Genomic DNA, 144,179 nt, shown 5'->3' on the forward strand with positions numbered 1-144,179 from the left:
TATGGTAGATGTCAATCTACCTCTATCAATCATCACTTTAAATGTGAATTGTTTAAATACACCAAAGAAAAAATAAAGACTGACAGAGTGAATAAAATATAGGACTCAATCACATATTGTTTACAAGAAACCAACTTTAATTATAAAGACACAGATGAAAAAGGATAAAGATACACCACGGTAACACTGATCAGAAGAAAGTTGGATTAACCATTTTAATTTCTGACAAAGCTGACTTCAGAACAAGGAAATTTTTAAGGATATATAATGATAAAGGGCCATCTCACCAAGATGACATGACAATCCTCTGTCTGCATCTCACAGTACAGCATTGAAGTATATGAGGCAAAGACAGATAAAACTGCAGCGAGAAGGAGACTTAAATGCACTATTATAGGTGGAGTCTTCAGCATCTCTCTATTGGTAATTGACAGGTTCAGCAGGCATAAAATCAATGAGGATATAGTTGAATTAAATGCCGCCATCATCATCTGGGTCTAACTGTCAGTTGTATATTTCACCCAATCTGAGGAGACAATGCATAAAACACTAACCTTATACAGAAAGTTCTTCAAGCTGGCATAAACCATTAACCAGAATAGGCTACATCCTAGGCTGCACAGCACGTCTCAACACATTTAAAAGAATAAGTATCATACAAAGTACTGAGAGAGTTAAAGCTTAAGGCCCTTTAAGGAGGAGGTGAACATTCTTGCTCATGCTTTCCTTAAGCCTTGTGCAGCAAGGTATCTTGCCTGAGAACTGGCCTTTCTTTAGGTCTGGAACTAATGATCACACAACACAATGTATTATTCATGGAAATGCTTGTTTATGTTAATGATCATAATTGTAACAGATCTTGCCTGGGAACCTGTTTCTCCATACGTGTACCTCTGATTACACAATAGTATATCTCACCCAGAGACGTTGCCCAGAACCGTTCTCTCTGGCTAATCTTGTACTAAAGTTATCTCAGGATGTATGCCTTGGGAAAAGGTCTGGTGGAACTCTTACAACCTTGAAGTATTCTTTTTATCTATTATCAGCAGCTAGTTAAGAAGTATATAAGGTTGTGCTTAAACTAGTGAGGCAGATACTCTCCTGCCCCCTTCTGATGTCTATGTCAGAAGCTTTCTCTGTCCTGTCACTTTAAATAAAATTTTGCACACAAAGCTCTGAGTGACTGAGACCTGTCTTTGGTCCCAGAATTAAATCTTCTCCTTCAGAGACCATGAATCCAGTAGCTATCAATATGCTCTCAGAGCACAATAAAATTAAGTTACAAATAAACATGGAAAACATACAACACATTTCTAAATAACTCATGGATCAAAGAAGTGCTCTCAAAATAAAATTTATTTCAAGCTTAATGAAAATACTGCTTATCAAGCTTATGGGATGCAGTGAAAGCAATATATATAGAGGAAATTTTATAGCACCTAATACATACATTAGAAAAGAAATATCTAAAATCAACAATTTAAGTTTCCATAAGAGGAAACTAGAAATAGAAGAGCAAAATAAGTGCAAAGTAAGAAGAAGAAGAAGAAGAAAAAATAGAAATCAATGAAATTGAAAACAGGAGAACATTAGAGAAAATAAAAGTAGCAACTATTTATTTGAAAAGATAAAATATATAAATTTCTAGCTGAGGCTAACTAAAGAAAAAAATACACAAATTACTGATACTAGAAATGAAAGTGAGGACAACACTACTTATCCCACGCTTCAGTTGTGTCCGACTCTGTGCGACCCCATAGATGGCAGCCCACTAGGCTCCCCTGTCCCTGGGATTCTCCAGGCAAGAATACTGGAGTGGGTTGCCATTTCCTTCTCCAATGCATGAAAGTGAAAAGTGAAAGTGAAGTCGCTCAGTCGTGCCCGACTCTTAGCGACCCCATGGACTGCAGCCTACCAGGCTCCTCCATCCATGGGATTTTCCAGGTAAGAGTACTGGAGTGGGGTGCCATTGCCTTCTCTGATAAACAGTCCTATGGCCATACATTTGATAACCCAGATTAAATGGACCAATCTGTAAAAAGACATAATTGCCAAAATTCAAATAAAGTACACAATTTGCATAAGAAATGTTATGCAAAGAAACTGAATCAGTAATAACATTTCAAAACAGAAAGCACCAAGCCCAGAAAAGTTCACAGGTGAATTCTACCAACATTTAAGGAAGAAATGTATATCTATTACCTATACTCTTTCAGAAAATAGAAACAGAAAAACACTTCTTAACTCATTCTATGAGGCTTAGATCAGTTCAGTCGCTCAGTTGTGTCCAACTCTTTTCGACCCCATGAATTGCAGCACGCCAGACCTCCCTGTCCATCACCAACTCCTGGAATTCACCCAAACCCATGTCCATCGAGTCGGTGATGCCATCCAGTCATCTCATCCTCTGTTGTCCCCTTCTCCTCCTGTCCTCAATCTTTCCCAGCATCAGAGTCTTTTCAAATGAGTCAGATCTTCACATCAGGTGGCCAAAGTATTGGAGTTTCAGCTTCAACATCAGTCCTTTCAATGAACACCCAGGACTGATTTCCTTTAGGATGGATTGGTTGGATCTCCTTGCAGTCCAAGGGACTCTCAAGAGTCTTCTCCAACACCACAGTTCAAAAGCATAATTTCTTCGGTGCTCAGCTTTCTTCACAGTCCAACTCTCACATCCATACATGACCACAGGAAAAACCATAGCCTTGACTAGATGGACATTTGTTGGCAAAGTAATGTCTCTGCTTTTTAATATGCTATCTAGATTGGTCATAACTTTCCTTCCAAGGAGTGTCTTTTAATTTCATGGCTGCAATCACCATCTGCAGTGATTTTGGAGCCCAGAAAAATAAAGTCAGCCACCATTTCCACTGTTTCCCCATCTATTTCCCATGAAGTGATGGGACCAGATGCCATGATCTTTGGTTTCAGAATATTGAGCTTTAAGCCAACTTTTTCACTCTCCTCTTTTACTTTCATCAAGAGGCTCTTTAGTTCCTCTTCAATTTTCTGCCATAAGGGTGGTGTCATCTGCATATCTGAGGTTACTGATATTTCTCCCAGCAATCTTGATTCCAGCTTGTGCTTCTTCCAGCCCAGCATTTCTCATGATGTACTCTGCATATAAGTTAAAAAAGTTCTATAAGGCTAGCACTACCCTAAAAATAAAACCAAATAAAGACATCACAAGACAACTACAGACCAGTATCACTTATGACTATACATGAGAAGATCCACAGCAAAACATTAGCAAATAGAAGCCACCAATATTATAAAAAGAATTATACGCAATGTCCAAGTGAGACTTATTGCAGGTATGGAAGAATGATTCAATATTAAAAAACCAATTAATGTAATGCATCATATTAACAGACTAAAAAATTGCATGATCACATCAATAGATACAGGAGAACCATTTGACAAAATCCAATACCCATTCTTAATGAAAATACTCAGTAAACCAGAAATTGAGGAAGGGGAACTTTCTCAGTTTAATAAAGAACATCATTAACAACCTACAGTTATGATCATACTTCACAGTGAAAGACTAGAAGCTTTTCCACTGAGATAAGTAACAAGATAAGGATAGCTCCTCTCACAACTGCTTTTCAACACTGTAATAGAAGTACTAGCTAAAACAATAAGACAAGAAAAAAAAAAGATATACAGATGTAACTGTCTTTGTTCATGAATGATTTGATTTTGTATGTAGAAAATCCCAAAGAATTACAAAAAGAACTCCTGGAACAAGTAAGCAATTATAGCAGGTTTTTCCATGTACAAAATTAGATTATATATGTCAATAGTTTTATATATGCCAGCAACAGACAGTATAATTTGAAGTTAAAAGTACTATACCATTTACATTATCACTAAAAAAATACTTAGAATAAATATAACAAAATATGTATATAAGCCCTATATGAGGAAAAGTACAAAATAATTTTGAACAAAACTGAAAGACTAAAGAAATGGAGAAATGTTCCATGTTCATGGACAGAAAAAAGTATTGTTAAGATGTCACTCTTCTCAAGTGGATCTGTAGATTATAAGCTATCCAAATAAAAATCCTAAAAACTTATTCTGTGAATATTGATAAATTGATTCTAAAGTTTATACAGAAAGACGAAAGACCCAGAATTGCCTACACAGTACTGAAGACAGAAAAGAAAAATGATAATACCAAATTTCAAGGCTTACTGGAAAGTACAATAATCAAGATAATGTGGTATTAGTGAAAGAATAGACACATAGATCCATGGAACAGAATGGCGAGCCCCAAACGGACCCATATGTAGAGAGTCGATTGTTTTTTATAGAGAAGCCAATAGAGAAAGAATTGTCCTTTCTTTCTTGAAAGAAAGTGGTGCTGGAACAGCTAGACATCCATGTGCAAAACTAGGTTAGCTGCAGACTTTATAATTTTTACAAAATTTTAAGACAAATATATACCTAAATATAAAATACGAAACTTAAAAACTTGTAAAAGATAGCATAGGAGAAAACCTAACTGACACTAAGTCTGGTGATGAGCTTTTATATGCAATGCTAAAACCACAATGAATAAAAGAAACAATTAATTGAACTTATTAAAATTAAAAATAGTGCTCTTTGAAAGATGTTAAGAGAATGAAAAGACAACCCTAATATGGGAGAAAATATCTGTAAAATACATGTCAGACAAAAAAGACTTGTATCCAAAAATATACACAAAACCCTTAAAATTAAATAGTAAGAAAGTCATCAATACAATTTAAAAAGTGGACTCAAGATCCGAACAGATAGCTCATTAAAGATGTTAAAATAACAAATAATTATATAAAATGATGCTTAGTATCATATGTTACTAGGAAGTTGCAAGTTAAAATATTTGAAAGTTACCTCACAGTTTTAAACCACTATACACCTACTGCTGCTGCTGCTGCTGCTGCTAAGTCGCTTCAGTCATGTCTGACTCTGTGCGACCCCATAGACGGCAGCCCACCAGGCTCCCCCGTCCCTGGGATTCTCCAGGCAAGAGCACTGGAGTGGGTTGCCATTGCCTTCTCCAATGCATGAAAGTGAAAAGTGAAAGTGAAGTCTCAGCTGTGTCCGACTCTTTGTGACCCCATGGACTGCAGCCCACCATGCTCCTCCAGCCATGGGATTTTCCAGGCAAGAATACTGGAGTGGGGTGCCATTGCCTTCTCCGATACACCTACTAGGATGGTTCAAATCCAAAAATCTGACAGTAGCAAATTATGAAAATGTCTTAGAACAATAGGAACTCTCATTCATTGCAAGTGGGACTGCAGAATGGTGTGGTTACTCTGAAAGACAGGTAGGTGGTTTCTTACAAAGATAAGCAGTCTTACCATATAATTTGGTAAACATGCTTCCAGGTATTCACACAAAAGTATTGATACTTACATCTAATCTTTCTAGCAGCCTCATTCATAATTGCTAAAAATTGTTAAGCAACCAAGATGTCTATCAATAGATGAGTGGGTAAGCAAACTGTGGTACATCCATACAGTAGAATATTATTTACTAATAAAACGAAAGAAACCAGAGAAAATAATAGCAAATGAAGCAACTGAAAAACAACTAATCTCAAAAATATACAAGCAACTCCTACAGCTCAACTCCAGAAAGATAAATGACCCAATCAAAAAATGGGCCAAAGAACTAAATAGACATTTCTCCAAAGAAGACATACAGATGGCTAACAAACACATGAAAAGATGCTCAACATCACTCATTATCAGAGAAATGCAAATCAAAACCACTATGAGGTATCATTTCACGCCAGTCAGAATGGCTGTGATCCAAAAGTCTACAAGTAATAAATGCTGGAGAGGATGTGGAGAAAAGGGAACCCTCTTACACTATTGGTGGGAATGCAAACTAGTACAGCCACTATAGAGAACAGTGTGGAGATTCCTTAAAAAACTGGAAATAGAACTGCCTTATGATCCAGCAATCCCACTGCTGGGCATACACACTGAGGAAACCAGAAGGGAAAGAGACACGTGTACCCCAATGTTCATCGCAGCACTGTTTATAATAGCCAGGATATGGAAGCAACCTAGATGTCCATCAGCAGATGAATGGATAAGAAAGCAGTGGTACATATACACAATGGAGTATTACTCAGCCATTAAAAAGAATACATTTGAATCAGTTCTAATGAGGTGGATGAAACTGGAGCCTATTATACAGAGTGAAGCAAGCCAGAAGGAAAAACACCAATACAGTATACTAACACATATATATGGAATTTAGAAAGATGGTAACAATAACCCCGTGTACGAGACAGCAAAAGAGACACTGATGTATAGAACAGTCTTATGGACTCTGTGGGAGAGGGAGAGGGTGGGAAGATTTGGGACAATGGCATTGAAACATGTAAAATATCATGTATGAAACGAGATGCCAGTCCAGGTTCGATGCACGATACTGGATGCTTGGGGCTGGTGCACTGGGACAACCCAGAGGGATGGTATTGGGAGGGAGGAGGGAGGAGGGTTCAGGATGGGGAACACATGTATACCTGTGGCGGATTCATTTTGATATTTGGCAAAACTAATACAATTATGTAAAGTTTAAAAATAAAATAAAAAAAAAAAAACAAAAAACGAAAGAAACCATCAAACCACAACAAAAACATGAAGAAACTTGAAATGCATATTCTAAAGTCAGAGAAGCCAATCTAAAAGAGCTCCACACTGTATAATTCTAACTATATGATATTCTTGACAAAACAAAACTATGGAGATATTAATACTAAAAAGACCAGTAGTCGTGAGAAGTTCAAGGGAGGAGGGGAGTGATGGCGGAGGATTAAGGACAGTGAAGCTATCTGCATGATAATGTAATAATCATGGTGGGTACTTGATATAATACATTTCTCAGAATCCATAGAACTGAGCAATGTAAAAATTAACCTCTAATCAAACAACAGACTTTATTTTATAAAAATGTTTCAATAATGGTTGATCAATTATATCAAAGGTACCACACTAATGCAAGATGTTATTAACTGGGGAACCGTGAGAGAGTAGGGATGAGGTATATGGGAACTCTATCCTGTATGATTAAATTTTTCTGTGAATCTAGAGCTGTTCTAAAATAAGGTTGTAGAGGGAAGGATAAATAGGAGTTTGGGACTAACACGCACAGTTCAGTTCAGCCAGTTCAGTCGTTCAGTCCTGTTTGACTCTTTGCGGCCCCATGGACTGCAGCACACCAGGCCTCCCTGTCCATCACCAAGTCCTAGAGTTTACTCAAACTCATGTCCATTGAGTCAGTGATGCCATCCAACTACCTCATCCTCTGTCTTCCACTTCTCCTCCCACCTTCAATCTTTCCCAGCCTCAGGGTCTTTTCAAATCAATCAGTTCTTTGCATCAGATGGCCAAAGTATTGGAGCTTAAGCCTCAACATCAGTCCTTCCAATGAATATTCAGGACTGATTTCCTTTAGGATTGACTGGTTGGATCGCCTGGCAGTCCAAGGAATTCTCAAGAGTCTTCTCCAACACCATAGTTCAAAGCATCAATTCTTTGGCACTCAGCTTTCTTCACAGTCCAACTCTCACATCCATACATGACCACTGGAAAAACCATAGCCTTGACTAGATGGACTTCTGTTGGCAAAGTAATATCTCTGCTTTTTAATATGTTGTCTAGGTTGGTCATAACTTTTCTTCCAAGAAACAAGCATCTTTTAATTTTGTGGCTGCAGTCACCATCTTCTGTGATTTTGGAGTCCCCCCGCCAAAAAAGTCTCTCACTGTTTCCACTGTTTCCCCATCTATTTGCCATGAAGTGATGGGATCAGATGCCATGATCTTAGTTTTCTAAATGTTGAGATTTAAGCCAACTTTTTCACTCTCCTCTTTCACTTTCATCAAGAGGCTCTTTAGTTCCTCTTCACTGTCTGCCATAAGGGTGGTGTCATCTGCATATCTGAGGTTATTGATATTTCTCCCAGCAATCTTGATTCCAGCTTGTGCTTCATCCAGCCCAGCATTTCTCATGATGTGCTTTGCATATAAGTTAAATAAGCAGGGTGACAATATACAGCCTTGATGTACTCCTTTCCTATTTGGAACCAGTCTGTTATTCCAAGTCCAGTTCTAACTGTTGTTTTATGACCTGCGTACAGATTTCTCAAGAGGCAGGTCAGGTGGTCTGTTATTCCCATCTCTTTCAGAACTTTCCATAGTTTGTGGTGATCCACACAGTGAAAGGCTTTGGCATAGTCAATAAAGCAGAAATAGATGCTTTTCTGGAACTCTCTTGCCTTTTCGATGATCCAGCAAATGTTGGCAATTTGATCTCTGGTTCCTCTGCCTTTTCTAAAGCCAGGTTGAACATCTGGAAGTTCACAGTTCACATACTGTTGAAGCCTGGCTTGGAGAATTTTGAACATTACTTTCCTAGTGTGTGAAATGAGTGCAATTGTGTGATAATTTGAGCATTCTTTGGCATTACTTTTTTTGGGATTGGAGTGAAAACTGACCTTTTCAGTCCTGTGGCCATTGCTGAGTTTTCCAAATTTGTTGGTATATTGAGTGCAGTACTTTCACAGCATCATCTTTTAGGATTTGAAATAGCTCAACTGAAATTCCATCACCTCCACTAGCTTTGTTCATAGCGATGCTTCCTAAGGCCCACTTGACTTCGCACTCCAGGATGTCTGGCTCTAGGTGAGTGATCACACCATCATGATTATCTAGGTCGTGAAGATCTTTCTTGTACAGTTCTTCTGTGTATTCTTGCCACCTCTTCTTAGTATCTTCTGCTTCTGTTAGGTCCATACTGTTTCTGTCCTTTATTGAACCCATCTTTGCATGAAATGTTTCCTTGGTATCTCTAATTTTCTTGAAGAGATCTCAAGTTTTTCCCATTCTATTGTTTCTCTCCACTTCTTTGCACTGATCACTGAGGAAGGCTTTCTTATCTCTCCTTGTTATTCTTTGGAACTCTGCATTCAGATGCTTATATCTTTCCTTTTCTCCTTTGCTTTTCACTTCTTTTCACAGCTATTTGTAAGACCTCCTCAGACAGCCATTTTGCTTTTTTGCATTTCTTTTCCGTGGGGATGGTCTTGATCCCTGTCTCCTGTACAATGTCACAAACATCCATCCATAGTTCATCAGGCACTCTGTCTATCAGATCTAATCCCTCGAATCTATATCTCACTTCCACTGTGTAACCATAAGGGATTTGATTGAGATCATACCTGAATGGTCTAGTGCTTTTCCCTACTTTCTTCAATTTAAGTCTGAATTTGGCAATAAGGAGTTCATGATCTGAGCCACAGCCAACTCACAGTCTTGTTTTTACTGACTGTATAGAGCTTCTTCAACATGCACACACTACTGTATATAAAATAGATAAACAACAAGGACATACTGTATAGCACAGGAAACTATTTTAAGTATCTTGTAATAATCTATAACAAAAAATGATCTAGACATGTATGTGTGTGTGTATAACTGATTCATTTTGCTGTATACTTGAAACACTGTAAATCAACTATTTACAATGATTGAAGGCAGAAGGAGAAGAGGGGGACAGAAGATGAGATGATTCGATGGCACTACTGATTCAGTGGACATGAACTTGGGCAAACTCTGGAAGATCGTGAGGGACAGGGAAGCCTGGTATGCTACAGTCCATAGCATCACAAAGAGTTGGACATGACCTGGTGACTGAACAAAAAATTGACTATATTTCAATAGCAAAACAAATAAAAAATAAAATCTACAAAAGTATTAAGTCTGTGATTATTTTGTGAAAGTTAACACTATTTCGTATGCTAGGTAAAGTATATCAACTACATACATATGAGAAGATATATATATGTGTGTGTGTGTGTGTGTGTGTGTGTGTGTGTATAGATAGATATGTTTTTTAATTTTATTGTCTTTTTTGACCATTCACTGAATACAAAAGACAAGTTTATAAAGTGAAACATATACTGAGAAGTACCATTTTATCCTTTCCCTTAGAATCAAAACCAGTTACTTCCCATTTTGATCTCTGAATACCTGTTTATCATTTGATGGCTCTTTTGGGTAAGTATGGATGTAAAATCTAGGCTACCTTTCTCCTTTCCATAGTTGCTAAATGATCTTTTCAAATCCTATGATATGTGCTATCCTGATCCCAAATTTAGATTCTATACAGAATGAGGAACTGTGAATTGTGTGAAGGCAGAAAAATCCTGTTTATTCACTAGATAGTGTAATCATTCACTTTAGTGTTGAAAAGAACTCTCCCTGGGTTCTTTGCAAAAGAAGGCATCAATTTAAAACAATTAATTTTCAAGAAGAGTTTTATTATATCATGAAAGCAAACAAAAATTTCCAAGAATAACGTGACACTAGAAAAATATGCTATAAGAATTGATGATGCAAAATGTTAAAAATAAATGTTCCTTTCCCAATCCAAAGCTTATTTATCATGTAAACTATTTTACAATAAAGTTTACTTCAATGAAAAATAAAACAATTACATTCTATTGAGTTTTTAAAATAGGGTTCACAAAAAAGTTAGATCTTTGTTCTTCAAAAAGTTTACTATAATATACTGAACCAGTGATAGTTTTAATCACCTATTTTGAGTTTAGGATAGAACTAACACTATTTGCCTTTATTTATTTATATTAATCTTATGAAGTCTTGGAAGCAGTGTAGAATGAGAACATAATAATAGGAATGAAATATAAAAAACAGAGAACTTCTAAATGAGAGAAGAAAATCAAGATGAAACAAAACAAAAGATACAGATTCTAAGAACCAGTATATTTGCTATGCAAACTAGTAGTAAATTTTAGAGGCATCTTTATAAAGTGGGAGCCGGTCACAAAAGCCTATATTTGTGGCATTTTAAGGTATTATTTTGTAGAATCTTTTGACCATGCTGAGAGGCACATGTCATCTTAGTTCCCTGACCAGGCATCAAACCTGCAACCCCTGCAGTGGATGCCCAGAGTCTTAACCACTGGACCACCAGAGAAATCCCCTTAAGTTAATATTGATTGGATATCCATGCATCCTTGACTCTCATGTATTCATCTGAGAAATCTTTATGGAGGACACACAATAAACTGGGCAGTGTATCCACATTGGGAAGAGACAACAATCTATGCACCAACTCAGCTCTCAGCTACCCAGTGCAGAGGCATCATCTATAATGAAAGTGAAAGTGAAGCCATTCAGTCTTGTCCAACTCTTTGTGACCCCATGGACTGTAGCCCACCAGGCTCCTCCATCCATGGAATTTTCCAGGCAAGAGTACTGGACTGGGTTGCCATTTCCTTCTCCAGGGGATCTTCCTGACCCAGGGATCGAACCGAGGTCTCCTGCATTGCAGGCAGATGCTTTACCATCTGAGCCACCAGGGAAGCCCATCATACATAATATATAAGGTCTATTAAACAGTAATGCGAGTGAAGGAAAAACTAAAGGAAAGAGAAAGAAGAATGTGTGTGGGTGTGGGTATATGTGGGAAGCTGCATTTCTGGAAAAGTCATCAGGGAGGGCCTCCCTGAGAGTGGAACACAGAGGGATGGGCTAGCAGGGGAGAGGGGAGGGAACAGTGATGTCCTGATGCTCCTGAGGAAGGCAACTGGGTCACTGTGGGTGGGCTTGTGGTGGTGAGAAGATGGTGGAGCCAGGGAGGGAATAGGAGGCAAGCAGGATAGGAAGGGGGCTTTCCAGGTGGCACTAGTGGTAAAGAACCTGCCTGCCAATGCAAGAGCTGTAAGAGATGTGGGTTAAATCCCTAAGTAGAGAAGATCCCCTGGAGGAGGGCATGGCAGCCCACTCCAGTATTCTTGCCTGGAGAATCCTATGGGCAGAGGAGCCTGGCAGGCTACAGTCCATAGGGTCGAAAAGAGTTGGATACAGTGAAGTGACTTAGCACACAGGCAGGATAGGAGGGTCCTTGTGGGGTCTCCAGAGGACTATGCTTTTCCTCTGGGGAAGGTGGGGAGAAGTTCAAGTCCTGTGATCACAGAAGATGTATTATTTATTGCTGCATAACAAATTGTCCCATTTTATATTATCTTGGGGAACATTAGACATTTGTCCTCTCTCACAGTTTCTGTGGGTCAGGAATTAGGGAGCATCTTGGGTAGGTAGGGTTCTCACTCAGAGTCTCCCCTGAAGCTGCATGGATATGCTGGCTGTGGTTCCTGGCTTCTGAAGATGTGGATGGGCCCTGAGACTCCACCTCCGAGGAGGCTTGCTCATGGGATGGGCACACTGGCTGTCTCTCAGGGGAGACCTCAGTTTCTCTTCATGGGCCTCATCAGAGGACTGTTTGAGTGTCCTCATGACACAGTGTGGCTTGCCCAGGGTGAGAACTCCAAGAGGGTGGAAGCCCCACTGTCTTCTATGACCTAGCGTCTGAGGTCACACACCGGGGCATCCGCAGAATTCTGTTGATCACATACTTCAGCCCTGACTCCGTGTGAGGGGACTGCTTCACAGTGTGGGTACCAAGAGCTGAGGTTCATCAGGGGCTGTCTTGGAGGTGGATGACCAGGGTAAAGAAGGAGGGAATTCCTGGAACAATGTCCTCCCAAGCAATGGGATCTAGTGCAAAAGAGAGAGAGGAGCCCTGTTGGGTGAACAGGAACATCCTGACCAGTGATAGCATACAGGTGCAGCTGCAAGAGGTTGGGAAGATGTGCAATTTTTGTTGTTATTGTTGTTGTTCTCCTTCTGATTTTTTTCCTGCTTCTCAGTGAAGTAGAAAACAAGGTTATATGTCAAGAATGAGGACTGGGAAGGAGGTTTTGGAAATTCATCAGTATTTCAAGTTTTTCAGTATCTCTTAAGCAATGCAGTGGTCGTTGTCACTAAGCATTGCCTGGTCATATTGCTAAGGAGGAAAGAAAAACACCTTTTTTGATCATTCTTGTATTATATGAGGCATGGGCTGGATTTGGGGAAAGTAAAAGAAGAACCAAGGAGTTTAGTCATTGGTTTTTGTTTTTCATTTCATATTTGTTTTTCATTTTAAATACAGTGATTTTCTTCCTCTTTGATCTCAAGAATTTTCTATGTTTATAGCATGGAAACTTTTAAGTTATAAACATCCTTTGGTGTGCAGTGAGATTATTTTGTTACTCCTTACAGAATGAAATAAAACACAGATAATTAAAAGTAGATATTTGAAATATAAGACACATTCTTTTCCTTACCTGATCAGCCTAAGACCACCAGAGATAAACCTGTGGACTACCAAAGTCAGGTTCACTGACTCATTGCCATGTGGGGACATTTCACGAGAGAAAAAGTAATTATGGGATTTTGCAAGAATGGCATTTAGGTGTAATGTAAATGAAGCAGTATCTTTTTTTTTTTTTTTCCTTTGACCGTGCTGTGTAGCATATGGGATCTTAGTTCCCCAAACAGGGATCAAATCTGAAACCCATTCAGTGGGAGCATAGAGTCTTAACCAATGGGCTTCCAGGGAAGTCCTGAAGCACTGTTCTGATGGGCTCCAAGCAAAGTAGGACTGTGTGTAAAGAGGTCACCATCAGTTATGGCCTGTGAAATGGACCTGTGGATCTGTTTCCTTGGAAATGAAGTTAATAGAGATGTCAAATGCTATATCCAAGACTGCCATGCAAAACTCTGCACATGGATTACAAATCAAGTTCTGTGATGCAATGACTAAACTCCTTCAGACCACACTTGGATATTTCATCTTACTGAAATGATTTCCAACAGAAATGTTCCTGATAGTCCATGGTTTCAGAAAGTAAGATTTTTCAGTATGAAATTTGTGGTCACTCCAAGAATTGGGTTGCTATGACATTTTATGGCTGTAGTGTGTATTTGGAAGGATTACTATTTTCTGATAAATTTGCACCTGGCTTTACCTGAAGTTCAGAACCTGGATTGGTGAATTGTAAGGAAGATGCTTATTATTAGTCAAAGTCAATTTTTACTTTTCTCCGGAGGATCTTCCTGATCCAGGGACCAAACCCAGGTCTCTTGCATTGCAGGCAGATTCTTTACCGTCTTAGCAGCCAGGGGAGCCCTATATTCTGTATTATTATAATTTAGTAAATCTCAAAATCTTTTTTTTGATGGTTAAATGTAGTTTAATGATATTAAAAAAATGGCAGTAACCTGTATGTTCAACAATAGGAAAAGGTTAAGTAATTTTGTATCTATGTTATGAAATATTATACAGCCATTAAAACTTTATATGCCTCACTTCCATTATGTGTAAAGAGGTTATCTCATACAGTCATTGCACAGATTAAATGAATTAAGATATGTAAAGTAGAGCTCAAAATCTTGCTGCAAATGTCATTCTTCCTTCCTGCGTACTCTTGGTCAAGACACTTAAATAGTTTGTACCTCATATTTTCAATTTGAAATATAAGGAGGTTGAAGAAATTCCTTGCCAGTTGGTTTATGAAATTAGACCCCTTTTATGTTTAATACTGAAGTTACGATGCCTCCTGCAGTACGTTTACAAGATCTCAGCATCTGAGTTCCCACACCATCCCTCAGCACCTGCCAGTCCCTAAAAGGAGGCCTCTGAGGTGATCACAGTGCCCATGTGACACTTTCATCTTCTTTTCTTGTTCAGTTTCCCCAGGCTACCAGCTACCAGCATCCCGTTGTCTGGGAAAGACCTGCAGTGTCTGTAACGAATGGGATGGGCACCACACCTGTGCTCCTATAGCTGCAGCTCCCCAGGCATGGGACACTTGTTGGTTCAAGAAGCTCAGAGGAAGCCCTGCCTCTCAGAACGTCCCCTGGACCTTGAAGCAGTTCCACTCCACCTCATTCACCTGGCTGAGCCGCTTCTTCCTTCCGGGCCTCATCACCTGCCAATGATCCTCAATGCTTTGAACAAGTAAGCAAATGAAACAAAATCAAAGAAACAAATCAACCAATAACAACAATAATGATAAAGAAAGGATGTCTATATTCCCAGCGATCCAGCTCATTCTACCTTGCGTGGTGACTGATCAAACCTCAACATCTAACTTCAGCCTACAGATCACCTCATCTATGTCAGAAACAAAGGATTTGCCTTAAGTGTGTAGTCAAAGGGCTGGTCTGTGGATCTTTCTAAAAACAAGGTAATGGCATGGTCCAGGTAATTTAAACTCTCTGTGTTTGGAGATCAAAATCTTCTTCTAGTATCACATTTAATTAAAAGTTTTTACTTGATTTTACTCATCAAAAATGTAAAGTTTGCTGAGTCCAATCTTATCTGGGATAAAGTAATCTTTAAATGCCTGCTGGTGAACCCACATGCCTCTTTTTGCTTGCTTGTCGGCATGAATGTATTTTTTTTTTCATGTTTATTTATTTATTTGGCTGTGTCAGGTCTTAGTTGCAGCACTCAGGATCTTCACTGGGTCATGCAGGATCTTTTGTTGTGGAGCACGACCTCTCTAGTTGTGGCTTGCAGGCTTTAGTTGCCCCGCGGGATGTTACTTCCCAGACCAAGGATCAAACTTGTTTCCCCTGCATTGCAAGGTAAATTCTTAACCACTGGACCACCAGCAAAGTCTTGTGTGACTGTAATTTTTCCTCAACATTGTTTCCAGTTGATGAATTCACAGGGTAAGAGGGAAGTAACAAAACACCTGTGGGGAAGGACATGGGAGCAAGGTCATGGGGCAGCTGATGGATACTGCTGATGAGAACTGGTAGTGGGGTCAGATGTGAAGGCAGGAGAGAAGGTCACCAAAGGGGCCCTAAGAGGAAACCTTCTAGATGGGGGATAATTACATTAATGCTAACTAGTAATTACTGAGCATTTACTATAGATGTTTACAATAGACCTTCTCTTCATTATCTTGTTCAGTTTTTAGACCAACTGGGTGATGCCATTACTGCCTCCATTTGATGGATGAGGATGCTGAGCAAAGTTTGAAAAGTGAACTCAGATTCACACAGAGCGTCAGTCGCAGTGCTAATTTTCGAGTCAAAATCTCTCTGATTTCAATGCTTGGGTTATTCATTGTTTATATACTTGCTAAAATATTATGTCATGGATGCCTCATTCTGACCTCTAAAAGACCTGAAACGTGCATCTAAGTAGCTGAGCAAGTAAAAAATTGTAATGCATCTATACAGCTTGACATGTATGTTCAAAAATTCTCTAAGCTGGCTTCATCCACCGCTGATCCATTACAGCTTTACTTGCTTTGTTCCTGACCTCAAAGCTCTGCTAATCTGACTCTGTTCCGAGTGTTTTTATACTTTTCAGGTGGATGTCCCATTTTCAAACTTATCAATTTCTCCCTGTAGGATCTCAGCTGATTATAACTCAATTTTGGGGACCAAAATCAAGAGTAAGAGGCAGCTCTACAGTTCCCATTATCACAAGAAAAAGACCAGTTGTGTTTGAAAAGAACTGTTAACAATAAGCTATGGGTCTGGTAACAGACGGTAAAGAATCCACCTGCTATGCAGAAGACCTTGGTTTGATCCCTGGGTCAGGAAGATCTCCTGGAGAAGGGAATGGCAACCCACTCAAGTATTCTTGCCTGGAGAATTCCATGGACAGAGGATCCTGGAAAGGCTACAGTCCATGGGGTCACAAAGAGTCTCAAACAACTGAGCAACTAACACTTTCACTGATATGGGAAGTTTATGAACTTATAATGTATATAGCAAGCCCATTTCTGGATATGTATTAGAAGAAGATGAAATCTATATCTCAAATAGATATCTGCCCATTTGGGTTCACTTCAGTGTAGTCAAGATAGGGAAACAGGCTACATGCCCATCAACAGATGAATAGGGAAAGAAAATGTGATATAACAACATTCAGATCAGATCAGATCAGATCAGTCGCTCAGTCGTGTCCGACTCTTTGCGACCCCATGAATTGCAGCACGCCAGGCCTCCCTGTCCATCACCAACTACTGGAGTTCACTCAGACTCATGTCCATCGAGTCAGTGATGCCATCCAGCCATCTCATCCTCTGTCGTCCCCTTCTCCTCCTGCCCCCAATCCCTCCCAGCATCAGAGTCTTTTCCAATGAGTCAACTCTTCGCATGAGGTGGCCAAGTACTGGAGTTTCAGCTTCAGCATCACTCCTTCCAAAGAAATCCCAGGGCTAATCTCCTTCAGAATGGACTGGTTGGATCTCCTTGCAGTCCAAGGGACTCTCAAGAGTCTTCTCCAACACCACAGTTCAAAAGCATCAATTCTTTGGCACTCAGCCTACTTCACAGTCCAACTCTCACATCCATACATGACCACAGGAAAAACCATAGCCTTGACTAGACGAACCTTTGTTGGCAAAGTAATGTCTCTGCTTTTGAATATGCTATCTAGGTTGGTCATAACTTTCCTTCCAAGGAGTAAGTGTCTTTTAATTTCATGGCTGCAGTCACCATCTGCAGTGATTTTGGAGCCCAGAAAAATAAAGTCTGATACTGTTTCCCCATCTATTTCCCATGAAGTGATAGGACCGGATGCTGTGATCTTTGTTTTCTGAATGTTGAGCTTTAAGCCAACTTTTTCACTCTCCACTTTCACCTTCATCAAGAGGCTACTATACATATATTACAATGAAATATTATCATCCATAAAAAAGAAGGAAATCTTGCAATATGAGGCAACAGGGATGAACCTGGAGGACATTATGCATACTGAAATAGGCCAGTCACAGAAGGAAATAAAGGGCATAATCTCACTTTTATGTGAAATCTAAAAAAGCCGAAGCAGAGAGTAACGTGGTGGTTGCCAGGGGCTGGGGGTTGGTGGGGGAAATGAGGAGATGCTGGTCAAAGGGTTGGAAGTGTCAGTTTGAAGATGAATAAGTTCTGAGATCTGATGTATGGCAGCGTGACTATCCTTCTTATAATGTTGTATATTTGAAATTTGCTGAAAGAGTAGATCTTAATCATTCTCACCACACACAGAAATGTAACAGTGGGAGGTGATGAAGTGTTAATTAGCTTGATTGTGGATCATTTCATAATGTATGTATATCAACTCACCACATGGTAGACTTTAAATATGTATGATTTTCTTTATAACTTCATAAAATTGAAAAAAGTTACCATGAAACTTTATTCCAATTAGAGTACAAACTTATTAACACAGGCAGCAAATCCAATATGAGGACACCACGTAGTTCCTTTAGTTTTGTCTGTCTCTGACTTGGTCTTTCTCCCCACCTGCTGGTAAGGAGGGAGAACATGAACTTTGATTTAGGATTCAGTGGGATTTGCTCTTTTAAGTTGCTAAGAGTCGGACACGACTGAGTGACTTCACTCTCACTTTTCACTTTCCTGCATTGGAGAAGGAAATGGCAACCCACTCCAGTGTTCTTGCCTGGAGAATCCCAGGGAAGGGGGAGCCTCGTGGGCTGACGTCTATGGGGTCACACAGAGTCGGACACGACTGAAGTGACTTAGCAGCAGTAGCAGCAGCTCTTTTAAGTTAAAAGCTTTATTCAGTGCTCAGATTCTCTTAATAACATAAGAAAACAGCGCAAACAGTGCTTAGTTTATCAAATAGCCTCCCAGCCCCTGTTCTTCCCATGCAGGGGTTGGGGGGAAGGTGCGGCTTATGAGGCATTAGGGACCCGGAGGAATCAGAGCCTTAAGGGATTGTGTCTTAGGACATATTTAAAGTCTACAATGTGGTCCAGGTTAGGGATCTGGAGGAACCAGAGCCTTAAGGGATTGTGTCTTAGGATCCTCTGTTTCCAGGACAGTGTCCCACTTAATCTCTGATTCCTGTGCTGGCATTCCCAGCTTAAATGTGACTTTTGCCTTGAGCGCCATCGCTTCATGGAAACTGTCAACATCACCGATGTCAGCCACATTGCTAAATCGATGACTAATCCTTAGTCCCTTCTTCTGTGACCCTTCAGCGGGACTGTCACAGTGATCTTTTCTTTGATGTTTTTCATTGACATGTCTTCAGAACATCCCTCTTCCTGGTTTTCCTCCCATAATCTGAAGGCTTCCTCAATCTGCTTAGATGGTTCCTCATTTATTTCTGAACTCTTAATATCAGACCTGTTGAATAGCACAGGGAACTCTACTGAACACTGAGTAATAACCTACAAGGGAAAGAATCTGAAAAAGAACAGACATGAATGTATGTATAACTAAATCCTTTTGCTGTACACCTTAAATTAACACAACCTTGTAAAACAAAGACACTTCAATTAAAAAAAAAATGACCAAAAACGGATTGTCACCAAAATGTACATAGGATATATAAGTTGAAATCATGAAATCCACCCACCCTGAAAGTCAAATGTTAAAAACAAAGAGGAAATCACAAAAAATAAAACCAGTAATTCAATAAAAAAAATGCAGCAGTGACCAGACTGTTCTGATATCCAGTCCCACATTTCTAACAGTTTCCTTTCTTTTTAAGATTTTTTAAACTGTGGACCCTCTTTAAAAAAGTCTTTTATTAAATTTGTTACAATGTTTATCTTGTTTTATGTTTTGCTTTTGGGGCCAGGAGGCATGTGGGATTAAGATTGCTGGCCAGGGATAGAATCCACACCTCCTGCATCGGAAGGCATTGTCTTAGCCACTTAACCAAGGAAGTCCCTCTAATAGCTCCCCTGACCTCTCCTTGTAAGCACCTGAGAGAAAACTCAAACTTACCCTAGCCCTACCCTGCTCATAAACTTCCCCTTCTCCATCAGCGGTAACCCTGTTGTTCGAGTGGCTGAGATAAAAAATCTTGGGGTTCTGAGACTCGGCTAGCTCATGACCTCGTCTCCTGCCCCAGAAGGGAGAAATACAAATCTAGATGTTTTGCTCTTGAGCTCTTGCCTTTTTGTGACTTACGACCCATTCTTTGCTCTTATAACACCCACTCTGCTGCTGCTGCTGCTAAGTCACTTAGTCATGTTCAACTCTGTGCGACCCCATAGACGGCAGCCCACCAGGCTCCCCTGTCCCCAGGATTCTCCAGGCAAGAACACTGGAGTGGGTTGCCATTTCCTTCTCCAATGCATGAAAGTGAAAAGTGAAAGTAAAGTCGCTTAGTCATGTCCAACTCTTTGCGAACACCCACTCTACTATAGCCCATAACCATTTCAAAGTGAACAAAAATTCCTCTGAAAATGAAAGTTCTAGATAATTTCATGGTAAATTTACACGCACTTTACAGTTTGAAGTTTTGGCTAAGATGACCTGTTTCATTAGAATCAATAACATGCATAAATTGTCTCTTATAGATGTTGAGCAATAATGTTAACTGTTCACATTTTCATGGCCTCATTTGCATCATTCATGGGGCTTCGGATAGGCTACCCTCTCCAGTATTCTTGGGCTTCCCTGTGGCTCAGCTGATAAATAATCCACCTGCAATGTGGGAGACCTGGGTTCGATGTCTGGGTTGGGAAGATCCCCTGGAGAAGGGAAAGGCTACCCACTCCAGTATTCTGGCCTAGAGAATTCCATGGACTATACCCATGGGGTCTCAAAGAGTCAGACACAACTGAGTGGCTTTCACTTTCACTTTTTTGGGGGGCCTTCAGATTCAGCATATGTGAAACATTTTCCTTTCAGTAAGGGACACCTATGCTGTGTTTGCCCTTCTTCCAGGAATAGTATGCCTGTCCTTCTTGGAATTATTCCTCTCCCTTCTCTGACTTTGCGGTTTCCATGAGCATGGCTGTTCTCTTACACAAGTCTGCCCCACTGACTTCATTTCGTTGGTTCAGGGGTATCATCCTGGCCCAACCTAAGCTAGGGGTAGGACTGCAAAACCCTAGCGACGATTGCAAGGCAGTTGATCAGATTCCTCCCTTAGAATTTTTGAACTTAAAAGCACAGAGAATAAAAGGTAGAGAGTAAAACTGCCTGCCTTTTACTCTCTGCACTTTCAAGTTCAAATATAGAGATAGAACCTGGTTCAGAAACAGAGACAGAACCAATGAAGAGTGAACCCAGGGAGCTGTATGTGGTCACGTTGCCAACGATGGAAAGTAGTCTGTAGTGAGAGAAAAGGAGACCAGCATCCACAGAGACACACAGAGGAAAGGCGGGCCGGGTTCTGCTGACAGTCTGACAATCCAGTCCCCAGACTGAGTTTTCCCTGAGGCCCAATTGTAGCTCTGGCCTCTCAGCAAGTATTCATGGAGAATCTCATGTTTTATATTTCAGAGTCCCATTGCTAACTAGCCAAAGGGAGAAAAGGCCTTTATTTCCTCATATTGTTTGGGAGGGATGTTGAAAAAGCTAATATGATCAAAGAAATACCTGCATTACCCAGGCCTCTGCTTATGCCCGGAACTCACACTGTTCCATTTTTCAACTCTGCTTGTCTCAGCAATTGAGTTGGTCTCTGTTGAACTTCATACAATTACACTTTTTTCTAGGTTGTTGTGCAAGAGGGTTGCTTGCTGCTGTAGTTGTTCATTCTTCCTAGACATTTCCCCAAAGACGACAACTCCAGGAGAAAGTCCCTGCTGGCGGTACTGGAGAAGTCTCATGAAGCCCTGATTGGCATGCTCAGGTCTTCAGACCACCTCTGAACCGATCACTCTGGAAAAAGTGTGGGCACACTGGCCAGCCCTGCCTCCTTCACTGCTCCTATGTTTGGGGGTAGATCAGACGTTGCTGTACTTAAAAACTGGAGACTTATTAGAAGGGTTATGAAAATGCATTCTGAGAAGACAATTGTAGTTACCACTGTCCACTACTCCATTGCTGGTTCAAGGCTCCCTTTGATTTCGTTCAACAGAAAAAGCCTTTTTTGGGGGTCTTAGCCAGTTGACTTGTTTTATCTCATTTGCCATCAAGAACCCTGATCTCTGGTTTTCATCGTACGTGCCTTGCTCCCAGCAGGGTGCTGTTTACCAAGCCACCCTACTAGGAGACGTGGGAGTCTTCTTCCAGTTTTTGCCTATCTCTCTCTCCCTTTACCCAAAAATGTGGGAATTAGCCTCCATTTCTGCTTATCCTTCCCTCTGCACATTCAATCAAATATCCTACATTAGTTCTAGCTCCGAAATGTCTCTAACTTTCTAGTTCTGAAATGCCTCTAAAACTAACCTCACAGGTCCATCCCTATGGTCTCAGCTACTGTTCATGCCTTCATCATCTTTCAGTAGATTTGCTCCCTTCATTGGTTTCCTTACTGCTAGTCTTCTTAATTAAAAAAAAATAGTGACTTTATTGTTTATTTATTTGGCTGCACTGGGTCTCACTTGCATCACTGGGCTCTTTGAGTTGTGGCAGTGCGATCTAGTTCCCTGACCTGGGATCTAACCCAGGCCCCCTGCATTGGCAGTGTGGAGTCTTAACCAATGGGCCACTAGGGAAGTTCCTTATTTCTAATCTTGTTTCTTTGCCTTCCTCCATCTTACCGTGAAAGTAAAATGATCATGATGTCGCTTCCTGAATAGAGTTTTCTCCTGGACCCATTGCCAAGAAGTTAAAAACTCCCTGGTGATGCATTCAGGACCCTTATAAACCTGTGTTGAGGATGCCTCACATGGGCCTGGTGTTCGAGTCTCAGCATCAGCTCCTGGCTAGATATCCTGTACTTTGGCTGGTGTGTTATCCTGTTAGCTTGGTCTTATTCCTTTCAGGCATCGCTGGCTTGGCCCTAAACTCTAATCTAATTCAGTGTCTCTTTTTGGCTTTTGGGATTCCTCACTATCCTGACTCCTTCTGCCTTTGATATCTACCATGTTCCCAAGTATGATATTCTCTATAAATAGCTTAGAAAGATTTTAAAAGTCACATAGTTCCTTGACTCAACCCAGATACACTACATCAGAAATATTTTTTGAAATGAACTCCTGGAAAGTCTGAAGCAGGTGGTTTACAGAAGCAGGACTTTGGCAAATACCATGCTTTAGTGTCTGCTTTTGCCTGCTATCCAGTTCTCTGAGCCTCTTCTTTGCGTTGACTGGCTTTCCTCCTCTACTTACTCCTGAGACCTCTGACTGGCCGACTTGACTTTGGAATCTCTTCAGATTTACATCCTAGTCATCTCTGCTCTGGACTCTGGAGCCATCAGCCAAGGATCAGTGATTTCAACCACTGAGCTCTCCTTTGGCTATGTAGCCTGTCATAATTCCACAACCTTGGATTTATTCTAATTTTCCTTTATCATCCATCCTTCAACCTCTAGTTCAAGTCTAAATTACTTTTCCCATCTATTTTGGCCTTATCTCCAGCCATAAATTCTCCTGACTTAGGGGCCCAAATGGGCTTCACTCATAGCTCAGCTAGTAAAGAATTCACTTGCAATGCAGGAGATCCCAGTTTGACTCCTGGGTCAGGAAGTTCCCCTAGAGAAGGGATAGGCTACCCACTCCAGTATTCTTGGGCTATCCTGGTGGGTCAGATGATAAAGAATCCACCTGTAATGCGGGAGACCTTGGTTCGATCCCTGGGTCGGGAAGATCCCCTGGAGGAGGGCATGGCAACCCATTCTAGTATTCTTCCCTGGAAAATCCCACTAACAGAGAAGCCTGGCAGGCTACAGTCCAAGGGGTCACAAAGAGTTGGACATGACTAAGTGACTAAGCACGGCTCAGGGGTGCAAATACTAGATAGAAAGGCAGATTGTCACTAACCCTTTAAAATTATCATAAAGGCTCAAGTGAAGGGTAAACTTCAGCTGACAGGAGACTGTACTTCTCTCCCAAACTCCATATTCAGTAAAATCACATTGTTTGAGCTAGAATTTGAATATTTACACCAACCACAGAAATCAGCAAATACTCAAAAAACGCTATTACCCCCAGCCCCAAGGGACTGGGAAATATTTTCCAGCATACCCCTGTTTTCAGAGCAAGACCAAGCAGTGGGAGTCCTGGTGTCAACCTGAAGTATCTGATGTAACCCTTGCAGAAAGAATTGTGTACCATGAAAGCACAGGTGTACTGAGCCTAGACAGGTGGGCAGTTAGTGGTCTCTGGGCCTTGGAAAGTAGAAAAGTAAACCCCTCATATTGCTTCAGATATGTTCACCTCCTAGATGGGTCCCTCTCAGCTAATGACAACCACATTCACACATCATTTAAGCGATCTGCACAGCAAGTTCTTCATTCATAAAAAGGGAATGCTAATAACATTTATCTCACAGATTAAAAACAAAACCATCCCCAGAGTGATCCTATTGCATCATTTTTAGACTAAATCCACTTCTCAGCTGAAAACTCTCCAGTGGCTATTTCTCTAGAGTAAAAGCCAGTGTTCTTACAGTGGCCTCGGCCTTGTTCTGAGCTCTCCTGGGATATAAAAAAACCCTCTCAGTCCATCCAGACTGAACATCCTAGCCATCCTAGAGTGGAGTGACCATGGGGAATACAGTAGAACTCTTAAAACAAGAATAGGTGGGAATGAAGATGGAGAAACTGAATGCAGTGGGTGCAGGCATGCGGGCAGGTTTAAGTGGTAAGAAGCAGAGGAGGAGCAGGTCCAATTTTGGAATTTGGAATTTTGTCCAAAGCAAATCAAGTGAAAGCATGATCTGTAATGGGTACCTTGGAAATGGGCCTGCTATGAAGAAGGCAAGAAAAAATCCCCAACTAGTACCTGCAGAGAACCTGGCAACCTTCAATACTCCTTAGTCCTAGGTAGACGTGGGTGAAGTGTGGTCTGGCTTTGTTGTGGAGTATTCAAAGTTAGGAAGCCTGTGCACGTCTGGACAAAAAGTATTTCCAAATCGGGTGGTATGTAGAACATGCTCCACTAATAATATTGACCTGCTTCTCTCCTAGAAAAGCGACTAGGAACTGAATGTTCCTTGGGAGCAGCTGGGATGGGTTTAGGGTTAGGGCGAGGGTTAACACAGCAAAGAACAAAACAAAGGCACTTGGGAGAATCAGTCTCAGTCCAGCTCATGGATAATCTTCTTTTTCTTGAGGCAGAAAAAACATAGGTCAAGAGCAAATATACTAAGTGTTATCTTTAAAGTCTCTTCTTGATAAGGTCGGGATTATAAACCAAACAAGAAGATAATCGAAAAGAAAACAAATATAAAAACTGATATTTAGCTTGTTCAGTTTAAAAACATTGCACTTGGGACCTCCCTGGTGTTCCAGTGGTCAAGACTTTGCCTTCAGTTTAAAAACATTGCACTTGGGACCTCCCTGGTGTTCCAGTGGTCAAGACTTTGCCTTCCAGTGCAGAAGGAACAGGTTCAATCCCTGGTAGGGGAGCTAAGAGTCCAAATGCCTTGGGGCCAAAGAGTCAAAACATAAAACAAAAGCAGTACTGTAATAAATTCAAAAAAGACTTAGGAAAAAAAATAAGAAACTTTAAAACCCCCCCAAACCAAAACATCACTTTATTAAGTAAAAGATCCTGCAACAAAATCGACCAGATTTCGCAGAAGAATCAGGGTGAGATCTGTCTGTTGTCCTCAGCCTGGCTTCATCTTCTATATTTTCTCCTTTCCTGCTACTGGTCTATTGATTCTGTTCTGGTCTGGACACACACCTTTTTGGCTGGTGTCTGATCCCTGAGCTGCTTGTTAGCCTGTATCTCAATACCCTCATTATGACTCGGCTGTGGCTTGTCTTCTGGCTAGATCCTACGCTTTTGGTACCCAATGGTACAGGAGACTCTCATATTGTCATCCTTCTGAAACCATTTGCCACAGATTGGGACTTGAACCCAGCCAAAACCCAGCTTTGGACTTGAAGCCATGTGGGTGGGACTCAAATCCAGCCAAAATCCACAGTACCTGGTTTCAGGACCTAGTGAAGCTCAGGTTCTTGATGTCTTATCACAGAAAGAATTCAGTGAGAGACAAAGTGATAGGTACAAAGTGGATTTATTCAGATTCAGAGAGAAGCACACTCCACAGACCGAGTGTGGGCCATCACAGAGGGCAAGTGCACAGCAGTCTCGGAATGTGTCATGGTTAGTCCTTATAGGCTGGGTAATTTCATATGCTAATGAGTGGGAGGACTATTCCACCTATTTTCGGGAAGGGGCAGAGATTTCCAGGATTTGGGCCACTATCCACTCCTTGGTCTTTTAACAGTGCCTTGGAACTGTCACGGCACCTCTGGGTGTGTTATTTCACTTGCTGACTGAGGATCAAGGCCTAGTCTTATCTGCCATCTTAGTCCCATTTGATTCTACTTGGTTTATGTTGTGTCCTTGGGCTATGTCATTCTTTCAAAAGTTGCGCCTTGCCTCTTTCCCTCCTGTTACATTTCCCCTGCTCCCCTTTGTCCCCTGCATCCACCCCATCCTGGTTTCTTCTAGATCACGTCCTTGGGTTAATCCAGGTTCTCTCAGAGATTCATTCACAGAGATAGACTCTGTGCAAACATCTCACTGCAGGATAGAAAATTCCATCACAGCCCATCCAGCTATCACATAAAAGATTCTGGAGTGCTGACAAGGTCAAAGCTTTGTCTTGGAAAATTTATTCCTTCTGAGAGTTTAGGACTTGGTGAAGAATCGTTTCTTCTTGTATGCAGTTGAGGCAGTTGGTTCCCACAGAGTTCCTGTAGCTGGTGTGCCCTCCCATAGCTGCTTTGAGCAGAGGAGCTCAAGCTTCCTCCTGAGAATGGCCCTCACCCTTCCTTGGCTGATGAAACCTGGCCCTCCCAGAGAGGCTTAGGACCCTACTCCTCCCTTCCCCAGCAGCCCACTTGGATCAGATTTCAAATCTCATTCCACTCGTAGGTGGAGTTGGGAGGAAAGATGCTTCAGCCATATAATCACCAGACATAGTTCTCTGCAAAGGTTGTGGGTCTGTGACTTTGTGACTTTGTGCTGATTGCATGCTGTCAATTAAAATGATCCTCCTCCCATCTTTATATGAAATCTACCTCATGATTTCAAATTTTTTTTTTTTTCTGTCAAGTCAAGCATTCAAACCTTTCTCTAACTCTGATTAAGGAATTATTTCCAGATGAGAGCTCTGATACATCTTCTGGGACAAGCTGTCAAACCCACATTTCATCAAGGGTGCCTCACCCCAGTAATGATTTGCATCTTTGGGAAGTAATATATCTTCAGATTTATAAAAAAATTAAAAAAAAAGAGGTAGGAGGTGGTGTGTGAGTCTCTCTCATCAAACTGCACTGATGTGAAGCTCGAGACAGAGGTATTGGATTCTGTTTCCATAGCAACTGCTTCACTGCTCAAGGGGAAAAAACAGGACAGCAATTGAAGTCTGTGTTAATAGCAGCTCTAAAAATAATCGGTAATGTGTTGAAATCAAGTGAAAGACCCAGCAAGCAATAGGTAAAAATTACATCCACGCAGGATGGGGTTGAAAATGAGGTGGTGTGCAAATACTGTCACAACTACAATATGCTTTAAGAATTACAGGAATGGTTGGTGACAAATACATGTTTGAGGTGATCAACTATTATTTTATTTGCTCATTCATTCAGACAAATATCCAATCTTGATTTTATGCCAGCCAGTAGGCAGCATCTGAAGGCACAGAGGTATGTCAGGACTGTTTCTCTTACAGGCACTCATGGTTTTATGGGGCAATAGACGGTGGTTAAAATGGATGTTTTGTTTGTCTCCCAATACCAGTCTGTTTCCCACCGTGTAGCAGCCAGAAGATTAAGGGTTTGTATGGGAGTGCTATCACATGCAGCTCCAGGGACAATTGAAAGTCATTTACTTCAGGTATTGGTTCAGCAATGAGGGTGTAACCCTATATGGCACCATTTTAACTATACTGATTGCCTTCTGCATGAGGCTCAGAAATCTTGTTTGGTGCCATGCTTATAACTTTTTTTTTTACACCTAGAGGTAAAAGAGGGGTCATGGAAGGTCTATTGTTACAGGAAGCCACCCACTTGGTGATCAGCCTGAGGAGGTCAGCTGTTGACAGAGGCAAGGCCAGGATAAGAAAACAGAAACATGGCCAGACGTGACCCAGCAGACCAATGGCTGGCTCTACCCTGGATGTTCTGGCAATCCCAGCCAAGACAATTCCTCTTTTGTAGATTGACTTTTTTTGTAGAATTTTGTAGCTTGAATCGAGTTTTAGGTTTCCTGCTGCCTGCAAACAAAAACAGCATCGCACTAGTGACAAATGACAATATCACGGAATAAGTAAAATATTGGAAACGAGAGAGGGAAGGAGAGACATAAAGAGCAAGAATAAATCAGGAGGAGGTGACAGCTAGCTCCATCTTGGAGAAAGGAGTACAGGAAAGATCCAAAAGTGTCCTCTGTAATGAGGTGAAGAGTTTCTGTCTGCATAGTTGCTGATGGTTGATGGAGAAACAGGCCTCTCCTAACCCAGGCTGAGTGCCCAGGAGGGTGCACTATGATCCCCAGGGAGCCTGAGCCCAGGCTTCACTGCCTGTTGTGGGGATGAACATAGCAGCCCTCGCAGCACAGCAGCAACTTGACCCCTGGATGGAGGTCCCCCTCCAAAGCCCAGGGCTGTTTCTAGGCTGTGGATGGGGAGAAGGGTGCCCATAGCACCATTTTTCCACTTTTCCTGGCTTCAAGTTCATAGCCCCTGGTGGACTAGTGGCTAGGATTCCTGGCCTTCATCCATGTTGTGAGTGGTGCACGCAAAATCGCTTCAATCGTGTCTGACTCTCTTCGCCTATGGACTGTAGCCCACCAGGCTCCTCTGTCCATGGGATTCTCCATGAAGAAACTGGAGTGGGTTGCCCTGCCGTCCTCCAAGTGATCTTCCCCACCCAGGATCTAACCTGTGTCCCTTGTGACTCCTGCATTGGCAGACAGGTTCTTTACCACTAGCGCCACCTGGGAAGCCCCTTTCATCCAGTCTACACAGGTTCAGTTCTTGGGCAGAGAACTAAGATCTTGGTTCAAGCCACCACTCACTGCTGCTTCCCTGAGATCAGGTGGAGGTCCCCCTCCAAAGCCCGGTGGTGTGTCTGGGCTCTCGGGGGAGGCGGGGAGCCAGCAACACCATTTTTGTACTTTTCCTTGACCTCTGGTTCACAGCCCCCTGGACTCCATTGAGCACCAGGCCTTTATCCTTAACCCGGACAGCATTCAGCTTCCTGCTTTTCTTCAGGTCTGCTCTGTACATCCACAGTGGAAAGCTGACCAACAGTTTGAGGGAAGTGTGAATGTAGATTTAAGTGCAGCCTGTCTGAGAACCCCCTCTCCTCAAAGCCCAGCTCCTTTGGCATCACTGACTCCATGTCTGTCCAAGCCTGTAAGACTTGTGCCTTTTTCTGGAGCCCTTGTCACCCTGGCCACAATCTGGAAGATCTGAGGTCACTCGGGTACCCCGTGTACTTCCCTTTCTAAGGATTCCAACTTCTCCAATCCACTAGTACCACCTGGGAAGCCATCTTCCAAGGATTGCTTATATGTTTCTCCAACTTCAAAGTCATTTTTTGGTAGATGATTTTATTCAGTATAAGCTACATTGTTGGGCCCAGGGTTCAAAATTGTATCCACTGAATTTTAATTTCTATTAAATTAAAATTAATGCCATCTCTAAATGGCATTTTAAAATTTCTTTTAAATATGCACTCAGACCTGCGTGGGGCTTCTGGAAGCATCTACCCGGGTGTCTCTTGGTCCTGCAGCCCCATACGTGGTGCGCTGCCTAAAAAAAAAAAAATAAATAAATAAATAAATATGCACTCAATCATTTTAATCTTTTCTTATTGCCTACTCACTTTGCTGTCTTTTAAACATTATTTGTATAGTGCATACTAAATATATGTTTGGATTCTAATTCTAAAATGTCTCCTTTTTCTTTTTAATATTTGTTATTTCTTATATTCACCTCATATGAACTTATATCCATTTATGGAAAATTTAAATTTGAGAGATGTTTCATTTTAGAGAAGTTGCAAACAGTGGATTCTCTATTTGTCCTTATTTATTCTGGGTCTAGATTTAAAATACAAAAGCCTGTGAGAGTATCTATCTTGACATAATGCTGAAGCAGAAAATATACATTTTAATCTTGAATTGTGTTCTCTGTGAAAACTTATAAAAATGATAGAAATGTTTAGTGATGAACTTAGATTCACTCAGCTTCTCAGGCAGTTAAAACCTTTAGCTGCTGAAATTCCATGCTCATCTTTTAAATGTTTTATTTATTTAAAAATTAATATATTTTAGAGGGAAGGTTATTTACATGTTAGTTAAAATTCAACTCATTTTGAAAGATTTTTTTTTTTCCCTTAAGGAAAAGGACAATGTCTTTCCCCCAAGGTCCAATAAATGAATACATAAAAATAAGCCCCTGTTTGGTTTGAAATTTATGACAGGTTGGCAGTTGAATTATTCATCAAACTAAAATGAATAATCTATAAAACTAATCAAAGCACTCTAGCTCAGTCACTTGGCAGATGACAAATTTGGCCTGATTAGGATTGTCGTGTTTGAGGCTGTGTGTAGGTGGGATCAGCTTGACTGTGTTGGGGCAAGACAGGATGGGAAGAATTTAGATCTGAAGCCAGATGTATCTGTTAGGTTTGGGCAGGTCCTGAGGTGGTGGCTGGGAAAGAGGTGGAGAACCGAAAGGGTGAAAGCTCCAAAATAGAGTCTGGCCTGGACAGTGGGATCCCATACTCCTCTTGATGGTGGCACCACTGACTCTCCTCCATGACTATGTCCAAAGAGACTTGACAGTGACTGCCACAGAGTAGCTACTCCAAAAAGACTTTAAATAAAAAAAAACAAAAGACTAATATAGGAGCCTAAAGACACGGCAACAGGCACTGCAGGCTCTCATAAACCCCTTACAAGTGTTTCTATAGTAGGGAGACACCTGCCTGGAGAAGGGACATCTAAAACCGTCCAGCAACTGGTGACCGCTCCCCTGAGTTCTGAGCAGATGGGTGTGATCAACTCGAATCTCTTTCTGGCCATGATAAGTAAACATTCCTAAGGTCTTTTTTTTTTTTTTCCCCCACTATAGTGTCCTGGTATAGTGTCCTGGTATAGTGTCCTGGTAACTCCTTTTTGATATGCTAAGGGCTTTTATTTATTAATTCATCTAACCTTTACAGCAACCCTAAGGAAAGCTATTATTAAGAAGAGTAAAATGAACATTAATCTATTATATGTCTACTGACATCATTCATTATTGTTCTGGTAATGTTGCCAGGGGTCTAAGCAGCCTGAAGATGTCAATTTACCTGAGGGGAAGTCTGTCCAGGTATGATCTACACACAAGACCATGTATAACAAGTGCCCCCTGCCCATGGCCATCACATTGCTAAAGAACATCGACTGTAGCCTCACGTGGTTACCACAGACTGATTTTGAATAAAGCAAAAATTACCAAAGATTTGAATCCAAAATAACCAGCAGGACGTACCTGATTATCTTTAAGTCCTTTGCTAAGTGTAGAAGGAAATAGTCAAATTCTGAATAATTTGCTATATTAATAACTCAGTAAGACTAATGACTGTTGAATCTGAAACTAAGTGCTGATCAGTGTTTTACCCACTGCTGTTTTCTTGCAGCCTCCTTAGAGAATGCTCAGTCATCAGCATCATCCTTGCTAGAAAAAGGGAGCAGGTGAGTAAGCCATGACTTCTTCTGTGTATGAAGCATGGTGCTAAGTGCTTTACATACATGTAATATGTAATTTGACTCTTAGCACAACCCTTGAACTAGATACAATAATCCCAGTTTTTCAGATGAGGAAATTGAGCAAAATAAAATTTCTTGGTGTCTTAGTCCAGGCTACTATCACAAATTATCACAGACTGGGCGACTAAAACAACACACATTTCTTTGTCACAGTGCTGCAGGCTGGGAAGTCTGGGATCAGGGTGCCAGCATGCTGGGACTCTGACTGAGAGCCCTCTTCCTGGTTGGCAGGTGGCCGTCTTCTTGCTGTGTCCTCATACAACACAGAGCAGAGGCAGGAAGCAAATTCTTCTGTCTCTTTATTTTATTTTGTTTTATTTACTTGGCTGTGTCAGATCTTAGTTATAGCATGTGGGATCTAGTTCCCTGACCAGGGATTGAACCCGGGCCCCCTACATCAGGACTGCGGAGTCTTAGCCACTGGACCACCAGGGAAGCCCCTGTCTCTTCTTCTAAGGGCACTAATTCCACCAAGATGGCTTCACTTTCATGATTTCATGACCTCCCGAAGGCCTAGACACCATCAGAGTGGTCATCAGAGTCTCAACATGTGAATTTTGAGGGGATACAGACATCCACAGCACTTGCCAAAAGCACCTCACTGAGATAAGAGTATTTTGTTTGTAGATTCCTCAGCTCAACTGAATTCAAGTGCAGATTTCCTGTCATCAGCTCTATTGTCTGGTTATTTCTATATCCTAAGCAATTAGTGCAAAGATAAAGCAAAGAAGCTTGCCTTTGAGCTGGTGATGACCTCAATCAAGGTTGTTTTCATCCCCCAGAGAACTGCAAAATGATGCCTTCTTCACTAAAGATTTCCTGAGGGGAAATAATTGGGGTGTGTTATATTTAGAGAAACAACATGTTCGTTCTTAGAAAAATATTTGATTTTCTTCTATGTGTTACAGCACTTTGTATCTATTCATCTTTTTAGTTTCAGAATCCATTCCAGGCTTCTCACCAAAGTTTCTGGCTTATAATTTTTGGCTGCAATACACATTATGTGGCCATGGGAACCTGAGGACTGCTTTTTGGAAACCAGTGTGATTTTACCATAAAAGGTGTGTTTATGGGCACAGAACTGGTGCTGGCCCGAGGAAGCTTTGAGTTCTTCCTGCAATTTTCCTCAGTCCCTCCACACCCAGCCACAAGGGCTCCTGGTTTTCATTTCATGGACTGTGAATTGCAGTCTCTCTCAAATTTTTCCTTTCCCCAGTATTTATACAGCATGACCTTGCTTTGAGAAAGGGGCTTGGATCCAGAGGGCTGGGTGACTGGCTGGCTAGATATGTGTATTAACCTGTTCTATCTGTTCTAATCCAACAGATTAAATGTCGAGGAGGAAAAAGAACACTCATAAAGGGAGAAAAGGTACAGAATGACTTTGCATAATATGTTTTTGAGTCTTCATACAACTTTTTTCTTTCCTTTCCTTCCTCTTTTGGCATTTTTCCTCTCTCCCTGGACTGCCTAGTTCTTTTGAGGGTTTGTCCATCAGGGCAATGGTTCTCAAACATAAACACGCATCAGATTATCTGGAGGGAGGGCTGGGTTGAAGCACAGTTGAAGAACTGTGCTTCTAATAAATTCCCAAGTGAAGTGGTAGCTGCTGGTCCAGGGCCAGAGTCTGAGAACCACTGGTCTAGGGACTGTGCTTTATTATCTGAATCTTTTCATTCATTCATTCAGTGTTTAGTGAGACATTACTGAGTCTTAGACACACCATTCCCCTGACAGAACCCAGCTTTAGGGACTGGTATTGTAACTGAAAGTGGAGCCTGGCTCAAAAGCCAATAAAGAGGCCAGGTTGGTAGAAAGGAAAGTTTGCTTCACTTTGGATGCCAGCAATGAGTGGGAAGGGTAGTGTGTGTGCTCAGTCACTCAGTCATGTCCCATTCTTTGCGACCTCACGGATTATAGACTGCCAGGCTCTGCTGTCCATGGGGCTCTCCAAGCAAGAATACAGTAGTGGGCTGCCATGTCCTCCTCCAGGGGAATCTTCCCAACCCAGGGATTGAACCTGCATCTCCTGCACTGCAGGAGGATTCTTTACCATCTGAGCCCTGGGAAGGGTGGACACCTGTCCAAAGGCTGACCCGATCCCCCACCCCACTACTGACAATCGGGGGCAAGAGCTTTTATAGTTGGGGGTGGGGGAGTCTACATGCAGAAACAGCACAGCCAGCTCTAACAGTCGTCTTGAAATTGGTCATCTGTGGTCTGATCAGTGTCGTCTTGATTGTTTTAGGTACAGTTAATCTTCAGTTCCAGGGTCTGTTTGTTCCCCTTTCCTTGAGGCCAGTTCTTGAAACTGTGGCAGCTTATGTCATGGCTATAGTCTGGTCATAATGTAGTTCACTTTTTTCCACCTGGTGGGTGTTTCAGTACCTGCAAAATAGCTCATAGGATATGACTCTGAATCTTAGCTATAGCCCCTGAGAAGGAACTGCAAGCCCTTGATTTTGTTTACTGACTGCATTGTTATTATTTGGTCTCCTTTGACTATTTTTCTTTGCTTCTGACTGTTTTTCTCACTTCTCTGATTATGCTTATTCTTTGGCTAAAGATATTTTCAAAGACAAAAGGTGGGCAGAGGACATGGGGGGCTAGGACCATAGAGTCCTGGTCCATTTCGTTATTTAGTGAGTCTTTAATAAATGTTAATTTGTTGTCCAATCTATATTTCCTCGAGTCTCGGCAGTCTGTGGGAACCAAGCATTCTTTGGTGGGACTGACTCCAACTCGACTGATGCTCCCCATCTCCTGCATGAAAGCAGACCTCCAGCGGCTCTCAAAAAGCGCTATTTTGCCACAGGGACTTGTCACTGGTGTGTTTATAAACCCGCTCAGTTCTGATCACTGCACGCCAGTCTCTCTCCGGGATGTTTTCTCTGTGGAGCTACTTACAAGGGACTCACTGCCCAGCCCTCTCGCCACTGCTGCCACCTTCTATGTTGCCCACACCAGGAGTGCCACCCCTCTGTTTCCCAAACTGCCAATCTCTCGAAGTGGGAGCAGGGAGCGGGGTAGCTCCCTGACTCTATTTCTTACCTCGAGACCGACCTGTGCTGCTAGTACCTCAATGTCTCAGAATAAAACATGTAAATCCCTCTATCAGAGTTTGCCTGTAGTTCTTTCCTGGGGCTTGAACTCCTAGGGTCAATGGGTCAGATACATGACACTCATACATTCTGTCTTTTCTAATCCTGTTTTTCTATCTGTTCATAACCACGTGTGTGTGGTTTGCCACATGTGTCTGAGCCATCATCTGGAGCACAACGGAGTCTCAAAACGACTGGATAGAAATGCAAAATGGGACCTCAGTTTCTCCTGGTCTTATTTTCCTGTACTTTTAAGATGTTCATTTATAGCTCCATTTCTAACGTGGCAAATTTCGTCTAGGATTGCCAGGGACCTCCCTTCCTTTAAGTGTATTCTGCCTGCAGCTTATTTCTTTTACAGCAGCTATCCTTTGTCCACACTAGGTTCCTGCAAGGAGCCTAAGGATGGAGACACAGACCGAAAACCGCTGCCCAGGACGTTTGGTCCTGAGCCACGAACGACCCAGGGCCAGTGTGTCTATCTGTCTTGGCTTTCTTCTGTGTGGCCTTGGAGTGTGGGCAGGAAGCAGAGAATTGAGGCCTTCAGCATCCACAGTGGAAACAGAGAAGCTTAGTTGTCTAGACTGTCTGGGGCTTTTAAACGGAACTTACCTCCAACTTACCTACTTTTTCTGTTCCTCCACCATGACTCTGGGTGTCGTTGGGTTTTAAAACTATAAAACAGATGCTGATTATTATAACATGCATGGTTATAATGGTGGTGGTTTAGTCGCTAAATTGTGTCCGACTCTTGTGACCCCATGGACTGTAGCCTGCCAGACTCCTCTGTCGATGGGATTTCCCAGGCATGAATACTGGAGTGGATTGCCGTTTCCTTCTCCAGGGGATCTTCCCAACTCAGGGACTGAACCCGCGTCTCCTTCATTGTAGACGGATTCTTTACCACTGAGCCACCAGGGAAGCCTATGACATGCATAGATCCTCTAATTATTCAGAAGTGAGATGACAACCCTATGAATATCTGTTATTGCAAACAGATGTCAAACTGGTCGAAGTACATTTCATCTGCTTCCTGGAAACACTGCTCAGTTTCCGATCGTGTGGCAGGGCCATCCTAACACAAACACACTCTAAATAAATGGAACCAGCATTCCTAGTGAGATGAGGGTAAAGGGACTGTTGTGGGGGATTCCTACACCTAGAAACAGCAGGGTAACTCTTCATCAGGTGTAACAGTGGACCGAGGGGAGGAGATCCAGTGCGTGAAAGACTGGGTAGTTTGTTCCCTGGAAATAGTCCTATTGGGGGCTTTCCTGGCCACATAAGAGAGATGAATCTAGGACACTCAGCACCACTTCATAGATCTGTAAGGTTAGCTCAGAGGCAACACTGGGTTTTCTTTCACAAGGCTCCCCAGGAGGCTCAGTGGTAAAGAATCTGCTTGCCCATGCAGGAGGCTCAGGTTTGATCCCTGAGTTAGAAGGATCCCCTAGAGAAGAAAATAGCAACCCACTCCTATATTCTTGCTTGGGAAGTTCTACGGACAGCAGAGCCTGGAAGGCTACAGTCCGTGGGGTCTCTAAGAGTTGCACATGACTTAGTGACTAAACAACAAACAACAACTCCTACTGAGACTAGATGTGGTGGCCTGAGTCAACAGGAAAGATGTCCTTAACTGTGAGTCATCAAGTGTCAGATGAAAGTGCACATATTTCTAGAACATACAACACGAAACCTGTAACTTCTTTATAAAGGTTTAGAGACAGATCTAGGACTTCCCCGATGGCTCAGATGGTAAAGAATCTGCCTGCAATGCAGGAGACCAGGGTCCGATCCCTGGGTCAGGAAGTTCCCCTGGAGAAGGGAATGGCTATATACTTCAATATTCCTGTCTAGAAAATCTCATGGACAGAGGAGCCTGGTGGGCTACAGTCCATGGGGTTGCAAACAGTTGGATACGACTGAGTGATTAATACACAGAACTAATTTGGATCACTTTTGAAGGAACCACCAATTTCTTGGTACCAATTAAACCCATCTATAAAAAAATTTCAAAGCTTATCAGGCTAAGGGTGTTTCAGCAACAGGCCTGGCCAGCTTGTCGCCGCCCAGGCCTGATGTTAAGATGGGTGATAAGGGTGTTAGCAAATTCCCCACGACGAGCAGGACAGGGGTCGGGCCCAAGAACTGAGGCTAAAGCCAGGATTATAGCTCTAGAAGAGCTGCGGATCTTAGAGATCAGGAGGGCAGCAGGCAAAGGGCAGGACTCAGTGGACAGATCTGGTCAGCACAAATTGATTTCACAGAGGAAGCAGTGAGCGAGATCTTAGTTCCCTGCCCAGGAATTGAACCTGCATAGTCTGGATGAAAACCAGAAATCCTAGCCATCAGAACAGCAAGGGCTAGAGGCTAGAAGCTATTTTTCCCTGGATCTTTGCTCCCATTGAAAAATGCATGTCTCGCAAAGGCAAAACTGTAAATGCAGGTACAAAGTTTATTATTACTGACACAGCACCACAAATGAGGAAGCACACAGAAAAACAGTTTTAGTTAAGACAGAACTAAGGTAGAGATCAGAGAAGGCGATGGCACCCCAGTCCAGTACTCTTGCCTGGAAAATCCCATGGACAGAGGAGCCTGGAAGGCTGCAGTCCATGGGGTTGCTGAGGGTCGGACATGACTGAGCGACTTCACTTTCACTTTTCACTTTCATGCATTGGAGAAGGAAATGGCAACCCACTTCAGTGTTCTTGCCTAGAGAATCCCAGGGACGGGGAATCCTGGTGGGCTGCCATCTATGGGGTCACACAGAGTCAGACACGACTGAAGTGACTTAGCAATAGCAATAGCAAGGTAGAGATGCAGGAAGAGAAAGGGTGTGGGCGACCCCTCCTAGTAAGAGGCAGTTAAGTCGTTTTTATATAGGGCGGTTCTTTCGGGTCTTTGTTTACCTTTAGCCAATTATCTGTTGTTGTTTTTTTTTCCCCCCACACCTGACCTGCTCTATGATCCTCCCCAACATTTTTTCCAAGATAGATTCCAGCCCAGAGGCCTATGGGATATTAGCATCACCTATTATGGGTGGTGCCCCCTCCTTTTTGACCCCCAAGGAGCCTTTCTGCGCATGTGCAGTGTCTCCCTTGCTCCAAGGATGGGAAATATGTGACCTCTTGATCCTTGACTCAAACAAGATTTAGGCCCTCTCTATTCCTGCCGTGATTATTACCTTAAGGTATCCACAGGAAGCAAAGCCTGGCTATTTATCTTGTTTCAGGTGTCACGGCCATTTCGGAGACCAAACAGGAAGCTGGTTGTAAGTATCTTAACCCGGAGCCCACTTATCCCCTGTTTCAGGAAATTCAAACAGGTTGTAAGTGTCTGGCCTGAAGTCCATCTTTTTCTTGCCCCAAGAAATGTAAACAGGAGGCCAGTTGTAAATATCTAGCCTGGGACCCATCTATCTCCTGCCTCAGACCAGGAACAAGTATCCATCTGTGGGTCTGTACCTTATGTACCAAGTCTGGGTCAAGCACAGCAAGAAGTTTACCGTTAAGCTTTTCAGTGACGGGGGCCCTTAGGCATCCATCTGGTGGGTGAGCTTGCGCCCACGTCAGCAGCAAATAGCACACTTGACAGATGTGCGGAAAGGAGAGCCCTCCTCACCATCTGCTCTGGTCCTGGACTTCTCCCAGGTAAAGGACAAACAGTCTTTCCACACATGTATCTTTTCCTGGGAAGCCTGGAAAGATTTAAAGATTATTTCATGGCCAGTGAAACCTAAGATGTTTCACTTGACTGTAGATAAGTTTAAATTTGTTTCTGAAACTAGGCATTTAACTTTTAGAAGCCTGATTTATAACCTTTCACACTAGACTTTTTCAAACTGTGAATTTCTGGGCTCCTTCTCACAGAAATTAAGGGGAATCTCTGGGGAGCTGGATGGAATATAGGTATCTATTTTTTTTTTCAAATTTTCAGTGATTTCATTGTTCTTTAACTTTTTATTTAATTTTGAAATAATGAATACATTGGGCTTCCCTGGTGGCTCAGCTGGCAAAGAATCCGCCTGCAATGCAGTTCGATCCCTTAGTCGGGAAGATCCCCTGGAGAAGGGAAAGGCTACCCATTCCAGTGTTCTGGCCTGGAGAATTCCAGCGACTGCATAGTCCATGGGGTCACAATGAGTCAGACACAGTTGAGCAACTTTCATTTTATTTCACTTCACTTCAATGAATTCATCATTGTAAATCACAAATTCTTCACTGTAATTAAAAAAGATGTAAAAAAGTATTACTCTCTTACTCCTTTTCTATATAAGGGTATAGTGTCTATGATCATGATATAAAGAATATAAATGAGTATTTGTTTACCCACCATCTTTTTCAGTTTTATTAAAGGATAAGATATGTATGGAAATACACAAATAGTAAATGGATAGCCAAGAAGCTATCCCCAAATGAATACCACCTAGGTGAAGAAATGGAGAAGGCAATGGCATCCCACTCCAGTACTCTTGCCTGGAAAATCCTATGGATGGAGGAGCCTGGTAGGCTGCAGTCCTTGGGGTCACTAAGAGTCAGACACGACTGAGCGACTTCACTTTCACTTTTCACTTTCATGCATTGGAGAAGGAAATGACAACCCACTCCAGTATTCTTGCCTGGAGAATCCCAGGGACGGGCGAGCCTAGTGGGCTGCCGTCTATGGGGTCGAACAGAGTTGGACATGACTGAAGCGACTTAGCAGCAGCAGGTGAAGAGATAGAATATTAGGGAATTCCATGGAGATCCAGTAGTTAGGACTCAGCTCTTTAACTGCAGGGACCCAGGTTCAATCCCTGGTCAGGGAACCAAGATCCTACAAGCTGTGTGGCACAGGCCAAAAAAAAAAAAAAAAAAAGAGTGTACAATATGAGTTAAAAGAAAAAAAAGAAGTGGAACATTAGCACATACCACAGTGCCTGCACACATTACTTCTCCATAAATGTATAGAAAATTAGTGGGTTATTTTAATGGGCCACACCATTGTCTCATTGTCTACTTTTTCACTTTGCTCTCCTGATAGGTTTATTTTTCAATGGAGAGAATGCGTTAGGTGTGAGGATTATCCTATCAGTCTCTCTGAGCTAATAATATTCATAGCAATGCAAATATTTTGAGTGTTCTATGTGTCTTTATGTGGCATATGTGGATATTAGAGCATGGCAGCAAATTTTCAAACCATGACTCATTCAAGGAATTCAGCCTTATTTTTCTAAAAGTAAATGAAACTTCTCTTTGGAGCCCATGATACCTGATGGGAAAAAATACCTTTGTGTTCAGTTTCAATTTTGACCTTGAACAGAAGGTGGGAATGGTTACACATTTCAATGTGGGTTCACCAGGCCTGGGAATGCAGCTGCTGCCCTGGGGAGCCTGAGGTCTCTGGGGCAGAGGATGTGGCTCTGTCTGTTGGACCACTTGTGAGCAATACACACAGGCCCAAAAGAGAAAGTCAGCCTGCCGGTCATCTTAAGTGCTGCCCAAGAGGACAGCCTGAAGAGACAAGGAGCTCTCCGCGGAACAGTAGGCTGTCAGATTCCAAAGGGCTGAGCAGACATCAACAGCCAGCCAGAGAGGCCATGATCTTCAAAGGCGGGGCACCACCCCCTCCCCGGTCAAGGGTCAGCTTTAAGCACCTGCCCCGTCCAGAGAGCCAGCATGCCAATTTATCGCGTCAGAGGAGAGCAAGGCCGTTTCTGCTGTTAGCTTTGCCTCCCCATCACCCTTCACCTCTGGGACAGCCAGAGCCACTCACGGCAGAGTGAGTGGGCGGGAGGATCAGGTACAGGAGGGGCTAGACAGAGAAAACAACCCCCTGTGGATTTCCTTTCTCCTTTTTCTATAGATTTTGGCCACACTTTCTGAGGAATAGCAAGCTTCCAGAGAGGGGAAATGCTGTAAACATAAATGTGAACATCTTGACTATTACATAGAATCTAACTTTTGATTAGTTTATGTGTATATCTGTGACTAAAATAGAGACATTAAAAATATAATCTAAGTCTGACTATAGAAGTTATGTCTGAATTTTTATGCAAAGGAGTTGAAAAGCGCTATACTAGTCCACAGAGCAGGTTTGAATAGGCAGTGGGAAGAATGATTCAAATTGCTTTCTGGGGCTTCCCTGGTGGCTCAGTGGTAAATAATCTGCCTGCCAAAGCAGGGGACACAGGTTCAATCCCTGATCTGGGAAGATTCCACATACTGTGGGGCAACTTAGCCCGCTTGCAGCAACTACTGAAGCTTGTGTACCTAAAGCCTGTGCTGCACAGCAAGAGAAGCCACTGCAACGAGAAGCCCATGGACTGCAACGAAGAGTAGCCCCCGTTCTCTGCAACTAGAGAAAAGCCCCTGCAGAAACAAAGACCCGATGCAGCCCAAAACTAAAACAAACAAACAACAAAAAAAGTTTTCTGATTCTTACTGCTGAGCATTGCTTATCCAGTGTATTTTTAATATCAGCATGTTAGCTACAACCATGGTTCTATGAGCTGGTTCCTAACTCTACCAGAGATCTTTGCCTTGGGGCAATGGTGACTCCCTGTCAGGAGGCCAAGGCTGGGAAGGGCCTCTGAGATGATCAGTGAGGTGTCAGGGACAAAAATGTGGGGAGAAGAGGGACAGTCAACCAAGTTCACTAACTCAGACAATTCATTTCTACTTCCTATACATTTATCCACTAAAAAAACAAGTTTTGGAAACAGTGGAGCTTTCCCCTTAGTATATCCTGGCCTTTGCCAAACACTAACTTTTATTTTTGAAGAGTTCGGGTCAGTTATTCTTCTAAAAACAAGAAAATAACAAGATAATTTTACAAACCAGCTTTGTTATAGCTTTCTTTCAAGAAGTTAATATTTATTATCTAGAAAGTAATTCTGTGCTCATGGAGGTGTGCTTTAAAGAGTATTGCTCCCATATAATCCAGCAATCTCACTCCTGGGCACATATCTGGAGAAAAACATGGCTCGAAAGACTACGTGCACCCTAGTGTTCACTGTATGGCTGTTTACAATATCCAGGACATGGAAGCAACCTAAATGTCCATCAGCAGAGGAACAGATAAAGATGATGAGGTACATATATGTGGTGGACTATTATCAGCCATTAAAAAGAATGAGATAATGCCATTTGCAGGAATATAAATGGACCTAGAGATTATCATACTGAGTGAAGTAAATCAGAGAAAGATAGATATCATATGATATTGCTTATATGCAGAATCTAAAAAGGATACAAATGAACTTATTTATGAAACAGAAACAGACTCACCGATTTAGAGAATAAATTTATGATAACCAGTAGGGGACAGATAGGGAGGAGGGCTAGAATGGGAGATTGGGATTGGCATGCACACACTGCTATATATAAAGTAGATAACCAACAGGGACCTCCTGTATAGTACAGGGAACTCTACTCAATACTCTGTAATAACCTAAATGGGAAAAGAATCTGAATAAGAATAGACGCATATATATGTATAACTAAATCACTGTGTTGTACACCTGAAACTAACATAACATCATCAATCAACTATACCCCAATACAAATTTTAAAAAGAGTATTGAAGTACAATGGAAGTCAATTTGATGCTTAAATTCTAATTAAGCTTAGACAGAATCTACAGGTATTTCTAGGCCTCTGTCAGTACTGGAATTGTCCTGTCTCGTTCCTCCACATGGCAGAACTTTTAAAGAGGAAGAAAGATCTGAGTTTGAGTGCTAAAGGAACAGTTCTATTATGATTTTCGGTATTTCTTTACTTGGAAGTTAATTCTTTCCTTCTATATATATTCTAATGCCTTGATCTTTTTTGCATTGTCAAATGTAGTCTTTTTAGGATTACAGACAATACTCTAATTTCTCCAACCCCCATATCACAACCTTCTTTTCCGGGGCGGGGAGTCATTCCCTATCTGCTTCCAGTGTGTCTGCCTGTTTGCCTTCTAGATTATATTTGCTGTAGAAGCAAAAACGGTACGTCTAAGTGAGACCCAGAGGTCATCAACCCTTGCCTTTGTGCCGGGACACACAAATCACCTAAACCAATCACTAACCTGTTTTTTAAATACCTCCAATCAGAGAGAATCCACAACTTTCTTTTTGTGATCTGTTGAACTGTGCAAGGGCACACTAAACGTCTCTTCCTACCCATGTGTACTCCTATTTGCCTGTTCTATTTTAACCTTCATTTGCATTAACCCTTTCTTACCTTTTTATGAATTTCTAGGTGACTTCTCAGAAGAGGTGGGAGATCAATGTGACTCTGGACACAGCCAGGATGAAAAGGTGAGTCCCTGGGAACTCCGATGCTCTAATCCCAGGCCTCTGGGGTGATGGCATTCATCTCAGGGGGCCTTTATTCTACTGCTGCTAAGCAAACCCTCTCAAATGCCTTTGAATTCCAAGAGTCTGTTTCTAAACAGGACACTAGAGGGCTCCCGGGGGTTAAAAATAAGTGGAGAAATATTTGAATGAAAACTGCTTCTGGACGGCATTTGTTTTTTTCAGAATTTAAAATTAAAGTTCATTTTTTTTAATATTAAAAAAAAAAACCCTCACGTCTTCAAAGTGGGTTGTCAGCAGCCAGTTAACAAGTATCCGTTTTGCTTTGCGATCAGTAGTTTTAAAGGGAACTTTTAAAGCTGAGCTGAAATATTTGAAATGTGGAACACTCTTGACCATGAAATATGTTCTACTTACATGCCTCAGCCTTTAAAAGTTCTTTGCATTAGAGTCAGAGATTACATTCTTCCTGGAGCCAAGCACGGGGCCAGCTGTGTAAGTAACATTGCTTACCAGTTCTTCTTCTTTTTAATAATGTGAAAAAAGACAGCTAGAGAGCTTTGGGTTTTCTTTCAGCTGAATTTGGTGGAAAGAAAAGGAATTAAAAGCAGTTAGATGCGTGTTTTGTGTTTATGTTTGTGTGTGTATGACCGAATAAATGTAATTACTTCCAAGATACGTGAACATGTATGGCTTTATAGTATAATGACCCTTAATGTAAGATGATGAAATGTATTATGAAGAAAAGATTGTACCATCAGATTAAGAGAATATATTTCTGATTTTGAATGTTAATATTTGGGGCTTCTGCCCAGTTAATTAATGCAAGACTTCTAAAAATAAATAGAAGATAGCTATAGATTTTTAAAACCCTTTGTTGCTTTTCTTAAATCACTTTTTAATTTCAAAAAGAAAAGACTGGATTTGTCCAATTTTAATGCTTTTCCTTCAGGATCAAATTAAAAGACTCTAGCTACAAGTTATAAAACAGTCTTGGATTTTGGTAGTTTGTTTTCACTAATTGTAACTAGTGGTGACAGTAATGAAAGGAAAGGGTCCCGTTTTTTTAAAATTTCCTCTTGTGGAGGAACTGAACGGGAGTTTGAGACTGTGACTCAGTGCACTCTTTCCATTCATTCCCAGGAACTAGTCAGACTTCTCCTTGGGGAGACTAATGGGGGTGTAAAAGGTTCGTTGTGGCCAGTGTCAGAAGCCTTCCCGGCTCCATCACCAACGCCTAACTTCCACCTCGACCCACTGGAGACCACTTAAACACCCGAGCGGAAGCGACAGCTGCGTTCAGAAAACCATGCTTCATGTCAGCAGGCACCAACGGCCGAGTTTAAACTCTGTTCAGCATGTGGACACCGCGGAGAAATGAGCTGCCCGGACAAGCCAGGGCAGCTCATAAACTGGTTCCTCTGCTCCCTGTGCGTCCCGAGGGTGCGGAAACTCTGGAGCAGTCGGCGCCCCAGGACGCGGAGGAACCTCCTGCTGGGCACCGCCTGCGCCATCTACCTGGGCTTCCTGGTCAGTCAGGTGGGGCGCGCCCCTGTCCAGCACGCAAGGCCGGCAGGAAAGGGACCGCACCGGAGCCGGGCTGCCACCGAGGCCCCCTTCCCTGAGATACCCCTGGATGGCACGCTGGCCCCTCCCGAGTCCCAGGGCAATGGCACCACGCTGCAGCCCAACGTGGTGTACATCACCCTGCGCTCGAAGCGCAGCAAGCCAGCCAACATCCGTGGCACAGTGAAACCGAAGCGCAGGAAAAAGTATGCGGTGGCTTCGAGAGTCCCAGGGCCCGAGGCTTTGGTGGGACCATCCCTTCGGCCTCAGGTAGCTGCAAGGGCAGTGGATTCTGAAGTGCCCGGGCACGTCCCAGGAGGAAACCTGGCCAAGGCTGGGGAGCGACCCTGGAGGTGGATCCAGGGTCCAAGAGCACGAGGTGGGGGCGCAGATGTGCAGCTGCCCCTGGCCGGGGAGAGCAACATCAGGATCTACAGCGAGAGCGCCCCATCGTGGCTGAGCAAAGAAGACATCGGCCAGATGCGCCTGCTGGCCAACGGCGCCGTGGCGGGTCTACAGCCGGCCCAGTCCAGGAGCGGAGCACGCCTGCTGGTGCTGGAGGGGACTACCCGGCCCTCGGTGCCCGCCTGCGGTCCCAGCCCCTGCGGGCTGCTCAAGCAGTCTCTGGACATGAGCGAGGTGTTTGCCTTCCACCTGGACAGGATCCTGGGACTCAACCGGACCCTGCCCTCTGTGAGCAGGAAGTCTGAGTTCATCCAAGGTAACCCTTTCCCAGGCTTCCTTATTTGCAGCTGTCGGGGATTGGGCTTGATTTTCTCTTTGCCTCCCTCTCTTTTTCTAAATGATTTTCTCCACCCACGGTTCCCATTTGGACAGCAGCAGCAGCGTGTCTATCCACGTGGTTGGCATCCTTGATTTTCCCAGCTTTGGGAGGATGCAAACTGTCCTCCACAGGCAAGAGAAAGCTCCCACTGCAGTAATCTGAGCTCTCTGTTTCCCTGACCTTGCTTCCCAGAGGTTTATTAAACCTAATTAAAGCCAGTGGCAATTTCAGTGATGAGGAGTGGAAGGTGGGGTGGAAGAAAAGAACTTGCAGACAGTCAGGCATATTGTTAAGTAGGATACTACTATGGAAGTAAGTAGAATGCTGTGGATGGGAAGTTTTTAACAGTAAGGTGGGGGTAGGGGGTGGGTTATCTTTTTTCTGCAGATGGAATCTTTCTAAGAGGCCCAGAGCCAGATCATGTTAGATTCAACACCTTCATTTTTCACAATGGATTTAATTGCTTTCATTTACAAAGCTAATGAGATCAAAAGAGGTAATTTGTTCCATAGATGCACAAATCAGCTGGTGGTTTCTCCAAGTCCATGACTCTGGTTTATGGAACCTGAGTGTCCAGATGCCGTCAGATGATAGACACTTTGTCAAGTCCCAGGGTGTACAGCCAGCTGCTTCGGCTGCAGGTGGCCAGGACTGGTGTGTGGCCATGCTCATGCCACAGAAAGAATTTTCTCTGGTGCCTGAGGCAATTCCAGAGTGTGAGGACAAAGTAAGGTAGGTCCCTTGCTTGTGTTTGAAAGCATAGTGATCCCAGAAGTTGTCACTAGCTCAATCCAGGCTAGTCCAAGAGGCTAAAAAGAACCCCAAAGACATCGTAAGCTCAAAGGCTATTTATTTGCTTCATCTCACCATGTGAGTGCGTGCTAGGTCACTTCAGTGAATGCAAAGTCTGACTCTTTGCAACCCCATGGACCCCATGGAGCCCACCAGGCTGCCCTCTCCGTGGGATTCTCCAGGCAAGAATACTGGAATGGGTTGTCATGCCCTCCTCCAGGGGATCTTCCCAATTCAGGGGTCAAACCGGCCTCGCTTATGTCTCCTGCATTGGCAGGCGGGTTCTTTACTACTAGAGTCACCTGGGAAGCCCCCTCCTGTCACCGTAAAAGCATTTCAGCCCAGGCCCTGTGGAGTCTGGACTGGAATACATTAAAGCCTTTGGAGTGGTCAAAAGCCAAACTGCATTTTAATGACTTCAGGAGTGTAATTTAGCTTTAGAATGGGTACTTTTTGAACTACCTGTGATTTGTTTAGAAAGACTGGTCATCCCTTACTCATCCTGGTTTATGGCTAAGTGCTTCAGATTCATAGGTGTGTTTCCATGTCTCAAGTTCACAGAGTCTTCACCAGGAGGAGGCCAATGTGAGAAAACTTCTCTAACATTCAATCAAATGTTGGTAAAAGCTCATTTTTAGCAGGTGCTTGCTGTTTGCTAAACACTACACAAATTGAGACATACAGTCCATATACACCTCGATTCCTATGTTTCTCACAACAGTGCCAGCAGGTAGGTGCTATTTTTAGTTCCACTTAGTAGATGAGAATACTGAGGCTTAGTTAGGCAAAGTAATTGGCCTTGTGTTCATGGCTAAGCTGGGTTTTGAGCACAGGCCCAGCAAACTTCCTGACATCAGCTTTTCGCCTTTGGGCTTAGGTGGCTGTATCACTTCCTCCAGACAGGAGTTCTTGGAGATAAGGGAGATCCAGGAGGGCACAGAGACAGCAGGCACACACTGAGGCTATCCTGGGCCAGCAGCACAGAGGGTTCCCAGGGAAGGCTCTCTTGCCATTCATTTCACGTTGTAAAGGCCTTTCAGAAGAGGTGATGCACACTTGAATGTATCCCGAGGAACCATAGTCTGATCTGTCCTTCCAGATTCCCTGGGAAAATGCTGGATGGAGTTGGGAGAGTGAAGTAGAGTTAGAAGCCTGGGCTCCGGAGCCAGACCGCTTGAGTTTGAATTTACCAGGCATGTGACCCTCCATGAAACAATACCCACCTCATGAGGCTGTTATTAGTTAATCCATAGAAAACCTTCAGAGTGTGTGTGTGTGTGTTAGTCGCTCAGTTGTGTCCCATTGTTTGCGATCCCATGGATTGTAGTCCACCAGACTCCACAGTCCATGGAATTCTCCAGGCAAGAATACTGGAGTGGGATGCCATCTCCTTCTCCAAAACCTTCAGTAAATATTGGCTATGGAGAAGGAAATGGCAACCCACTCCAGTGTTCTTGCCTGGAGAATCCCAGGGACGGTGGAGCCTGGTGGGCTGCAGTCCATGGGGTTGCTGAGGTCGGACACGACTGAGCGACTTCACTTTCACTTTTCACTTTCATGCATTGGAGAAGGAAATGGCAACCCACTCCAGTGTTCTTGCCTGGAGAATCCCAGGGACAGCGGAGCCTGGTGGGCTGCCGTCTATGGGGTTGCACAAAGTTGGACACGACTGAAGTGACTTAGCTTAGCTTATTATTACACTAAGCACATGAGGTACCAATTTCATTGAGTAGCCTCAATGAACTCATAGAGCCTCCAAGCCTCATCTATCATCTTTTTTTGTTTTAATTGAAGTGTAGTTGATTTACAGTGTTGTAATAGAGTCGGGTGTACAGCAAAGTGATTCAGTTATACATACACACATATATTCTTTTCAGATTCATTTCCATTATAGTTTATTAAAAGATTTTGAATATACAAAATATACTCTGTGCTATACAGTAGGTCCTTGTTGGTTATCCGTTTTCTATATAGTAGTGTGTATCTGTTAATCCCAAACTCTTAATTGATGCCCTGCTCTTTGGTAACCATACATTTGTTCTCTATGTCTGTGAATCTATTTCTGTTTTGTAAGTAAGTTCATTTGTATCATTTTTTTGGTGGTTCCACATCTAAGTGATATCATATATTTGTTTTTCTCTGTCTGTCTGATTTATTGTACTTAGTACGATAATCTCTAGGTCCATCCATATTGCTGCAAATGGTATTATTTCAGTCTTTTTTATGGTTAAGGAATATTCCACTGTATATATGTGCCACCTCTTCTTTATCCATTCCTCTGTTGATAAACATTGAGATTGTTCCCATGTCTTGGCTTTTATACTGCTGCTATGAACACTGGGGTGCATGTGTCTTTTTGAATTAGTTTTCTCTGGATATATAACATTTCTTTATGTGACAGGACTAGAACTGAAACTGCGGTGTCCTTCTTGCTTAGTGAAACTTCTTGGTGCCAGGATACCTCTAAGGTATCCAGCATCTTTGCAAATGAAGAAGGCAGTTGCATTCAATTTGAAGGAGGCATTTAAAATCCCAGTATAGACTGGTGTTCCCCTCTCCTTTCAGAAGTAAGTGGTTATGGAAAGAAACCGGCAAGGTTGCATTGACATGACTCTCTATGTGATGAATTAAATACCAAAGATTGTATTTCAGGTAATACTAGAAATTTCTTTGTTCTTTCTTTGATTCTTTCTCCTAGAATGTAGTTATTCTAGGAGAGTCATAAAATCAGGCCAATTTCCTCAGGAGGCTAGGACCTAATTTAGGTATAGTTATGAGCACTCTGCACAATATGATTCTATTCGTGGAGACATTGTACTGATGTAAAGAATATACATAGATCAGTTCTGGTCATGGTAGGGGAAACACAGTCTTAGGTTCCTGGTACTAGCTCTAGCTTTTTCCTGACTTGTGTCTTTCTCCCTTTGATTTCCACAGATATGTGTATCTTCCCTCTAGGGTGCTCCTAGGCCTCTCTTGGTCCAAGCTTAGCTTTATTTGAGCCTCCGCATCTACCTAAAGTGATGATAGATCTCATCTAGGTACCCAGCATCTGCTTCTGGCTCATTCTGTGTCACTGCTTTGTAACTACAATTGCTTGTTGATCATCTCCTCCATCCCACTAGGCTTTAGGTCTGTGAAGGCAGAGATATCTCCCGTCTTGCTCATCACTGTGTTTCTGGATCCCAGTGGAGAGTCTGGCACATAGTAGGTGCTCAGCAAATATTTTTGAATAAATGTAAGAATGCATTTTTGGATTGTTCCACTGACTCTAAACAGTAAATCTATATTTGCTTCAGGCTTTCAAAACTCAGGACAACATTTTTTGTCCTAAATCCAGGCTGGTCTTTCTCCTGCAGTATCTTATAAATAGCTCATTGAAAAGGGTAATGAAAAATGTCCTTGGCAGCCTCTGAATTATGCAAATAATAAGGTTTATGGAGCTTATTCTTGTGAGGACCATCAATATAATATGGTCTGCAACCTCATGTGCCCAGTCACTTAGTTGTATCCAACTCTTTGCAACCCCATGGACTGTAACCCACCAGGCTCCTCTGTCCATGGCATTTTCCAGGCAAGAATATTGGAGTGGGTTGCCATTTTCTCCTCCAGGGTATCTTCCCAACCCAGAGATTGAACCAATGTCTCCTGCATCTCCTCTTTTGGCAGGCAGAGTCTTTACTACTGAGTCACCTGGGAAGCCCCTCATACCATAATGTATGTGGCCTCATACCATAATGTACGGTGGCCTCATACCATAATGTACATGACCTCATACCATAATGTACGGTGGCCTCATACCATAATGTATGGTGGCCTCATACCATAATGTACATGACCTCATACCATAATGTATGGTGGCCTCGTACCATAATGTACATGGCCTCATACCATAATGTATGGTGGCCTCATACCATAATGTACGGTGGCCTCATACCATAATGTATGGTGGCCTCATACCATAACGTACAGTGGCCTCACATAATGTACAGTGGCCTCATACCATAATGTACGGTGGCCTCATACCATAATGTACGGTGGCCTCATACCATAATGTATGGTGGCCTCATACCATAATGTACGGTGGCCTCATACCATAATGTATGGTGGCCTCGTACCATAATATACATGGTCTCATACCATAATGTATGGTGGCCTCATACCATAACGTACGGTGGCCTCATACCATAATGTACAGTGGCCTCACATAATGTACGGTGGCCTCATACCATAATGTACAGTGGCCTCACATAATGTACAGTGGCCTCATACCATAATGTACGGTGGCCTCATACCATAATGTACGGTGGCCTCATACCACTGGGCCACCTGGGAAGCAACCTCATACTGTAATGTAATTTGATAGTGAGTTTTCTGTAGGAGGAGCAGTGGAACTCAGGTATGTATTTTTCTGATGATCTGGCTTGGTCTGGGAGTAAAGCTTTTAATATCTGGGAGAGTGGTTAGGGAGACAGTCCTATAAGTAATCTGCTCTAAGTGTTGTTTTTCTTCTCTGACTTTTGATGAATGTTTGTGAAAATGAATTTATGCTTGGTAACAAGAACATGGCTAGTGTATCTTGTGTGATGAATGCAGATATTTTGCTTATCTCAGTTAATCTTTCAAAGAAACCTATGCAGGAGACACTTTCAATTTTGAGAAGAAAGAAAGATAAGAAGAAAGCAGCTCAAGGTCATACAATGAGTTTATTTTCCAGGAAGAATTCAAGCACTTGTCTTGTAACTTCCTGTTTATCATCTGCTTTCCTCACCAAATCATTTCAGGGGCCTTAATTAAGTGTCTTCTTTCCCCATCACCACAACCTATTCATGTACTCATTAGTCAGTTATCTAGCACAACTAGATGCTGATGACTTGCATGCTGATGCCCAAATATGGGCTATTTCATTTCTTAAGGAGACAGCACTGTAACCATAGCAAGCATAACACTGAGTGTCACTACGTACCGTGTGCGTATTATCTCATTATTTATGACAGGTACTCTATGAGACATTTTGTGGACGTGGAAGGAGAGGCCTAGCGTAGTTAAATACCTTTTCTCAAAGTCATATAAATTACCCTGATGTAAAAAGGGTCCATAAGATGCAAAGGGAGATGTAAAAGAGCATCAGAGGCTGTGATTGAATGATGGGCCTGTCGCAGCCCCTCAGATGAAGCTTTTTGCCCATTCAGTCCGAAGACAAAAGGTCCCACTGATAAAGCTCCAGGTATTTCTTTATTTGTCTGTTTGTAAAACTGACAGAAGTGATCCTGTCATCCCAGAGCCACTAGCTAAGGTTCATCTGGGGCAGGTTCTTGGTTATACAACTTGATGAATTCTAGATGTCTCTCCTTGAATCCCAAAATAGATGTATGTGAAATTAGCAGGTATACTGGCCCTGAATGGTGTACTGAACTATTTTCTGACAGGTGTCACTCCAAATATATCCTAGAAAATAAGAAGGGTGTACTTGGGGAAGCGTAAGGTTGTAATTAGGTAGGGATGGTTCAGGAGGGGACCATCCTACAAAGTCTAGCTATGATCACTGGGCCAGAGTCCCATCCTATGATACCTGTGCGGGAAATACAAAACTGAATTGAAAGATAGCATCAAAAGCTTTGAAAAAAAATCCATGTTTGCAATAATGAAATATTTTTTTAGTTGTGAGTCTATAAAGAATCTAGTGTTATGTATCACAGAACATCTACACTGCATTTGATATCATTTATCTGTTGCATTACTTAACAATTCCACACAGCAGAGAATCCTGAGACTTGGTAAGGGTACATAGCTAGTGAGCAGTGGAAGTGGAATTTGAACCCAGATCTGTCTGATACTAGTCTCCCATGTTGCTTTCTTACCCACAATACCGCTCAAACATAACTTGATATAATCGTGAGATAGTGACAGTAATGTGCAAATTTTAACCTGGTGATTTCTAATTTACCATTATGCCAACCTTTCTATTTAACCTATTTTTTCAACTCAACCATTTAATATAGATACTAATTTTCACTCAAGGGAAGTATGAGCATACTACTTTAAACACGGCTACAAGGCTTATTGTTGTTTAAATACAAGCCAATGCCTCCCAGGTCTTCCTGTTTTACCATAAACAATTACTTGTATGTAAATATGACTGAACACATTAGTATGTTTTCTGCCAAACTGTCCTTGGGAAAGTCATCAGTCATGACAGAGGTCACCAGATACTGTGTGGTGTTGATACATTTAGATAAGTTTTTAATAAAATATTTCAAATATGTATCTAAGGCAAGACAAAGCAGATTATGTCCACGTAAAGAGCAGAGGAACCCAGCAGCCCCTGTGGTCCTCCACTTAGCAGCTTGGCCAACCTTTGTGGCAGTCTGCCCAGCTACACAAATGAATCCCAAGGGCTACCATTTTGGTAGCATTTAAGCATCCTACTATTTTTCATGCCTAGCATAGAAGATGCATTATGTTTGCTTTATTTTTAGGATGCTGCTTTACTGCCACAGAGATGTCAGACTGAATTAAGGTAGTTCCAGGAATTGCGTGTGTCAAGGCTGCTTGGATGACAAACTGCAAGCACCCCACCAACTTCCATTTAAATTCATTGTAAATCCCAAGTTGCTCACTGTTCTCCGCCTTGTACTGCCTCGTCTTATCATAAAGCAGGAGAAATATGCTGTGTATTTTCCACTCTCCTCTCGAGTACATGTGAGCAGTGCTATGAGTTGCTGGCTGACAGTGCGACTGCCAGGGCAGGGAGATCGCAGCTGCACAATTCATGTTGTCTCAAGCTCTCAGGTAAGGACAGAGGTGTTTTTCAGGGAGTTATAAGAATCACCCAGATGCCCATACAACTTGGAAACACCCTGACTTCAAAATCCTAGACATCTTGGACACGGGGTGCAAACTTTCTTAAAATATTAACTCAAGAGTATAGGAATCATGTCTTATTTTTGAGGAGCTGGAAGGAAAACATGTTGTGTTCTTTATCAGAAAAGCCTTAAGGGTTTTATTTCTTTAGCAATCAAATTGAGTTGGTCAGCTTCACACACAGGTTTACTGAGCATGGGCTCCAAGCAGCGCTTAGCTCTGCTATTTTCTTGTTTGCTCACTACATACTTTCATTGGCCAAGTAGGGGAACCTGGGAGCCTTATCTGCTGTTCCTCTGGAAGGTGCCCCTGGATCTCCCACAAAGCTGGCATAGAAGGGTCAGTGGCTAATAGTTGCCACAGTCCTCACAGCCTGAAAATGGCATGTTCCTCAGTTCCATGCAGTCTGTTTCCTTCTCCAGCATCACATTATCCTTTTTTCTTTTAAGAAATATTTATTGAGCACCTGCTATGTGCCAGCCATTCTTCACTGGGGGCTATATCAGTGGGCAGAGCAGTCGAGAACCCCTGTCCCCATGGAGCTTCCAGGGTTGGATCACGTGACAGCTCATAGCCTGGAGGGGTTCCTTATATGACCCCTGCTCAAGATTCAGTCAGCTTGAGCCTGAGCCCACGGTCATGACCTTTCTATTGGGACTGAATCTGTTGCTGTCTCTAGGTGAGTTAAGGACTACATAGGTGCTGACCTCAGTTAATGGGCAAATATTGACATTTCAGTTGAGTTTGGTTGTAATTTGTAGCATGTACTTTCTATTTGTGACTCTAAACATGAGGAAGAAGCTGTAGAGTTTTAAATTCAAATAGCTTTGCAATTCACAGAGTGGACTGGCATATCTGTTTGCTAGGGCTGATACCACAAAATACCACAGACTGGATGGCTTAAACCTTTATTTCTCACAGTTCTGGAGGTTGGAAGTTCTAGGTCAAGGTGTCAGCTGGTTTGGTTTCTTTGAGGCCTCTTCCTTGGCTTGTAGACAGCCACCTTCTCACTGAGTCCTCCTATGAGCTTAACTGTGTGATCCTGGGCCCATTGCATTCCCTCACTGGGTCCAAATCTCTTTTTCTTTTATTTAGAAAAAATTAAAATTTTTCAAAAAAGTTTTTTTAGGATTCTTTTTTTATGTGCACAGGTTTTATTGCTTCTGTTTTATGTTTTGGTTTTTTGGCCAAGAGGCATGTGGGTCTTAGCTCCCTGAGCAGGGATTGAACCTGCATCCCCTGCATTGGAAGGAGAGGCCTTAACCACTGGACCATCAGTGAAAGTGAAAGTCACTCAGTCGTGTCCGACTCTTTGTGACGCCATGGACTATAGTCCATGGAATTCTCCAAGCAGGCCAGAATACTGGAGTGGGTAGCCTTTCCCTTCTCCAGAGGATCTTCCCAACTCAGGAATCGAACATTTCTCCCGCATTTCAGGCGAAATGTTTACCAGCTGAACCCCTAGGGAAGTCCCCAGATCTCTTCTTCTAAGGACATGAGTCATACTGCATTGCTGCTGCTGCTGCTGCTAAGTTGCTTCAGTCGTGTCCGACTCTGTGTGACCCCATAGACGGCAGCCCACCAGGCTCCCCCATCCCTGGGATTCTCCAGGCAAGAACACTGGAGTGGGTTGCCATTTCCTTCTCCAATGCATGAAAGTGAAAAGTGAAAGTGAAGTCACTCTGTCGTGTCCGACTCATAGGGACTCCATGGACTGCAGCCCACCAGGCTCCGTCCATGGGATTTTCCAGGCAAGAGTACTGCATTAGGACCACTCTTAATTGCCTCTTTCTCCAAATGCAGTCACCTCCTGAGGTGCTGGGGTTGGGACTTCAGCATGTGAATTTTGGAGGAACACAGTTCAGCTCATAACGACTGGCAGTCCAGACTCCCTGAATTTGAAGCCGTGTTCTACCACCTGAGAATTGTGTGGTCTAGGAGAAATGACTTAATCTTTTTCTGCCTTATTTTTTCAAGAGTATCAAGATATTGGTAATGTACTAACCTCATCGAGGTGTGAGCATTGAGTGAGCTGATGTGTATAAAATATATATAACAGCGCCACCCCTCTCAAAAGGACACTCAGTGATTGCTACCTGTTATTTTCATTTGGTTTCTAAGCTAATTCAGCTCTTCGTAATAATGTCTCCTTAGATTTTCTTAGTTTGTTTCTCTAAATTGATGTTTATGTGAACTAAATAAACAGGCACTTCATGTTGTCATTTAATGAAGGTGCTTGGGGTGGATGGTGGATGATCCCAGTCTTTCCTGTTTATGGAGTGCAAGGCACTTTACGTTCATGTCACCAAATTGTATGGCAGCCACACACACCAGTTAGTCTTGAACAGGTTTCCTGTGGGGAAAACGAGGCTCAGAGAGTAAACGTGTCCTCCAAAGGCTGGCAGGTCATGTGCAGTGGGGCTGGGACCCAGCCTCATCCTCATCACTGTATGAGCCTTCGCCATTACCCTCTCTCCTTAATGGATTCTCAGCGGGTGGGGCTGGGCCTTCCCAGGTAATCAGCGTCCACATCAGAACCTGCTACCTCCATGGCCTTTTGGTATAATTCCCGAATGGAGACAGGATGCCTTAACTGTCCCCTTCTCAAGACACTGATTTTGGGTCCCAAGGAGTGAGGCAATGCGTCTGCACCACTCCTGTGTTTATCATTCCCAGTCTCAGAGAATTATGGAGATGTGGGGCTGGATGGTAGAATGAGGGCCTGGAACCCCTGAACGCCCCCACTTCTACTTCTCAGGGCCTCTAATTGTTTTTGATCCATTTATACTGTTGTTATTCAGTTGCTCAGTCATGTCCAATTCTTTGAGACCCCATGGACCGCAGCACACCAAGCTTCCCTGTCCTGTACCATCTCCCAGAGTTTGCTCAAACTCATGTCTATTGAGTCGGTAATGCCATCCAACCATCTCATCCTCTGTTGTCCCTTTCTCCTCCTGTCCTCAATCTTTCCCAGCATCAGGGTTTTTCCAGTGAGTCAGCTCTTCACATCAGGTGGCCAAAAGTATTGGAGCTTCAGCATCAGCATCAGTCCTTCCAATGAATATTCAGGACTGATTTCCTTTAAGATTAACTGGTTTGATCTCCTTGCAGTCCAAGGGACTCTCAAGAGTCTTCTCCAACACCACAGTTCAAAAGCATCAATTCTTCAGCACTCAGCTTTCTTTATGGTCTGACTCTCACATCCATACATGACTACTAGAAAAACCAAAGCTTTGACTATACAGACTTTGGTGGCAAAGTAATGTCTCTGCTTCTTAATACGCTGTCTAGGTGTGTCATAGCTTTTCTTCCAAGGAGTAAGCGTCTTTTAATTTCATGGCTGCAGTCACCATCTGCAGTGATTTGGAGCCCAAGAAAATAAAGTCTGTCACTGTTTCATCGTTTCCCCGTCTATTTGCCATGAAGTGATGGGACCGATGCCATGATCTTCATTTTTAATGTTGAATTTTAAGCCAGCTTTTTAACTCTTCTCTTCCACCTTCAAGAGGCTCTTTAGTTCCTCTTCACTTTCTGAGTACAGTGAAATCACCACTTACGAGGAGGTCACATCAACCAAGTGTTTATTCGGGGGCCATGGACTATTGCTTAGAACTTACAGTCTAGAGATGGAAAGTGGAGGATTCTGAAAAATTCACTCATTTATTCATCAGCATATTTGAATACTTGGTCTAGACATTATGTCAGGAGCTGGAGAACCAAAGATGATTGGTGATGAGTCCCTGTTCTCAAGAGCTCCCAGCTTGGAAGGCGGGAGGTGGCTAAGCAAACCTATCCTACAAGAGTGGTCAGGTAAAGACCTCAATGGAGATATTTTTGGGGAACCCTGCAGGCACAGAGAGGGATGTGTATTTAGGGAGATAGTTAGGGGTATTGAAAAAAGATGTAGAAGCAGTAATGTCAGACTGTGGATGAAGTGAGAGATGGGTGGGTGTAGAAATATGGAGAGAGCATGTGCCTGGAAAACAGTTCTGGGAAAAGGAGATTAGCGGTTGGAGGGGGAGAGTGGAGAATGATTGGGTTTGTGTCATGGAAAGACATGGACTTTATCCCACAGACCATGGAGAATCATTGACAAGTCTGAAGAAGAAGGGTGATGTGATGGGCTTTGGACTGCAGGAAGCTTACTCCAGTCGAGTTCATGGCTTCTTCATCTACATTAGCAAACACTAAATGGCACAGGACTGCATCACCCAGATGTGACGAACACTTTATTGGCAAAATGTGATTTTTTGTGTCTGTGGAACCTGGCAGTGATCCCATCCTCACGATCCTCTGAAGCTGAGGTCGGTTCCTGTTTTTCAAAGTGGAATATTGAGGCAGGAAGAGTCTGGAAGTTTCTATTTTCATAGCGGAAGTCCTGGGCAGACCTCGAAAGCAGAAGTTCCTGTCCATGAGTCAAAGCTTTGGAACAAAGAAGGACACTTTTTAAAGTGGAACTGATGGTTTGGATTGTTTGAGTCGTCTGTGGTGGAGGAAGTCACAAGTGCTTCACGCTTAGCTAATGCTTGAGGAAATGTGGAGATTATTTAAACTCAGTTCAATCTCAAGAAAACTAGTGAAACAGAAAAGTAACTAAATGCATTTATTTTTTTGTTGCAAGAACTAAATCACCCAGAAATCAGATTCCTAAAACAAGACCTTGTATTCAGGGCTCGATTGTCTGCACAGATTCTTAACATACAAAATATATGGAATTCTGCCTCTCTGTTGCTTTCCCCTTTTAAAATCATAAAAACCTAATATAAATTGGTTCTTCCTAATATGTGACAGTGCTGTATTTCAGTGTCTGTCTTGACCTCTCACCACCCTGCCAGACAGGTTTGGAAGATGGTCTTTTTACCTCTTGGGGTGCTCAGTGCCTCAGTCAGGGTGGCTGGAGGACTGGGCTCCAGTCTTGTGGAGACCAGAGATACTGTCAAGAGTAGGACCCTGGGACTTACCTGGTGGTCCTGTGGCTAAGACTGCATTCTCAATGTAGGGGACCCAGGTTCTATCCCTGGTCAGGGAACTGGATCCCATAGGCCACAATTAACGATCCTGAATGCTACAGTGAAGACCCAATAGAGCCAAAAAAAAAAAGCCGGGGGGGGGGTGGCGGATACAATCAATACTTGTGACTTCTTTCTCAACCCCACCCACATGCTCAGCTCTTCTTCAGAGAAGGTTCTTTTCCTCAACAACGGCTATAGCCCAATTCCGGAGCCCAGCAGTATTTTGTTTTGCTTGTCTTTGCACTGAGAGCTCAGCCTTTATTTTAGTCCTTCATTCACTCCCTTCAGAACATTCTTCAACTGGCAGACATGTAACCTGGTCATCATTACACATGTATTTGTCTGATTCTGCTGAATTCCTAGCCACAGCATGGGTCTTGCCTGGACTGGGATCTGGTAGGTCCTCCATTTTTGGTATGCTTCACTCTGAACTCTTTCTATCCAAAACACAGGGACAAAATGGGTCCAGAAATTAAGGGGTAATGGTAAATACATGCTTTTGGAATAAAAAGATGCTTAAAAACCTGAGTATCTTATTCTCTGTCCCTACCCTCTCCTGAAAGGCCATCAGAATCTTGCATTCTTATTTACCCTCTCTCACATTAAGTAACTTGTCCAGGTTCATCAACACTAAGCCAAGAGGTCCTACCTGCTTTTTTCACTTTTGTCTAATACTTTTAGTCACCAGAACCCTACTGTGAAAGGCCCTGTAGAAAAATAGAGCAGATCATTCATTAATAACCAGACACCTGCTACCCTCTCATGGGAGGTACACCCCTTCAACACCTGCTTTTAGCAGATTAGAGTTTTGCAACGTTCAAATTTTCCTTCAGTGCATCAGACAGTTGCAATGGAACTGGACACAGTTGGTTTCCCGTAACAAAGATGAGCCTCAAGGTTTGGCTGGTCTTTGTTTTCTTTAATGGATTTTGGAGTTATTTTTAATGAAAGGCTCTGAGCTGAACTGTCACTTTCCTTTTTGTCTTGTTCACAAGAAGTCTTGGAACTTGGCCCATGTGATAAAAAAAAGGCTTCTGATTTCAGAGCTCAGGATGTTTTACTTATTTCTGCCCAGTGATAGATGCCGACTGACAACTCCACCTATAGTTCAACAAGACCCGTCACTGACTGAAGGCGAAGGGCACCTAGTCAACTAGGGTAGAGGAGGCTGTGTATAGCATTCATTCTTAGTGGATTTTCACATCCATCTTCTCAAAAGAATGTCTTCTTTGTGCTTTTGAATAAAGAACAAACTTGGGAGAACATAAAAATTCAGGGGAACTATTCAGATTTTGGAAAATATATTAGTTTTATACTGGCAAGTCTCATTTTTTAAAAAGACAGCTGTATAACCTTTAGTTTACATGAGCACCCACATATCTTTTAAAAGCCCACTTCCTCCCCACTCTGACAGTTAGAATTTTATTTCTTCACTGTAAAATTTCTCTGGAGAGCACAGTGCTGCATCATTTTGACAAACCCGAATGTGAAGAGATGAATGCAGCTCATCTCTGAGGCACTTCAGGTAAGTTGCTTTAACCCATTTCCTGCTTTCAGAGACTATTTTTCTGTCATGCCTTCAGATCTATCAAAGTTCATTTAATGCTGTTATCAGCCATATTTTATACAAAGTGGAGTTCTCCTCGCAGTAGCTGCTCACAGTTCTGAGCTCTGGAGCCATCCTGGCAGCTGTCAGTACCTCAAGGGAGGGCAATGTGCACAAATACTCTGCAAGACCTGTTTGTTGGGAGGAAGAGCGGGTGGCCTACCAACTCTGAGAACTGGCACTGGCCCTGCTTTCTGGAAGCCCCTTTCCCGTGGTGACTGATGTCAGGGAGGGCAGGATAGAACCTCTTTCTGTGACAGTCAGAATATTTGCTAATGGGAGATGAATGTGGAGGAAAACAGTCGATACTAACAGAAAACCAATTATTCCTATCTGCTGAAAGCTCCCTGTGGCCGTTTGAGAACAATTTTTAAAATGATTTAATAGAAAATGTATCGTTCAAAAAATTTTAAGGTTTAAAAGGAAGAAAATGGTAAATGAAATGCAATATACTCAATAGACTGAAATGGTAATAGTTGATTCACTACAGTCTGTGGGTGAGAGATAGCCCACAGCCCATTTTTGTGTTTTGTGAGCTACTAATGGTTTCTACAATTTTTTAAATGGTTGAAAAAATATCATCATAATAATATTACTATGACACTTACAAATATATAACATGTATACTCAGTGTCTGTAATAAAGTTTTATTGGAACTCAGTCACCACCCTTTGTGTATGTATTGTTCCCACTGCTTTTGTGTCTCAATGGAGTTGAGTGCCTGCTAATGGACATTGTCTGGTCCTCAGTCACCATCTGACCACAGGGCTAGATATCACAGTTAGGGTGATAATACTTAAGAATATTTAATTGTAAGAGACATGTTTGCACTATAACATTTAGTGAGACAGTTATGACAAACTATATGTGTAAGATGATTCCAAATAGTCTATCATCCTTCATAATTTTTGCGTCTTTCCCTTGGTGGAAATGTAAGTTCTAGGAAAGCCAAACAGCCACAAAAAACAAAACAAACAAAAAGCAAACAACTGAAACCTGACATGCATGCATGTGTGTATGGACGTATGCTTTAGGCCTCGAGCAGCACTTGAGATATAGTAGATGCCCAATAAACAAATAAGGGCTAAGGGAAGGCTGATGAACTATGTGATTTTATAATGCAGGCATGGTCAAAGCAAAACCTTTCTAGGATATGCATATATGTGAGGCACCATGCTGAGAACTTTAAATGCATGATCTCATTAACCCTAATGCAGTTAGTTTTGGAAGGTACAGTATTGCCTACATTTTACAGAGGATGAAAGCGAGGTTTGAAGACATTATGTAACTTGTCTTACATCACAAATCTAAGAAATAATGTGACCAGAATTCAGAAAGTCTCTTGGGTTCCAGAGTCTGAACTCTAACCACAAGCTATGCTCCTTAAATTTCTAAAAACAACTAATTTTTTCAGGTGTGAAAGAAAGACATGGGAAAATATCTGATGTAAATACACAAATAAAAAAAAATACACAAATAATAGGACCAGTTACTAGGATAGGAGATTGTAGATGATTGTTGTTTTCTAAGGCTGTATATATATATTTCTTTGTATTATAGTTGATTAGAATATTTTATTAGTTTCATGTGGAGCATAGTGAGTCAATGTTTCTGTAGTTTTATACTCCATTTGAAGTTATTAAAAATCATGGTTATATTTTCTTGTCCTGTATAATATATCTCTGTTTTTTCTTTGTTTTTATGCATAGTAGTTTGTGACTCTTAATCCCCTACCCCTGTCTTGCCCCTCCTACTTCCCTCCCTCCACTGGTAACCACTAATTTGTCCTCTATGTCTGTGAATCCGTTTCTGTCTTATTACATAATTTGATTTGCTTTATTTTTTAAATTCCACAAGTATGTGATAACTTAGATTATTTGTCTTTCTCTGTCTGACTTATTTCACTAAGCATCATACTCTTCAGGTTCATCCATGTTGTTGCAAATGGCAGAATTTCATTCTTTTTTATTACCAGGTAGTATTCACTGAATGTGCACACACACACACACACACACCCCACATCTTTGTTGCCCATTCTTTTGTTGATGGACACGTAGGTTGTTTATGTATCTTAGCAATTGTAAACAGTGCTGCTGCAAAGATTGGGGTGCATATACCTTTTAAAGTTAGTATTTTTGTTTTCTACAGATACATGCCCAGCATTGTAATTGCCGGATCATATGGTAGCTCTATATTTAGTTTTTTGAGAAACCTTCATATTGTTTTCCACAGTGGCTGCACCAATTTGCCTTGCTAGTAACAGTGTAGGAGGGTTCCCTTTCTTCTACACTCTCTCCAGCTTTTGTTATTTGTGTTCATTTTTGTTATTGGAGGATAATTGCCTGGGAAATCCATGGACAGAGGATCCCAGTGGGCTACAATCCATGGGGTCCCAAAGAGCTGGACATGATTTAGTGCCTAAACAACAACAAAAAATCTTTGAAAGCTATGCTGTGTGTCTTACATGTGTTTGGTTACACTGGTTTATTCGCGTCTCCCACTACATGATGGACTGCTCCTGTTGTTATTGTTCAGTTACTAAGTCATGTCTGACTCTTTGCTATCCCATGGACTGATGCATGCCAGGCTCATCTGTCCTCCACTGTCTCCCAGAGTTTGCTCAAATTCATGTCCATTTAGTTGGTGATGCCTTCAAATGATCTCATCCTCTGCCACTTCCTTCTCCTTTTGCCTTCAATCTTTCCTAGCACCAGGGTCTCTTCCACTGAGTTGGCTTTTCACATCAGGTAGCCAAAGCATTGGAGATTCAGTCCTTCCAGTGAATGCTCAGTGTTGATTTCCTTTAGGATTGACTGCTTCTACCTGAAATTTATTATTATTATTTTTAAAATTGGCATAGTATTTGAAGCATATACATTTAACATATTTATCTAGCATCTAAGAAGATAATTAGGTCCCAATAGCACCAAGTCATTTAGTACAGTAAAGGAAATAAAAAGGAGTGAGATAACAATTAAGTTCTTTAGTTATGGTTCCTCTTTCTTTATTTTTCTTTTAATTGTACATCAGTGATTGTGACCTATTTTCCACAGTCTGAAGGACTTTCTACATGCCCTGGCTTAAATTGCAAGGCTAAAAGGAGAAAGATTTTTCTTTTGAACAAAAGTGGAATGTAGGTGCTTAGAATGATTAAGTGAATGTTATTAATATTATTGAGGTCCCTGGAACGCCAAATTGAAGAGTGGTTAGAAGACTGACTGTCCTTGCATTAAAGACCAGAGATAAGAACTCTACAGAAGGCAAACAAGCAGGGTGGGAAAATAAGTCTTTAACAAAAACAAACAGTTATAGACTGAGAACCTCTCAGGTTATTTGAAAAAGCTTTAAAAATCCCTGTGATGTGTCTTGACCTTCCAATCATAGTTTCAGAGGCTTCTATTGTTCAGGCTTGTTAAGAATGAGTTAAATGTGATTTTTCACATCCTTGTGACTTACTTTCTTTTCTTTTTTTCAAGAGATCATTCTGATTTTTAAGTTACAAGCAAAGCTGCTCATCATCCTCTTTGAGTGACTTTATTTGACAGACATTGAGGCTTGAGAGAAATACTTTTGGTTTTAAGCCTGCCGTATCATTTAATGTACAGTTCAGCAGTGAAATTTCTAAACTATCAAAAACATTCAAGTGACATTTTCTTTGAAATATATTCTATGCACTGGAAATTGAAAAAGATGATATTTGCCTAAATGTACTTCATGCAGTTTTATGTGAATAAATGATCATTTACCAGCAGTGCCATTGTTCTATCAGAAAAGAAAAAAAAAAAAAATCCAAAACACCTCTAAACCTCTTACTTCCTTTCTCTTTCTTTGGAGATTATAGTGACTAGTGTGAAACATACAATTTCACTTTAAAATTTGCAACTTCTAAAAATTCTTTTTCTTCCTAATATCATACTGTGGCCTCAGAAAATCAGACAGTTGTTATTACAAATAGAGTGCAGCTCCACTCAGACACTGAATAGACAATTATAAATGTCTGGATTCTTTCCTTTTTCATGGTGGCTGCTTTTAGATGTGGAATAAAACCACATTAACCAGAGGGTGTTGTTATTGGTGGTTACAGGCCTATTCCTGCCACATCTGTAAAGTATCTTTTCTTAAAATCCTTTTCTTTCCTTGTCTAATAGTAACTTTCCATCGTATAAGACTGTTATCAGGAAGCATCATAAAGGTATATGAATATTAAATTATTCAGAAGACAAAGGGACCATAAATGTCATCTAATCCAATTCTAGCACATGACAGGTGAGAGTGTAAAGCTGTGAAAGAGTGAATGACATCCAAGGGCACTCACAGAGTCAGTAACTTGCTAACTGTTTCTTTCTTCTTCTTTTTTTTTTTTTTGGCTTTTATAGATGGCCGCCCATGTCCTTTCATCCTCTGGGATCCATCTTTGTCTCCAACAAATAATGAGACCCACTCTTCTGTTAAGCTCACTTGGGGAACTTATCAGCAGTTGCTGAAACAGAAATGCTGGCAGAATGGTCGAGTACCCAAGCCTGAATGGGGCTGTACTGAAATACATCACCACGAGTGGTCCAAGATGGCCCTCTTTGATTTTTTGTTACAGGTAAGTTTTTTTTTAATCAAGTAAGTAGTTACCTGAGACTAACACTGAGTTATGGAAGTCTGTAGTGAGGAAGTTTCTGCACCTTTTGGGTTTTTATGAAAGTGTAGTTTAAATTCTATAATGTTGTATTTGGCAAGCCTGGTACAATGTCATAAGACATTATATCTTTTTAGAAATGTTCAGAAATGTCCCTCAGTCCTTTTATTAATTTCTGAATAGGTAATTCTTCAGTACATTACTACTAGAATCATATCTATCATAGATACAATTTATTATGATAACCCATCAGTGGCTTTTCAAGGTAGGTAGTCTTATAGCACTTGGAAGGTAAGTAAACTGAAGTTTGGTGAGGTTAAGTAACTCACCCAAGTTGTCACAACTGCTCAAAACAGGACTGGAATCCTGGGATCTTGTGATAGTAAAAGTTTGGCTTTTTTTCTATTTTTCCACACTGTTTCAGGGGTCCCTTGGTCACTTTTCTTACAGTCACCATTTCCTGTTTTCTGTCCAGTAATTCTTTGTAAATACATCATTAAGATTGACATTGGAGAATAATAAATATTGGCCATCTACATAACTGCACGATTAAATGTTTTATAGGTTTCTTATAACTTTTATCTCCTTCTGATGAGGATCTCATGACTTTCTGTCCCCTCGTTCCAATTACTGCTTTTCTCTTCTTCCACTTTAGAAAAGCTGCCTGTTGTTGTATTGTTAATTAGTACTTTTTGTGGCAATTTAGGACTATCTTAGGACATCTACAAAACATTCTCCTTTTGTTAATTTTGTGTTGTGCATATGTGTGTGTGTGCCTTTTCAGCAAGGAACTAGAGAGGGACAAAAATGTAGGAAGAGGGGCTTCCCTGGTGATCTGGTGGTTATGAATCTGCCTGCCAATGCAGGGGACACGAGTTTGATCCCTGGTCCAGGAAGATCCCACATGCTCAGAGCAGCTGGGCCTACACGCCACAACTACTGAAGCCCCCAGCCCCCTAGAGCCTGTGCTCCACAATAAGAGAAGCCATTGCAATGAGAATCCTGTGCACCGCAACTAGAGAGTAGCCCCTGCTCACTGCAATTCGAGAAAGCCCAGGCAGCAATCAAGATGCGGTGTGGCCAAAAAAAAAAAAAAAAAAGTGTAGAAAGAAACCCAGTTTGGTGAGAGCCACAGGACAGGGATTAGGAACTTTCGAGGAGAGACGATCTCTGGTGTCCATGCCTCAGAGCCACCAGTGAGAACTGAGCTGGGAGCAGACCACTTGGTTTGGGGAGGAGGCCATCAGGAAGCACCAGATACTGATGAGCTGTGCATCTGTGAGGCTCAGGCCGGGCTCAGTATATGTATAATCTTATTATTTCGTTTATTAGCACACTCTCTCTATGAGGTAGACACCTTCTGTCCATTGTACAGGTAAAGTCACTGAGGCGTAAAGAGGTTATTATTGAGAACTGTGAAGTGTCTGAGGTCTTACTCTGCTTGTAGGCTAACAGGTTAGCCAGCCATAGATGTTAGTAGAAGATAAAGGACTCCCAGATGAGAGACAAATGACTTCATTACCCATGGTCCTTTGCCCTCAAGGCCCACTGGGGAGTTATGGAGTGGCCTCACTGAAAGCGCACACAGTGGGTTTTTGTACCTTCTAAGACTCTGATGCTGGGAGGGATTGGGGGCAGGAGGAAAAGGGGACGACAGAGGATGAGATGGCTGGATGGCATCACTGACTCGATGGACGTGAGTTTGAGTGGACTCTGGGAGATGGTGATGAACAAGGAGGCCTGGCGTGCTGCGATTCATGGGGTTGCAAAGAGTCGGACATGACTGAGTGACTGAACTGAACTGAACTGAAGAAAACCTCCAGTCTTTATTTCATTTCTTTTTAACTGAAAAATGAAATGATGTACAACATTATGCTGGTTTCAGGAATACTCCACAGTGATTTGACATTTGCAGACATTATGAAATGAGCAGTGTGATAAAACTAGCATTCATCTGTCCCCATACAAAGTCATTCAGTTCAGTTCAGTTCAGTTCAGTTCAGTCGCTCAGTCGTGTCCAACTCTGCGACCCATGAATCGCAGCAGGCCAGGCCTCCCTGTCCATCATCAGCTCCCGGAGTTCACTCAGACTCACGTCCATCGAGTCAGTGATGCCATCCAGCCATCTCATCCTCTGTCGTCCCCTTCTCCTCCTGCCCCCAATCCCTCCCAGCATCAGAGTCTTTTCCAATGAGTCAACTCTTCGCATGAGGTGGCCAAAGTACTGGAGTTTCAGTTATAGCATCATTCCTTCCAAAGAAATCCCAGGGCTGATCTCCTTCAGAATGGACTGGTTGGATCTCTTTGGAGTCCAAGGGACTCTCAAGAGTCTTCTCCAACACCACAGTTCAAAGGCATTAATTCTTCGGCACTCAGCCTTCTTCACAGTCCAACTCTCACATCCACACACGACCACAGGAAAAACCATAGCCTTGACTAGACGAACCTTTGTTGGCAAAGTAATGTCTGCTTTTGAATATGCTATCTAGGTTGGTCATCACTTTCCTTCCAAGGAGTAAGCGTCTTTTAATTTCATGGCTGCAATCACCATCTGCAGTGATTTTGGAACCCCAAAAATTAAAGTCTGACACTGTTTCCACTGTTTCTCCATCTATTTCCCATGAAGTGATGGGACCAGATGCCATGATCTTCGTTTTCTGAATGTTGAGCTTGAAGCCAACTTTTTCACTCTCCACTTTCACTTTCATCAAGAGGCTTTTGAGTTCCTCTTCACTTTCTGCCATAAAGGTGGTGTCATCTGCATATCTGAGGTGATTGATATTTCTCCCAGCAATCTTGATTCCAGCTTGTGTTTCTTCCAGTCCAGCATTTCTCATGATGTACTCTGCATATAAGTTAAATAAGCAGGGTGACAATATACAGCCTTGATGTACTCCTTTTCCTATTTGGAGCCAATCTGTTGTTCCATGTCCAGTTCTAACTGTTGCTTCCTGACCTGCATACAGATTTCTCAAGAGGCAGATCAGGTGGTCTGGTAAAGTCATTACAGTATTATTACTTATATTCCTTATGCTGTATGTTACATCCTTGTGACTTGTTTATTTTATAACTGGAGGTTTGTATTTCTTAACCCCTGTCACTTATTTCACCTGTCAATCTCCCTCCTCTCTGGCAACCACCCATTTTTTTCCCTCTACATTTAGAAGTCAGTTTTCCTTTTGTTTTGATTTTTTGTTTATTTTTAAGATTGTACATATAAATATGGTGTTTGTCTTTATCTGACTTATTTCATTTAGCATAATGCCATCTAGATCATCCACATTATCACAAATGGCAAGTTTTCACTTTTTTATGGCTAAGAAGTTTTATATCTATCTATCTATATATATACATATATATATAGATATCTCACATCTTTATCCATTCATCTATGGCTGGACACAAGTTGCTTCCACATCTTGGCTATTGTAAATAATGTTGCAATGAACAATGGTGTGCATATATCTTTTCAAATTAATGTTTCCTTCAGGTAAATACTTAGAAGTGAAATTAGTAGATCATATAGCAGTTATATTTTTAAGTTTATGAGGAACCTCCATCAGTTCAGTTCAGTGCAGTTGATTGGTCATGTCTGAATCTGTGACCCCATGGACTGCAACATGCCAGGCTTACCTGTCCATCACCAACTCCCAGAGCTTGCTCAAACTCGTGTCCATTTGAGTTGGTGATGCCATCCAATCATCTTATCCTCTGTTGTCCCCTTGTCCTCCTGCCTTCAATCTTTCTTAGCATCAGGGTCTTTTCAAATGAGTCAGTTCTTCTCATCAGGTGGCCAAAGGATTGGAGTTTCAGCTTCAGCATCAGTCCTTCCAATGAATATTCAGGACTGATTTCCTTTAGGACTGACTGGTTTGATTTTCTTGCAGTCCAAGGGACTCTCAAGAGTCTTCTCCAACACCACAGTTCAAAAGCATCAATTTTTTGGTGCTCAGTTTTCTTTATAGTCCAACTCTCACATCCATACATGACTACTGGAAAAACCATAGCTTTGACTAGATAGACCTTTTTTTGGCAAAGTAATACCTCTGCTTTTTAATAAACTATCTAGGTTTGTCATAACTTTTCTTCTAAGGAGCAAGTGGCTTTTAATTTCATGGCTGCAGCCACCATCTGCAGTGATTTTGGTGCTCAAGAAAATAAAGTCTGCCACTGTTTCCATTGTTTCCCCATCTATTTGCCATGAACTGATGGGACCAGATGCACCGATTTTTATGCCCACCAATATTGCACACGGTTTCCCATTTCTCTACATTCTTTTTTTTTTCATTTTTCTACATTCTTGCCAAAAATTTGTTATCTTTTGATAATAGCTATTCTGACAGGCATGAGGTAGTATCTCCTTGTGGTTATTTGCTGATTTTGGGGGGAGTGGAGCAGTTGGTATGCAGGATCTTAGTTCCCTGACTAGGGATTGAACCCTCACCCACTACAGCAGAAGTGTGGAGTCTTAACTACTGGACTGCAGGGAAGTCCCTTTCTTTGCTGATTTTTACCCCTTGTGGTTTTATATTTCCCTGGTGATTAGTGGTGTTCAGCATCTTCTCATGTGCTTGTTGGCCATCTGAATGTCTTATTTGGGAAAAATGTCTATTCATATTCTATGCCCATTTTTTAATTGTTTTTTGATGTTGAATTGTATGAATTCTTTGTATATTTTGAATATTAACCCCTTAATAGGTATATAGTTTGCAAATATATTCTCCCATTCAGAAGGTGGCCTTCCTTTTGTTGACAGTTTACCTTACTGTGTAAAAGCTTTTAGGTTTGGTAGTCCCATTTGTTTATTTTTCATTTTGTTTCCCTTGCCTGAGGAGATAGATCCCAGAAAAAAAAACATACTGTTAAGACAGATGTCAAAGAGCATACTGATAATGTTCTCTCCTAGATTTATGGTTTCAGGCCTTATATTTAGGTCTTTAATCCATTTTTGACTTTATTTCTTCACATGGTATGAAAAAGTAGTCCAGACTGATTCTATTGTACACAGCAGTACAGTTTTCCCACGACCACTTATTGAAGAGGCTGTCTTTCCCCACTCTATGTTCTTGCCTGCTTTGTTGTAGATTCATTGACCATATAAGCTTGGGTTTATTTGGGGGCTCTCCATTCTATTCCATTGATCTATATGTTTGTTTCTATGCCAGTACTATGTTGCTTTCATTACTGTAGTTTTGTAGTATAGTTTGAAATCAGGGACTGTGACAACTCTAGTTTTTTGGTTTTTTTTCTTCTTTCTCAAGATTGCTTTGGCTCTTTTGGGTCTTTTTTGTTTTCATACAAATTTTGGAGTTATTTGCTCTACTCCTGTGATAAATGCCATTGGTGTTTTGACAGGGATTGCACTAAATATGTAGATTGCTTAAGTAGTATAGTCATTTTAACAAATAACGATTCTTCCAATCTATGGGCACAAAATATCTTTCCATATGTTTTGTCATCTTCAATCTCTCATAGTTTTCAGAGTACAGATCTTTTTCTTCTTTGATCAGGTTTATTTCTAGCTAATTTATTCTTTTTGATACAATTGTAAAAGTGATTATTTTCTTAATTTCTCTTTCTGATGGTTCATAATTAATATTTATAAATGCAGCATATTTATTTTTTATTTTTAATTGGAGGATAATTGCTTTACAATGTTGTGTTGCTTTCTGCCATATAAAAATGTGAATCAGCTATAAGTATACGTATGTCCCCTCCCTCTTGAATCTTTCTCCCACCCTGCACCCCATCCCACCTGTCTAGATTTTCAGAGGATCAGGTTGAGCTCCTTGTGTTAAACAGCAATTTCCCACTAGCTATTTATTTTGTATATGGTAATGTATATGTGTCAATACTACTCTCTCAATTTGTCCTGCCCTCTCCTTCCCCTGCTATGTCCACAAGTCTGTTCTCTATGTTTGCATCTCTATTCCTGCCCTGCAGATAGCTTCAATAGTACCATTTTTCTAGATTCCGTATATGTGAATATATGATATTTGTTTTTCTCTTTTCTGACTTACTTCACTCTGTACAACAGGCTCTAGGTTCATCCACTTCACCAGAACTGATTAAAATTTGTTCCTTTCATGGCTGAGTAATATTCCATTATATGTACCGTGACTTCTTTATCCATTTATCTGTTGATGGAAATCTAGGTTGCTTCCATGTCACGGCTATTGAAAATAGTGCTAGAGTGAACATCAAGGTACATTTGTCTTTTAGAATTGTGGTTTTCTTAGGGTATATGCCCAGTAGTGGGACTGTGCAGTCATATGGTAGCTTTATTCCTAGTTTTTAAAGAAATCTCCATATTGTTCTCCATACTGGCTGTATCAATTTATATTCCCACCAGTAGTTCAAGAAGGTTCCATTTTCTCCACATCTTCTCCAGAATTTACTGTCTGTAGATGTTTTTGATGATGGCCATTCTGATGGCTCAGCAGGTAAAGAATCCACATGCAATGCAGGAGACACTGGAGACACTCGTTTGATCCCTGGGTGGAGAAGATCCCCTGGAGAAGGAAATGGCAACACACTCTAGTATTTTTGCCTGGGAAATCGCATGGACAGAGGAGCCTGACAGGCTACAGTCCAAAGCGTTGCGAAGAGTCAGACACTACCGAGCAACTAAGCACATTCTGACTCGTGTGAGGTGATACCTCATTGTAGTTTTGACTTGCATTTCTCTAATAATAAGCAATGCTCAGCATTTTGTTTATTGGCCGTCTATATATCTTCTTTGGAGAAATGTCTGTTTAGGTCTTCTGCCCATTTTTTTGATTGTGTTGTTTTTCTGATATTGAGCTGCCTGAGCTGCTTGTATATTTTGGAAATTAATTCTTTGTCAGTTGTTTCATTTGCTATGAATTCCTCCCATTCTGAGGGTTGTCTTTTCATCTTGTTTATGCTTTCTTTTGCTGTGCAAAAGATTTTAAGTTGAATTAGGTCCCATTCGTTTATTTTTGTTTTTATTTCCATTATTCTAGGGAGTTGGTCATAGAGGATCTTGAGGTCAAAGAGTGTTCTGCCTATGTTTTCCTCTAAGAGTTTTATAGTTTCTGCTCTTACACTGAGGTCTTTAATCCATTTTGAGTTTATCTTTGTGTATAGTTTTAGGAAGTGTTCTGATTTCTTTCTTTTACATATAGCTGTCCAGTTTTCCCAGCACCACTTATTGAAGAGGCTGTCTTTTCTCCACTGTATATTCTTGTCTCTTTTGTGAAAGATAAGGTGCCTCATAGGTGCATGGATTTATCTCTGGGCTTTCTATCTTGTTCCATTTGTTTATATTTCTGTTTTTGTGCCAGTATCATTCTGTGTTGATGACTATAGCTTTGTAGTATAAAGTCAGGAAGGTTGATTTCTCCAGTTCCATTATTCTTTCTCAAGATTGCTTTGGCTATTCAGAGTCTTTTGTATTTTCATATGAATTATGAAATTTTTGGTTCCAGTTCTATGAAAAATGCCATTGGTAACTTGATAGGGATTGTATTGAATCTGTAGATTGCTTTGAATAGTGCAGTCATTTTCACAATATTGATTCTTCCAAAGCAGGAACATGGTATATCTCTTCATCTGTTTATTTTGTCTTTGATTGCTTTCATCAGTGTCTTATACACTTTTTGTATACAGCTTTTTTGTCTCCTTAGGTAGGTTTACTCCTGGGTGTTTTATTATTTTTGTTACAATGATGAATGGGACTGACTCCTTAATTTCTTTCTGATCTTTCATTGTTAGTGTATAAGAATGCAAGGGATTTCTGTGTATTGATTTGGTATCCTGTGACTTGACTGATTAGCTCTAGTAATTTTCTGATAGTATCTTTAGGGTTTTCTAGGCATAGTATCATGTTGTCTGCAAACAGTGAGAGTTTTACTTCTTTTCCAGCCTGGATCCATTTTATTTCTTTTTATTCTCTGTTTGTCATGGCTAGGACTTCCAAAACTATGTTGAATAATAGTCATGAGATTGGGCACCCTTGTCTTGTTCCTGAAATTAGAGGAAATGCTTTCACTTTTTAACCATTGAGAATAATGTTTGCTATAGAAAACCACCAATCTAATGAGGTGCTGCTAGCAGACCTGCCCAACATTTGCCCCAGAAGGAGACATTATTTTTATTATTTGGTCAGGAAGAAAATCTATATTCCATCCTAGAAGGAGACAGTCTTTGTAAGTTGCAATGCTTTCTGCTATATTGACATCCTTGAACAAAGGTTGCAGAACAAAGCTTGATATAAGATGTGCAGAAATGCCATGAAGAATTGTTTCTCAACGGTTATCTCTTTCATTCATTGTTACTTAGAAAGTTCCCAAATAGAGATTTCAGCAAGTTTGTCTAACTGCATTTCTCATATTTTACACTATTATTTTACAACTGCCACGTTATTTTTAGTTTAATGAAAGAAGTTGGTGTGATAAACTGTTGTAGCAAGAAAGTGGAGAATGTGTGAAGACATCTAGGATGAAGTATGTAAAGGTACTCACTGTCGGGGTTGAGCAGCATAGTTGTTGCAAGTCCTGAGGGTGATGCCTTGGGGGAGCAGAGGATGGAGTGGAAGTTCATGAAACTAGTGGTGAGATCTACAAGAAAAGAAAGACCTTGAGGTTTGCAGCCTATGATCAGAAGAGCTAACCAGTAATGATTAGACAGCAAGCCTTGTTTCTGGTGATTCTTTGTTGTTGTTGCCCTGATTCTTGATTTGCTGTGTGTGCTCTTTCTCTAGTTGTGGTGAGTGGGGGCTACACCTCATCGTGGTGCATGGGTTTCTCATTGTGGTGGCTTCTCTTGTTGTGGGGCATGGGCTCTATTCAAGGGCTTCAGTAGCTGCGGATCTTGGACTTAGTTACTGTCAGGTATGTGGGATCTTCCTGGAGCAGGGATCAAACCCATGTCTCCTGCAGTGGCAGGCAAATTTTTATCCACTGTACCACCAGAGAAGTCTGACATTTAATTTTGGAACCTTCAACTAAATCTCAACAGCCTCTTTATCATTTTCCTTTCTGTTGAAGGAAGCTTTAACTGTTCTCATCCAATGAAAATATATTTATGCAACATCCACTATGAAGGGGCAGCAAAGTCATGTGAAATGGTTATCCCCCTCTACCCTACCCCAAGTTTGGTTTGTAAAACATTATTTAATTAGGAAAATAGAGTGTATAAAACAAAAGGATAGATCCATGTAAAATGGCTGACTGAGATAATATAAGTTCCTATTGTTATGAGGTCAAAAAAAGAAGAACCTTTTGCCATAAAATGGCAAGGAGGAAGTTTGAGTAGGGTCATAGGCTGTGAATGATAAAGAAGATAAGAAAAGTGTGTGAAAGAACATGGGATTGGCAATGTTCTTGTGATATTCAGGATATCCTAAATACAGGCACATCACAGGAGATTTGGGGTTTGGTTTCAGACTACTGGGCTTCTCTGGTGGCTCAGATGGTAAAAAATCTGCCTACAGTGCAGGAGACCCAGATTTGATCCTTGAGTTGGGAAGATCCCCTGGAGAAGGGAATGGCTATCCACAATAGTATTCTTGCCTGGAGAATTCCATGGACAGAGGAACCTGGTAAGCTACAGTCATGGGGTCACAAATAGCTGGACACAACTGAGCAATGAACAGTCTCTTTTATACCTTTTCAGACCACTACAACAAAGTGAATATGATGATAAAGTGAGTCACACAGATTTTTACATTTCACAGTGCATGTAAAAGTTAGCTTGATAGTCTATTATAATCTCTTAATGGTGCAATAGCATTATGTCTAAATAAAGCAATGTACTTAGGTTAATTAAAAAAAAATGCTGCTGAGAAATTACTCCAATCAACTTGCTCAATGCAGAGTTGCCACAGACTTACCAAATGCAAGTTCTTGTGCCTGATACACAGTGAGACCAAACAGAAACTTGGAGTTTAGAACAGAGAAATGCTTATTGCAGGGCCATGCAAGGAAACTCCAAAACCTGGAACTCTCCCAAAGGTTTCAGCAAAGTATTTTTAAAGGCAAGGTCACCATGTTCCTGTGAACCTCCAACAAGACAAATGTTATTCTCTATCTGCAGCTTTTTCCCCCTATATGAATGGAGAAATGTTATACCCTTAAAAGTTAGAGACTTGAGAATGGGCTATCATGTATATATATGGCTCTAGGCAACATTCTTAACTTGAAGCAAAAGCAATAGAATACAAAAGTTAAAGTAAAATATGGAGTCAGATTTGTTCTTTCCTACTACAAAGCCAACTTGTAAAAATCGCATTTTCTGGGGAACACAATAAAATGATATATGTCTGTATACCATTTGTCTGAAGCAGTTATTTAGGGGAGCAGTTATACTCTCTGTCTATAAGAGATACAATAGAACATTGAGGAAGAGAGCTATTTTTAAAAAATATAGTTATGTTGTAACTCTCTGTTCATTACCCTGACTCAGCAAAAACCAATCCCAGCTGAGCCACAGTCTCATGAGTACATCAGCTTTTATCATCACTGTGTCTATTGCCTGTAGTTGTGAGGATGCATCTGGGTATCACTCTAATCAGTTTTCAACAAAGATAAATATTTCAAATTCTTAAACTAATACTATTAATGATCTATTAGTTGTATAAGTGTGCTATATGCCTGGCACTGTTCTAAGACTTGCTCCTAAGCATGAAAGTATTCACTTATTTAGTTATCATACCAACCTTATAAAGTAGATAGTGTTATTCCCATTTTAGAGGTGAGGAATCAAGACAAAGAGAAATTAAATAATGACCTGGATCATATACCTGGTATGCAATAGAACCTGGAATCAGACTCAAAGTGTTCCAACTTGAGAGATAAATTTCCTACAATGCCTCTTCCTCTTCATTTTATGGGGGGTGGAGTAGGGGGTGGGGGGTGGATGGTTGTCTTCCAATTTTCCAAGTCAAAAATTTGGAGTTGTGCAGGTGCTTCAGGATACTTGCCCTTTCATCCACACAATGACCAAATCCTTGATATCTCCCCAAGCCATCTTGTCTCAGGTATAGTTCACACTCTTACGTTAGTTCAGGCTTTGCCATTTATTAACTGGATGATTCCCTCCAATACACTCAAATTGTATGAGCCAAGGTCACCTTTGGCTTGAGACACCAGGCATCAGGCTACTACCTCAGCAGGAACTGATGCTCTTGGCAGATCAGCTCTATTTGTAGTCTACCCTCTGCTCCTGCTGCTTGGGTGGGGAAGGCAGTCTTTCTCATCCTTGATAAGTCATGAGAATGAGATCTCAGCAAGCCTTTCCTGAAACTGTTCAAGTAAAGACACAAAGATTAGAGTTCCTAATTATAGCTACAGTTAAAGCACTGAATCTGAAAGTCAGAAGTTAATCTGGTTGATAAGAGTTAATTTGGTCAGTTTTACAAAAATGGATCAAACTACACACACACACACACACACACACACAAGGATGGCATCTGTGAGAATGGGTTTACATTTTTTTTTAAATTCATCCAACATTTACTCCCACAGTCTCAAACAAAAGGCTAATTTTTTACTAGATTTTGAAGTGTTTTATAATTCTACCAGTAATGTATGAGAGTGTCTGTTTCCCTCTCTTTCCTACTTTGGTAAACGGAAAACTAATGTTTTTGCTGATTTTATGGAGGATTATAAGGTCTTGCATATATTCCAGTTCTTTCATTACAAGTGAGATTGAGGATATCATATTTTCACCTATTGATCATTTACATTTTGTTTTCTGTGAATTGCTTGTTCATATCATTGATCTTTTTATCGCATTCCATAATTTTTTCCTTAATGATTTATAAAAGCATTTTTATATCTGGAAAATTAGCCATTGTCCAATCCTAAATGTCTCAGACAATTTTTCTTTATTGTTTTCTTTTGAGTTTTCCAATAGTATATTTTACTCTAGAGAAATTTTACATTTTTTGTAAGGTCATATTTTATCATTTTACTTCTTATATTTAGCATGATGCAATGTTTATTGAAAGTGTTTACTGAGCAAATAAATGAACAAGCTTTGGCCATTTTTCATGAGTACCATAATGAATAGTTATCTTTTATACAATAATGCTTCCCATCATTTCCTTTGAAATTTTTATTTTAAAGTCAAATATTTAAGTGGTGTTTGGGAATATGTTGGATTGTAGTGGATAGATTTTGAAAGCAATCTTAGAAAAGTTATGCTTGAAACAAATTGAAATCACTTGCTCTGGGATGTTGCAGCAAGGACAAGGGAATACAGAACACAGTTGTTAATTTTCTGTACACAACATTCTTTCTGTTTCACCCACTTAACAAACCTACATTCCCCAAAGCAATGGCATTTTACTGGGTCTGTAAAATGTGATAGAGGCACAAGTAACCTTTTATTCTTGAAGCGTGGGGTTCTGAGCAGAGTGGATAAAAATTCTTCTCCATTAGTATAACAAAGAATAGTATTCTAGAGAGCATTTGAGTTTCCAAGATTTGGTCAGATTTCTTTCAAAAGATTAAATAAAATAATAGAAGAAGATTTAGGAGGTAGAAAACTTGCTTTTTAACCTCAGATATAGTCTGTATAATAGGAACTGAGATTCTGGAACCAGCTTGCTAAGCTTGAATTCTAATTTCCAATGACTAATTTTTTTTCTAGGTCTTGGTTTCCTCAACTGTAAAATAGGAATAATCATATTGTTCATATAGATTTTATATAACAATAACAATCATATTGTTATTTAGAAGATTCAATACTTTGTATACACATAATGGATATAGAATAATGCTTGTTAACACAGGAGGTGCTCAGTGGGTATTTCATATTAATTAAGAAATTGATCACCCAGAAATAATAGTAGAGGTAAATAGCAACATAAGAATTAAAGTATTTTATCATTAGTTTCATGTATTAAATTATAAATTATTCCCAAAGCATTCCATTTTTTCTACTCTCATGTGCTTTCATACTTACATTTAGATTTTAGCCTGTTAAGTCTTAATTATTTTTGATTACTCTGTCTTCTTTAATAAACTGTGAATTTCTCAAGGGCAAGTCCCTGTCTTATTCAACTTTGTAACCTTTCAATTAGCAGCAGCAAGTCTGAAAATATTAGAGTTACTCAGGGCATTTGTTTTTTTTTTTTTGATGATCAAAGAAAACTACCTGATTATATCAAAATATTAAATCCAAAGTGTGAAATTAAAAGTGTTAAAAGTAAAATAAATAAAAGCGTACTTGCCTTGCAGTAAAGAAATAAAATTTTGCTATAGGCAGAGAATGAGATGTTTAGAAAATGAAAATCAAATGAATAGAAAATGTTTAATATTTTTACTATTTAGTAAAGTCCTCCCTGTATTTATATTTTTTGTTTATTTGTTGGTAAGTTAAGGGCTGTTTCTATAGAGAGGGACCAACATAAAGATATCTTGGGAGATGTTGGCTTTCACCATAAACAAAATAAGTCACACATATTTCTTTCCAGTTAGATTTGACAGATGCTTTTCGAGCTCTTTTCTTTTCTAAAAATATTTTTATTTTTGCTTTTTTGATGTAATTTTATATTATGTTGGAAAATATTTGATTTACAATGCTGTGTTAGTTTATGGTGTATGGAGCTAAGTGATTCAGTTCTATCTATCTATTTATATTTATATATCTATATCTCCACTCTTTTTCAGATTCTTTTTTCCCATTTAGGTTATTACAGAGCATTGTGTATAGTTTCCTGTGTTGTACAGTAGATCCTTATTGGTTTTCTCTTTCACATATAATGGTTCATATATGTTACTCTGAAATGAGCTCTTTTCTGTTCCAGACACTCGGTAGGTTTACTGCTGGGATAAAATGCTGAGACTGTTTCCATGCCCACAAGAGTCATTAAATAAGATAGAAGAGACAGATCATCACAGAGGAATATATTATGTCTAATAATTGAGTTTAATAACTTGTAGAAACAAGTTAGATATTATTAGTTCTTATGGAGTTTGAGGCAAAAAAATATGGACAGAGAATGTGACATTTAATATAGAAACGTAAGAACTGGCAGAAATCAGGTGAGCACAGGAGTTAGGAAGAGAGTTTCAGAGGGATGGATGCTAACAAAGGACTGGAAGAGAGGAAAAATTCCCTGAGTGGAAGGAATGATGCTTTGGAAACTTCCTCTTCCATTAAGGTAGTTTCTCCCAGATGTCTGTGAGTAGTAAACTTGTGATCATAGATTCGGTGCATAGCAACAGTGTGAACTGGTAAGCCTGGCCCCTAGCACGCTCTCTCCTAACTTTTACCTTGGCTCAGGGTTTAATTTGTCAATTTAATGAATCAATTAGTATGTGTTAAACTCTGACCTGTTCTTCCCCACTCTTTATTCTGTGGGTTATTTTTTTCTCTTAATGGTGTGATAATAGTAAAAGGGGTTTCTCAGATGGTGCTAGTGTTGAAGAACCTGCCTGCCAATGCAGGAGATATAAGAGATGAAAGTGTGATCCCTCCATCAGGAAGATCCCCTGGAGGAGGGCATGGCTAACACACTCCAGTATTCTTACCTGGAGAATCTCAAGGACAGAAGAGCCTGGTGGGCTATGGTCCATAGGATCACAAAGAGTCAGACACTACTGAGGTAATTTAGCTCACACAGCAAATAGTAAAAGTAAAAATTTCAACTGACTATTAAGAGTAAATATTACTCTTCATTAAAAGGAAACTGAGTCTGTAGGAATGTTCTATATGTCCAGCAAAGAAAGATTCCAGCTATGGTCTCCATGGTATTGATGACAGGCTTCTAAGAATCCTTCCCCTTTATCCGTACAGCTCAGTGATCAAGGGCCTTGCTGCCAACTTTAGAGGTCAGTGCAGAAAAACACTAACAAGCAGGTAGGTGTTCTGACAGCAAAAGACATAGCAATCCAGGGACCCAGACACTGGTATTTCAAATACATAATTTGGGTCAGTTTTATTGTTTTTGTGTAATTAGCACACTGCCAATCTAAATGGCCCCAGCCATGTATGTATTAGTGGGTCCAAACAAGCAAATATAGGTTCTCATTCCTTTGCTGGCAGATAATGAGGGATGATCCCGCCGGATTCTATCTTGGCTCAAGTAGCAGAGAAAATCTGGGATTAGCTTTGGCAATATCTGTTGGCATGCTGAAGTAGCTGGGCTCTAGGGAACAAAGACTGCCAAGGATGATGAGAGGATTTAGAGAACATCACATTCCTGCTTTTTATTGTTTGTTAAAAACTCACAGTGGTTCACTGACTATAGAGTCACTTTACTAAGGTAAAGGACATGGAGAATATGTCAGTCTCGACTTTAAAAATGACAAGCTTCTAACTTTGCAGCACTGAAATGTACTCTGGTTAACTAATAAATTTTCAAAGTATAAAACTAAATTTGCCCTTTTGATATTCAAAAGTCTGACTTTGACATAGTTTCTACTATATGTATCCTCACACTGTTACTAGAAGAAACTGTTTTAGTATTAATGATGCTGTAATACAGGGACTATTTATTGAAGAGACCTCAGAAGACTATGGATTATCTTGTGACACTATAGTTTCAACCTTCTGAGTACTGCTTGCCAATATGTGAGCAAATTGTGTAGAAAATTTGGTACCATTGTGCCCTACAGTGGCTTTATTATTTTTTATGTTTTATGTGTAGAGATAGGGAAGTGAGGTAACAGAAGCATATTTGCTCCTGATGATATCAAAGAATATAGGGATTTTTGTTTGTTTTTTAAATTAAATTTATTTATTTATTTTAATTGGAGGCTAATTACTTTACAATACTGTGGTGGTTTTTGCCACACATTGACCTGAATCAGCCATGGGTGTACATGTGTCACCATGTCCTGAATCCACCTCTCACCTCCCTCCCCATCCCATCCCTCTGGGTTGTCCCAGTGCACTGGCTTTGAGTGCCCTGTTTCATGCATCAAACTTGGACTGGTGATCTATTTAAAATATGGTAATATACATGTTTCAATGCTATTCTCTCAAATCATCCCACCCTCACCTTCTCCCACAGAGTCCAAAACTCTGTTCTTTATATCTGTGTCTCTTTTGCTGTCTTGCATATAGGGTCATTGTTACTATCTCTAAATTCCATATATATGTGTTAATATACTGTATAGGTGTTTTTCTTTCTGACTTACTTCACTCTGTATAATAGGCTCCAGTTTCATCCACTTCATTAGAACTGATTCAAATGCATTCTTTTTAATAGCTGAGTAATAGTCTATTTTGTATATGTACCACAACTTTCTTATCCATTCATCTGCCAATGGACACCTAGGTTGCTTCTATGTCCTAGCTATTGTAAACAGTGCCTCAATGAACATTGGGGTACACGTGTCTCTTTCAGTTCTGGTTTCCTCAGTGTGTATGCCCAGCAGTGGGGTTGCTGGGTTGTATAGCAGTTCTATTTTCAGTTTTTTAAGGAATCTTCATGCTGTTCTCCATAGTGGCTGTACTAGTTTGCATTCCCACCAACAGTGTAAGACGGTTCCATTTTCTCTACACCCTCTCCATCATTTATTTTTTACAGACTTTTTGATAGCAGTCAGAGTATAGAGATTTCTGCAGGAAAAGGATATAAATAAAATGGCTAAGCCATGCTAAGAAAATATTTTTATTAAAGAAGAATTTAGGCTATTTTAATATTAAGTCCAACAAGATTTAACATACATTTTTTACTTAATTATTTTGTTATAAAACTTGAATGTATAACACTTTATTTTTAAATGAGTCCTTCCAGTCAGAGAGAGAGCATGAAGAACATCATTTTTGTACATGTATAGTTAAAATGTAATTTGCTTTTAACAAATAAAAGTAAAACCTTTTATTCTGACAAAATTTTATTTTTAATAAAGGCAAGTTGTCTCTTCAGCCTCTCAAACTTGAAGTTTGGAAGCAATTTGTCACTTCCTTCCCTAACAGTGTGCTTTCTCTACTTACCTATTTCTATTTATGACATTCCTGTTTTTAGAATCAGCCAGATTTAAAATTTTTGAGTCATCTTTGCATCTTCCTTTCCTTGGTGACTTGTATTTGAATAGCACTAAACTTTGACAGTTCTTCTGAATGACTCTACTTTTTTCTTTTCATTCCTACTAATGCTGGGAACAACCCAGACCCGAATCAGACTCACCCCTATGGGTCAAGATGCTGAGACTCTGAAGTGATTTCCTGGTATCTGGCCTTTCCCAGCACAATTTATTGTGCAAATCACTGCTGATTTCGTCTCTTCTACTTCCCTTAATCGTATTACTTCTTGTGAAAAAAAAATTCTCCTAAGACTTCTATTTGATTGGAAAGTGAATTTTTAAATGCCCCAATGCATTGCAAAAATGTGTTATAGAAAAATTAAACATATAGAAAAGTAGAACATTATAATGAACTTTCAGGTAGCTGTTATCTATATACATCAATCAGTCACCTCATGGCTGGTCTTGTTTCATCTCTATCTACCTACTTCCTGCACCCATATTTACTTGAGACAAGTCCCAAATATCGTATTTCATCTGTGAATATTTTAGTATGTATTTTGGGAGATAAAACACATAAGCACATTACCATTATCACACGCATAAAAAATTATCAACAATTTCAGTTAGATATCTTGTCAGTGGTCAAATTTTTAATTGTCTACTAAATATTTCTCTATGTATTTATCTATGCGTCTGCCTATGTATTATAGTATATACGTATCTATCTATCCATTTATCTCACAGTTGTTTTTGATCAGGATTAAAATGAAGGCTACCCTTTGTAAACAGTTGGTATGTCTTTTAATGAATAAACTCCACTTTATCTCTTCTTTTCTTCCCTTCATTCTACTTATTGAAGAAAATAGGTTGCCTGTTTTTAGTGTTCTGGACTCTGGAAATTGCTAGTTGAACTTCTTGGTGACTTTACTTTGTCCTCCCGTCATCTCTTTTCATGTAAGTAGGTGTCAGGCTTAGAGACTTGATCAGACTTAGATGTAACTGATTTTATCTAGACTTCTTCACAGATAGTGGTGTATTGCACTAGGGGCTTGCTGGTGGGTGTCTAGCTGGTTCTTCTTTTCAAGATAGTATCACTGTGTATGCTCAATATTGATCCATGCATTCACTAGCCATTGAAAATGAGGGTGTTCTAATTCTGTCATTATTTCTTTATTGATTAGTTGGAATACTTCTTTAGGGAGTAATTTCCCTTCATCTCTTATCTGGTTCAAAGTGGTACAGGTCATGTAGCATCTGTTTATCTAGAGGTATGGTTTACATAGGAGAAAATTAGCATTACTTTTAAGAAACATCATGACATGAGCTTCTAACTTCCTTTTTATTCTCATCTGTTATGATTCTCTTATATAGTATTTGCGTACCATAGGCTGACATTACTAACAAGCAGAATGAGGAGGTATGTGTTTGTTAACTGCCTGTGTTAACTCTGTGTGTGAGTGTGTGAATTTTGTAGTTTGGTGTATTCCAAACTGTCAGTGATTGAACATGCCCCCAATTCTTCTTTACTCTCTGCTCACCACCAAAACACTGCTCTTGCTCCTGCTCCTACCTGATGTACAGGCTGCTCACCCCTCCAAGTCCAGCTCAGATTCCGTCTGTAGAGTCTCTGGGACTAACTTAATCTGAGTAAGCTCCTGTTCCCCCCTGAATGTCTAATACAATTTTTAAAAAAATCCTACAAGTTTTTAATTCACTAAATACACAGAGAAATGGCATGGATAGCGTTCATGTAGAACAGACTTGGGTTTAAACCCCAGCTTCTTCCAAGTCACCTCTGCAACCCTGGGCAAGTTTATAACCTCTCAGAGCTTTACTTTCTTCTTATATGAAGAAGAAAATGATTTTACTTCCATTGGAGATTTGCTGTGAGAATACCATGAAATAATTCACATGAGGTACTTACCATGGTACCTGGCTGTGCAAGGGCTGAATGTTTGTTCACCCCAAATTCATATGAGACTCTTGCCCTCACAAGGTGATGGTATTAGGAGGTGGGGCCTTTGATGAGATCCTGATGACAGAGCCCCTAGAATGGCATCAGTCCTCTTAGGGAAGAAGCCCAACAAAGTCTCCCCGACTCAGTCCCTTCTGTCACTCCAGTCACAGTGAGGAGTCAGGAGTGTAGCCCCAAAGAGAGCTGTCACCAGAACCCAACCACACTGGCACCATGTTATCAGCCTCCAGACTTTCAGCCTCCAGAGCTATGAGAAATATATGCTTCTCATTTATAAACTAACCAGACTAATGGACTAAGACACTGATACAGAGCAAGTACTCAATAGATCAACGTAGTTATCATCTATAACCACCCCATTTATAGGAACTGAATTTATATGAAAGGTGTGAATTCCTGAATCTCCAAATACTGCAAACCTTTAGTGGTGGGAATCATGTAGGTCTATCTTTGAATTTTCTGCAGTGTAGAGTTGCTCCTGGTAGCCTTTGGTGCTGCTGCAGGGAACCATGAGAGCATGGGAGACCATTTCCATGGACCTGCCATCCGGTCAGGTTTTGGTGAGGGGCATTTTTGCATACATTAGGGGAGCTGCAGACAGTACCTCCTTTGGTGCTTGTTAATTACAGGGCTCTCCACTGACAGAATTCAGGAAACTATCTGGGATGTTATTCTCATATTCTGTTCCTTGACATCTCCTTGTCAAGACAAAAAAAATACCAAAGAACAATGGTCCTAACAAGTAATGTGTTTTCAGTTTCTAGAATTATCCTGTCAACTTCTTGTGCATATTGGCTTTCAGAATTTTCTTTAGAGATAGAAATATGTAAAAGTTAGTGAAAGTCCCTTTGACCATCACCTCATATCCCCTTGCTGCACTTTGTCCCCAGAGGTTATCACTGTCATGACATTAGTATACAATTTTTCAGCCAATTAAAAATTATTTTACATGCACAGTACATGGATATCTGTGTGTTTAAAAAGTTTTACATATTGAAAATGCATTTGAGTACATGCATTTTCCTGTATCTTGTCACTGCTGGTTTTTTACCAATTGCTTATACTTGTAACAATTCAAGAGGGGCAGGGTCTAGCCAGGCTGTGGTTTTAGGATGAGGGAGGTGGGAAGTGGATATTAGGGAGAATCTATTCCTAAGAATATAGGTCTACAAAGCAGCAGCCAAAAAGTTTTTCCAGGATTGGAACTGGAGTCTTAGTGCGACAAATCCCACATTATTGCTTTTGAACTCTTTAACACTATGTGAAAAGCTTTGCTTGGTTTCATCAGTGTTCTGTTTACATAATTTGCTTTATAACCATTTGTTCTATTTTTCCTGTAAGCATATCTTCTTGCTTTTTATTTTGCTTTATAAACAAAACTAGGAATTCTAAGTGTACAGGATACTGCTTACAGGGTTCAATTAAATTCAGCAAACTTGGACTGAGGGATTTCTGTGTTCTGGCTAGCTAGACATCCTCAGTCATCATTTCAGGTTTTGTGTCTTGGCTCTCAAATCTGACTCCGTGTCATTCCCGGGCCTGGGAACTATTGTTCTCTCCTTTCTCAGTGTGATTCCTCCCAGAAGGCCCCTTGGTAGACTCACACACCCAGTTCCATCTACAGAGTCAGTAACATCTGCAGAAATGGACCCATTAGAGCTTCCTTTTCATTAAGAATAGAGCTGTCCCCAAACCTCGGGGAGATTAGAAAACCAACAGTAGAATTATATTGGCCTATATTTCAAAAGGCAAACAATTTTACTTTTTATGGCCCTCACATGAAATGTACTTCTGTTGCTAAAAATTCTCTACAAGAACATGGCATTGGAAGAATCAATATAGTGAAAATGAGTATACTACCCAAAGCAATTTATAGATTCAATGCAATCCCTATCAAGCTACCAACAGTATTCTTCACAGAGCTAGAACAAATAATTTCACAATTTGTATGGAAATACAAAAAACCTCGAATAGCCAAAGCGATCTTGAGAAAGAAAAATGGAACTGGAAGAATCAACCTACCTGACTTCAGGCTCTACTACAAAGCCATAGTTATCAAGACAGTATGGTACTGGCACAAAGACAGAAATATAGATCAATGGAACAAAATAGAAAGCCCAGAGATAAATCCACACACATATGGACACCTTATCTTTGACAAAGGAGGCAATGGATTAAAGACAATCTCTTTAACAAGTGGTGCTGGGAAATCTGGTCAACCACTTGTAAAAGAATGAAACTAGAACACTTTCTAACACCATATACAAAAATAAACTCAAAATGGATTAAAGATCTCAACGTAAGACCAGAAACTATAAAACTCCTAGAGGAGAACATAGGCAAAACACTCTCTGACATACATCACAGCAGGATCCTCTATGACCCACCTCCCAGAATATTGGAAATAAAAGCAAAAATAAACAAATGGGACCTAATTAAACTTAAAAGCTTCTGCACATCAAAGGAAACTATTAGCAAGGTGAAAAGACAGCCTTCAGAATAGCAAATGAAGCAACCGACAAACAACTAATCTCAAAAATATACAAGCAACTCCTACAGCTCAACTCCAGAAAAATAAATGACCCAATCAAAAAATGGGCCAAAGATCTAAATAGACATTTCTCCAAAGAAGACATACAGATGGCTAACAAACACATGAAAAGATGCTCAACATCACTCATTATCAGAGAAATGCAAATCAAAACCACTATGAGGTACCATTTCACACCAGTCAGAATGGCTGCAATCCAAAAGTCTACAAATAATAAATGCTGGAGAGGGTGTGGAGAAAAGGGAACCCTCTTACACTGTTGGTGGGAATGCAAACTAGTACAGCCACTATGGAGAACAGTGTGGAGATTCCTTAAAAAACTGGAAATAGAACTGCCTTATGATCCAGCAATCCCACTGCTGGGCATACACACTGAGGAAACCAGAAGGGAAAGAGACACGTGTACCCCAATGTTCATCGCAGCACTGTTTATAATAGCCAGGACATGGAAGCAACCTAGATGTCCATCAGCGGATGAATGGATAAGAAAGCAGTGGTACATATACACAATGGAGTATTACTCAGCCATTAAAAAGAATACATTTGAATCAGTTCTAATGAGGTGGATGAAACTGGAGCCTATTATACAGAGTGAAGTAAGCCAGAAGGACAAACACCAATACAGTATACTAACACATATATATGGAATTTAGAAAGATGGTAACGATAACCCTGTATACGAGACAGCAAAAGAGACACTGACGTATAGAACAGTCTTATGGACTCTGTGGGAGAGGGAGAGGGTGGGAAGATTTGGGAGAATGGCATTGAAACATGTAAAATATCATGTATGAAACGAGATGCCAGTCCAGGTTCAATGCACGATACTGGATGCTTGGGGCTGGTGCACTGGGACGACCCAGAGGGGTGGTGTGGGGAGGGAGGAGGGAGGGGGGTTCAGGATGGGGAACACATGTATACCCGTGGTGGATTCATTTTGATGTTTGGCAGAACTAATACAATTATGTAAAGTTTGAGAATAGAATAAAATTAATTAAAAAAATAAAAAATAAAAAAAATTAAATAAAATTGAAAAACAAAAAAAAACAAAAAAACAAAAACAAAAAAAGAACATGGCAGGATGGAGAAAGTCAGTACAAAGGTCTTTTTTGTTTTAAAATAAATTTATTTATTTTAATTGGAGGTTAATTACTTTACAATATTGTATCGGTTTTGCCATACATCAACGTGAATCTGCCACAGGTATACACATGTTGCCCATCCTGAAGCCCCCTCCCTCCTCCCTCCCTGTACCATCCCTCTGGGTCGTCCCACTGCACCAGCCTCAAGCATCCAGTATCATGCATCGAACCTGGACTGGCAATTCATTTCATATATGATATTATACATGTTTCAATGCCATTCTCCCAAATCATCCCACCCTCTCCCTCTCCCACAGAGTCCAAAAGACTGTCCTATACATCTGTGTCTTTTTTGCTGTCTCTCTTACAGGGTTATCGTTACCATCTTTCTAAATTCCATATATATGCGTTAGTATACTGTATTGGTGTTTTTCTTTCTGGCTTATTTCACTCTGTATAATAGGCTCCAGTTTCATCCACCTCATTAGAACTGATTCAAATGTATTCTTTTTAATGGCTGAGTAATACTCCATTGTGTATATGTACCACTGCTTTCTTATCCATTCATCTGCTGATGGACATCTAGGTTGCTTCCATGTCCTGGCTATTATAAACAGTGCTGCGATGAACATTGGGGTACACGTGTCTCTTTCCCTTCTGGTTTCCTCAGTGTGTATGCCCAGCAGTGGGATTGCTGGATCATAAGGCAGTTCTATTTCCAGTTTTTTAAGGAATCTCCACACTGTTCTCCATAGTGGCTGTACTAGTTTGCATTCCCACCAACAGTGTAAGAGGGTTTCCTTTTCTCCACACCCTCTCCAGCATTTATTGCTTGTAGACTTTTGGATCGCAGCCATTCTGACTGGCGTGAAATGGTACCTCATAGTGGTTTTGATTTGCATTTCTCTGATAATGAGTGATGTTGAGCATCTTTTCATGTGTTTGTTAGCCATCTGTATGTCTTCTTTGGAGAAATGTCTATTTAGTTCTTTGGCCCATTTTTTGATTGGGTCATTTATTTTTCTGCAGTTGAGCTGCAGGAGTTGCTTGTATATTTTTGAGATTAGTTGTTTGTTAGTTGCTTCATTTGCTATTGTTTTCTCCCATTCTGAAGGCTGTCTTTTCACCTTGCTTATAGTTTTCTTTGTTGTGCAGAAGCTTTTAAGTTTAATTAGGTCCCATTTGTTTATTTTTGCTTTTATTTCCAATATTCTGGGAGGTGGGTCATAGAGGATCCTGCTGTGATTTATGTCGGAGAGTGTTTTGCCTATATTCTCCTCTAGGAGTTTTATAGTTTCTGGTCTTACGTTGAGATCTTTAATCCATTTTGCATTTATTTTTGTGTATGGTGTTAGAAAGTGTTCTAGTTTCATTCTTTTACAAGTGGTTGACCAGTTTTCCCAGCACCACTTGTTAAAGAGATTGTCTTTAATCCATTGTATATTCTTGCCTACTTTGTCAAAGATAAGGTGTCCATAGGTATGTGGATTTATCTCTGGGCTTCCTATTTTGTTCCATTATATTTCTGTCTTTGTGCCAGTACCATACTGTCTTGATGACTGTGGCTTTGTAGTAGAGCCTGAAGTCAGGCAGGTTGATTCTTCCAGTTCCATTCTTCTTTTTCAAGATCGCTTTGGCTATTTGAGGTTTTTTGTATTTCCATACAAATTGTGGAATTATTTGTTCTAGCTCTGTGAAGAATACCGTTGGTAGCTTGATAGGGATTACATTGAATCTATAGATTGCTTTGGGTAGTACACTCATTTTCACTATATTGATTCTTCCAATCCATGAACATGGTATATTTCTCCATCTATTAGTGTCCTCTGTGATTTCTTTCACCAGTGTTTTATAGTTTTCTATATATAGGTCTTTAGTTTCTTTAGGTAGATATATTCCTAAGTATTTTGTTCTTTTTGTTGCAATGGTGAATGGAATTGTTTGCTTAATTTCTCTTTCTATTTTCTCATTATTAGTATATAGGAATGCAAGGGATTTCTGTGTGTTGATTTTATATCCTACAACTTTACTATATTCAATGATTAGTTCTAGTAATTTTCTGGTGGAGTCTTTATAGTTTTTTATGTAGAGGATCATGTCATCTGCAAACAGTGAGGGTTTTACTTCTTCTTTTTCAATTTGGATTCCTTTTATTTCTTTTTCTGCTTTGATTGCTGTGGCCAAAACTTCCAAAACTATGTTGAATAGTAGTGGTGAAAGTGGGCACCCTTGTCTTGTTCCTGACTTTAGGGGAAAAGCTTTCAATTTTTCACCGTTGAGGATAATGTTTGCTGTGGGTTTGTCATATATAGCTTTTATTATGTTGAGGTATGTTCCTTCTATTCTTGCTTTCTTGAGAGTTTTTATCATAAATGGATGTTGAATTTTGTCAAAGGCTTTCTCTGCATCTATTGAGATAATCATATGGCTTTTATTTTTCAATTTGTTAATGTGGTGTATTACATTGATTGATTTGCAGATATTGAAGAATCCTTGCATCCCTGGGATAAAGCCCACTTGGTCATGGTGTATGATCTTTTTAATGTGTTGTTGGATTCTGATTGCTAGAATTTTGTTAAGGATTTTTGCATCTATGTTCATCAGTGATATTGGCCTGTAGTTTTCTTTTTTTGTGGGATCTTTGTCAGGTTTTGGTATTAGGGTGATGGTGGCCTCATAGAATGAGTTTGGAAGTTTACTTTCCCTCTGCAATTTTCTGGAAGAGTTTGAGCAGGTTAGGTGTTAGCTCTTCTCTAAATTTTTGGTAGAATTCAGCTGTGAAAGCCATCTGGACCTGGGCTTTTGTTTGCTGGAAGAGTTCTGATTACAGTTTCAATTTCTGTGCTTGTGATGGGTCTGTTAAGATTTTCTATTTCATCCTGGTTCAGTTTTGGAAAGTTGTACTTTTCTAAGAATTTGTCCATTTCTTCCACATTGTCCATTGTATTGGCATATAATTGCTGATAGTAGTCTTATGATCCTTTGTATTTCTGTGTTGTCTGTTGTGATCTCTCCATTCTCATTTCTAATTTTATTGATTTGACTTTTCTCCCTTTGTTTCTTGATGAGTCTGGCTAATGGTTTGTCAATTTTATTTATCCTTTCAAAGAACCAGCTTTTGGCTTTGTTGATTTTTGCTATGGTCTCCTTTGTTTCTTTTGCATTTATTTCTGACCTAATTTTTAAGATTTCTTTCCTTCTACTAACCCTGGGGTTCTTCATTTCTTCCTTTTCTAGTTGCTTTAGGTGTAGAGTTAGGTTATTTATTTGACTCTTTTCTTATTTCTTGAGGTATGCCTGTATTGCTATGAACTTTCCCCTTAGCACTGCTTTTACAGTGTCCCACAGGTTTTGGGTTGTTGTGTGTTCATTTTCATTCATTTCTATGCATATTTTGATTTCTTTTTTGATTTCTTCTATGATTTGTTGGTTATTCAGCAGCATGTTGTTCAGCCTCCATATGTTGGAATTTTTAATAATTTTTCTCCTGTAATTGAGATCTAATCTTATTGCATTGTGGTCAGAAAAGATGCTTGGAATGATTTCAATTTTTTTGAATTTACCAAGGCTAGATTTATGGCCCAGGATGTGATCTATCCTGGAGAAGGTTCCGTGCGCACTTGAGAAAAAGGTGAAATTCATTGTTTTGGGGTGAAATGTCCTGTAGATATCAATTAGGGCTAACTGGTCTATTGTATCATTTAAAGTTTGTGTTTCCTTGTTAATTTTCTGTTTAGTTGATCTATCCATAGGTGTGAGTGGGGTACTAAAGTCTCCCACTATTATTGTGTTATTGTTAATTTCCCCTTTCATACTTGTTAGCATTTGTCTTACATATTGGGGTGCTCCTGTGTTGGGTACATATATATTTATAATTGTTATATCTTCTTCTTGGATTGATCCTTTGATCATTATGTAATGTCCTTCTTTGTCTCTTTTCACAGCCTTTGTTTTAAAGTCTATTTTATCTGATATGAGTATTGCTACTCCTGCTTTCTTTTGGTCTCTCTTTGCATGGGAAATCTTTTTCCAGCCCTTCACTTTCAGTCTGTATGTGTCCCCAGTTTTGAGGTGGGTCTCTTGTAGACAACATATATAGGGGTCTTGTTTTTGTATCCATTCAGCCAGTCTTTGTCTTTTGGTTGGGGCATTCAACCCATTTACGTTTAAGGTAATTATTGATAAGTATGATCCATTTTCCATTTACTTTATTGTTTTGGGTTTGAGTTTATACACCGTTTTTGTGTTTCCTGTCTAGAGAATATCCTTTAGCATTTGTTGGAGAGCTGGTTTGGTAGTGCTGAATTCTCTCAGCTTTTGCTTGTCTGTAAAGCTTTTGATTTCTCCTTCGTATTTGAATGAGATCCTTGCTGGGTACAGTAATCTGGGCTGTAGGTTATTTTCTTTCATCACTTTAAGTATGTCTTGCCATTCCCTCCTGGCCTGAAGAGTTTCTATTGAAAGATCAGCTGTTATCCTTATGGGAATTCCCTTGTGTGTTATTTGTTGTTTTTCCCTTGCTGCTTTTAATGTTTGTTCTTTGTCTTTGATCTTTGTTAATTTGATTAATATGTGTCTTGCATTGTTTCACCTTGGGTTTATCCTGTTTGGGACTCTCTGGGTTTCTTGAACTTGGGTGATTATTTCCTTCCCCATTTTATGGAAGTTTTCAACGATTATCTCCTCAAGTATTTTTTCATGGTACAAAGGTCTTGACATTTGTCAGTCTGTCTTTGTGGTCTGGGCATCATTTCTCTGGTGGAGACCTTTTAGAGACTACATTCTCTCACTCTAGAAAATTTAAGCTATTTATTTGATTTTTCATGGAAACAACATTGAAGAGAAAGAGTTGCCCGGTTACACTATGCCTAGTGCGTGATAGAGGTGACCTGGCCTCTACAACAGGAAGGTATCTCTGTAGATCCTGTACTGTGCTATGTTCAATCGCTCAGTTGTGTCTGACTCTTTGCAAACCCATGGACTATAGCCCACCAGGCTTCTCTGTCTATGGAATTTTTCAGGAGGGAATACAGGGTCAGGTTGCCATTTTCTACACAAGGGGACCTTTCTGACCTGGCCCACTTCCTATAATGGTTCTATGTGTCTCAAAGCATCTGCCTCCTCTTCAGAGGCATAGAGATGCTCAGACGTCTTCTTCTGACTTCAAAACCTTTAGAATTTTATATATCCTTTTTACCTATTGTCTAGCACTTATTCTCAGAGATTTCCAGGATGGATTATGCTAAAGCCTTATTTGCATAAAATGTGGGCTGGATAACATAGGTCTTTGCTATTGTATCTTTCTGAATCAAAGGGGAAGTGTCTCGTCAAATACATTATATTCATAAACCTTGTATTACTAAATGACAACCAACTGAGCATTTCTGGGTCAATTCTAATTTAGCTATTAATCAAAAGCAGTGTATTTTCCTTAATAACAGGTCATTTTTTATTTCAATCCTTGCCATGCTTTTTTTAGACTGTGTTGAAATTGATGAGTACATGGTCAGTATGTATCAGCCCTAAATCTTGTTGTATCCATAGATGGGTTGGAAAGATCAGGGATTGGAGGAAGTCTGTGTGATTCCATAAATAATCTTTTGAGACTCAAAGACTGTTTAATGCATCATTTGAGCTAGCTTTTGGGATTAGTTTCCCCACTAATCCTATGCCATTGAAATGTAGACACTTTGAAACCATCCTTGACTGCTCTGTTCCAGTAAAATATGAGGTCTAAGTTTCGGAGCTCTAGATAAATATGCCACAAAGTAAATAAAAATCCATGGAAAAGGCAACAACAGTATTGCCACAGGGACAATGAGAGGGCAAGCAGATACTTATCTGGCTCAATATATATTATATTTTTGTATGTAATCATTTTAAAAAGATTTATGGTTCATTTGGGCCAACTGAATAGACTCAGAGACACTTAGGGGAGAGCTGGTCCATAACGATTCTGTTAGCACAAGGCTCTTCCCAACCATATTCAAGTTGTTTATGGATGCAGATAACTAAGAGATAATGAGAGCTTTTAACATTTGTTACTGTTTGTGGTCACATTGAATGGGACTGTTTGGGGCAGTGGCTTTTCTGTGGCCCTTTCAACGGGTTCCATGAGGTCACAGCTATTTCTATAATAACATTGAAAGAGGTTTTGCTTTTTTTAAAATGATGTTTACAAAATTTGCAATCATGGGTTAACCTCTTGGTGCCTTAGGATGAATCAAAGCTGGCACCAGAACCTCCGAAGGGTCAAACTGCTCTCTGTGGCCAATGGACTCGTGTGAAAAGACACATGGAATACATGCCTGATTCAATTAAGAAAGCCCTTGATGAACCAGTGTTTGTATGTTGATGATGTTTTTAAGTCTTTACCTTTAAGTGTACACCTTTTGAATATTCTTGGTAACAAAATGGAAAGTATATATAAAGCACTTCTACTGCTTCTCACAGTGCAGTGGTTGTCTTGAGGAAAACTGCTTATTCAGTTGTTTGAATCAGGGGCTGAGCTCACTGCAGAGTTTTCTTTTAAATCTATTTTAACTTGTGAGAACAATTTCATTTCTCTTATTATTTTTAGAAAGTGTAGCAATTTCTTATAGAAGTGTTAACATGTAATAGGTGTATCAGTGTTATTTTTCAATGAGTTAATGCATAGCTATTCAATTTTTATCAGTTTTAATTTCTATATGGTAGATAACCACATCAAGGAGGATTTTGAGGCTCCCATACTTTTAAAAATGTCAAAAAGTTCTAAAATAAAAACGTTGGAGCACTGTGGCTCTAGGGTAATTTTTCTGGAATAAACTTACCTTTGCCTGTATGGGCTTCCTCTGTGGCTCAGTGTAAAGAATCTACCTGCAATGAAGCAGACTCAGGTTTGATCCCTGGGTGGGAAAGATCCCCTGGAGGAGGAAATGGCAACCCACTCCAGTATTCTTGTCTGGACAATTGCATAGACAGAAGAGCCTGGTGGGCTGTAGTCCATGGGGTGGCAAAGAGTTGGACATGACTGAGCACACACGTATGCAATTATTTACCTGTATAGGCTCTAAAAACTTCAGCATCATTACATTTTTGTAATTCTAATATTCTTTGATTTTGATTTTAAGACTCTGAGCTTTTTACACGATATTGGATAGAGGAAAACATGGAGGTCCGGCCTGATAAGAGGTCTTTTAGTAGGTTAGTATCTCCATCAGACAGACTTCAGTAGGAACCAGCATCTAGTCCTTCATTTTTCCCCACAGACTTTGCTGAGTATGTACATTGCACAAAACCTGATGTGGTCAATGTGGAGGATGTACAGTGAATCACACTTATAGGTGATGGATTGAAATCTCCCAGAAAGCAGGAATCTTGTCTTCTCTACACTGGGGGCAGTGTGGAAGAGGTAAAAGTTGGTAGAAACCCACATCATTCATAGCTGTGTCTCTTTGGGCAGGTTCCTTAGCTTCATTGAGATTTTTTCTTTATTTGTTAATATGAGAGAAAAAAAAAAATGATACCTTTAGCTCAGATGGTAAAGAATCTGCCTGCAATGCAGGAGACCCAGGTTCAATCCCTGGATCGAGAAGATCCCTTGGAGAAGGAAATGGCACTCCACTATGCTTACCTGGGAAATCCCATGGACAGAGGAGCCTAGTGGGGTACAGTCCATGGGCCTACAAAGAGTCAAACGTGACTGAGTGACTGAGAACACATATGTGTGTGTAACTGAAATCCCATGGACAGAGGAGCCTGATGGGCTATACTCCGTGGGGTCGCAGGAGTCGGACATGACTAAGCGACTAAACCACCACCACCAACCTTTTGGGTTATTTTAATAATTAGAAACTATATGATACAAATTGCTGTGGCAGTAGCCTTGGATTTTATATCCAAACTACATAAAGGGCTTTGTTTTATAGCTTTTTGCCAACCCAGGGAGCATAAAAACAAATCCATTTTCAAACAGGAAATTCTATACATATGTGTAAAAGTAATCTTTTTTAAGTTTAATAAAGCAGAATTCATTTTTTAATTTTCTTTTTTCCCTTCTAGCTTTATTGAGGTATAATTGACAAATATAATTGAATATACTTAAAGTGTACAATGTTGCAATTTAGAGATGTGATTTATATATACATTATGAAATATTTACCACAATCAAGCTAATTAACAGATTCATCACCTCACAGAGTTAACTTTTGTCTATGTATATGTTGAGAATGTGTAAGATCTACTCTGTTAGCACATTTCAAGTGTACAATACACTTTTGTTAAATATAATCTGATCCTCAGAACTTATCCAGCTTATCCCATCCAAAGACTAACCAGGCCCAACCCTGCTTAGTTTCCAAGATCAGATGAGATCTGGTGTGTTCAGGATGGTATGGCTGTAGACAGAAATTATCCATTTTCTAACTGAAAGTTTGTTTCCTTTGACCCACTTCACAGCCCCTGGCAAGCACCATCCTACCCTCAAGCAATATTTATTTTTAAATAGCCAGAGAATAATCAGTCTAGCAGAATTAACTTTTTATAAAGGAACCAGTTTCCATGAATAATGAGTTTCAATATCTTTAGGATATATTACATTAAGTTGTGTTAATCACTGTAAAAGAAAGAATATTTCATGGTGCTTGTTGAAGATGGTGAATGAGACTTTATCCAGGACCATCAAGATAGGTGTAGGGATCACTGTGGTGGAATTTGACAGGGAGGCAGGGAGAAAGATGGGGCTCCATACAGCAGTGCAGATAGGGACTTATAGCCAGGGAGCAGAGGAAGGGTCATGGGATAGACAAGGGCTAAGAGCAAACATCACGGGAAGGGGAGTTCCAGGTAAAGTGGCCTGACCAGATTCTTGCTAAAGACAAGTGACAAGACCTCACCTTGAGGATGGTGAAAGCTGAGGACCCAAGTTAGCTATTAAGTGTGATCAGGTATCTTCGAGAGTAAGGACTTTGCAGGGTTCTTGCTAAAAGTTAATTTTATAAGGAAGTACACAGATAGGCTTAGGAGAGTTCAGGAGACTAACTAAAGTTTGGTCGAGCAAAGTAGTTGTGTCACGACAATCAGAATTATGTTTTAGTGCAGTCATTTATTTTTACTTATTTTTGTCACTATCTTTATGATAAAATACTACATGATAGGGGACAATAAAACTGATAGAAATTTCATAAAAGTGCTAAAAGTGAATGCATGTCGAGTCGAGCAAAGCAAAAGCTTTTAATGATGCTGTCCTGAGATGTAAATGTACATTGTTTTAAACTTACCGGGCAACCCTATTTAATGTTAAATCATGAAAAATGCTGTCTCAGTTCATTGGAAAAAAAGCATTTTTAAGAAACAGTACTTATAATTAAGGTTATTTTATTGCTCTTTTAAATTTATTTGCTTCATTTAAATCCATTCTATAAATGAGAACTTGATAAAATGTAAAAATTATTGTTTCTCTCCGTGCAAGTGCTCTTTAGAAATCTTTACAGGAAGGTGGGTGCACCTTTGATAGAGGCTATTTCCATGCAGCCCTACTTGTGCAGATTACAGAACGTGAATTTTCTTTTCTCTAAAAATAGATTGTCACTTCCCTGGTGACTCTTTCCAGAGTCTTTTTGTGGCAGGATGATGTTTGATTTCTGGTATTTATTCAGAGTTACATGAATTCAAAATATCACATCTGTTGAGACCTCCCCAAAGGCCCAGTGATTACGACTCAGTGCTTCCATTGCAGGGGGTGCGGGTTCCATCCCTGGTCTGGAAACTAAGATCCCACATGCGATGTGGCATGGTCAAAACAAAAACAAACAAACAAAATTATTCTATCTGTAGAAACAGATCCAAATATGTTGTAGCATTAAAAATAGCTTTACTTATATATAAAAAATACTATTATGTCTTTACTTATTCAGCAATGGGATGTAAGCTGGAGAGTCTTTCTTGAACCGGTACTCAATAATTGTTATTGTTAAATGCTGAGCTCTGGAGCATAGGTGGTACAAAGCCTGTTTACAGAGGCCAAAGCACAGGGGAACTCATGCCCATAATTAGATGTATGTACTGTAAATGATTTTTACTTTCCTTATTGTTCGTAAGCTGCTCTGCTGGGCATTGGCATGCATACTCATTTAACAGTCTACCTGTTGCCATGGTAACACTGAACAAAAATGAAACCTATTCTTTTCTGAGGTGAGAGTTCCCCAGCAAGACAGATGCAGGCTGGTGAGAACCTCTGCTTTTGTTTTTGCTTTGTCGAGTTCCCAAGGTATCAGGCCAGGTCTGTGATCACAGGTACTGTGGGAGCTGTGGGGTTTGTCTGAAGTTGCCCTTCTCTATGATCCGGTAGAGATCCACACATCTATTAGACCACAGGGATCCAAATATGGCTCCACTGATGACATGGCAACCATGTATTGATCGACATCAAGACAAACCCAAGTACAAGGATTTTCTAATGTGAATTATTAGCTGATGAATAAATAAGCCCATCTGTTTGTGTTTCTCTCTTTCTCGGGTGGGGATGGTAATGCTAGTGATTCTCACACATTTTCTAAAAACAAATGAGATGTCAAATAAGATCACTGAAATTCAAAGGAATATTCCAGAAAACTGTGAATTGCAGTCCTTTTGTTACCTCTGTCACATCTTCTTGTCAAGTGTTTATCAAACGTCTCTTACAAGCAGGATGTCACGTGGACTCCCTGTGGGATGTGAGACTTCTGGTTCGCTAGTGACACTGAACCCACATAGAGACGCCGACCAGGAGGGGATGACGAGCACAGGCAGCTCTGTTCTTTGCTCCCTGCCCATCTTTTCCCATTCCAGTTAATACTGGATGCTGTTTTTAAAAGACCCACGTCTTACTCTGCCAGCATGATTTTATTTACTTGACTCTTCCTAAAGAAGAGCGTTTTGGAGGAGCTTTGTAAATAGCCAAATACAAAGTGGATACCAATCATCAGGAAAATTCTCTTAACAATAAAATTTTATCAAATGGTTGCTCTGTGCCAAGCATTGGATGAGTTACTGTGCTAACACTTTACCTATTTTATTGCACAATTTAAGCTTTCTCTCTAAAAATGCAGCTTTCTTTGTAAAATTGCAGTTTTTAATTTTTATTTTATTTATTTATAATTTTTAACATTAAAATTTAAGTGTATTTGATTTATAATTATTCAGGTGTATGACCAAGTGATTCAGCTTTATATATGTTTATATATATATATATATTTTTTTTTTTTTTTTTTTCTTTTTTGGGGCTTCCCTGGTAGCTCAGTGGTAAAAAATCTGCCTGCAATGCAGGAGACACAGGAAACGTGAGTTTGATCCCTGGGTCTGGAAAATCCCCTGGAGGAGGGCATGGCAACCCACTCCTGTATTTTACCTGGAGAATCCTGTGGACAGAGGAGCCTGAGGTCATACAGTCCATGGGTCGCAGACAGTCAGACATGACTAAAGCGACTGAGCATTTACACACATTTCTTTTTCATATTACTTTCCATTAGAGGTTATTAAAAAATGTTGACGATAGTTCCCTGTGTTCTCTTGTTGTTTATCTATTTTATACCTTGTAATGTGTATATTTTAATCTCCAATTTCCAATTTATCTCTCTCCCCCCAAAAGGTGGCATTTTTAAAACAAATAATTTGAAAAGAGATGATGAGAAACTTGAGGTATTGACTTAACAGACCAGAAGCACTCACACACACACATGCGTGTGCTCACTCAAACCTTCAAATAAGTGTGGAAAGACAGGTAAAAAAATAGGGTGATAACATTACCTAAAAGAATTGAATGAATGAAATTTTTGGATTGGAGAGTTTCTCATCTCTGTTCGAAAGTATCTCTTCATTTTAGTCTCTCCAGCTTCTGAGCACATCTGGCCTTGGTTCCCTTCGGTTCCTGTTCTTCTGATGTCTCCTGATGCCCTGCTCCCTGCCTTCTTCTATTCCAGCCTTGTGGAAGGAGGTGGTGGTGGAGCCTGCAGATACATCCATTTCTCAGCTTTCCCTGTAGGCATCGGGCCCTTGGTCCTCTCCAGCTCTGAGTCCTTGGCTTCATGCCCCCTTTACCTACGGGAAATGGGCTCAGACTGTGCTGCTCCAGGTGCGTTCAGGCACCTGGTCAGTCCAGACCCATCCACGGAGAGAGAAGGGCAAACACTGCAGATGAACATTTAAAAACTTTGATGTCAGTTTAGTAGAGTGGTTTTGTCTGTTGAGTCTAACAAGACATTTGGTTGGTATTTTGTATCTTTTAAAATTCCATTTCTCTTGTAATAAATTGTTTTATTTTTTTGTATTATCTTTTTAAAAAAAGTTTCATTAGAAGGACAGTGAATACATTTGTAAGAACATTTATCATAGTGTGGTCTTTATGAAGCTCTTGTTCCCTGAGTTCTTGAGATGATTAGATGAATCTAATGGAAGCACTTCTAACTATGAGTGATGATGTTCATTTATTTATTTATTTAAGTACAGTTAATTGACAATGTTGGTTAATTTCAGGTGTAGAGCAAAGTGATTCAGTTATACAATGTAGATACACATTCTTTTTTAGATTTTTTTCCTATTATAGGTCATTACAGGATATTGAATATAGTTCTCTGTACTGAACAGTAGGCCCTTTTTGGTTATGTTTTATATGTGTATATGTTTTATGTGTATATATATAAATCTCAAGCTCTTAATTTATCCCTCCCCCTTTACCTTTCAGTAACCATAAATTTTCTTTCTATGTCTGTGAGTCTGTTTCTGTTTTGTAAATAAGTTCATTTATATAATTTGTTTTTCATTCCATGTATCAGTGGCATCAGATGATATTTGTCTTTCTCTGTCTTATTTCAGTTAATATGATGATATCTATTTTATTGTCTTTTAACAAAGCAACAGTCCACATGGAATGTGAAGTCTGGGGAGAGAAAAGACAAAAATACCAGGTTTTTCACCGTAGGTCATTTGAGAAGTGCCCATCTAACATTCCCTCAGGTTCTCTAAAATGTCTTTTGATTTCCTACCTTCATGCCTTTGCCTGTTTTTTAGCTAACTGAACGGAACTGAACCTATCTCTTAAATCCCAACTGTAATATCCTCTCCTATATGAATTTTGCCTGAACTTTTCATTGAAGTTCATTGTGTTTCTGCAGAAACCTTGTGACCAGTGGTTATTGCAAGTAGGATCATTTAACCTTCTGTTCAAATGCACATGTCTTTCTATAGCATCTTTGAAGGCTGTCCCTGGGAGATACACTCAGGATAGATAAGAGATGCACTTTGAAGGGGTGGACACCTGCTTTAGAATCCTGAGTTTCATCACGTATGAGCTGAGGGACCCTGAGTTATCAGCTAGCCTCTCTGCACAGCAGTGTCTTCATTTATAAAATGGGACCCTTGGTAGTACCTAGGTCTTAAGGTTGCTATGAAGATTGAATAATCTATGTAAATATTTAAGTGTACAATTCCTGGCATATACAAAGTACTCAATCAATGAATGCTATTATGTTTTTCATTATTAATATTAGCAAGTTTGGAATATTTTAATTGCCTTTGTTCACACAATAAAATTAGTCATTTAACTGTTTTACTTTGAGAAAAAAGAGATAAGAAACTCCCACAATTGTGTTGACAGACCCATGTTTTGAAGACACAGCTAGGATGGGTGGGATTCAGAAGTCTGGGAAGTTACTGGATTTCTGCAGATTTCTTCTGGGTTTTAAAGAGCTAGTCGGGGCAGCTAAGACTTCCTTGTTTGGACTCTGCACACATAGCTTGAGTCACTCACAGATACTTTTTCTTATAGACAAAACTTACCCCACCAAAAGGAAAATGGGATTAGAAAAAGAAACTTCACAAAGGCCAGATATCTAAAAATACCCCCACCAACAAAATATTTGGCTGGGACACCTGAGTTTTCTGTGTATAATTTTAATTAGGTAAACATTGAAAATATATATTTTTCTAAAAGAGCAAAGAGTAATTTTATGGAAAATAATGATTGTCATCAATCTTCAGAAGCCTTCAGAAGATCAGTTTTGCAAAAGACTTTCCTTGTTTTAAGGAGTGAGAAGATATGAATTTGAGCAAGCTGCTGCAATGGTGATCAACACGTAACTGCTTAACTGACAAGATTTCCCCCCAAATTGGCTTTTTTGTAGGATTATTATCTAAAAACGTAGTCAGGGAGATGGTAACTATGGTGCTTGATCATGTGATTGTTGTTCAGTTGCTCAGTCATGTCTGACTCTTTGCAATCCCATGGACTGCAGCACGCCAGACTTCCCTGTCTTTCGCCATCTCCTGGAGCTTGATCAAACTCAAGTCCATTGCATCAGTGATGCCATCCAACCATCTCATCCTCTGCCGTCCCCTTCTCCTCCTGCCTTCAATCTTTCCCAGCATCAGGGTCCTTTCTAAGGAGTCAGTTCTTCACATCAGGTGGCCAAAGTATTGGAGCTACAGCTTCAGCATCAGTCCTTCCAAAGAATACTCAGGACTGATTTCCTTTACGGTAGACTGTTTTGATCTCCTTGCAGTGCAAGAGACTCTCAAGAGTCTTCTCCAACACCACAGTTCAAAAGCATGAGTTCACTGGTGCTCAACCATCTTTATGGCCCAACTCTCACATTCATACATGACTACTGGAAAAACCATAGCTTTGACAATATAGACCTTTGTCAGAAAAACAGTGTCTCTGCTTTTTAGTGTGCTGTTTAGGTTTGTTATAGCTTTTCTTCCAAGGAGTAAGTGCCTTTTAATTTCATGGCTACATTCACTGTCCACAGTGATTTTGGAGCCCAAGAAAATAAAGTCTCTCACTGTTTCCATTGTTTCCCCATCTATTTGCCATGAAGTGATGGGACCAGATGCCATGATCTTAGTTTTTTGAATGTTGAGTTTTCAGCCAGTTTTTTCCTCTTTCACCTTCATCAAGAGGCACTTTAGTTCCTCTTTGCTTTCTCCCTTAAAGGTAGTATCATCTGCATATCTGAGGTTATTGATCTTTCTTCCTGCAATTTTGATCATGTGATAGTTAAATGAAAAGATTGTTTTACTGCGTGCTCTAGACAAGTGAATATATTAAAACCATATTATGGATACATAGATGGCTAGAATATGCTTTGTTAGGGCTTAAAAAGTAGGTGAACTCTACTCAAAGTAAGCAGAAATATATTCAAGTTATAACTGAATTAAATGCCAAGCAAAATGACACTTAATTTAAAGGAGTGGATAACGATTTTGTGTTCCAATTATTTTGGATATATTGAATGTCAATTAGAAAGAAGGCCTATAAAAACAATTCTGGGAAGACCCAGGGAGTGATATTTAAGAGCTGCTTAGGTGAGCCTTAGAAAGCATCACTATGAACAAAGCTAGTGGAGATGATGGAATTCCAATTGAGCTATTTCAAATCCTGAAAGATGATGCTGTGAAAGTGCTACAGTCAATATGCCAGCAAATTTGGAAAACTCAGGGGTGGCCACAGAACTGGAAAAGGTCAGTTTTCATCCCAATCCCAAAGAAAGGCAATGCCAAAGAATGCTCAAACTACCACACAATTGCACTCATCTCACACGCTAGTAAAGTAATGCTCAAAATTCTCCAAGCCAGGCTTCAACAGTATGTGAACTGTGAAATTCCAGATGTTCAGGCTGGTTTTCAAAAAGGCAGAGGAACCAGAGATCAAATTGCCAACATCCACTGGATCATCAAAAAAGCAAGAGAGTTCCAGAAAAACTATTTCTGCTTTATTGACTATGCCAAAGCCTTTGACTGTGTGGATCACAATAAACTGTGGAAAATTCTGAAAGAGATAGGAATACCAGACCACCTGACCTGCCTCTTGAGAAACCTATATGCAGGTCAGGAAGCAACAGTTAGAACTGGACATGGAACAACAGACTGGTTCCAAATAGGAAAAGGAGTACGTCAAGGCTGTATATTGTCACCCTGCTTATTTAACTTCTATGCAGAGTACATCATGAGAAACGCTGGACTGAAAGAAGCACAAGCTGGAATGAAGATTGCCAGAGAAATATCAGTCACCTCAGATATGCAGATGACACCACCCTTATGGCAGAAAGTGAAGAGGAACTAAAAAGCCTCTTGATGAAAGTTAAAGAGGAGACTGAACAAGTTGGCTTAAAGCTCAACATTCAGAAAATGAAGATCATGGCATCTGGTCCCATCACTTCATGGGAAATAGATGGGGAAACAGTGTTAGATTTTATTTTTCTGGGCTCCAAAATCACTGCAGATGGTGACTGCAGCCATGAAATTAAAAGATGCTTACTCCTTGGAAGGAAAGTTATGACCAACCTAGACAGCATATTCAAAAGCAGAGACATTACTTTGCCAGCAAAGTTCCTTCTAGTCAAGGCTATGGTTTTTCCAGTAGTCATGTATGGATATGAGAGTTGGACTGTGAAGAAAGCTGAGTGCTGAAGAACTGATGCTTTTGAACTGTGGTATTGAAGAAGACTCTTGAGAGTCCCATAGACTACAAGGAGATCCAATCAGTCCATTCTAAAGGAGATCAGTCCTGGGTGTTCTTTGGAAGGAATGATGCTAAAGCTTAAACTCCAGTACTTTGGCCACCTCATGTGATGAGTTGACTCATTGGTAAAGACTCTGATGCTGGAAGGGATTGGGGGAAGGAGGAAAAGGGGATGACAGAGGATGAGATGACTAGATGGCATCACTGACTCGATGGACGTGAGTCTGGGTGAACTCCGGGAGTTGGTGATGGACAGGGAGGCCTGGCATGCTGCAATTCATGGGGTCGCAAAGAGTCGGACATGACTGAGCGACTGAACTGAACTGAACTAGGCCCTTAAGAGACAAGGCCAGTAAACAAAGACATAATTTACTATAGTTGGAGGCTAAGACAAACAAAGTAAAATAATTATCTGAAGCCTAACAATGTGATTCTCTGTATATGTACACGCACACACACAGCTCACATTTGAAAACTGGTATTATACCCACCAAGTGCATGCATTATCTGAATAAAAAGAGTGATAAACATTTTTGGAAGAGAAGTAAGGCTGAAATCACACACCTATTTTCAATAACAAGGTCTGTGAGACTTGAAGGGCTCAACAATCTGACAGGGAAGCGGTGAAATTATCATAGACTGTTGAGTGATTCAAATTGGATCAGGCAAAATGCTTTAAAAATACACTGTTGGAAACAATCTCATATTGGGAAGGCAGTAAAAAGATGGACCTAGAGTCTGTCACACAGAGTGAAGTAAGTCAGAAAGAAAAAAATAAATATATATATTAATGCATATACGTGGAATCTAGAAAAATAGTACGGGTGAACCTATTTGCAAGGCAGGAATAGAGATGCAGATGTAGGGAATGGACTTGTGGACACAGCAGGGGAAGGAGAGGGTGGGATGAGTTGAGAGACTAGCTTTGAAACATGTTATGAGGTTGGTACAAAAGTAATTGCAGTTTTGGACTGTGAATTTTAAATCATGATAACTAGGCTCAAACACATCTTTATTTATCAAATAGGAACCATTACACTCAATACATTTTTGCCAACTAGAAATGAGTTTGCTTATTCCTGTGGTGTAAAAATTCATGCTTCCAGATTCCACGGTCTTGGAAAGCATTTTCTGTTTCCTGCTACTTGTGGAAGCATTTTCCTTGCAAAAGTTGTTGAGATACTTGAAGAATTGGTAGTCAGTTGGCGAGAGGTCAGGTGAACATGGCAGATGAGGCAAAACTTTGTAGCCCAATTCACTGAACTCTTAAAACATTGGTTGTGCAACATACAGTTTGGTGTTGCTGTGGAGAAGAAATGGGCCCTTTCTGTTGACCAATGCTGGCTGCAGGCATTGCAGCTTTCAGTGCATCTCATCAAGTTGCTGAGCATACTTCTCAGATGTAATTATTTCACAAGGCTCAGAAAGCTGTAGTGGATCAGACCGGCAGCAGACCACCAAAGAGTGACCATGACTTTTTTTAGTACAAGCTTGGCTTTAGGAAGTGCTTTGGAGCTTCTTGTCAGTCCAACCACTAAGCTGGTCATCCACTGGTTGTTGTATAGAAGAATCCACTTTTTGTTTCATGTCACAATCCAATCAAGAAATCGTTCGTTGTTGTTGCATAGAATAAGAGAAGAGACACTTCAAAACAATTGTTTTGATTTGTGGTCAACTCATGAGGCACCCGCTTGTGAAGCTTTTTCACCTTTCCAATTTGCTTCGAATGCCCAATGACCATAGAATGGTCTATGTTGAGTTTTTCGGCAACTTCTCTTGTAGTTTTAAGAGGATTAGCTTAGATGATTGCTTTCAATTGGTCCTTGTCAACTTCCTATGACCCATCATTACGCTCTCATCTTCAAGGCTCTTGTCTCCTTTGCAAAACTTCTTGACCCACCACTGCACTGTAGAGTCATTAGCAGTTCCTGGAGCAAATACACTGTTGATGTTACAAGTTGTCTCTGCTGCTTTATGACCCATTTTGAACTTGAATAAAATGTCACTTGAATTTGCTTTGTGTCTAACATCATTTCTGTAGTCTAAAATAAATATAAAATAAACAGCAAGTAATAAGTCATTAGCAAAATAAATGGAGAAGGCAATGGTACCCCACTCCAGTACTCTTGCCTGGAAAATCCCATGGACGGAGGAGACTGGTAGGCGGCAGTCTGTGGGGTCGCACAGAGTCGGACATGACTGAACGACTTCCCTTTCACTTTTCACTTTCATGCACTGGAGAAGGAAATGGCAACCCACTCCAGTGTTCTTGCCTAGAGAATCCCAGGGACGGGGAAGCCTGGTGGGCTGCTGTCTATGGGACTGCACAGAGTTGGACACGACTGAAGTGACTTAGCAGCAGCAGCAGCAAAATAAATAAAGCAAGAAATGTGCATTAAAATGATGTATAACACAACCCCATTTATTTAAGAATGTATTCCAACATCAAATGGCAAAGTCCAACAATGTAAAACTGCAATTACTTCTGCACCAAACTAATACATTATCATGTGTAAAATAGATAGCTAGTGGGAAGCTGCTGTATAGCACAAGGTGCTCAGCTCAGTGCTCTGTGACCCTAGAGGGGTGGGATGGCAGGTGGAAGGGAAATCCAAGAGGGATGGGACATATGTATATCTATAGTTGATTCACTTTGTTGTACAGCAGAAACTAACACAACATTGTAAAGCTCCAATAATATACTCCAATAATAATTTTAAAAGGATGCTCTAAGTTGCTCTGCTGCTGCTGCTGCTAAGTCGCTTCAGTTGTGTCGGACTCTGTGCGACCCCATAGACGGCAGCCCACCAGGCTCCTCTGTCCCTGGGATTCTCCAGGCAAGAACACTGGAGTGGGTTGCCATTTCCTTCTCCAGTGCATGAAAGTGGAAAGTGAAAGTGAAGTCGCTCAGTCATGTCCGACTCTTAGCGACCCCATGGACTGCAGTCCACCAGCCTCCTTTGCCCATGGGATTTTCCAGGCAAGAGTACTGGAGTGGGGGTACCATCGCCTTCTCCAAGTTGCTCTGTCTCACCTCTAACTCTTAATGCTTTCTTGTAGTCTAAAAACAGAAAGATATAATTTATTTATAGAGTACTGGAGGTTAGGGCCTAGATGGTACATTGCTTGTTATCAAACAATATTGTATGTGATACCCCTGGCTTTGTTGTGTGACAACAGAAATGCTATTTGTTTTGGTCCTTTCCCAGCACTAGAAATCAACAATGAAGAAAGAGCTTAGGGTTCAGAGACCATTTAAGAACTGGTTGGTAGATGTATCCTTACAAGTAAAGCTCTAAACACACATATCCAACACAACACACATTGATGTTACAGCAAAAGTGAAGTAAGATTAAGCTTTCTCTCATATATAGTGTCATTATAATTGGATAAAAACATACAATGATGACAGGAATAAGGTATAGAGACTTTTTGAGAATTATTAGCTACTGTATATTAAAAAAAGGGACATTAAATGAGAATCAGCTCCCTGGAGAGTTATTTTTTACATTCTCCCTGACCTCTTGATGGTAACTTGATTAACTAGCAAGCACATACCATCTCTTCATATCATTTGATTTCCCTTATATTCAAATCTGTCAAGATAACACATAAAAGGAATCAAATTGAGGAGAAAGGAGTCAATTCATTTTTCATTTTTCTAGTATTTTCCAGCTTATGCTTTTTTTCATTTAACCTACAGTGATGTGGTTGGGGCTCTCTTGCTCACCTTTGGAAAACATTCAACCAGCCCTGGGAGCTTTTGTGCCCTGGAGACAGCCTGTGTGACATTTATGGATAAACCCTGGTTAGGCCCATGACCCCACAGATCAGCTTGCCTGACGCTAGCTCTGCCAAGGTCCCCTGATCTGTAGACTGTTTCTTGACCAGCACCGTACCCTCTGAACTGTCCAAGAGGCTGGTGACTCATGGAGCACCTCATCCCATGTGACTACTTTTATATAAATTTCATAGAAAATTGGCTTATGCTAACTTCTCTTATAATCACTGCTTTCCGAAGTATGCTTTTTGATGTGAAGTCTACTTACCTGCAGAAAACAGAGAGGAGGGTCATTTGTCTGGTAGTGGGTTTGCTGTGTTAGCAAGGCAAAACTGATTCATCTCCCTCTGGAAGTAGTGCTGGTTTGGGCGGGGTGCTGGCCCTGGGTGACATTTGCCTCAGTGCCTGGCCCACTGCTGGGTGGTAGAAGATATTACATAAACATTTGTTGGATGAATAAATACAGGATTTTTGCAACGTAGGCTCAATTTTGGTACTACTCTTTCTGCATTTCTGTCTTAGCAACTGACTACCTATAGTGACCAGCCCTATAAGATATGGAAAAAAACAGGAGGAAGAGAAAAGATGGGAGTTTAGTAAATAAAAGACTTAAAATGACAAAAGAATGGAAATGACAGCCTGGGGACTTCCCTACTGGTCCAGTAGTTAAGACTGTGCTTCAATGCAGGAGACACAGGTTTAACCCCTGGTCGGGGAATTAAGATCCCATGTGCTGGGTGGTACTGCCAAAAATTAAAAAAACAAAAGACAATCTGTGTCGAGCCATCTTTTGAATCTTGAGCATACGTACAATATTTGACTAGACAAACTATTCAATGTGGTGTTTTAGGGGGAAATGTACACTTCAAAGACAAACACAACTGTGTCTGAATCTTAACTTTGCTACTTACTAAAATTCTATGCAGAGTACAATATTTAATCTCTCCAAGGCTCAGTTTTCCTTCACTGCAATGGAGAAACTACCTTTTGTTTCAGAAGCTTGTTTTGTGGTCAATCATTTCATACACTGTGTACATGTGTGTCTCAACAATAGTAATGACAGTTTTCCATTCTTAAGTATCTTCTAGATGCCTGGGTCAGGCTGGGGTGTATCCAGACACTTTTGTGTCCTTAACCCATCAAAAGTACAAGGCTAATAGTATGATTTCCGATATACAGAAAATTAAATTGAGACTCAGTAACGTAAAGGGAGCTATACAAGTTTGCGGAACTGCAAAGAGGAGACTTGAGTTTAAATGTATCTAACTCCTTAGCCTAGGCTTTAACTTACCATGATTAATAAATATAATTTTTTCCCTTTCCAAAAAGACATGTAAATAACCCATTTCTCCCTTTCCTAGTTAGTGTCTGCCCTCTATAGGGTGGTCGCCCTACTCCCACAATAAACCCCAATAAGCCAAAGTGTTCTGCTTGTTCATTTAGAATCTAACTGTGGGCTCCATATGTGGCGTGTTCTTGGCTATCATTATCGGTTATCACGTCTTTTCCATAGGTTTATTCTCGGTAACTTAAAGTTTTATACTGTAATACTGAAATCCAGAGAGAGTTAGGGAATGCAGTAAACTTTTAGAGCCACTGAGGTGACCCAGATTTTCTGGATGTATCCAAGTACAGTGATTTGCATCTTCTATCCCAAGTAGCATCAGAGATTCTTCTGGCCACGCATCGACATATGATGTCAGTGGGAACTCTGAATGTGAAGGGTGGAGATGCTTAGTTTGGATGATCTGCCTGTGGAGCTGTTAACTGAGCTGGGTCAGAAGGATATGAAATTTGGACTTATTCTGACAGTTAATTAAACAAACCTGGCCCCAATTAAATTCTGGCAAGTCAGCCACTTAGAAAGTACTTGTTCTTTGGACATCTAACTTTCCCAAGTTTTGTTTTTACTCAGCATCTTAGATTTTGTTTTTGCTTTCCCTTTCAGATTTATAACCGCCTGGATACAAATTGCTGTGGGTTCCGACCTCGGAAGGAAGATACCTGTGTACAGAGTGGACGGAGTTCAAAATGTGACAACCAGGATACTGTGGTTCTAGCCCACATTGTCCAGCGAAAGCAGGACCCAAGACACTTGGTTTTTATAGATAACAAGGGTTTCTTCGACAGAAGTGAAGATAACTTGAACTTCAAACTCCTAGAAGGCATCAGAGAGTAAGTTTCCTGATGTAGTAACATCTGCAGGACATTGCATTTCTATTGAATACGTAGTAAGCTTTGAGAAGACTCATATCCTATGTCTGATCAGTTTAACCTTTAAAGAGAATCTGGGAATGGAGGCCCAGAGAAGGGAACCAAACCCAAGGGAAGTAGAAAAAAGGTGCAGCCAGGTTTCACTGTAACTGGCCTGTGCAAGCTACAGAGGTCCTGCTGCATTTCATAGGCATCGTATTGCTTGGCCCTCATGTGAAAATCCAGGTGGTATGAGGTTGGAAGCATGCAGGCATTTCTGGAATAGGAGCTAGCCTGGTGGAGGTGAGCAGGTCACAGGGGCTCCATTACCAGGGTGCAGGATGGGGAAACCAACAGACATTCAAATACTGACAAGGCAGGATATCCCAGGGCAGAATAAACTCAGTGACTTTGATGAACACATGGGAAGTTAGAGGCAACCTGCTGAGTAGAACACAGTAGCCAAGAATAATGGCAGTTCAATTCAGGTAAGAGGGTTTCTGAGCATTTGGAAATCCTTCTGTAGACATAGATTATGGGGACAAGTATCTTGAGCTTACACTCAAGAAGTATTTGGAAATAAAGGAAACTAGGACATTCCATAGTGGCAGGGACCTCACTGTAGAGTCTGAGATATTCACCCCCAAACATGGGGACTGAAGCTACATTTCAGACCTCCCTTCATAAGCACCCATTCATTGTCTTTCTTTCTTTTTTCTTAATTATTAATTAATTAATTTTTGTTTGCACTGGGTCTCCATTGCTGCATGCGGCCTTTCTGTAGTTATGGTGAATGAGGGTTATTTGTTGTGGAGCACAGGCTCAGTAGTTGTGGCTCGCAGGGTAAAGAGTGTGGAGTCAGTAATTGTGGTACATGGACTTAGTTGCCCAAGGCAAGTGGAATCTTCCTGGATCAGTGATCAAACCTGTGTCGCCTGTATTGGCAGGTGGATTCCTATCCACTGCACCACCAGGGAAGTTCCCTTCATTGTCTTTCAACCTTAGTCAGAAATCAGGGTCACTAAGAAACTGGGGGGTGTGTCTGAGACTTGAAAATAGAAGGGTACTCTAGGGAAACAGTCCACCAGCCTTGTGAAGCTGAGTGATTGCTGGGGACACATGAGCAAGTCTAAAATTGAGAGTAGAACCCAGGTCCTCCAACCCCAAGTCCAGTCATTTTTCTGCAGTAACTTGTGGCATTTCTGCTGTTACTATTTCTCTTGTTAACAAAACTCTGAAGCATATTTTAATAATTCTTAGCACCATGAATTAGGTAATGGGGAATTTTATGTATTTCCAACGCTAGAGTTAATGAGTTTCAGGACATCCATTTTCATGAGTTTTTGCCATGACTTTCTCTATTAATACCCACTCCTTATATCTCTGCGGATGGAAGGTAAAATATAAGTGTCTGCTAAGTGTTTGAGGTGAGGAAATTTTATGTGTAGGAAAATTTACATACCAGTGGCATCACTTACTGAGTCGATATTATGGAGTCTTCTTAAATCCCTGAATTTCCTCTTAGAATTAATAGTGCCTGGAGAATCCATCTCTCTCATACATTCATAAAAATATGAGTAACATTTTACTTATGCTTTCAAAGGAGATTTAACCCTAAATGCATTATAAGGAGTAATGGGTTTAAAGTTAAATCTTCTTTGAATATGTAATTTCCACATTCAAAGGCAAAAATGAAGATTTCACTAACCAGATTTATGCATAGAATATTTCCATTAAGCAGCATAGCGCAGAGTCAGATAATTTTTTTGATTTTCCTTTATGCAAGGATTAGACACTAAAGAAATCCATAAATGTAGTGGTTTCATCTTGTACATTCTGCCACAGCTAAGTTAGTTCAAGGGCCAGAGAATTAATAAATCATGGATTATTAATACTTCCTATAGCAAAAATGCTTAATTAATACTGTGGTTACTAAACTATAAAGGACATGTCTTTGGGGTGCTCAGAGCATCCGAGTAACATTATTTAATTCCACACTTACTCAGACTAATTAAGCATGTCCAGCTCTTTGGCCTTTGGTCTCTCTGCAGCATCAGAAATGCTGGAACATATGGACTGCTGTATTCATGCCCCCTCAGTGCCAGCCCCAGCTTGATCCATTGACATTTGGAAAAGATGCTCAGAGGACTGAAGCTCTTGGCAAACTGTACTCTTGGAACAAATATATATTCTGTTTTAGTTTTTAAGGAACTACTAAATTTACTCTTAAACCCCAGTATTTGTACTGTACTTTCATCAGCATTTTAATGAAAGCTGGGAGAGAGGCCAAATTGGAGATTCAGCAAAATGTTGCTTATAATTTTGAACGAGAAATTTTACTAAATCCTTTAGATAATGTATGTGCTGTATCCCTGCCTTTATTATTTCTAAATGAAAAGCAGGAATCATAATGCCCTTCTTTAGGGAATTCAGCAAGGATCCCTCTAAACTGACCTCAGGTTTTCCAGAAAGGTGCTTCCTTGTGGAGTGCCCTGGCCCTCAAACTTGAGTTTTGTTAAATTTATTTGACAATAAATTAATATTCTGGTTTAATATAATGTTTCCAGATTCTTAGAATTTCTGAAGTATTATCTGAATAAAAAGCATTTCAGTCTTTAATTGGGCATTTTGGTGTGACTTCTTTCTTTACACTACATGTATTTTGTATAATTTCTCATTAAGTTCATTCATGCAACTCTGCTTCAGGAAGAGTAATTTACTGAAATGTCAGCATTTTTTTTTGCTTCTCATATTTTCTTGCATATAATCTCATGCTGATACTTAAGAGGATAGGATTCTACTCAACAGATTAAAGTGGTTTCTTATGGGTGCTGCTGCTGCTGCTGCTATTTAGCTTCAGTCGTGTCCGACTCTATGCGACTCCACAGACGGCAATCCACCAGGCTCCCCCGTCCCTGGGATTCTCCAGGCAAGAACACTGGAGTGGGTTGCCATTTCCTTCTCTAATGCATGAAAGTGAAAAGTGAAAGTGAAGTCGCTCAGTCGTGTCCGACTCTTAGTGACCCCGTGGACTGCAGCCTACCAGGCTCCTCTGTCCGTGAGATTTTCCAGGCAAGAGTACTGGAGTGGGGTGCCATTGCCTTCTTCGCTTATGGGCTCAATGGAGTTTAAATTTGAGGAAAGTACTTTTCCAGATTATCAGAATTCTTGCTAATTCTGTCCCTCTCTTTGCCTACATATAATGATCTTAAGTAAGACATTGGTATGTCAAGTTCTCAGTGGTATAGAAAACTCAGTCCCTTTGAAATCTGTTCTTCTAGTATATAATTATTGAGAAGTGTAAGCTAGACGCTGACAGAAATGTTTCGATCCTCAAGATATTATCTGATAGTATGATTTATACCAGATTAATGACTGGCTGAACCACTGGGCAGGGCATAATATTTCCAAGCAATTACGAAGAATGAAATATCATTTTCTCTTTTCAGGTTTCCTGAATCTGCAGTTTCTGTTTTGAAGAGCCAACACTTACGGCAGAAACTCCTTCAGTCTCTGTTTCTTGATAAAGTTTACTGGGAGAGTCAGGGAGGTAGACAGGGCATCGAAAAGCTAATCGATGTGATAGAACAGAGAGCCAAAATCCTGCTCACCTACATCAACGCACACGGGGCCAAAGTGTTACCTATGAATGAATAAGAAAAGGTCTTCTGGCTAGCGGTCCAGTCCTTTTAGAGATGAGGCAGTGGAGATGAATACACAAAGTAAATGAATTTAGTAAATACGATGAACCTGAGCACAATAGCAGTCTTTAAAAGCTTTTGCAAATATACTGCTAAGATGTATCTGTTTACATTTTCCTTTAACATCATGACTCGGAGTCTCAACATCTGAGCACAGAATAGTTGCAATTTTGATCCCAGTTAGTTGTATTAAAGCATCTGTCACATCGGTTAACAGGATAGTATGAACCAGAAGTGGTGATTCCTTTAATAAATCAGGTTTGATGCCATTTGCTGGTCTAACCAAATACTAATGGGAACAGTTCTGGATATCTTTCTGTTGTTGATTGTTAGAACAGATAGCAGTTTCAACACTACCCAGAGGCAACTCTACGCTGGAAAATGGAGGTGTATAACCTTCAGAAACTTCAGACTCTATAGTAATTTTAAGGAGAAATGTTGGTTTATTTGTAAAACCTCCAGTGTATATTCTATTGTATCTAAAAATGATCAGCCAGCTTTGTGATCCTCAACACAAGAATCGCATTTTCCATTCCCTTTTGGAAATGTATTAACATTTTGTCATCAGTATAGAAACCTACATCTGAGAGTTTATACATTAGGTAGTTTTATTCTCTGTTTTGGTCCAACTTATGTCTGGTGGCTTAAAAATTCAATGTTTAGGTATGAAGTTGCATATGTGAAACTACGCTTATTGAGTGTCTTTTGGTTGGGCGGATGTTCTTTTTACATTTTTTGTCATTTTTACTAAGGATAGGCTATAATTTCTGCTTATTTCATAAATAATAGTGGATTTCTTCAAGCTTGTTCTTTGTAATTATATTTAAACAGAATTAATTGATATTGTCCAGATATTGACAATAAGACCGGATATTGAGTATGTTTGAATATATTGTTTGACTTATTCCAATATGAAAAATAGGAGCAAAATAAGTTAAAATCCAACTCTGATCAGTTCTCCTCAAGTGAAATCACATGACTAGAAACAGGAAATTGGAGGATATTTAACCTCAAACAATTCTCTCTGAACTCTGTTGTTTAGTCACTAAGTCATGTTCGACTCTGTGACCCCATTGACTGCAGCCCTCCAGACTCCATAGACTGCAGCCCTCCAGGCTCCTCTGTGCATGGAATTTTCCAGGCAATAATAGTGGAGTGGGTTGCCATTTCCTTCTCCAAAGGATCTTCCTGATCCAGGGATCAAGCCCATGTCTCCTGCTTGGTAGGTGGATTCTTTACCACTGCACCACATATCCTTGGAGGCATCTACATCATGGTGTTTGATAGATGTTCACATAGAGATTTGAAGTCTTGAACAAATGGCTGTGACCCTCCCCCCTCACCTCTTATTAAGAAGCTACTATACTGACTTCTTTCAGTTTAAAAAAATAACTTAAGAATATTTATAATGCATTCTATCCTCTGTTTTCTCAATTCTGCATGTTATTCCTAAAGTGCATCCCATTTTCTGTGTTCTAATAAGGGTCACTCAGCATCACTGAAGATTAGAACTACTAAAGACAGTATGATAAAGGCTAACTTATCTATAGATTTTAATTTATACAAACATTTGAGGCAAAATGACATAATAAAATGTAGATTATAAGAAAACATAGTCAAAGGAAAAGGGAATCATTTGATCCTCTAATTATAACTTTTCTAGGCTTACATTCAAGCCCACTTTTTAGCACCCTCACTTCTCAGCTGACCCTTGGAGAGCTGGCCTCCAGACCATGCTGTCTTCAGCGTTCCCTCCGTAGCCCTGAGTGCGCCTCTCCCACCCTCCGCCCCATACTTTCTAAGTACATGTGGACTCTGCTGAGTCTCCACTGCTACCTGCTATATTTGGTCTTTTAAGATCACTTTGTGTCTCAATAATCAGCATATTAATGAGAAATTGGCCTAACAGAAGTCTGGAGATGCAAAATTTACATTAAAATAACTCTTTGTCAAGTTGCCTTATACCTTGTCTTAATCTAGGTGACATATTTGCATTTTAATATGCCTTTCATGGAATATACCATCCTGTCCAACTTTGTGATACTGGTGCTGGAAATCTCAGGTTCCTCAGAAGTGGCTTTGATTTTTGCATCTTAACCTATACCACTTCTGGATAACTTGGTCCTCCAGCTGGTGGGTCTCATTGTTTATTTGCCTCCAGTTTTTCTGAAATGCAAAGTATCAAATGACAGGTCCAGGAACACATGTTTAATTTAGTCACCTTTGCTTTTTAACAGTATATGTTGTTTTAGAATCAGTGGATAATTCATGCTATCTTATTTTTGAATGATGAATGACTTGAGGCCAGGCTTTTCATTCTAATAAGTAATACTCTTCTCTTACTGAAACAATGAGAATACTCTGCCTTTCAAATGTACTCATTAGGCTGCAGTTTGGTTCACATTGCACATTATGGGGTTTATTTACAATTTGATAAATTTAAAATAGAGCAGTTTACGTAGGCAGACATACCGAAGCTTATTCTTGTGTGATTCTTTTTTTAAACTGATATTATGAAAATAAATACATATCTTAAAAATATGTCATAAAAATGTTAAAAATTAAAGATATGTGTTTTTTATTTTGTCAGTGTTTTTGTTGTTGTTGTTTTGTTTTTATCTTGTTTTATAGGTAAACTGCTTTTCAGAAGTGAACTTTGGGGGAGTGTTTGCTACCTTTATCCATGATAAAAGAAACAATTGTATAGTCGAGACTTACACTAGACTGTGTTTGTGTATGCATATATTTGATATCATTAATAATGATATTATGCCTTCCCTTGGTGTACATTTAGCACTCTTTTAGGTGGTATGCAAATTACTTAACAGATATCATAAATTATAAAAATATACTAATTTGGGGTTTTCTTTGCTTGATGTGAGTCTTACTATTATATTTAAGGCTTCCTTGGTAGCATTCATATTTATTAAATTTATTAGGCACCTGGGGAACTTATTAAAATATAAAATGTCTTAGACTTATGTTCAAAATATTTATAATCTCTAAACTTCTGTAATAGCCTGTTTATACCATTGTGCTTTTAGATATATGGTAAATTATATCCAGTGACTGAAATAAAATAACCTAAATGTAGATTCATCTATATATTGTCTTATGAAATTCTAATGTTTATCTCAGTACAGATTAAATAAGGCACATTAGAGCCCTAGCCTGAAAATACGATATGGAAATGGCATTGATACATAAGTCAAATGAAGATGATGAAGGTATTTCTCTCAAGAATAAATAATGTTATCAAGAATCAGGAACTTTCATGAATGAAAGATGATTTGACTTGTCAGAAAAGGTATTGGACACTTGGAAATAGCCCCAAGTATTCTTTCAGTGCAATGCTGGACTTCATTTTGAATTGAATGGACTATTTAACAATGCTCTAGGGCAGAGGTTAACTTGTAGATTTTTACCCCAGGGAGATGCAAATAATTTCTGTCTGGTGGATAAAACAATCCTACCTTAATGGCTTTACAAATTATTACCCTGTTGGACATTAACCAGTTTTTTTTTTTTTAATTTGTCCAATAATCTTATCCTAACATTTGCCTGTAAATATTTAGCTTTTGAAGCCCTCTTGAAATCGTAGTGTCTTCTTACTAGTTTTCTTGTTATTAATTATTTTAATAAAATCTTTGAATATGTTCATTTTATATTTGCATAAGAGTTGCAGTTTTACCTTTTTTAAGATTTTGGCTTAATAAACTTTTGACTGTAGAGTCTTATAATTGTATTTACTTGAGTGTCATGATTTTAAAATTTTGAAATTTTAACAACTTTCAAAACAGAGTCACATCATTTAAAAAACTAAATGCTACCATTTGATCAACAGCTTAAGTTTATTTTCATTTCATCCTTTAATTGATTAAAAATTGTTAGTTGATTATCTGCTTGAAAGGTCTGACTCAGATGGGTTACAGGCAGACTTTGTTTTGCAGTCTAAAATGCACATTGTACATGAAGGAAGTCACAGAAATCCTTTCTTATACTAGCACTGCATATAGTTAAATTAGTTCAACATTTTGTTTTTCTTCTTAGAAAGGTATCTTTTTACCCTCATGTCTCCAAAGTGCATTTTATTTGTTTATAAAAACGTACACAATTTTGCATGCATTAAGAAATTTCTATGCATCTTCTTAAAAAATAATGTGTGTTTCTTAGCAGTGCTTGTCAAGATTTTTAAAGCTTTTGAGACAAAGAGATTAAAAAAACCTTTCCTTGTCAGGGGCCTTTTTGTCATGCTGCAGAATAGCTAGCTGAGCTATATTTCAAAAGGCAAACTGGGCTGCAGGGAGTGTGGCCAGTCACTAAATAAGACTGAAACAGCTGTGATTTTGCAAGACGTGCCAACATTTTCTTTAGCTCCAGGACACCAGACATTATCTGGCTCATAAAGTACTCTATGTTATTGGCTCAACTTCTGTTTAGGAGAACAAGAGATCTTGTTCTATATCCTCATTTCAGGCCCTCAGGAGTACTAAAATTTGAAGTCAATGTTATTTTTTGACCATATAATACTTTAAAAAAATTAACTGCAGTTCACATATCCTCTCTAACTTGGTGAAAATACTTTACAGTTAAACTTGCAAAGTTTAGGTCTTTCATAAGAGAATTTTGAAAAATGGATAGCATCTCCTAGGAGAGAGTCAGTCTTCTCTCTCAATCAGGTAACAAGTGATAGTTAAAATATAGGACTTTCCTGAGAGTTTCACTGACAATTATGGCAGTACTATTTGTGTCATTTCCATTTTACTGTATTGTTAGTTGCAAGCAGAGAGAATATGTTTAAAAAGAAGTGACATGGTGGCACCCAAAGTAGAAAGTTCCTAATTAAGGACTTAGATTCCTAATTAAATTTTGATGTTGGCCCTAGACTATTTACCAGATGCTAGTAGTAACAGGTCTCCAAGTTGTGACAACCAAGAATATCTCCAGATATTGCAAACTGTCCCCTGAAAGGCAAAGCTATCACTTTAAGGTTCAGAACTACAGCTTTAGTCCATTGATTAAAAAGCACCCCCCTGCCCCACTATAGAAGGTACACCTTTAATTTTCTTTTGTCTTCTCACATTCATAAAGATTGTCCAATTCTTCATATTAGAATGGGTTGCCATGTTTTATGGCATCAATCAGATTCCCAAGAGGTTTGACGGTTTGGGGGAAGGGGTCTAGAAATAAGCCACATGAAAATCATGAGGACGAGACACCTTGGGCTCATCAATACAAATTTTAGGTGAAAAATATATCTGGGAGCATATTATTAGAGTGAAGAACTGACTCCATGTTGCATCTGTTTCTCTCACTTTAACCTTTGCTTCCCATTTCTTTTGTTCATTAAAAGGATACTGTTTATACATAATGGCCTGCCTCAGGGAACCCTTACCCCTCTGCCTGAATGCTAAACCAAAATGTTTTGTTCAGGACCCTGTCCACCTGTGGATGGCTACAGTAAGGAAGAAATTAACACCCCTTCCCTGAAGCTGGCCATTCCAGGAGATATTTGCAAGATTAATGACCTTTTTACTTTTCCTCCTCACTTATTCCCATCTTTGTTTTATAAAAGAACCTGGAATCCAGACACCAATAAGATGGTTGTTTTGAGACATTAGTCTGCCATCTTCTCAGTCTACTAACTTTGTATTCCTTCCCTCAACACTTCGTCTTTTGGATTTACTGGCCTGTCATGCAGTGAGCAGAGTGAGCTTGGACTTGGTAGCAGTATGATAAACGCCAAGGCAAACATTTTGGGTTGAGTGGTGGTAAAAATGCTTTACCTTCTTCTGTCTCTGGGGCCAGTATCTGTGTCCTTTGACATGAAGACTGGTCTGTAAAGAAGGCATTCTCTCCTCAGGACCTAACAGTCCTAGGAACCTCCTCCTCTACCTTGACAGAGGATCAGACATTGTGGCAGGTGTTTCCTTGTTAGCAGGTGAGGAGAAAGAGAAATGAAGTGCATTAGAAAGAAACTGTTGGGCCAGGGTGCAGTTGCAGCCAAAGGGCAAAGCATAATCACATGGGAAATCTAAGAAAAGGTTAGAATATCGATATAATAGATCAAGTAGTGTCACAGGAACAAAGTACCTTCAAATCTCCATGGCTGGAAACCACTAAGTTAGATTTCTACTGGCAAATGTCCATTCCGGCTTGGCAGGAAGGCTTTGCTTTTCATAAAAACTGGAGAATCAAGCAGATGAGCAGCCTGGATGTTTCCATTGCTGTGCCTGAGTGAAGGGAAGTTCTGAAGGGCTGGTACTTTCAGTTACAAGTCATCAGACAAAGCAGTTTGAGAATCAGGTAATGAACTATCTGGTGAATAACATTGGTAACTACAGTGGATGGTGAGAGCTATTAAATAAATGGTGACTCATTATATTTGAAGCAAATACAACCTACATCTTATTTTGTCTATCCACCACTCCTCTTCTTCTGGGGACCTGGAACCCACTGTGTCACTTCCCCTCTGTCAGGGCCCTCAGGCCCTATTTGAGAGGTTCAGGGATGTACGTGTGATTTCCACTGGGCAAACAACATCTCTTTATTTAGCTTCGTTTGCTGTCATCATTGATCGGTTCAGAATTGAACGCCTGACTGACTAGGAGAATATGCCTCAGAATTTTAGATCTGGAAAAGAGAAAAAACAGAACTAAAGTACTAATGGGCAATATTCTGGAGATCTTAGTCAGATTTTCTTTTTCGTGAGCTGACAACGGGTGTAGCTGAGCCCATGGTTTTGTTGTTTCTGCTGCCTTTGTTGCCCTGGAGATGCCTTCCAGTTCTTTCCTTGAAATGGCTCAGTATCTTTCATTGATTCACCTTTTTGCTTCAACTTAATCTAGGTTGATTGTTTTTCTAATGCTTGCAATCAACAGAAACATCTCTGATTTAGGTCTTTTTCTAAGCCAAGTTTAGAAAGCATGTCATGATTTTTTTCCAATGACAGATGAAGATGTCCATGCTCTTAGATGTTCTTCCCCTACTTCTTTCCTTCATGAACTAACTTCTGAAATATGTATCATCATGCTCACATTGTTAATCTTCTTACTGTTTACCTTCTAGCTTCCGCCTCTCACAGGTGCCTTATTGCTTTGTGTGCATGGATTTCCTGCCCGCCATCAATTATAGCTTCTGCATTCCTGAGGTCTTTGTTTTTCCTCCTTCATCTCTTTGCTGACACGTTTCTTCATCAGATGATTATTACAGACTTACTCACGAGTTCTATATTCACAGAGACATCCTCATTTGTGAATAACAGTGTTTTATTGATGTATTTAAACAACAGCTTGGTGATAGGAAATTTGGATTTCATATTTTATTTTCAAAACAAAAATGCCCCTGGAGGTTTGTAGACATTGCAAATCTATTATTTGGCTTTGAACATTACTAATAAGATTTCTGAGGTCACCCTGGATTCTTCTAACTTGTAGGTGATTTGCTTTACAAATTTTGGTGCACATTGTGTTTTTTCTTCATTCTTTAATTTTAATAAATTCTCAAGACATGTCTTAAAGCTGGTCATTCTACATCAGATTTTCCTAGAACACAAGGAATCAACATATTTATATTTTCCTTCATTTCAGGAATACTTTTACAATATATATTTGAATATTATTTGGTTCTATTTGTTAGGTTTTCAGATAAAGAGATATGTATGATGTGTGTATGGAATCTGCCTCTGAATTGTATTTTCCTTATTCACTTAATTTTCTCTATATTTTTCCTTCACAAAATTTACTATTTTCTCAAAGGTTTTCTTTATATTTCCAACTTTATCTCAGCAGTATGTATCCTATTTCTTACTGGTTCTAATTAGTTTTAATTCTTCTAAATGAATTTATCTTCAAATTTCCTTTTTTGAAAACTCAGTTTTAATTTTCTGCTTCTATATTAATTCTGTGTTGATTTAAAAAAATTTTTAATCTTTTTAGGTGAAATAGTTTTTCAAAGAGTTTTAGAATTTTCTCAGAGGCTGTAGGAAATAGTTTCTGAAAATTTTCAAGTAAAATTCAAATGAAATAAAGTTAAAATTGTATTTTCTCAGTCACACTAGCAACATTTTAAATGTTCAGTAGCCATGGGTGCTTTAATGGATACTCTGTCCTCATCTCAGCACAGGTGGAGGATGTTTCCATCATTATAGAATGTCTACTGGCTAGCATTGCTGCAGAGCACAGGTGTCTCTGTGTATTTTCATGTGCCACCCTCAGCAACAGCTGCTGTTCCCCAATCTCTATCTTAACCTCATCTGCCAGGTAACACATCTAGGTTAGGGTTTTGGTCTCTGTCTTAGGCAGCTTGGGGTGCCATAACAAAATGCCATAGACCAAGAATTTACTTTTCATAGTACTGGTGAGGGGGAAGGCCAAGATCACGATGCCAATGGGGCCAGTATCTGGGGAGGGCTTTCTCCTTGGGTTGCAGATGGCCACTCCTTGCTGTGTATTCACATGGCCTTTTGGGGGTGTGCAGGTGGAGAGAGAGGAAGCAAGCTCCTGGGTGTCTCTTCCCACAAGGGAACGAATCCCATCATGAGTGCTCCATCCTCACGACCTCTTCTAAACCTCCCAAAGACCCCCAGCTCCAAATACCATCACATGAAGTTGGGGCTTCAACACATGAATTTTAAGTGTGATACAATTCGTTCTATAGCACTAGCCTTTCAAACTTCACATCCTTTTTGCATAAAAGATGCATTAATTCCATGCAAACAACCCTCACGTCCTAAATTGTTTCTGCATCATCTCTAAAGTCAAAAGTTCAAAGTGTTATTTAAAAATCATCGAAGTCATATGCGTAGGAGACTTGAGTTATGATTCATCCTGAAGCAAAATTCCTCTCCAGCTGTGAACCTGGGAAACCAGGCAAGTTAACTGCTTCCAAAATACCATGATGCGACAAGCATAGGATAAACACTACCGTTCAGAAAGGAAAAATAGGGACAAAGGGAGGAGGGAAAAGTCCCAAGCAAGTCAGAAACCTAGAAAGGTGATTTTCATTGGCTCTTAAGTCTTGAGAATAACCTTCTCTGACTCTATGCCCCACCTCTTGGGACCACTGAGGTGGCAGCATCACCCCCACAGCTCTGTCCCTGTTGCTCTCTGAAAGGGTCCTGCTCATGTTGATGTCTGGGAGGGCAGTGAGCGGAGGCATCCTGGCCCAGTGAAAGCAGAAGGAACTAGTTGTGGCCCCCGAGCCTGTGGTAAGAGTATCAGCTCTGATGATCTCTTAATCACCTTCAGCATCATCATTCCATTTCCTTGAGGAAGAGGGTACCTTCATAACTAAAGAGCTTCACAGTCCTGTGTTGTAGAATCATGCAGCCTGAGTAGTCCTGTGATTTGCAGTTAGCGAGTTTGACAGCCTTCCTTCATTCTATCCTGCTTTCTCTGTCCCTTTGATTTCAAAATGGCCGTGTCTTTGGTGGTATAATCCCATTTTCTCTTTGTTAGGTTTCTTAGACCCTTGTTTATTTTCAAAGAAATCTGCACTCTGCGTTCTGCTTTTGGTGATGGTCATCTTATAGCTTTATACTAGGCACATCATTCTTTCCCTTTTGCATCTTCTTCATTCATTTCAGTGGTTTCTGAAGAAGAATCACATGTCTTCTATCCCTTGCCATGTTTTTTTAATGAGTTTTTCTGTTCTTAAAGGAGAGAATCATTTGAGAAAAGAGTCTGTTGGGGTGGACTGGAATGTGTGTTGGGGGAGAGGATGTGGAAACATGATCTAAAAGCTCTAGAAGTTACTTAGTTACAAAGAAATCAAGGAGTGAGGCAGGATGGGTCTAATTTTGAAGTAGTTTTCATACATAATTGTAGGCCATTACATAGAGATTTGGAGGGAATTAACTAACCATTCTGAGAAAACTGTCATGGCTATGGCAGATAACATGAAAAGATACTCCAGAAACACCATGCAATAGAAATAGTCTGCTCTGGCTTAGATTCATTTTATGCACCTGTGGTTATCTCATCAGTAGTCATCTCTAAAGGGAACTATGTTTACCAGAGAAGGTCACCTGAGTTTGTATCATTGAGAAAGATTCAGAAAGATTGAGGGACACACACACACACACACACAACACACACAGGACAATAAATCTAGATAAAGAGGTAGATTGCTTTTCTTTCTTTTTTTTTGGGGGGGGGAGGGTTTCCTTGATGAAAAGGCTGATTTCACAGTTGATTCAAAACCAAGTGATTTACTATTATCAGAATTGAGGCTTTTAATTTAAGTGAGGGTGCCCCAAACCATGAGATTAAACCAGATCTCAGGATTTTCTGGTATAATTAGCTCTTAACTGGTGATGACTACATAATTTTTTAACTTTATTTCCTTAAGGCTTTATTGAGTTGTTCATGTGATAACTATTTCTTGAGTGCCAACTATGTGCCAAGCACTGCCTTAGATCTTGGGATTTAGTAGAGGAAAATAAGGGATCACTTTTTTTCAGCAGCTTCCTTCTTCAAATCTTTGATCATGAAACTGTAAAGGTTAATATCTGTCTATATGTGGTAGAATAGAAATCAGAATCATTAGCTAATTTTTTCACACATAAGAAAAACTAATTTTATATAGAGTTCCTTTAGCCTTTTCTTTTTGTTCTTCAACTGTTCCTACTAAAAAAGGCATGTTATTTTTCAGATATATTTATGAATCAAAATCTCTTATGTAATATCTCAAATATCCTTCATGATAGCTCCAGCCAATGCACTTTATTGTCAGGAATTGTGTATTTTGTGCCCTTGATGCTCTGTTCTTCTTTGATTTTTATCTTTGGTTAAAAAAACAAAAAAACTCCTCGAATAAATCATGACAAGGACTCTGGAAAGAAAGAACTTGGATTTATGGCAATCTGGGTAGCATGCTTTCAGATCAAGGAAATGTTCTAAAATCAATATTTAAATAGCATATTTGGCAAAATGTTCTGCCCTGAAAGGAATGGGTGACATTTTTTTGAAGAGAAAGAGTAATGGGAACCAGACAGCAAAGTTCAAGAAGCCAGTTCCTGTAAATCTGCTTCCCTTTGTTGCAACATCATCCCCTTCAACAGCTTTCAGTGTCTTAGATCTATTCCTCCATTATCAGTTGTATTCCTCTCTTTCCATTTTGTTTTTAGTGCATTGCAGAATCATTACCTTCTATTTTGTTTTAGGTAAAAAGCCTCTTCAATGCAATGTCTGACTATTGGAATCTTTTTCTGCCATATGCAGCCATTTCATCTATGTAAAATCTCCAGTGGTTCTTTCCCTTTTCCACTAACTCAGATTTATCCTCTTTCTCTGAGATACAGAGATATAGCTCTTGATATTCTGTCCTGTTCTCCTGCTTCCCTTAAAAACTACCCATTTTTTTCCCCCTCTCATCTTGTTTCTCTTAAGAAATGCATAGCTTTGTTTCTACTGCCTGGGACAATGACAGCTAAATCAGCTTTGTCTAATGAATACAAACCTCTTGTTTGTCTTATATTTCAGCTCTTTGGAAGTTTCTTAAATAAATACTGGATACCATTTGAATCAACGGAGAAGAGCAGGACATAAAGAAAGAGGCAAATAATGAGTAGAATGAGACACTTGGAGAACTGGTCATTATGTAGGCTCGTTTGGTATCAATTTTCATTTATATTTTGAAAATGATAATCTGTGAGAAGGTTATAACAACATAGATCTCCTAATTTAATAATGATAGCTACCCACCAGTCAGAATGGCCATCATCAAATTTCTACAAATAATAAATGCTGGAAAAAAATGCTGGAGATGGTGTGGAAAGAAGGGAACACTCCTACAATGTTGGTGGGAATATAATTTGGGGCAGCCACTATGCAAGCACTGTAAAAAACTAAAAACAGAGCTACCATATGATCACAGAAATCCCACTCCCAGGCATATATCTGGTGAAAAGCAAAACTCAAAAAGTACATGCAACATAATAATGTTCACAGCGGTTCTACTTACAATAGCCAAGACATGAAAGCAACCTAAATGTCCATCAACAGTTGACTGGATAAAGAAGATGCAGTACATATGTACAGTGGACTATTACTCAGCCATAAAAAGAATGAAATAATACCATTTGCAAGAACATAGATGGACCTAGAGATTGTCACACTGAGTGAAGTAAGTCAAAGACAAATATATCACTTATATGTGGATTCTAAAAAAAAAAAGTCTAAATAAATTTATTTACAAAACAGAAACAGACGCACAGACACAGGAAACAAATTTATGGTTACCAAAAGGGAAAGATTGAGCAAGGGAAGAAAAAATCAGGAGATTGGATTATCATATAAACATTACTAAATATAAAATTGATAAACAACAAAGGCCTACTATATAGCATAGGGCACTATTCTGTAATAACCTGTAAGCAAAAAGAACCTGAAAGACAATGGACAACTGAATCACTTTGCTGTACACATGAAACTAACCAAATATTGTAAATTAAATATACTCCAATATAAAATGAAAATTAAAAAAAAAGATAATTACCATTTCAGGTTCAGACCTTGAGGCTGCTATATATACTGTGATATATTTCAAAAAATAGTATCTACTTTAGTCCTCTCCACTCTGACACAAGAGAAAATTAAAGAATGAAGTTAATAATTTGTCCAAGAAAAGCCAGGAAATGACAATCTGAGATTCATATCCAAATCCACCCAACTTTACAAGCTCCGCTTGTGACAGTCAGGCCACATGGCCTACACAAGTCGACCCAGGACTCTCCACTCTGTCACAGTGACTCATTTCCCTGAGAGAATTTGTATCACTTATACACACCGAGATAAACTGAAACCTTGGCCAGGTGCTGAAGGGGAAACATTGTCTCACAGCCATCTAATTGAGAGAAGGGTCAGCCCCTCAAGTTTTTCAGTGTCCCTCTCATGTCTGATTCTACTCAAGCATATTGAAATGACAATGACCATTTTCCCAGATGGGTACCTACTCTTTAAAATCGTTATCTTCTTAGTCCATATGCTTGGCCTCCTGATTCACAGGAGACAGAATTTCAGCTCAGAATTGCAATCTCAATCCATTTGCCATGATGCTGAGTTACACAGAACTCGGGCACATGTGAAATAAATACCTCTTTCTGTTCCAAGCCTTGGTGAGCATTTTTCTTGATGCATTTGGATTCCTCGGGTAAGAAAATCACAATGTAAAGCCATTCTTTACATTCGATGTTGTGAGTTTGAACAAAGGGCTGTGAGATTGCTGTGGTGTGAAAGCTGGCGAAGTTCACAGAACAAAGGAGGGCAAAGCCCCCTTAAAATCACAGCATTCCACTTCATTTTACTTTGTGTTGTTATGTCGAAAATTGAATTTGCTAGTTTGCAAGTAGATATAATAGCCAGTTAGAGCTTTGTTCAACTGATTAGTTAGTGTGTTTTAAAGCGAGAGATTGAAAAAACAATTAGCAGATTTAAACTCATATAAAATCAGCTCTGTTCTGGGAACAAATTTTTACTTTCACTGAGAGGCATATAAAAATGTTTATTTTCATGATCAAGAAGTGATACTTTTAAAATTTTTTAACATGGCTTTGATTGAAGCATTTTTTGGCATTCCTGTTGCCAGTTGTATGAATGACAATACTCTTAAAAATGATATTAAGTCCCCACCATATATTTAACAATCCAGTATCTAACTAGTTGGTTTATGTGGAATTCTGGAACTTTTATATTGAGGATTGTGGAAGACTGAGAGTTAAAAATAGACATCTCTCCTTTTATTGTTGTGAGCAGATTTTTAAGCACACTGGACTCTTCAACCTGACATCTATCTCATCATGAGCATGAAACCATGTCAAAGCTCATAGCCGGGGGGCTATCTGAGCCTGTAATGCACAGAACAATATAAAATCCATGGCTTCAGTCCAGTGTTTTGTGTGGGAGATAAGGTATTGTTTTAGAATATTATGTTCTTTTTTATGAAGACAATAGGCTATTAAAATCTGTTCCAACGCCATATGTAAATATGAGAAGCAATACCTGAAGAACTGGTCAGTCCAAGACCCATTTTAGAAGAGGCTACTGTTGGAAAACAAAGCTCCATCAATTCCACCTATCAAGATATGCATTCATACAGCACTGATTTATTTTTATTCATGTCTGTCCCTATGTCATTTGCAAAAGGACTTGAAGCACCTGGTTTCACTTGCTCCCAGTTGAAGCTATAAGTAACAAAACACTTATGCTATAAAAATGCAAATGATGAACTTTTGGAAGCTGAATTTTGACCCATAGCAAATAAAGATTGAAAAATAGAGTGATTCTTCTGAAAAGTTTGGTGTATAGGACCTCACAAAACAGAAGAAAATCAGTGAGCTTTTTAGGACCAGGACAATTGATGTATTAGAAAATGGATAAATGTGTGAGAGAAATGTCATCAATGTCACAGCAGCATTAAGCTTCACCAATGTTAATATTAGCTTTAAGATTAAAGCCAAAGGCTTTATCATATAGCATATATAAATAGAGATTTAATGCACTATATGTTTATACATACATAGAAAATACATATTATGTTTACATATATTATATACATAGATATGTATATATAAAGACACTGATGCTGGGAAATATTGATGGCAGGAGAAGGGGGCAACAGAGGATGAAGTGGTTGGGGAGTATCACCAACTCAATGGACATGAGTTTGAGCAAACTCTGGGAGATAATGAAGGACAGGGAAGCATGGTGTGTTGCAGTTCATGGGGCTGCAAAGAGCTGGACATGACTTAGAGACTGAATAACAAACAACAATATATTTAATACACACAGATGCATAAAATATATACATATTAAATACTCACATGCATGTTTATATAAAGTATGCTGTGCTGTGCTGTGCTAAGTCACTCAATTATGTCTGACTCTTTGCAACCCCATGGTCTGCAGCCTGCCAGGATCCTCTGTCCATGGGGATTCTCCAGGATAGAACACTAGAAGCGGGTAGCCTATCCCTTCACCAGGGTATCTTCCCAACCCAGGAATTGAACCCAGGTCTCCTGCATTACAGGCGGATTCTTTATCAACTAAGCTACTAGGGAAGCCCTATATAATGTATACACTCATGCATTTATGATGTGCATAGTGTACATATATGTATCTACATTATATAATGCATTAACTATTTAGTAACTGTGTATAACATTTCATAGCATATGTCCAGGCATATACACCAGAAATTTGAAGTCATTCTAAGTTCAAGATCCTCAGAAACTCTTCAGCTGGTGTTACCAAGTGACCACTCCTGGTTAATTTCTGGTATGTGTTAATTAATTCCTTCAATAAATATTTCCTGAACACCTGCCATATCCTCAAGTCCAAAAAGAAGTACTGAACTAAACACATATGGTTCTTGACTTTTTGGAGCATATATTTAGGGAAGAATATGTATAATAACATTGAAAATTGCAGTGAAAGTTGTGAGCAGAGAGCTGTATTACTGATTAGGGCAGAAATGAAGGCCCCCAGAGGAAGGGATGTGGAGGCTGAGGTCAGAGGACTGAGAAGCAGTTACCCCAAGAATGGGAAGAAGAACATTTCAGGCAGAAGCATCAGCACATGCAAAACCTTGAAAGTGGAAAAATATTCCATGTCCTCCATAAAATGAGATAAAGCTCTTATGAAATATGGCAAATGAGGGAGAGACACTGCAGGTGGATGATGAGAGTAGAGGCCAAGATCATGCACCTCTGACCCAAAGACCTTGCTAAGGAATTTGGATTACATCCCAGGTTTGGTGAGATCACTCTAGAGTCCATGTGGAGAATGAGTGGGGGACAGGCAATGTTGTTTTCCTGAAAGTTTTACTTTTGCTTTAGGTTTGAAGGATTCATTAACAAAAGACACCACTCATTACACACACAGTTTTAAATTTTTATAGATGATCATTTGAATTAATTTAAATATGCAGTCATTAAAAGAAAAGAAATAGAAACAATAGAGAAAAGTAACAGCACATACATCACCAAATTGGGCCGACCAACATTTCTTAAACAGCTCTGTGAAGTCCCTCATTAACAGCAATCTGGAGTCCTAACTGGGAAAAGTTCCTGAGTGGCGGATCAACCCCATGGGTGAGACTTCAAATTGCAGTTTGTGGGTCTCCTGCTTATAATTCCAGGCCACAGACAGATATCATCATCAAAATTGCATGCAAAACTGCAGCTCTACTTTTACTTCAACCTTTTTGCAATGCTATTTGTTTTACCTTGTGAGTCTTAGGATTTTGTTAGACCTTGGGAGTTGACTAGACCTCCAGGGGCTCAAGAATTGTAAGACCCACTCCATTTCTTATCTAGAGTGCCATCTGATTTGCTGTTCTTGTAGGCATGGAATCCAGGCAATGTCCAGGCAGGTCAAAGTCCTGCTTTCCTGTTTCTGAACTTGAACATGACTTGTTCCATTTTAATTTTTCTAACAAATGTGGAGGGAGGGGAGATGGGACAGAAGGCCACCCAGCAGCTCCAGTGAGAGATGGTGAACCATTATGGGGAGTGGAGATGGAAAATCAGTGAATTTAAAGTGTTTAAAGTGTATCTTCCATCTACCAGGTGGAAAATGATGTTTTCAAGAATGACCACAAGGTTTCTAACTTGAGTAGTCAGGTTCATTATGTTGCCCTTGACTCAAATGGGAACTATCTAGTGAGAAACAACTTTGGTGAATTAAAAAAAAAAGAATATTTTGTTTGACAGAAGTCATTGTGCATTTGAGTGGAGACATTAAACATAGATGTGAGGTGTGAGCTGGTCAGGGCCTTTCAACACTGGTGTCATTTGAGATTTTGGGTCCAGTTAACATCTTGGAGACTGTAGAATGTTCAGTGCCATCTCCAGCCTCTACACACCATATGCCAGTGACACTCCTCTTGCTCTGACAATCAACCTGTCTGCAGACATTGCCAAATGTCCTCAGGGGTAAAACCACCACTGACTGAGAATGAATGGCTTAGAAATGTAGTTGGGAATTGTCAAAATATGGATGAAATTTAAAATCCATGAAAGCAGAAGAAATTACCCAGATGCTTTCAGTTCCTGCAAGATTGAAAAAAATATCCATAAAAAGTATCAAAAAATGCAGAATTCTTCCATTAGGATTGAAATGTTTGATAAAATCTTTCTATCAGAATGTAACATTGAGAACACATAAAAAAGAAAATGCCTAGGCAATGGTACTGAAATATAATATAAAATAACTACTATTCAGTTCAGTTCAGTCACTCAGTCATTTCTGACTCTTTGCGACCCCATGAATTGCAGCACACCAGGCCTCCCTGTCCATCACCAACTCCCGGAATTCACTCAGACTCACGTCCATCGAGTCAGTGATGCCTTCCGTCCATCTCATCCTCTGTTGTCCCCTTCTCCTCCTTCCCCCAATCCCTCCCAGTATCAGAGTCTTTTCCAATGAGTCAACTCTTCGCATGAGGTGGCCAAAGTACTGGAGTTTCAGTTTTAGCATCATTCCTTCCAAAGAAATCCCAGGGCTGATCTCCTTCAGAATGGACTGGTTGGATCTCCTTGCAGTCCAAGTGACTCTCAAGAGTCTTCTCCAACACCACAGTTCAAAAGCATCAATTCTTCGGCACTCAGCTTTCTTCACAGTCCAACACTCACATCCATGCATGACCACTGGAAAAACTATAGCCTTGACTAGACAGACCTTTGTTTGCAAAGTAATGTCTCTGCTTTTCAATCTCTGCTATCTAGGTTGGTCATAACTTTTCTTCCAAGGAGTAAGTGTCTTTTAATTTCATGGCTGCAGTCACCATCTGCAGTGATTTTGGAGCCCAGAAAAATAAAGTCTGACACTGTTTCCACTGTTTCCCCATCTATTTCCCATGAAGTGATGGGACCGGATGCCATGATCTTCGTTTTCTGAATGTTGAGCTTTAAGCCAACTTTTTCACTCTCCACTTTCACTTTCATCAAGAGGCTTTTGAGTTCCTCTTCACTTTCTGCCATAAGGGTGGTGTCATCTGCATATCTGAGGTGATTGATATTTCTCCCGGCAATCTTGATTCCAGCTTGTGCTTCTTCCAGCCCAGCGTTTCTCATGCTGTACTCTGCATGTAAGTTAAATAAGCAGGGTGACAATATACAGCCTTGATGTACTCCTTTTCTATTATATGATGATAAAAGAAGGAATGGAATTTAATAAACATGGAGCTGTTGTGTATTATAAACATATCAGCTGTTAGCCTGACTTTGGAGGTGCAGAGTTTACTTACCACACGAAGAGAAAATGGAACTTGAATTTTAATAACTATGCAGGGACCGTATGAAGAAAAGATTCAGAGCTCCTCAAGAAAAACATTCTATCATAAATGCTGGGCTGTAGAAACCTGACGCTTCAGTGAAACGTGAAAATGAAATATCTATCTCTCACCCAATGTTTAACAAGCAAGTTCCTATATCTGGTGTCAGGAAAAAGGTTCCCCTCACCAATCCAAAGATTTGGAGGCTGACCTTTATCTGAGGAGGCCAGACTGCCCAGCTGAGACACTAATATAAGGTGGTCCTTGGGATAACTTTGGGATGTATAGAAGAAATAACTCAGCACTTCCTTGGAGCATCATCCTCAGAACCAGTCAGTACCTGAGACTCCAGTGAAAAACAAGCTCCTCTCAAAGAAGAAAAAAGTTTTAAATTAAAATATAAAGAACACATTTACTGAAAGTTTACAGGAAAATCATTGCTTTAATCATTTGAAACAATAAATAATGTGAAACTTACTATAAATTAATAATGTGCTAAATGAAAATGAAAATCATTTTCATGATTAAATATGTATATATGTATTTATATGTATACATATATAAGTGGCACAGTTGGTAAAGAATCTGATTGCCACAGGAGACTCAGAAGATGAGGGTTTGACTCTGTGTTGGGAAAATCCCCTGGAATAAAAATGGCAACCCACTCCAGTATCCTTTCCTGGAAAATCCCATGGACAGAGGAGCCTGGTGAGCTACAGTCCATGGGGCTGCAAAGAGTCAGACATGACTGAGCACACACCTACACGCAAGAAGAGCAAGAGACCAGGAATAAAATAAGACAAGATGGAAATCAGACAGTAGGCTCTTACTCTACAGAAACTGAAGAAATTGGAAGATAAAGATGAGAAAATATCACAGATTAAAAGTAAATCAATAACAATAGTAAAAGAAAAAAGAAAGATGACTTTGTTGTGAAAGATAGTACAGAAAGGACCTGCACATATCTATGAGGAATTCCAAAAAGACAGCACAGAGAGAAGAGAGATGCTGAAATAACGCAAGAGACAAAGCCCTCAAATTTCCAAAATTGAACAAAGACACAAATTCTCAAGTTGAAAATACTTTTAAAAAGCAGATCAAAAAAACCCACCAATACAGTATGCTGCTGCTGCTGCTGCTAAGTCACTTCAGTCGTGTCCGACTCTGTGCGACCCCATAGATGGCAGCACACCAGGCTTCCCCGTCCCTGGGATTCTCCAGGCAAGAACACTGGAGTGGGTTGTCATTTCTTTCTCCAATGCATGAAAGTAAAAAGTGAAAGTGAAGTCGCTCAGTCGTGTCCGACTCTTAGTGACCCCATGGACTTCGGCCTACCAGGCTCCTCCATCCATGGGATTTTCCAGGCAAGAGTGCTGGAGTGGGGTGCCATTGCTTTCTCCCCAATATAGTATACTAATGCATATATATGGAATTTAGAAAGATGGTAACAACAATCCTGTACGTGAGACAGCAAAGGAGACACAGATGTATAGAACGGTCTTTTGGACTCTGTGGGAGAATGGGAGGGATGATTTGGGAGAATGGCATTAAAGTATGTATAATATCATATAAGAAATGAATCGCCAGTCCAGGTTCGATGCAGGATACAGGAAACTTGGGGCTGGTGCACTGGGATGACCCAGAGGGATGGTATGGGGAGGGAGGTGGGAGGGGGGTTCAGGATTGGGAACACATGTACACTCGTGGCGGATGCATGTTGATATATGGCAAAACCAATACAATATTGTAAATTAAAAATAAATAAATAAATAAATAAAAATAAAAGCAGATCATCCCGTAAATGGAATAGGGACAGATGACAAGAGGCAGTAAGATCTGTCTTGGGTGAACAACAGTTACAGAAGGTGGATCGGTGGTATCAGAGCAGCCAAGGCACAGGAACAACCCAGGTGCCCAGCAATAGACACCAGGCTTCAGAAGACGTAAGACAGATATGTACAATGGAATATTATTCAGCCATTAAAAGGAATGACACAATGCCATTTGCAGAGACATAGAATAGATGTGGAAACAGTGGAAACAGTGTCAGACTTTATCTTTCTGGGCTCCAAAATCACTGCAGATGGTGATTGCAGCCATGAAATTAAAAGACACTTACTCCTTGGAAGAAAAGTTATGACCAACCTAGATAGCATATTCAAAAGCAAAGACATTACTTTGTCAACAAAGGTTCGTCTAGTCAAGGCTATGGTTTTTCCAGTGGTCATGTATGGATGCAAGAGTTGGACTGTGAAGAAGGCTGAGAGCTGAAGAATTGATGCTTTTGAAGTGTGGTGTTGGAGAAGACTCTTGAGAGTCCCTTGGACTGCAAGGAGATCCAACCAGTCCATCCTGAAGGAGATCAGCCCTGGGTGTTCTTTGGAAGGCATAATGCTAAAGCTGAAACTCCAGTACTTTGGCCACCTCATGTGAAGAGTTGACTCATTGGAAAAGACTCTGATGCTGGGAGGGATTGGGGGAAGGAGGAGAAGGGGACGACAGAGGATGAGATGGCCGGAAGGCATCACTGACTCGATCGACGTGAGTCTGAGTGAACTCCGGAAGTTGGTGATGGACAGGGAGGCCTGGCGTGCTGCAATTCATGGGATTGCAAAGAGTCGGACATGACTGAATGACTGAACTGAACTGACATGGACCTAGAGATTGTCATAAAATGTGAAGAAAGAGAACAATAAATATCATATATTAGCATATATATGTGGAATCTAGAAAAACTGTACAGATGAACTTACTGACTAAGCAGAAATAGAGTCACAGATATAGAGAACAAACTTGTGGTTACCAAAGGGGAGAGGAACAAATTAGGCCTTTGGGATTAACAGATACAAACTGCTGTCCATAAAATAAGCAATGTCCATAAAGTAAGTAATCAACAAAGACTGACTGTATAGCACAGGGAATTATACCCAGTATATTGTCATAAACTATAATGGTAGATGATCTGCAAAAAACCTGAATCACTAGCCTGTACATGTGAAGGTACCACAACATTGTAAATCAACTATATTTCAGAAAAAAAAGGAATATTTTGGAGATTCATATCTGATTAAATTTGTTCCTGTGATTTCACTATATACAAATGGAAAGTGAAAAAAAAAAATCTACCTAAAAATAACATTTTTCCTCCAGGGCACAAGGACCATCTAACACCAGAACTAAAGCTCTTCTGCTTCAATATACAAAATTTTATCTTGGGGACTTCTGTCTCAGATCAGATCAGTCGCTCAGTCATGTCTGACTCTTTGCGACCCCATGAATCGCAGCACGCCAGGCCTCCATGTCCATCACCAACTCCCGGAGTTCACTCAGACTCACATCCATAAAGTCAGTGATGCCATCCAGCCATCTCATCCTCTGTCGTTCTCTTCTCCTCCTGCCCCCAATCCCTCCCAACATCAGAGTCTTTTCCAATGAGTCAACTCTTCACATGAGGTGGCCAAAGTACTGGAGTTTCAGCTTTAGTATCATTCCTTCCAAAGAAATCCCAGGGCTGATCTCCTTCAGAATGGATTGGTTGGGTCTCCTTGCAGTCCAAGGGACTCTCAAGAGTCTTCTCCAACACCACACTTCAAAAGCATCAATTCTTCTGCACTCAGCCTTCTTCACAGTCCAAGTCTCACATCCGTACATGACCACAGGAAAAACCATAGCCTTGGCTAGACGGACCTTTGTTGGCAAAGTAATGTCTCTGCTTTTGAATATGCTATCTAGGTTGGTCATAACTTTCCTTCCAAGGAGTAAGCGTCTTTTAATTTCATGGCTGCAGTCACCATCTGTAGTGATTTTGGAGCCCAGAAAAATAAAATCTAACACTGTTTCCACTGTTTCCCCATCTATTTCCCATGAAGTGATGGGACCAGATGCCATGATCTTCGCTTTCTGAATGCTGAGCTTTAAGCCAACTTTTTCACTCTCCACTTTCACTTTCATCAAGAGGCTTTTGAGTTCCTCTTCACTTTCTGCCATAAGGGTGGTGTCATCTGCATATCTGAGGTGATTGATATTTCTCCCGGCAATCTTGATTCCAGCTTGTGTTTCTTCCAGCCCAGCGTTTCCCATGATGTACTCTGCATATGAGTTAAATAAGCAGGGTGACAATATACAGCCTTGACGTACTCCTTTTCCTATTTGGAACCAGTCTGTTGTTCCATGTCCAGTTCTAACTGTTGCTTCCTGACCTGCATACAGATTTCTCAAGAGGCAGATCAGGTGGTCTGGTCTTCCCATCTCTTTCAGAATTTTCCACAGTTTATTGTGATCCACACAGTCAAAGGCTTTGGCATAATCAAGAAAGCAGAAATAGATGTTTTTCTGGGACTCTCTTGCTTTTTCCATGATCCAGCAGATGTTGGCAATTTGATCTTTGGTTCCTCTGCCTTTTCTAAAACCAGCTTGAACATCAGGAAGTTCACGGTTCACATATCACTGGAGCCTGGCTTGGAGAATTTTGAACATTACTTTACTAGCAAGTGAGATGAGTGCAACTGTGTGGTAGTTTGAGCATTCTTTGGCATTGCCTTTCTTTGGGATTGGAACGAAAACTGACCTTTTCCAGTCCTGTGGCCATTGCTGAGTTTTCCAAATTTGCTGGCATATTGAGTGCAGCACTTTCACAGCATCATCTTTCAGGATTTGAAAGAGCTCAACTGGAATTCTATCACCTCCACTAGCTTTGTTCGTAGTGATGCTTTCTAAGGCCCACTTGACTTCACATTCCAGGATGTCTGGCTCTAGGTCAGTGATCACACCATCGTGATTATCTGGGTCGTGAAGATCTTTTTTGTACAGTTCTTCTTGCCATCTCTTCTTAATATCTTCTGCTTCTGTTAGGTCCATACCATTTCTGTCCTTTATCGAGCCCATCTTTGCATGAAATGTTCCTTTGGTATCTCTGATTTTCTTGAAGAGATTTCTAGTCTTTCCCATTCTGTTGTTTTCCTCTATTTCTTTGCATTGATCGCTGAAGAAGGCTTTCTTATCTCTTCTTGCTATTCTTTGGAACTCTGCATTCAGATGTTTATATCTTTCCTTTTTTTCTTTGCTTTTCACTTCTCTTCTTTTCGCAGCTATTTGTAAGGCCTCCCCAGACAGCCATTTTGCTTTTTTGCATTTCTTTTCTATGGGGATGGTCTTGATCCCTGTCTCCTGTACAATGTCATGAACCTCATTCCGTAGTTCATCAGGCACTCTATCTATCAGATCTAGGCCCTTAAATCTATTTCTCACTTCCACTGTATAATCCTAAGGGATTTGATTTAGGTCATACCTGAATGGTCTAGTGGTTTTCCCTACTTTCTTCAATTTAAGTCTGAATTTGGCAATAAGGAGTTCATGGTCTGAGCCACAGTCAGCTCCTGGTCTTGTTTTTGCTGACTGTATAGAGCTTCTCCATCTTTGGCTGCAAAGAATATAATCAATCTGATTTCGGTGTTGACCATCTGGTGATGTCCATGTATAGAGTCTTCTCTTGTGTTGTTGGAAGAGGGTGTTTGTTATGACCAGTGCATTTTCTTGGCAAAACTCTATTAGTCTTTGCCCTGCTTCATTCCGTATTCCAAGGCCAAATTTGCCTGTTACTCCAGGTGTTTCTTGACTTCCTACTTTTGCATTCCAGTCCCCTATAATGAAAAGGACATCTTTTTTGGGTGTTAGTTCTAAAAGGTCTTGTAGGTCTTCATAGAACCGTTTAACTTCAGCTTCTTCAGCGTTACTGGTTGGGGCATAGACTTGGATTACTGTGATATTGAATGGTTTGCCTTGGAAATGAACAGAGATCATTCTGTTGTTTTTGAGATTGCATCCAAGTACTGCATTTCGGACTTTTTTGTTGACCATGATGGCTACTCCATTTCTTCTGAAGTATTCCTGCCCGCAGTAGTATATATAATGGTCATCTGAATTAAATTCACCCATTCCAGTCCATTTGAGTTCACTGATTCCTAGAATGTTGACATTCACTCTTGCCATCTCTTGTTTGACCACTTCCAGTTTGCCTTGATTCATGGACCTGACATTCCAGGTTCCTATGCAATATTTCTCTTTACAGCATCGAACCTTGCTTCTATCACCAGTCACATCCACAGCTGGGTATTCTTTTTGCTTTGGCTCCATCCCTTCATTCTTTCTGGAGTTATTTCTCCACTGATCTCCAGTAGCATATTGGGCACCTACTGACCTGGGGAGTTTCTCTTTCAGTATCCTATCATTTTGCCTTTTCTTACTATTCATGGGGTTCTCAAGGCAAGAATACTGAAGTGGTTTGCCATTCCCTTCTCCAATGGACCACATTCTGTCAGATCTCTCCACCATGACTCGCCCATCTTGGGTTGCCCCACGGGCATGGCTTAGTCTCATTGAGTTAGACAAGGCTGTGGTCCCAGTGTGATTAGATTGACTAGTTTTCTGTGAGTATGGTTTCAGTGTGTTTGCCCTCTGATGCCCTCTTGCAACACCTACCGTCTTACTTGGGTTTCTCTTACCTTGGGCGTGGGGTATCTCTTCACGGCTGCTCCAGCAAAGCGCAACCATTGCTCCTTACCTTGGACGAGGGGTATCTCCTCACCGCCGCCCTTCCTGACCTTCAATGTGGGATAGCTCCTCTAGGCCCTCCTGCGCCCGTGCAGCCACGGCTCCTTGGACCTGGGGTTCATCCTCTGGTCCACTGCCCCTGGCCTCGGGGGTGGGGTTCCTCCTCATGGCTGCTGCCCCTGGCCTCGGGCTTAGGGGTGTGGGGTAGCTCCTCCCAGCGGCTGCCGGACCTCGGATGCGGGGTAACTCCTCTCGTCGCCGCCCCTGACCTCGGACTTTGGGTATCTCCTCTCCGCCGCCCCCTAACCTCGGACGTGGGGTAACTCCTCTCGACCGCCCCCCCCTCCCCCCTCCCCCCCTGCCCCCCTCCTCCCCTCCCTCGGACGCGGGGTAGCTCCTCTCGGCTGTTCCTGCGCCGTCGCAGTCTGGTACTCTCTGCTGCTGCCCCTGACCTTGGATGTGGGGTAACTCCTCTTGGCCGCCACCCTTCAGGCATGGGGTCCTCCTGGCTTCTGCCCCTGACCTCGGATGTGGAGTGGCTCCTCTCAGCCGCGCGGTGGCTCCTCTCAGCTGCGCTTACCGCGCCGGTCGCAGCCGGGGACTTCTGTCTACTTCAAATCAAATTAAAGCTTCTTGGCATCTGCCCAAAATCTTTCACTTGGTTTTAAGAAATGTAAGTTGTCTGACTTTTAAAGTTTCCTTTAGTTTTATTAAAGTAATAAGAAATAAACTCTGATGTATAAAAACATTTTTTCAGATTTTATCAAATTATGATAATCAAACTTGGTCTTTACATTTGTTTTTTATTTGAAATGTTCTTTGTATCCTAAAATAATTTGTGAACACTACATGAGTAATTGAAAAGCATATATTCGCTTAGAAATATGGAAATTCTATTCTCTTAGAATCTTAGAAAATTTCATACATGTTAGTTAATATCATTATTAAGTGAAAAAACAACTTGCAAAGATTTTAAGAATTTTGTTTTGCTTCCCAGCATAAGCCAGTAGTTTTGTTAGAAATTTCCTCTTCGTATTATTAATGATTTTTCCTAAAGCTTCTATAGAGACTTTAATTTGTGTACTTTTTCCTATGCCCTTGCATTTTAATGTAAATATTATTGTTATATTTTACTGTATTCTTATTTTTAACATATCTCTACTATTTGCCTTCAGATGAATTTCTCTAAATAGCAAATAGCTATGGTTTTATAGTTTAGTTTGAGAGCCTTTGCTTTTAAGTAAGTCAATTTTAGTCATTAAATTCTATTGTTAATATCATTGCTCTTGGTATAACTTTAATTTTGTAGTTTCTGGATGTTTTTAGGTTATATGTTTCTAGTTTGTCTTCTGTCACATAAGCTATGCTGTTTTTATACATATTAATAATAGCTAGTATTTGTAGTTGCCAGATGTTTTATGTAATGAAAGTGATATTAATAACTCAATATATCTAGCTCTTTCTATGTGACAAACACTTTGCAAAGATTTTCACTTTTAAGTCTCATAACCACATGTGAAGCAGGAGCAATGATGACCCCTGATGTGTTTTGGTGAGAAGACATTGCCTGAAAAAAACAAAGATAAGACAGTTAGGAGCAGAAGTGAATTTAACCCCAGAGGCCCGTGTCCTCCAGTGCATCAGTTCAGCCGATTTCCATAAAGACTCTGTATGTGAGATGTTATCATCACACGCTGCAGGTGAAAAAAAACGGTACACAGGGCAGCTAAACACATTGCTCAATTTCACCAAATGGTGAGCAGTGAGCCTGGGATTTCAAACCCCGATGAGAACTGGGAAGATGAGAGAGTCTGTTTCCCTAGGAAATAACTGGGACATTGAATGCTCTATTTGTTTAGCAATTTGCCAAGAGACAGCACAGTATAGTAGGTAAGAATCTAATCTCGGGGTTGGAAAAACCCGAGATCAAATCCCAGCTGGACCACTTTCCTTCGCTGGGCCCTGGACAAGTTGCCCATCTCTTCTAAACTGCAGGTCTTAAAACATAAAGTAAGGATGAAAAATAGCTGCACCTCCCCAAATGTATTGCTGTGAGGAGTGAGTGAGGTGACTCATTTGAGGTCCCCACTAATACAATCTCCATCATAGAGGATGTGCTTCCAGGTACCTTAGAATAAATTTTACATTTTAAAATTCTAAACCAGATAACTAACAGAAGGAATGGATGCTACTTTACAAAAGAAGTGAAGACTTTGGAAGCAATAGGGACATATTTTTTATATTCAAATATCTGAGGAGATTTCATGTAGGAGATGGAAAATAATCATTCAGGGCTTGCCTCACAAACAAAAACAGGACTTGTGGTTGGAAGTTGTAAGGAGCTTAATTTCATTCCAGTTAGGAAATGTGCTCACAATCAGAACTATTCATAAATTCTCTGCTTCTGAGGATGTTTAAGTGGAGACTGGTGAATCCCTAGTTGGTTTCTGTGGGTCTGACCCTGGATTTTTAGATCAGTATTTCCGACACCTTCTAGATGCATCCTCTGTTGGATACTCACTGGGAAGGAAAAGTAGATGACAGAAAAATGGAGGAAATGAAAGAAAAAAAAATATATATATAGAGAGAGACAGATCAGGGCTGTGAATGGGGTATCATACCAGCTTTTTATGAGAAAACTGTTATTTTTGCATTTATAGTAGCTTCAATTATGTGAGACTTGTGTGCCATTGTGAGTACTTTAACTTATACTGGAGTGAAGGATTTAAAGATGATACCACCTAACTTCCTTCTTAATAGGCTCACTCTGGCTGGAGTGTGGAGGGCACATTTCAGGGGCAAGAGCAGAAGGAAGGGGGCCAGCGAGGGTACTGTAATGATGCATGTGAGGCACTGTGATGTTTTGAACCTCAGTAGTGAGATGCTGGATGCACTTTGAAGGTGGAGCTACCAGATTGCCTGTGGGTTTGAAAGAAATAGAATGAATAATGGCCAACATGGCGGAGACTGGATGGGTATTGGGGTCAGGGGAGAGGTCCATTTTGACACATTTAAGTTTGAGGTGTTTACTAGGCATGGTGGCTCCTGAAAAAGAGTGAGTAGCACTATAGGTGCAAAACCAAGCCATCTTAATGCCATGCCTGAAATCTAAGAAAAAGAGAAAAACAAAGCATGGCAAAGAGAAAGATTAGAAACTCTGTCTGAGAACTGATCACTTATTAGTGACCTTCAAACCAAGCATCTCTGGGGTACTGGGGTTGGAAGTCCAATTGGAGTGATTTTTTAAAAATGTGTGGAGAAATTAGAGATGGCAGCAATATACCAAACATGGTCTAAGATAATAAGTTCATCTTGAAATTTACATTACCTGAAAAATCTAATTTTATTACATTTTTTATTTTTTTATTTTTAAGTACGCCATGATTTTCCCCCTCTATTTCTCCCTATCTGAGTCTTGGGGTAAGATCTATACTTGAGAGGGAAGAAGAATAATTAATATTCCAAAAGCTTGTTTGCACATTATATGACCAAAGCATTAGGAAAGTCAACAGTACCTTGAATTATTCTCCTATCATAGTTAATGCAATGATTTATTAGGTAAGTTATATCATTTTGGATATGGTAGCTATCATCATGGAACAGACTTTTAATGTTATGAAGTTATATTTAACAATGCAAATTAAGCAACTGTGATTGTAATTTCCATAATGAGCCTTCCTAACTGGCAGTGGATTGAAGATTTCATGACTCTCAGAGCCTAACATACCAATCTTCCAGTGTATTCTACGAAAGAATATCCTTATTTGGCAAAGGGAAGAGTCAAACTTGAAACATAATTCTCTTTTTTATTTCTGGTCTCAGAAACAGAAACTCCTGGGGCTTTAATGAGTAAGCTCCTTTAATGTTGGTGGAGTTATTTTAGAGAAGATCCCATAGAAAGCCCCAGGATGTGCTCTGCTCACTAACTAGTGTCTGTAAATATCTCACATGATGGTAGGTTACTGGATCTCAGAACAATAAAGACCAAACTACAGAGTAAGTTTTAGACTATTGTGTTTCACATCATGGGTTCTGGTTCTATGTTCAGTGGGTGATCAAACATCCCCGAGGTACCACTTTAGCTTGTGTTCTGTATGTCATACCTTCCTTGACTCTTCTTGTTCTGTCTCCTCTGATGACTTTCAACCAATCCACTGTCATGTCTTTACTGCTGCACTTCACGTTTGCATCTTCTCTGGTACTTGACTAATCACTGAATGGCAGTAGGAGGGACAAAAACCACAAAAAACAACCAGAAAAGAACTGGGCTGGAAAAAATGGACAGAAGTGAGGACTAAAGGTAAGTAAGTAAATCCTCAGTGTGGATCCTTGGAATAGACTGTGTCCACTTGATGAATATGGAATCTGCTTTCCATGTTACAAGATGCTAGGAAATGTCAGTGAAGTATGGAGGTGAGAGATGAGGACAGGAGTAAGCCTTGTTTATGGCCCTGGCTGGATGCATGCTGCAGAGATTACAGCAATGGATGAAATAAAGTCTTTACTGCCGTGAAGTCTAGGATCGAGAGCTAGGTGGTCTCTCTGAAAACTAGAGACTCCATAATAAAAATAATTACAGACTAGGTATTATAGTAGTTAAATAATTCATATAAGCCAAAATATTAGCACATTTGAGTCAAAATTTTACTTTATGAAATGCGTCCTTGTTAAAGATTTTATTTTCTCTAAGTTTTAAGGAATATCTCCAGTCATTTCTCAGGGAGACTGGAGAAAATGAGCTTCCTTTCAGTCTGGGGTGAAGGAAGGGTATGAAGAATAAAATCAATATCCCTCGGGCCTCAGCTGCTGGGCTCAGAGGGTTTCAGCCCCCACGTTCTGCAGCAGATGTGAAGGAACAAGCTCATCTCCCTGAACTTCTCCTTGCCTGGTGCACTAATGGTGATGGCACCTCCAGAACTCTGAAATCTGGGTCCGGATATTTGCCTGCCTGAACTTACTAGCAGGAGATAGAAATTGTGCTTCTGTCCTGGCTAATCCATGTGTTCACTTTTCTCCAAGTACACTCTTCTCTCCCTCATCTCCAAAGAGGCTGGGTCTGGACTGCCCATTCATAGCCAAGTTGACGTGAGCAATATCATATTGTCAGTAAGTGCTGAAATCATTGTTAAATCCCATGCAACAGTTGGTCAGGAAGCATTTATTTATGATTTTTAACAGAGCACTGGATTTCCAAGTGCTTCTCAAGAATTATTTTTCATTAGAGCAGATTAATCACTTGGTAGATTTTAACTTTGATCCTCCATAACTTTGACATTTGTTCACTTTTTCTTTTGCTAAGAATTAACCCAGTGACTAAATCCAGGTCCTTAAGAGACATATCTAAACAAACTTGCAAAAGAGCAACATTTCTGCGGAATTTCCTTTGATGTGTGCCACTAGAGGAAACACACTGCACTGTTCCTTTCAGGGTATCCTTTGTAAAGCAAAGGTCTCTCATTTAATATGAGCAATTTGATATTTGATGAATTTCTATTGTTGCTTTTTCCTCAAGGTAAATAGTCTGATTTGCAGATTGGAGTTTGGATTTACTCATATTTTTTTTAAATTTTATTTTATTTTTAAACTTTACAATATTGTATTGGTTCTGCCATATATCAAAATGAATCTGCCACAGGCATACACGTGTTCCCCATCCTGAACCCTCCTCCCTCCTCCCTCCCCATACCATCCCTCTGGGTGATCCCAGTGCACCAGCCCCAAGCATCCAGTATCGTGCATCGAACCTGGACTGGCGACTAGTTTCATATATGATATTATAAATATTTCAATGCCATTCTCCCAAATCATCTCACCCTCTCCCTCTCCCACACAGTCTAAAAGACTGTTCTATACATCCGTGTCTCTTTTGCTGTCTCGTATACAGGGTTATTGTTACCATCTTTCTAAATTCCATATATATGTGTTAGTATACTGTATTGGTGTTTTTCTTTCTGGCTTACTTCACTCTGTATAATAGGCTCCAGTTTCATCCACTTCATTAGAACTGATTCAAATGTATTCTTTTTAATGGCTGAGTAATACTCCATTGTGTATATGTACCACTGCTTTCTTATCCATTCATCTGCTGATGGACATCTAGGTTGCTTCCATGTCCTGGCTATTATAAACAGTGCTGCGATGAACATCGGGGTACATGTGTCTCTTTCAATTTTGGTTTCCTCGATGTGTATGCCCAGCAGTGGGATTGCTGGATCATAAGGCAGTTCTATTTCCAGTTTTTTAAGGAATCTCCACACTGTTCTCCATAGTGGCTGTACTAGTTTGCATTCCCACCAACAGTGTAAGAGGGTTTCCTTTTCTCCACACCCTCTCCAGCATTTATTGCTTGTAGACTTTTGGATCGCAGCCATTCTGACTGGCGTGAAATGGTACCTCATAGTGGTTTTGATTTGCATTTCTCTGATAATGAGTGATGTTGAGCATCTTTTCATGTGTTTGTTAGCCATCTGTATGTCTTCTTTGGAGAA

General features: G+C 40.1%; 1 protein-coding gene and 1 long non-coding RNA gene across 3 annotated transcripts; both read left to right on the forward strand.

Annotated features, from left to right (window-relative positions):
- Positions 1–32,595: 32,595 nt before the first annotated feature.
- LOC147355229 (uncharacterized) lies at positions 32,596–34,638 on the forward strand. Its single transcript, XR_015143958.1, has 2 exons — positions 32,596–32,895; positions 34,217–34,638. It is a non-coding gene; the product is annotated as an uncharacterized LOC147355229 (long non-coding RNA).
- Positions 34,639–42,542: 7,904 nt separating this feature from the next.
- GASK1B (golgi associated kinase 1B) lies at positions 42,543–116,614 on the forward strand. 2 transcript variants are annotated; one of them, XM_086345948.1, is made up of 6 exons: positions 42,543–42,600; positions 42,854–42,912; positions 44,053–45,196; positions 63,910–64,124; positions 108,924–109,150; positions 112,618–116,614. In XM_086345948.1, the coding sequence occupies exons 3-6, from the start codon at positions 44,287–44,289 to the stop codon at positions 112,823–112,825; spliced, it is 1,560 nt and encodes a 519-aa protein (XP_086202074.1). In that variant the 5' UTR covers positions 42,543–42,600; positions 42,854–42,912; positions 44,053–44,286; the 3' UTR covers positions 112,826–116,614. The 2 variants fall into 2 exon arrangements, with proteins under 2 accessions (XP_086202074.1, XP_086202072.1); XM_086345946.1 differs by lacking the exons at positions 42,543–42,600; positions 42,854–42,912 and adding an exon at positions 43,096–43,404.
- The last annotated feature ends 27,565 nt before the right edge of the window (positions 116,615–144,179 follow it).

Source organism: Bos grunniens, chromosome 17 (assembly GCF_055505025.1).
Source record: "Bos grunniens cultivar Pamir isolate PY7600 chromosome 17, Bosgru_T2T1.0, whole genome shotgun sequence".
In the NCBI taxonomy this organism is placed as follows: domain Eukaryota; kingdom Metazoa; phylum Chordata; class Mammalia; order Artiodactyla; family Bovidae; genus Bos; species Bos grunniens.

Excerpts from the sequence above, each read along its gene's own strand:
- GASK1B (XM_086345948.1), top strand. The coding sequence starts at position 44,287 with ATGAGCTGCCCGGACAAGCCAGGGCAGCTCATAAACTGGTTCCTCTGC. Across the intron at positions 45,197-63,909 it reads GAAGTCTGAGTTCATCCAAG|ATGGCCGCCCATGTCCTTTC; the intron begins GTAACCCTTTCC and ends TGGCTTTTATAG. Across the intron at positions 109,151-112,617 it reads CTCCTAGAAGGCATCAGAGA|GTTTCCTGAATCTGCAGTTT; the intron begins GTAAGTTTCCTG and ends TTCTCTTTTCAG.